We start from the raw sequence: 119,306 nt of genomic DNA, 5'->3' as shown, positions 1-119,306 counted from the left end.
GTTCCTGGTAGGACAATGGCTTTGCTTTTCTTAGAGGGAGCCACTATGTGCAGTTTGGCTCTGGATGCATCTGCCTCAGTGGCTGGGTCAAAACACTTGTCATCTTAGGGACAGATGCAGATAGACAGGATTTTAATAGGAAAAAAAAGTAAGGCCACCCTTAACCCCAAATTTGTGTTTCATCACTGTGCATTCTTGGAAAAAAATAAATACATCTGGCTACACCTCTGCTCAGTACTAATTCATAATCCCTGCTCCTCCCCTTTCACTTGTTTTGCCTGACATGGCTTTTGTGTGGAAAGGACTAAATACGGCTCAGTCGACATTTGCTAGTCAACTTTTTCAGTAGTGAATTCCTCCCTGTGGGCACTTCAGCTATTTTCCACAAACAAGTGCCATTAGCTGTTCCAAAACTGTGGATGATCTAGTTTCAATCTAGTTTCTAGATCTAGTTTGTTGTTTGAAGGGGGGAGTTGTTTGGTTTGGTGTGGAGTTTTGAGGGCTTTTTGGGTGTTTTGGGTGTTCTTTTGTTTTTTGGTGGGGTTTTTTGTTTGTTTGGTTTTTTGTGTTTTTTTTTTTTTTTAATCCAAGTATATATGCTTCTGTGTTCTAAGAATGATATTTGAGAAAATGGATTTGGATTTTTTTCAGCAACTATTTCAGCTAAATTTTGCTTTATTTGGGCCCTGCTGTGTCATGCTTGTTCCTTCCTATTGGGTTGATTTGTTGTCCTGGTACTGTAAGCTGCTGCATCTTTGCCAATATAGGCTTCAAGGAAAAAAAACCCATCTATTCAGAACAGGCTGCTAATTTTGCTTCTTACCTTTGCTGCATTGCAACATTAAAATAGCTCTTTAATAACATCCTCCATGTAAATTGCTTACCTTCCTGTAAGCTGGTGCTGCAGCCCATTGAAGCAACTAAAGCTGCACAAAACAAGATTTCTGTGCACATCTGCTTATTGCCCAAATAGCTGGAGAAGAGCTTCTTACCTTCTTTGTGCCTCATGCAGAATTCTGTTGTGCTGCTGCTGGAAAAAAAGAAGTTCAGGGAGGAGAGGCAGCATGGGGCTTTGTTTTTCAATTGATTTATTTTTTTTAAAATTTTGTTTTTCCTTTTGAAAGCAACCTTAACATTGAAGATTAGGGAAACAGTTTCTATTCTGGGTTATGAATAAAGCGTATAGAGAGTCTTAGCAGATACTTGGGATGGTACTAAGGGCCATCTTCAGCTGCAGAACTCATGTTCCTTCACATACCTTTTTTTAAAAATTACTATTTTAAAAAAATCTCTGTTCCCAAAGCTTAGCAGTAGTAATTAAACTGTAGCTGCAGGAATAATGACAGATATGGGCCCCTTGCCTGTACCTTTTAATCTCTGCACCCATCTCCCATCTGGTTTTTGTTTGCCCTAAAGCCTAAGTGGTTTCAAGATCTTCCTCTTGCATGCATGTTCTCACCACGTGCCCATTTTAAATCTCGCCAGGCATTTTAACGAACTAATTAATTGCCAGTTGTTGGCCTCAGTGCAAGTAGATCCTGTAAGTCCTGACTATCATCAGGCACTTTTCTTAGCACAGCAGCACTTCTGGGGGCTCCTCCAAATTGAAACCTTTGTGTTGGCCTGGAACTTTCTGTTCTAAACCACTCTGTGTAGCCCTGATTTTGGCTTTCTCTGCCAAAGCAGGAAAAGCAAGGGTGGCATTAAGGACATGAAAGGTGGTATTTTGGGAAGGACCCAACCGCATAATCTCCCTGGAATATTTTAGGGTTTTCCTGTTGTAGTGGGTATTGGCACAAATCATGTGGGACAAGTCCAGTAAGAGCAGGTGGGATTTATGTTAGCACCTGTAGCAAATGGTAGATTTGTCCCCTCTAAAGTCTTGTAAGAGAGGTATTAGGGCTTCTCATAGCATTACTGGGTGATAACCTGGAACATGAGCCTTTGAAATGTGGTCGCTGCTGGAATCTACATAGTACCATGAGAGAACAAAATGCAGTAATGATAATTGCTCATTATCTAATTATACAAGAACTTACAGCCCAGAGGGTGAAAACTAATGAAATGGTTATCCACTCTTAAAATGGCAACAAAAAAAAGAGGAAAATTCATTCTTTTGGCTCTTGTTCCATTGCTGTCAGCAAAGTCACGCGTTCCTTGAGAAGTGAATGAGACTGTCCAGGATGGACAGAGTTCTCTCCATCCTGCTGCAGGGATTGAGGCAGGAAGCTTACTTTCAGGGGAGTAATCTGCTTAGGCAAAAGTAAGCACCTCAACTTTTAAGCTACAACTCAAAATGAAGGTGGATTCGTTGACCCAGGTTATCCAGGAAGGCAGCAGGTGCTGGCCTTCAGGGCAGTATGGGTCACCTTTTATGTTTGCTTGTGCAGAATTTTAAAGATAAAATACTGAGACCACTTGGTCCCTTGGTGTGGATATTGTGTTCTAGGGGCAGACCTTGGTTTTATCCCATACTGAAGCATGCTTCTTCCGCCTAGGAAAAGTAGCTGCCTGCCAAAAAAAGTGGTGGCATTTTCCTGTGATTCAAGACCCTGCAGCTTTTGCTCCAGCAGTAGTAGATCTCTGTAAAAACCCTTATCCTGCCAAATGCAGCAATGATTAGCACCTTAGGCCCTAATTTAACTTTTCCAAAAAGTACCAGACAGTCCCTACCTCATCTTGAGCCACATGCCTTCCTTTGGAGCCCTCCTTCCTCCCTCTCGGCATTCATATGCTACTGCTGCCCTGGCAAAACACCAAGCTCCTCACTGCTAAAACCAGGGTCTCCCAAATACAAGGGACATGCCTGCTCCAGGGCCAACAGTCCTGACCTGCTGTTCTTGAGATGCTGGAGTGAGAAGAAGGCAGACAGTAGGCACGGCTCAGCAGGACCACACACTTCAGCTTCTATTGCAGCACTGCTCCAGCAAGCAACAGGTGCTGAGCTTCTGTGGGATTTGGAAATGCAGCGTTCCCCTGCCTATCCTGCATGTGTAACCCAATACTGCAGGCATTCTCAAAGCAGTCTGTAGGCCGTAAAACACACCTGCGTGGTTACAGTGCTCACTGGTAGCTCACACCTGGGACGCAGTGGCAGACACTAGTTTAGACCTTTGCAGCGAGCTACAAACCCCCACCAGAAAAGCCCCCTCTAGGGTAACCACCAAACACGAGAAGCAGAATTTCTGCCCTTTCCGGCGCCTGGGACTAACGATTTTAATCAGAAAAGCATAATTTGGATTAGGAATGAAGGTTTAGTGAGTGCCGCGACACCCAGGCAGTTTCTGGGGTGCAGCTGATGCACTCTTGTCCACATCCTTGCAGTTACAGGGGTGTGTATGTTTTTGGGTTGCCATAGATTGCAGAGCTGTCAGCTGGATGTCTTACATATTCAAACTGTCTTTTTCCCTGCTTTCCCAAAAAGCATAGTGCAAGGTTCTGCTCTTAAATGTGGGGGGTACTAACTTGGGAGGTACATTGGTCCCTTGTAAATCAGAATGCTTGCTATTTCTGGAGGTTTTCTTAAGGAGTAGGGTGGGTCAGAAGGAAGTGACTCCTTATTTTTTTAATTACCCATCCCCCGACATTGTAACACAGTTGCTGCTTTCAACAATATGCATGGTCTGTTTTCTTCAGACTATTGGCTCATCTGGTAAAATAATTAGCTGTTAGGCAGACAGAGGGAAAGGATCACATCTGCACAAGACAGGAAGACTGGGACAGTAGAAAGGGGAAAAAAAATTCCCTGCTTGAATCACAGCTGCCCACCATGCATAGTAACAGAGCTTGCCAAGAATATTCAAATTGATTTAGGAAGAAAAGCTGAGGAAACTGTTTAACCCCAGCCTGCTTGGATCTGTGACAGTATCTCCATGGGCTGCTCTGCTCCCACTTTGGGCTGAAAGAAAGGTTTTCAAGCTGCCTGTTTCCCCAACAAGCCTTCCTGTGTCCCCCTTCTTCTTCTGCAATGGGAACATAAAACAGACTTGTTGCTGGGCATGAGGCTGTGAGCAGATTTCCACACCAAGAAAATAACCAAAGGTGGGAACATTTATTTCATATTGATAGGCTTAAGCTGTAATTGGATCATGTGACTAAAACCTAGAGTAAGGCAAGTTATTTGTGACTAATTTGGGGCAATGGGAGCCTTTTTGCTGCCTGTTGTATACTCTGAATTAGGTTTCTTCTCAACAGAAGTGGTCAGCATGTGCATCATCTGCAAACAACCTCTTCAAGTGTTGGAAGCCAAAATCACTTGCTCAAGAGTTTCCAAGCACAGGAATCCTTTGCAGCTCATTTGCAAGCAGTTGAGAGGGTTTTACATCAAAAAATGAGTAGCAATACTTCAGACATGTGAGTCACACAGCAAATCCCTTTTCCTACTTAAATCAATCTACGTCTGTAAGGATGTACTCATTTAATGATTAAAAATAGGGCATTTGGAGTATTTCTTCTCAGAACCTGTTATCTCTGGGATCATCTTTTTTCTGCAGGAATCCCAGGTTCACTCCCAGCACTATCTTTGTGTTAAATCCACAAAAAACCAATAAATGTAGAACTGCGCAGAATTGTATCCAAATAAAATAAAAGGGCTGTAATGCAGGTGTTTCAATTCTTGATTTCAGGTGCTGGTCCCACCTAAGCTGTGGGTGGGCTTTCCTTGCCAGCTGGAGCAGCCAACTCCAGCATTAAGCCCCTCCAAACCTCTGCTCGGCTGCAACCTCCCCTATAACAGGAGGCCTTTGGCACATAAGATTTTTTCCAGTTAAAACACAAGTTCCCTTGGTACCTAAATGTTTGCTGTGAGGTGAATGCAGATCTGTTGAGACCCTGACAGCACTGAGCAGCTATGTGCTGCGTCCATGCCTAAACCACAACCAGCAAAGTGTTCTCCATCAAGCTCGCCTGCGGAGGAGCCAGGCTGGAAGATGTGTGCACAAGATGTTTTTGTATCAGGTCTCTCACAAAAACAGCTGTGGGAGGAAATGGGCCCAGTAGTCAGACCACATTCACCATTAATATTCATTTATGCACAAATACTAACACAATCATAGATGACTTCTAAAGGAATGAGCCTAAATATTTCCAGGAAGAGACAGCTCTCTGTTCTGGACAAATGATTTAGAGGCCAGTGAAAGGAAACCCAAACCCTCTTCCTCTATTTCGTGAGAAGGGCCTCTCTTGCAGAGTTCCTGCCTGTGCATGCTGATGAGGAGGAGACATCTCCTTGTAACAGAGGATGAAGCACCTGGCTGGCTCCAAGGACCCATAGCTGTGTCTTCATAGATCTGATTTGCCAGGGGCTTGGCAGCTCCTTGCCCATAGCTGACCAGCTCCTAGGGATCCATTACACACCCTCCCAAATGCACCAGCATGGAAGTGGTACCTGAGAGCCCCTAGAACTGGCAGCTGTCCCAGGCTGCAGGAAAGCCACATCCTTGCATAGATTCCCATCTCCAGTTGCTCTGTAGCTCCTGGTGGAGAGAGATGATCCTCCCCTCCTGCAGCACCAAAGCGCTAAGCAGGGGTTAGATATAAATGTGTGTTGCAGGAAGGCTCAGATACAGAAGTGAATCAGCCTGTACCTGTACTTAGGTGGATGTGTTTGAGGGGACATCTTAAGCCATAAAAGGAGCAAAAAGGAGTAAAACAGGAGAGGGACAAGGGATGACCAGAAACAGAGGGAAGGAAGGTGATGAGATAATACCACAGGCTTACTAACCATAATAACACAGTCCAGACCACTCTGACAGAGACACTTGCTGTCCCTTGCTGGTGACCACACAATCAAGCATAGTCCAAGGATGCACTACAGAGGACGTAGTTTGTCATCCCTTGTGATGTGACAACAGACAATATGCAAATTCATGGCACTTCTCCCAAGGTTTAGAGTGCAGTAGATGCTCATCCTTGGTCAGACTCCTCCTGAAGTTGATGAAATAAACCCCGAATGGGATCAGAGGCATTGAACAGAGTTCTAGGGGTACAAGGAAAATTTTCACTTGTTCAACAGTGCATTTTTAGTTAAAGTTCTTGATGCTTCAATTACTCCCAGTTGGAACCAGCTATGTCCCAAGGAACGCAGTAAAGACAGAAGTTTGGGTTTTCCTTAAGGATGCTGCTCCATTTTGAAAGACAAAGTCTAGAAAACTGCACAAGAGGGAGGAGACACAGAAATGTTCCTCTTCAAGATTTGCTTAAGTTCCCTACACATACAGAGAAGTTATCAAAGAGTAGGAAGTGTAAACACAGTAACACCAGAAATAGAATTTCTTGCAAACCAAATTCCACTGTAAATCAATGTGAAGGAGCAAACACACAAGACCAAATCCAAACCCATGTCATTGCCTCATACAGACAGTTAAGCATCACCTTACACTGATGGTCCATCTGATTTTCAAGATTTGCAAGCACAGGATGAGGCCTGCCAACTTCAAGAGAGATGTTCATGTGCACAACAGGCATGATGAAGCTTTAAAACCACTGGTAGTCACACTTTTACTGCCAGAAGCAACATTTTAATCTAAGTATTGGCTCCTGACAAAGGCTGTATTCTGAAGCACTCCAACATCTTTGCTCCATCTGAGTAATTGCAAATGCCTGTCTCTAATCTATTTTCAAGAATTGTTGGGTTTGGGTTTTGTTTTTTTGTTTTGTTTTGTTTTTTTTTTTTAAGTACAAAAGAAAATGTTTCTCTGTGTACGTTCATGGCAACAGAGCTACACAGAGACATAAACTAGTGGAAGGTCCATATGTTTAGAAAATATCATACGTAATGAGAACCGCTGCAATTTGGAAAATGTAATGGGGCAGATACGCAGCAGCTGTGGGTTACTCAAGAAGCAGCTAATTTAGCAAGCTGAATTCAAGGATATTTCCCAGATCTCTCAAACAATGAATAGCAGTGTTGTTTAAGATTACCATTATGCCTTACATCCTCCTTTGACTGGAAGCAGGGGGAGGAAGCCCCTATCTGTGCTTCTGGGGCAGAAGTATATGATTAGTGCCTAGCTATCATACAAAGTCCCAGGGGAGCAAGGGGGTCTGGACTTGAAGAAAAGAAGGAAATTGTGTAGGATAAACAAAAAAGAGCCTCAGGAAAGCAGTTGAGATGGGCAAGACTTGGTGAAAAATAGAAAAGACAAATTAAAAAAGAAATATTGAAGGGATTGACTTGAGTTCTAACTAACATTGAACTTTAAACACACTGACTTCAGAAATAGCATTAGAAATTTAGCAGCTTTGTATTTTTACATATTTAGGTTTGCTCTAAGGCAAGGTATTACTTGTTTCAAACATACAAATGGAAGTTTTAAGGGTTGATTGCCCTTAGATTTCACTTTCTCAGGGATTTTACCTACCCTTCCCCCTATAAAAAAGGAAGATTCAGACAGCCTGGATGGAGTACAGCTCCATTTCTCTGTTCACTGGGGAGATGGGGCTGGTATGCTCTCTTCTCCTAAGGTGTCCAGTTCACCAGCAGCCCAGGTACCCTGCAGCCACCCCTGAGAGTCACAAAGAGAGCTATAGCACAGCCCACGAGACCCAGCTGCCCTCAATTCCCACCACAGCTGGAGCCAAGTGCCTCATATTGAAGAGGGGATGCACCAGTGGACCCACTACAGGTTCTGCTTATTCACATTTTAAAACAGGTTACACACATTGCTTAAAAAAAAAAAAAAAAAAAAAAAAAGGAAAAAGGAAAAATGGGGCTACTTGAAATTCTGGCTCCCTACAAGATCTTTATTTTTGTGAGGACGGTCTCTTCAGTGACAGAGTCAATGGCAGTTTGCAGCCACCCTTCTTCACCTGGGGGACAGAGAGGGAGGATAGGGACTTGCTAACCTGGAATAATTTGTGGGAGGATTTACACATATAAATAAAAGTAACCAGATCTTCCCCAAAGTAAGAGATTACTTAAGTGAATAGACTTTCTAAAGGGTTTTCAGATATAGTAACTTGGTACTGGTAAACTGCACAGGACATTGTTACATTAAGATATATTGCATTTTTCTGTTTCCTGGATCTGATATTAGAATTTTCTTTTGCTGTACTATTGACATAACCAAAACCTCTGCCTCTCTACAAAAGGAAAATACTTGATTTCCAAACAAATGGGATGAGCTTACACAACAGAAGTACAAGGAAAATCCACTTCTCCTGGCCAAGCTCATCTCTCTGCTCCACTGGTGGGAAAAGGAGTAAATGCCTAAAGCTCCAAAACTTGATATGAACTCCTGGGGGTAGAGCTGAGGCAGACTGCATTAACTAATGGAGTCATTCCCACAAGCCCAGCTTTAGAAATTCATTACAGCAACAGGCTCAAACCAAACCTTTTGCTTAGTTACACAGAGAAGGGATTGCTCCTGGTGAAATAAATGTTAAAACCACTGAGTGACTTATGTAGTGTAGCACTGGCCTCCAAAGTGTTTTATGGCAGAGGAGCACATCTGGAGTCAGCAAAAGGCTATCTTGGGCTAAGGACTTTGCCCTTTGCCATATAAGAGCTACATGTGCAAGTCTGGGTATAATTCTACTTCTAGAACCACAGCTAAAGTGAGATAACACAGCTAAAAGCTTGGGAACTACCTAAAATAAATACATTGTTAAGTAGATGTCTTTTTCTTCTTAAAAGTTTTTGAGCAGACCCTTTATACTTAGTGATACACAAATACCACTGGTCTCATACCAGAATGCGATTCCCAGAGTAGTTCATTCCTTTGCACAATGACAAAAGCCCAGCCCATCAGCAAGAGGAGCTGGAGTTTATTCAGGAGTCCATAGGAAACAGCTGTTGCTTTCAACCCAGCCTGTCCTTTATCTCCTTTATTGTTTATTCATGTCTCAGCTCATACTAGTCACTGTGGGCAGGTCAGGACTCTGCACTCCAAAAAGCTCCTCAGAAGCTGATGGAACTCAGCCCAGCGCCAGTAGGACAGAGGAGCTAGGTTTTATATCATTCAATTCCCAGGTGGCAACAGAGGTAAATTCCTGCCCTCATTAGTTAATAGTGCAGACAACTGCCAGGTTTGTTTTGCCCTGGATTTTTACAGAGAGGGCAAATGTTCAGTGAGTAGCATGAAAGAAACCAAATGCAACAAGCCAAAAATGGATGGTGCCTTTGGATATTTCTCTCCCTCTCTCCGAGTTTGTTGACAATTCCTTTGTACTGCAAAGGATGTTTACTCCCCCTCTCTTCTGTAATGATGTAGTGAGTAGGACTGTGCTTACAAACCTGCAAATGTTTATCTGTAAAGACTGTGCTGTGGTGTAATGGCATGCAGAAGTGGTCTAGAGCCCAAATAGACTAGAGTTATTTTCTACAGAGAAGCAGGGAGTGGTGACCTCAATACATTTGCTGAAAATTTGCTACCAGGCAGGGGGAAGGATGGCAGTAACGAGCCCAGTGTGAAGAACAGGAAAATAGAAGACAAGGCTCCCACGTCCTCCTTCTAACTGCCTTCATCTGTCTCTGTTTCCCAGTCAAAATGTGGGTGTAATTGTTCAGGCATAGCATGAAGCTTTAAAGACTCACAGTGGATACGGCATAGCGGGAGGACAGCATGATGTCAGCAAGAAGTGAGTTATTCTCCTCAGCAGTGAAAGAATTAGCGAGTTAGAAATCCAGGGATGTCGGGACTTTAGTCCAAACTGGAAAGAACACTTCAGCTCACCAGACTTGCAACAGAAGGACGATCCTACGTCTCCCCTTGCAGAAAAACTTTCCTGAGTCACAAACCATCCAGAGCTGTATGTATCATTCAAACCCTTAAAAGCTCTGCAAAACCCAAAACAGTGTCCCCATGGTGAGAGAAATGAGAGTTATCCACTTGGAAGAGGAGAAGAGAGGTGAATGCCTGCTCATGAGCAGAACTCTTTCCATTTAACAGCAGATGACAGTGTCACTTATTTTCACAGCTATTTAACATAAGGAAGCATCATGAATAGAGAACAGCAGATAAGGCATAAATTATACAGCTAACTCAAAAATATGGCCCCTACTCGAATTTAAAAGGCAGGCCAGATGTCTTCAGATATTGTCGGCTGTGAGTCGGTGTCTCAAAACCCTTTCAAGCTCAGCTAACTCAAGTCACAATGTGCACTTGATTTGCTTGGCTGAACAAGGAACTTCCCGAGCTGTGAGCAGGATCTACGCACAGCTGAAAATACGGTGGGAATGAGTCAGTTCCTTGGAGCTTGCGTGGGAGGCAAAGACAGAACTGTGGGTGGCTTCAAAGTGTTAAACAGCATTTTAAATTCAGGCCCAGTTTCTCAGAGGAATAAGGAAACAAAGATATTCACCCAGTCTGGGTTTAGTTCCATGTCTTGGGTCAGCCTTGAGAAAATTGCCTCTGATAGTAACAGCCATTTCCCAGGCATGCAGATCCACTTGCTCTCAAGCCAGTTCAGCTTCAGATGTAATTCTGTGGAGTTTAAGAGCAACCCACTTAGTCCCTCACCCATAGCAGCAGCAGCTGACCATTCTCTCTTAACATCTGCAAGCTGCCTCCAAGGCAAGGCAGAGCCTCACCAGCTCCAGGTCAGGCATTTCTCTGTCCACATCTGCTCCCTGCATTTCACCCCTTTTTCTTGAGCTGCCTGGGATAACTCTTCCAACACAGGCATCTCAGGTACCCACTCTCTGTGATGACAGAGAGCTACTTCAATCTTTCCAGTTCTGCATTGGCAGGGAGTTTCCCCACCCTGCAGTCTATCTTTCCACCTCTGGTGCCAGGAACTTTGGGATGTGGTCCTACCCACGGCTGGTTTGCGCATATAAGGGAAAGGGGATGCTGTGGGCTAAATTATCTGGTGCATTGGAAATTCAGGCCCCATCCAGTTACCCCCTACCAACTGTTTGCCATTCAGCCTGGTTCTCCTATAGCGCAACTGGAGTCTGGTCAACTCTAAAGAGGATTTATTGCTTTTACTGGATCAGGCTCACCCTTCCATTTAAGTGGATTAATGTGGGTTAGCTCCACACAGCATTAGCCAAGTCAACAGAAAGTTCCCTACTACTGGCAATGTTGTTGTTTTTTTCTCTGTCACGATGAATTTTTAATGGTCTTTTTGTGCAAGAGCAGCTTTGCAAAATCTTAGAGTTCTGCTTTCCAATTTAGATGATTTGGCATGTGAACAATGCAATGAATATTTAAACCTGTAGTTTGGCATAGCCTCCACAGTGCTGCTAGAAACCTAGTCCTGGTCTTTTGGGGACTAGCCAGCAACGATGTAAAACCCCAAGCCTGGAGGAACAGCGCAGGGAGCTTGTGAAGTTACATCAATCTTCTGCACTCAACCAAAATCACTCTAACCCTACCATTCTTTAGATTATTTTAATTAACCTCAGGGTTCAAATGGAGGAGCTGTATGTGGGTGAAGCTGGGGGTTATTTGATAGACTACTCAGACCACTCTGCTGGTCATATTTTATTCACGTGAGAGTGGCTACTGTGGGCTGTTATATACCACTGGAACCAGGGTCCCCAGCACAGCAGAAAATGTGCAACCATGCGGTAACAATCTCCGCCTGGAAGATCTTACAATCAAACCAGATTAGACAAAAGGGTCAAAAAGGAAGGCACCCCTATTTTGCCCTCCTTGTACACATGGGTGATCTAGGGGCTCGCACACACATTAAAGCAGCCACCAATTAAGAATTTACTGTAACCCTTTTGTACCCAACTTAGCCCATGGCAAAATCAAGGCAAATCAACTCAGCTTTATTGGCTGTAGAAGGGCGCCCGGTTCAGGAGCCACCACCAGAAATCCTCCATCATCCACTCGAACACAAAAGGATAGATGCTGGAATTCAGCCAAGACAATGTGGCTTTCATCTTCTACATGAAAGGGGGCTCCCTCTGACATTTTGAGGCCCACTTTCTTAAGAGCTGTTATGCAAACTTCTGCTCACATGAGCTTGAACAATGCACATACGACCGAAACTTTCAAGGCAAGCAAAGTTTCTGTGTGCTCTGCAATGATGTACATGGGAACAACCCCATTGGCTGAACAACTCCAGCAGGTATCAGTTTGCAACCACCAGCCATAAAGGATGGAAGTGGAAATAAATTTCTGATCTCAGTGTCCCCTGAGCTGTGCTTTCAGTAGAGATACTAGCATGGAAAGATGCACATTTCTTCAGAAGTCGCTGTTGCTCTCTGTCTCTTTGTGGTCTTCTGGAAATCCCAGATCTAAATATTGGCAGTTCTGTAGTATTTAACTTGTGAAACTGTCCTGTAGCCAGTGGCCTTCTTCACACACAATTATGTTTAGAAGGCTCCATAGACTGGTATGTCATTATCTCAGTGTGTTAATTGATTAAGTCTGGCCTACATACAGTCAGTTGGACTATTCCCTTTTGGGTTGTTATTATTAGCAAGACCCAGACATTTTAAGCCTTTTGGAGCACAGGGATCTCTCTCATCATACAAGCAGAAGCCCAAAGAAATCTCTTGGAATCACTGGCTTTGCAGCTACAATAATTTAGCTTCATAGATGAAAAAATACTGATATTGATGCACAAGAAAATGGTAAAAAAAGGTGGAAACAGACTTCAATCTGACAACGACAAAAAAAATCAGCCACCTACAGTCCTTCAAAGATGCAGCCAACATTTGCAGCTGAATTAACAAATTATGAAGCAGACCCTCTAGCAGCTAGAGTCAAACTGAAAATACCCAGGGCATTACTTGACACATATCTTTGTTCTGATTGGGAAAACATGTCACTTCCCTCCTAGGTATCACTGGTATATGTTAAAACAAGTATTCTACAAGTGATGAAATAAACAGGGCTTGGTTTCTAAAGGATGTGTCTGAGCACGACTGGCTATTTAAGTGAGAAGTATGGTGTGAAAGCAAAGCTGCTCTTGTGGGGTGGCTGTTTAGCGTCCAGCAGGGCATGACTGCCAGCTGAGTTTATCCACAGGTAAGGCACTCGTAACAAGGGTTTTCCCACACTGTTTACCCAGTGTCTAATCAGGGATGAGCTCAGCAGGAGTACTAAGAGCTCTCTGTTTTACCCAGATGCCTATTTTTATGAAGCCTGTTGGAAATTAATGTCTTTGAGGCCTCAGTTTGGTTTTCCGGACATGTGGCTCAAGAAGCATTACTGGAGCAATGGACAGGACAAGCAGAAGATTAATGGTGCAAATACAAATCTGTAAGAAACCAAGCCAAAGATGAATTTTTGTGTCTTTTTACTCCAACCTCTAATTAAATTCAATGAGGTGCAGAGCCTTAGGACCCACATCTTAGAGAGCCCTGTACCTACTATTTTCAGTGATCTGTGGCCTGGTTTCCAGAGGTGCTGCTCATCTGTATTTCATGTTGAAGCAATTAAAATTCACTAAACGACCAAATTAGAAGTCTCACATTAGGATCCAAACATCAATCAGTGAGTTTCTGCAGCAGAACCACCAAGTTGCTACTATTTGGCTGAACTGCTCAACTGGCCAGGCCTTGTATTAAGCAAAGCAAGTCTTTGTGTTGTTTGTGGCTAAGACCAAATAAATGACCCTTAAATGGGTTGTGATGGCAACTTAGGCTGCAGAATTTTTCTGTATTTCATTATAGGTTTTGGGAAAATGCATAAACCTTTGCATGAAGAAATAAAACTCATTGAGGCATTCTGGTATTGTTCTGTGCATTAGCTGGGCTCTTAGAAAAATAGCTGCCAATAGTTAGTGTCTTAACCCTGTATTTTGGGGTTGATTATACTTTACTAAACTCAGTGGGGAGTTTGCCATTGACCTCAGCGGGGTCAATGTTTTACACCTATCAAGCTCACGGGTTTCAGAAAAAATTAAGACATTCAACACCTCTCAGTGCAAAGCCCATTGAACCTAAATAGAGACTTTTCACCTTCCTGTCAGACACCCTGTTCATCCCAGTTTATATTCACAGCTACAGCACAGCTGTACTTTGGAAAGTATCTGAGTTCTACAAAACAAGTATTATAAATCCAGCTCAATGTCAGCAATCTGACAAAACAAACAAACAGACCCATAAATTGCTGTGTTTTCACTACCTGCCTCATACCCGAAAATCTGTTTTGGGTCTTTGACATACAGGAGGCTCCAGAGAAACTGTGCAACAATAAGAACATAGTATTATCCCAACAATCAGGAAATGATGGTTACAGGATCCACAAAAGAGGATTAAATATCTTGCCAGGAGAAGGATTTGGAGGAGGAGACACTGTCATTTGCAAAATAGCTGCCATAGGGCCGCAGCTCCTGAACACTGTCACATTTCAAGGGCAAGCTGTATAAAAAGGTGGCTGGAAAAAACCCTCAAACTGTCATTTCAGCACTAGGAAAACCACCAGAGAAAATGTAGAAGAGTTGTTATTTTAGAGAAATCAAATATATTTCAAATAAAAATTTGTTAGGATTAATGAATAAACTCACATCACTGTTAACATTCATCTGGATTTTTTTTTTAAGAGGCACATAAATTCTCCTGTTTGAGGGGATAAATCAATGACAATTTGTCTGATATTGGGAAGAAATTTCCTCTGCTAGCAGATGATTCCAATACAGAGTTTCTTGTATTCTTTCCCTTTGAAGTATCTGGTACAGGCTGTGGTTAGAGACAGGATATCAGCCTGATGAACCCCAAAGACATTTTCTTGTAGCTCAAAGTTCAGACGGTCACAAACGGCAGTTGTTCTGGTTAGAAAAAAGTATCACGCATTTGCTCTAAGTTCAAAAGCTCTCTGCTCAGCACCTGGATTTGCTGCTCTTCATGCCACATCTTTACAACCACTTCCTTCAGGAACTGGCCATAAAAAGTGCTCTGATGGTGACAGCTCTTAAAATGTTATGTATGTGAGTGGGTTTGAAAACACACAGTCCTTTCAGAGGTGCTTCTTTGTTTAAGGACCTTTTGGTCATGAATGTTACTACACAGTCATCCTTTCAGCCTTTTAAAAAAATATTTGATTGGAATTTCAACTTAATATCAGAAATAATTGCTGCCAGCTGGAAACCCTGCAAGCAGCCAAAAATGAGTGAAAGGTGGCTGAGGGAACCTCCCTGCCAGTTTGTCACTTTTTAAGTCAAAACTGTTTGCTCCTCCTAGCTGTATTTCTTTTGTGAAGGTCCAACTAAGTGAAATGTCCTGGTAATTTGGCATAGGGAAAAAAAACGAGTGACAAGCTAAGTTTAAAATCAGTGATCCTAGGGTCCCACAAAACCCTCAGCTGTCACTAGGACACTTGTTCCTTTGCAGCAGCAGAAAGTGGCTCCCATTTCAAACAGCCCTTTTAAGACAGAACTGGGAAACTGGTGCACAGTGTAGAAGAAATCCCCTTCTACGGATATAGACTGTCATTGTATCCAGTGTCTCTGTGGAGGATGGGGGAAGGAGAATGGTGGAATATTCTGAACTGCAAGGGTCCCATAGGGATCACCAAAGTCCAGCTCCTGGCCCAACTCCTGCACAGGACACTCCAACAATCACACCATGTGGCTGAGAGTGTTGTCCAAATGCTTCTTGAACTGTCAGTCTTTGTGCTGGGATCACTTTCCTGAGGAGCCTGTTCCAGTGCCAAACCACCCTCTGGATGAAGAAACTTTTCTTAATATACAACCTAAACCTTCCCTGACACAGCTTGAGGCTGTTCCCCTGGGTCCTGTCACTGGTCACCAGAGAGAAGAGATCAGCGCCTGCCCCTCTTCCCCTCCTGAGGAAGTTGTAACTGCAGTGAGGTCTCCCCTCAGCATTCTCCAGGCTGATCAAGAAGATCATGGGAAGTTCACCTCAGAGAGCTGTCAGTGGAGGAGGAGTTTTGGGTGCCAAACCTTAAGATACTGGCATCCAAACCCTTCAAATCCCAGGAGAGAAATCCTGGCTTCACTTTAGTGTCTGGGTCTTTGGCTACTGAGTTAAGTGGAATTAGGGTTTTACCTCAGGGAACTGGAGAACAGTCTCCAGTTGTCTCCTGCTTGTTGCTGGAAGGAGCCCATTTATTCAAAGTCTAGAGAAGTAAAAATGCAGCAAACAGCATTGTACTGGGGATGGCTGCTAGAGTTTTAAAATTAAATGTGTGTGTTATTTTTGCTACCTCTCTGGCACATTGCAGCCCTTCAAATCTCTCTGCAGAGATCTCTCTGCAAAGACAGAGCTAAGTGTGAGGACCCTGCTCACCCTGCAGCCTGCTTCAGGTTTGTGGCATTTCTGGCCACATGTGGAAGTACAACTATGTCTCAGCCTTGTGGCAGAAACTGTATTTAAACTGTGGAACTGGCACTGTCGCAAAGGCTGCCTTACTCTAGCCAAATGGCTTACCACAAACCCCTCGACTTCAGACAGATGAATGAATGCACAGGCTTTCCTGCTTGCCAAAATGCCCATGGTTTCCCCACAGCCCAGTCAATGTCCCCCGAGAAACAGCATCACTGACCATCCAGCACGTGACCTCGAGCCACAGCAAAGCAGAAAACTCCTCTGAGCAGAATATATCTCTCTGCTTCATCCTATTGCTCTTTTGCTTGCTATTTGGAAGCCTTCTCATTTCTGTGGCTGGCTCAACCACTTAATAAGGTTCTGGGGTTTTGCTCTAGATGAGGATGTTCACTGAGATCTATTCATTAAGTGAACAGAGAAATCCTGCAGCCATCCCCAGGATCTGGGGTCACTGCACAGAAAACCCCATTCATTGTTGCCAAGCCACAAGGGTCAGCCATACAGCTGCAGTTTTACCTGTTTATTTAGTTATTTAAAGGGTGGCTATCACTTAGGCCTTTAGATCATGTTGGTAATTTTGGATTTCTGTTCCAAAAGGATATGTATCTACATATATATATACACACTTCCAGTTTGACAGCCTGAGCCATGGTGCTGGTCTGAATGCTCCTCTTGGAGGCACAGACCATCCACCCTTCCTGGCAGGAATACATGAAAACTTCTGGGGGCATTCCAGCTTAAACATCAGGCCCCATACCCGTACATTACTGTGACAATGGGAGCTTCCTTTTAGGTATCCCTCAAAAGTAAAGAAATAAAAAAAGAAGATTGTATTTCTTATGTTTCATATCTAGGATGAACCGTATTTCCCGCATCTACATTCAGTCCTAACTTCTATTTCCTTTTTTGTTTTTGCTGTTCAGAGTTTTCTGATACAAATTTATTGGGATTTGAATTTTGCAATGCTCAGACTCATGAACAAAACCAGCAGAGTACTGCTTCTTTTGGCTGCTCACACCAAAATACTCTCTGCTGTAAGTTGCGGCCTGCACTTTTGCAAAATGTGGTTGAAAGTTATACTTTGTAACCTGGCTTTTATCATTGTTCTCAGGAAGTTGTAAAGAGTAAGCACTTTTAAAGTGAAATCACTTGTGTTCAGTTGTTCTGGAATTGGGCTTTTAAAGTTGGAAATTACTCTCTGGGGCACAAGGATGGCAATGCTTCAAACTTTAGAAGTGTCTGAGCTTTTAGTTTCTGAATGAGGTCGGAGCTAAATGTAATCTGCATACTGGAAATCTCTGATTTGAAGATAGGGTACATTTGGAAACATATCAGACTTGATACTTCAAGGGTCTCACTGTATTGACAAGTTTCCTATCCCTGTTCTTCTTTTTTACCACTGAAATGTCACATCAAGAGCTCTATCAGTTAATAAGATAATGCTGGCACAATGCTGAAATGGGGAAATTAAGAGTGTGAAAATCAGCAAAGTGCTTGCTCAAAGCAGTAAGCCTGATAGCAGTCCTGTCAGTTGCCTTAAAACAGATGTTGGCCAATTTAGTAGCTCATCATGACATAAGCTCAGAAAATGCAAAAAAAGGAATTCCAGTTCATGTGACATTTTCTATATAATTAATAATAATTAAGTAATCTAGATAAGAATTAAGCTTAAGACTGTGTTTAACTTGGCTATGTCTTATCCATCCCGAAGTATGCATTAATTCTTGCTCCCCGAGGCAATAGTTACTCATAACATCAGTGACTCCTTGGGTGATTACATGAATTACATTAAGTCTGAAAATCACTTTGTACTTTCCTTGCCACCTTGGAGCATGGAGCTGTGATGGTTCAGGCAGAGAGATGGGATGTGTTACAGTCCTCACAAACCTTTCTCCTTACAACCACCTAGAGCGCTGCCGTGAGATCCTGTCTCACATGATGTTAGGCAGCAGGCTTGGAATCTAACAGAAGCCAAACCAAAGTCTGTCAACTCTTCCTAAATGAATTTACAAGCAGAGAATGAGATGAATGGCATGGGATGGTTGTGCATTACTGCAGGAAAGCAACTAAAAATATTTGCGGGGATCTAAGTATAAGACCCCAAAAATACACACATACTTTCCACCATTTAAATATCTTGTCTCTGGGTGGAAGCCAAACATTTTTCTATTTATTTCCACATATGTCATCAAGATTCTAAGGAATTTAATTGCTAAATACATCCTGGAAAAGGACAAGGTGTTAGGAGGATGTTAACTCACCTAACATCGTGTGCTAAAGAAAGGAAAGCATCTCCTTGTTGCTCTCACAGAAAAAGGCTGCATTTCTTTTATTACAAGAAGACAAGTTTTGTCTGTGAAAAGTACTGAGAACACATGCAATGATACCTCTTGTTTCCTGGCATCCTGACAGCTACTTCAAATCTGCATTTTTAAGTGGAATTAGCAGAGAAAGAAGATTTACACACCCCTTGCTGGCAGCTTGGTTTGTGCTCCATGCAGCAAGGCTCCTGACAAAGCCCAAACTTCCTGATTAATCTCCAGGATGATAGGAGAAATAACCTTTGGATGAAGATGGTGGTGAACTTGTGCTCAGGATACTCCAAGCCAGACTGTCACAAACGTCCCATATGACTTCATGGAAATCCTTCCAACTCTTGGACTTGTTTTCACAACAGGGGTAAGTCTGTTTTGCACATTTAAATTACAAGTTCTCCAAGCAGAGTGAGAGAAACCTCCTACCCAGTGATTAAAGGAGGTCAGGGGAATTCCCCTCATGCCCCTGAAAGCAATGCCAAGCAGCTGCACTGCTGAGAAATGCTCGTTACATTGGTCCCTTAGGGAACAGAGCTGGAGGGACCCACACTGGTTACCCCTTGCAGTTGCCCTCCACTCACTCTGCCATTCCTGACCTGATGCTGCTTCTATAAGGAGAGGCTTCTTAGAAGCACTTGTAGGCTTCCTGAGGGAGCAGTCAAGAAAATCCTCTCCTTACCCTCTGACTCCTTAGTTTCACAGGCTACGAGAACAATTCCCACAGGTGGAACTGTGTTTGCCTGAAACCAAGGATGCCTCCCCATGGAAAAAGCCTGGATGTGAGCTGGGTCAGAACAGCTGCTGCTTAAGCAGGAAAAAGAGAGGCCTGGAGAGCCACTCTGACTCAGGCAATGTTAGCTGCACACTTGGTGTCAAGCCCCTGCTAGAAAATGCCAAGCTGCAATTGTCAGACCTAAAACTCAGCCTGGGTGAAGACATTATTCTAAAATGTATTTTGTGTTACATTTACTAGTTAACTAGATTTTTTTTTAAACCATAAAATATTCAACATGTGGTTTCATATGGCTGCAAGCTTACCAGTATCTGTGTCCTCTCCAATCTCAGTCTCTGTGATTGCATCCTACCAAGAGGATGGTACCTGTCCCAGATAGACAACAGGAGTAAATTATGCTGCAGAAAGTTGGTTGACGTTCATGGTGCCTCCTATCTTGATGACACTTGTGTTTTCCACAGATTCAGTGCCCAAATGTAACATTTTCTGGTTCAGTTCAGAAATCTCCAGGCATAAGCAACACCTTTGATTCGTGGATGAAAGCAAGAGAACATTGCAGGCTGCAAGAAACATGGTTTTAGCCAGGCATTTTGTGGGATGAGCTAAATCCAAATGGCCAGGGAATAGGGCTGGAGTTCTTCTCCATTAGTTAAGAGAGTGATGGACAGTGAGCAATGCTTTGCTGCTGATGGAGCCAAACACCAACACAACCTGAATAATCTTGTGTGCAGAGAGTCCTGAACACAGCACCTGACCCACACTAAACATTTCTCATGAGGGCTGCACGTCTCTTAAAAAAACATACACATACCATCAGTTGTATAATAAATGTACACAGAAATCTTTGTTTATATGAGCACATCACATTTCTAGGAATATGTAAACAAATATAAATGAATAATAAGTACGTTCTTTGCCTCCTATCCTACATATTGCTCAAGGCAGCTTTGCTGTTCAGCAGTACATAAAAGAGGAGCAACAGCTTCGTTATCACTTACCTATGGAAAAATAAACCTGGGCTCTGCAGATGTGGTTGGTGTTGGCCTGACCAAGCTGTAGGAAATAATTATAAAACTTCAAATGTACTCACTGGTTTCTCCGAGATTTTCCCCATTGATTGGTGGCAGCCTGGTATCCATTTAAATGGGGTTATTCTCTTTCCATGCTAAACCTCTCTGAGCAGGGATGGCAGTGCCAGGCACCTCAGACATCTCCCCTTCCCAGGGGCTGCAAACCTGCTCCGTGTGCCCTCAGCAGCTGGGATGGCCCTTGCCCAGCAGCCACATCTGTGGCCTTGCCCTGCTCCCCCTTTCTCCTTGGAGCCCTGCTGAGATGAAACAAAGTCAAATAACAACAGACCTGCACCATCTCCAACTCAGCCCAAAGCTGTTGTGGGGGTGAGGCCTCAGGGGAGAAAAGCAGGGAGAACAAGAGGGAGCCTTGGCCGCTGCCATGGCTGCCAGGGCCTGTTGGGGCCTGGTGCCGCCAGGCCACATCCTCCTGCCAAATGCGCAAACATCCGGAGAACACCTAAAAACCACCAGGAAAAACCCACCCATCCTCGTCCTCCCTTGCTGTGTCTGGATGAGAATGGCCTCTGCCCAAGGCTTAGCAGCCTTTGCCACTCAAAATTGTAAAATCAAGCAATTTTTTTCCTTAGAAATCCTGAGCTCTGGAGATGCCCCCATTCTGTTTCCTCCTCAGTCCCCAGCCACCTCAACAATAATAAACAGCATCACTTTGACAATAAACGGCATCATTTTGATATGATGTATTTGTATTTACACGGTACATTTTAAAGCAATAGCTACACTGATCATACATATTAGAAACAATAAAAAAAGAAGTTAAGAACTAAAATGTACATCATACACTTGTATATATATTTTTTTTTACACAGAGGTAAAAAGGCTTATAAAAATCAATACAACAGGGTTTTAACTTTTAGTATATAGATACATAATGATGAGGCTTCAGGCACTTTAATTTGTTAACGTGAGCAATAGCTTGGAAAAAAAAACAAACTAACAAAAACCCAAAACCCTTCCACAACAGGAAAAAAAAAAATTGGTTAATGTTTTTGTTACCACAGATACAAAAATAAAATCTGAATAATTTCTCTCAAATGATTGATGTCAGTATTGCAAAGCTGACTGGGAGAATGCTACACACTGTTCAGCAGCAGTGTGGAAATTAAGGAGAAATATTTACAAAAAACCACCCATTTCTATCCTTGTGCCCTTACACCACTGCCATCATGAACCAAATAATGTACGCAGCAAAATCTACAAGTATTACAAAAACCCAAGAGAAGAGGGAGAAGGGAGGAGGGAAAGAAAATAAAAAAAAGAGGGATTTTTTTTTTTAATAACTTTTATTTTCAGACATACAGAAAGGCTTGGAGTATGTCTACTTTACTTAAATAAATAGGGGCACTTCAAGACCGGACAAAAAACTGTAAGATCTTTTTGTAGTGTTGTGCTTTATAGAGAGAAGATCTTACAGATGTTTGTTTACATGAAACAACTTTTGAGAACAGAAATAAAAGGAAAAAGGTTGTTTCATTAATTATTTTTTTACGAGGCTGGCTTGATGTTGCTAGACACCATTGAGAGATTTGTCAACTGCTATTAGGCACAAAATATTTATATTTCATTCAGCAAACCCAGACATATCACCCAGAGTGTAACACTCCATCCCTTTTCCACTATCATTCAATTTTTTTTCTCCAACCGAAAAAATCCCCAGTAACTGCTATGAATTAAACCTACCCAACTCTATAGTGTATAATAAGCACATTGCATACTTAATTCACGGTTGACTAAAAAGCTGTGATTAACTCTCAGAGGAACTGTTGGGACATTCCACCAAGAAAGAATGGCAAGCGTTCCTTTTACATTTATTTGGCAAATTAATTCTTAAAAAAAAATCCTCTCTTTTAAGACTGATGTCAATGTGCAATAGAGGGAGGGAAAGGACATGCGCCCACTGGCAATTTACTGCAGAAAGAAATTATGGCAGGAACAGCAGTGCCAGCTTTGACAAGCCAATCCCTAGCTGCCTCAAAGTATTCGGATTGTACTATGCTAGTTAGAGCTCACTGCGCTAAATCTTTTTTTTTCTTTTTTAATAAAAATTATTTGGCTATTCCTTGTAATATATTAGAAAAATACTCTTTTTCCAAGCTAATTACAAGCCTTGTACACAAGACAACATGACATTTAAAAAAATAATAAAAAAATTAAAGTAATATTATCCTGCTGTATGCACCTTATGCATCCACTTGATAAACCTGGGTGGTGAACTGGGGAGGGGGAAAGCCAGGCAGATGCCTCAGTCTGGCTCCTGCAAGGACTCACATGCTTCATCCCACACACAGGCTCACAGCAACGTGCTGAGACGTGTGGAAGTATCTGGCAGATTGGGACCACAGGTCAGACTGGATGTAGTAGTTAACATCCTGGCTTCGGATTTTTCAATACCTGCTTGGATTGCTAAATGTTGTTACTACAGTGGACGCGAATGTTCTCATGCTCATGTATACAGAAAACAAACACACACGATTTTCCATATAATCCACCACTTAATGCAGCATTTCCCCAGAATTGCCATAATAGTGCTTTTGACATTGCATTGTTAGTAATTCTTTGCATATCAACAATTTTCCTCGTCTGGAACCTTAGTGTTTTATTCACAGATCTCTACGTTGCTGTCTAATGAAGAAGTTCCCTTTCTTTTTGGGCAGAGCTCTGAAAACACATTTTTCCAATGTTATTTAGGGAAAAGAGAAAAGCCTAAAATTTATGTTTCCCTTTCAAGTAGTGGTCTGAAATGATTACAGGTAAGGAGGACTATCAGATTCTCAATGGCTATGTGACAATGGTAACTGAGCCTTACTTTCTGTTCACAGAGCTTTAGGAACAGAGAAATAATCGAAGATGTTTGCTGAAGGAAATGACAATGGACCCTAGAAGAGAAACTGCAGCTTAGATGGCTATTTTTGCTTTGGAAAACAGAACAAAAAAACCCAAAGAAAACCAGTGACAGAAATACTGTGTTGTGGTACAAGTTTGTTACTAGCACACCTTCTATACACACACAATAGCTTGACGGTAAGTTAAAATATCTTCCAAGTGAGATCTTGTTCACTACACCGTCCCATTTCTAGAAATGCCAAAGCTTGCTAACACGCTGTTGGGTACCACACAAGCGGAGGCAAGACAGACACAACCTGGAGATGTTCTACAATCCACCACCATTTAAAGCAGTTCTTCTCTCAAACTCATTATAAATGAAAAAAAAAAATTAAACATGTACAAGACAGTCTGTTTTGATTACAGATTAATAATACAAAAGTCTATGCTGTAGGTTAGTTAGTTAGAACAGTTGATGAGCAAATCAATGCAGTGTGAGCCCCAGACGACCCAATGTAAAGTGATCCAAACTGGTGGTTTCTGGATGCTGTCGGGCACAGTGGCTGCATTAAGTGAGTGACCTCAGTGCTCCAAAACCAACGTGTTCCTTGAACTACAGGAAAAACCTAACACTTTGAATGCATCTGTAGTCATCCAGCAGCTTTGTGTTTTCCACCACAGCACCTGCACATGACCCCACAGTGGTAACAAGCCCGAAGCGGCAAGTAACAGCACATACATGGAGCAATGAAAGACAAGGCGATAAGGGCCATCCACCGGAGGCAAAACATTTCATCACTGGTGTCGCACGAGCAAGGATCTGTATAGTCTCCTTCTGGGTCGGACATACAGTGATAGAGCATAGTGTCTGCGCACCACATACAGCTCACTCGATGGATGCAAGTCTTGACGCGGTCTGGAGCATCCTGGCATTGACCTCGCTTGTTCTCCTCGTGGTTGAACATGTCCCTGCAGTACACGCACCGTGACCTCTCACCATCTTCCTTCCGCCTGGGCTTGAATTTTACAGGTTGAGTCTTTATCACAGCACCCTTGGTATCTTCACCCAGGTCAAAGTCCGAGTTGTCTACGTAAGGATAAGTGTATTCATGTTTCGAGGCCTCGCTTTTGGCAAAGCGTACGTAGGAGTCCATGTCATCAGGATCAAAGTTCTTTCCTCGTGCTGGGGCATGGCGATAATCCTCATATCCAGTCATCCAAATCTTCTCCCGAGGATTGATGCGCACTATCTCCTCATCATCATCTGGAAAGTTGACATGCCGGTAGGATCGTGGTACTGACTGTGGAAGTACAAAGGAGATGAAGAGAGAAAAAAGATAAATAAGCTCATTTTGCTACTGGTAATCACTGTCTTCTTGCTTCCTGAAGACCCAATATTTAACAACTTTGTCTTTCCTTCTTTATATGCCCTTCACCGTGATACATCATGGACTTATTCAGCCTTTGGCTCATGAGGGAGTACAACTGTCACAGTCCTACACTGGCCTGCATACATGTGGTACAACATAACATACTAAACCATAGTGTTACCTCCCCCTCCCCCTCTTTTTTTAATAACAGGAAGCCATTTAAAGCTAATTGAGAAGGAAATGGGGAGAGCAGAAGGAAGGAGGTGTCTCAGGCATGTGGAGAAAAACCAAACACCAACAGACTCCGGCAGACACAGAGGTAGCAACACTGGAAAGAAACCTTACTTGTTCTAGATGGTAGTGGTCAGAGCTGTAAGGGTCATGGAGGTGTCCACGAGTGCAAATTCTTCGATGTTCACAGGATGCAGGAGAAGCCAGAGTTCGCACAGGCTGTTCCCTTTTCTGAGAGGAGTTGGAGGAACTATCTGTAGCATTCTGTTTTAAATGGAAAGGGGGGAAAAAAGTCATCATACATTCAGCTGTTACAGCACAGGGCATTAAAGAGATGTTTTGCCACTCACTGACTTTGTGCACACCTGCAATATTGGCAACACCTGACTGCTGGAGGCTTCATGAATTTTCACATAAAATACATGGAAGAGGCAGATCTGTTGCCAGGCCATAAAAGCTGTCACCACACACATGGAAAAATAATATGCCATAGCCTGCCCGTGACATATTCACCAACACCACTTGTATTTACTTGGCATGTTATTTGTTATCCTGGGCATGTCGGGATGATGAGTGTTCACCAGGAGCTACCCTCTGAAGAGCAAAGTTAAACCCTGGCAAATGATGCAACCCTGTAGGTCCTGAGGGCTCAGACAGAGCATTTGTGTGCCCAGGCTGTACCCCACCAGTCACCCAGGCTACAAAAATACTGGCAATTTTGTTAACCTTTACACATTCTCCAAACACTCACTGAATTCCAGTTTGTCACCAGCTACTTGAATATCAGCTTTCCTTTAAAAACTTCAGGCTTTTTCTTTTCTTGTTTTGTCACTTTTTTGCCACTCACTATTACTGTGCAATGAATGTTACTTGTGTTTTCATACATTCTTGGCTCCCTTTGAGCACTTTCTTTAGGTTAATTAGTTACATCATTATGCAACAATGATCTGAAAGGATGAAATATCACACAGTAACATGCTGTTTCAATACCTACTGCTTCTTAACAATCCTATTTCTCTTCCTGCAGAAATGCACAAAGAAGAAATCATGCCAGCCACCATCTCTCCATAGCCCTTTCTTGGTTAAAACAGTTGCCATACAATATTCAGGATTTTGCCCATTAGTTCTATTTATAGGTTTTGGGCTTTTTCATATAGCCGTGAATATCTATGGACAGTTGTTAAATGCACCAGCAAACCAAGAGCAGGAAAAAGACAGCCTCCATGCACAACAAACAGAACAGCTGTAGCACTGCGTATGCCTGAAACATTGGTGCCTGAAATAAAAGAAATCTCCACCCCACCCCCCTCCCAACTAACAATATGAGCTGCAGCTACAAGTCCATGGTCCTGATTGCCACTGCAGTCAGCTGAGACACAACCTCAAGAGCAAAGAACAACTGTATCAGTAGTAGCAGAAGACTGGTTTTACCTGAAAAACCTCTCCTTGTCAAGAATGCACTCTCTAAATACTATTTTCCAATGAATCGCACCAGACGCATTTCTTGCTCCAAGAATACAAGAACCCTCTTTGTGAATATTTGTTTATTCTGAAAACAACACTCTGAAAGACTCTGTCCAAAGGTGAGAACACCTTGAAGCATTACAACACAAAACCAGATGTTGGTTCTCTTTAACTCTTTCAGCACTTTAAAAGCACCGAACCCCCAATTATTTTTTGAAAGCAAATACACAGTTGTTTGCAGTGTGATGTAAAGCCAGGCTGGGTTATCTGAGAGGTACAACAAGCAGAATGAGTTTTCAATTGCTGACTCCCATAAACAACATACTTTTAATATGTGTGTTTAAGTTATTTTTTTTTAACAAATACACAGAAACAGATCAACATTTAACATAGTTAATAACACCTCTAAAGTGGAACCAATATTCAGGCTCTTTCAAAAAAGAGGTTTCATCAGTCTTCATAACTTGTTAGACAAAAGCAATTAAAATCTGGGGTTTAAACCCTCCAATGCTAATTCTTGTGCACTTAACTTCAGGTCCTGCAATATCTAGCACATTTTGGGCGTAAAAAAAAGAAAAAAGAGCAGCTTCTACAAATGTTTCATAACATTATGCTTCAAACCCGTTTGAAAACCCTGAGAACAGTCAGGATTTAGTTACAACAGCCATATTGGTACTCACACAAGTACCTTTCCTGCAGAGCTGCATGTGGCGCAGACCAAGATGCTGAGCTGTGATTTAAGCTTCTCAGAAAGCCACACAACACACCCCATGGCCCAGGCATCCCCAGCCTGCTCTCAAGGCTAAACTTTGACTGACATGAAGCAAAAAAAAAGCAGGGCCTTAAAATGGTACCATGGCAGCCAGCAGGACCCTCCACCTTCAGTGGATCCACAGCTGAGCCCTGCCAGGACAAGCCTTTTGTGGATACACTCTGAAAACACCATGGGTGCTCATGGTCCAAACAATGTAGCCTGGGGAAACAACCCTGTGGGAGGTCATTGCACATACTGTCCTGCAACTGCCTCTATGTCCTGGATGAAAATAAAAATCCCACCCAAACTAGATATAACTTCTTGATAATCTCAGCAGGGCAGCTGGGAGCTATAATCAGCCCTCCAAGTACTGCACTATTTGCTGCCTCTCTGGGAAGGCAGCATTTCTGCAATAGGCAACTGGAAAAGAGCTTGTAGTGATTTTTATCTTGCCTGATTTCTATCTACCTTTGCTATCCTCCACACCTTCTTCTCCCTTTCGACCCGTCAGGGCAACCGAGTCTCTCCTCCACATGTGTTGACACGGCTACAAAACCTGTTTGCAGCATACCAGAGGCTGCGGCACTGCTCTCCGCTTTCACCTTATTAAAAATTGCTGCATTTCCACATTCAATGTCTTCAGATTAGATGGGCAGTTTGCCAACACAAATACTTACTCTAAGCACCCAGAAAGGGGAAATCAATCTATCCAAGACTGGGTCTCTGCTCACTTGTCCATAAAGAAGTTCGTGCTGACTCCTGCTTGGTGACACTAAAGGCAGTAGCTGGGTGACAAATGCAGTGTCTGCAGAGTTACCTTGCTGACCATCAGCTGGGATAAGCACTGGTACTTTCCAAAACCCGATACTCCACAAAGGTCCCTCACTATTTCAAACTGACATAGGGGAAGAGTGCTCTTAATACACAAGAATGCATGGTCTAAAGACTGAAGAAAACAAAACAGGTAGAAAATTCCTACCTCCCAAGCAGTGAACCCCACAGGCCGCTCACCTGTGCTGGTGGGCACACTCATCAATGATGTGAGGAGAGAGCTGAACAAGATGATGACACAGTTTCCAGATGAAACTTGTTATTCACTAGAGTAAAAATAAAAGTTAACCCTGAAAACTTGCTTAGGAATCTCATAATGCAGAGAGACTTTTAAAATGCTGGATGCTAAAAAACCCCCAAACATAATTAATCCTAAAGAGCAGTGTGACATAAACACCTTGATCTGACACACAGAATGATGCCCTCTGAGCCAGTTATTGCTGGTCAGGAAAGAGGTCTTTGGATTAAAATAGGCAGCTCTGTGACAGTGTCCACCTGGTGGCTCAGTAACAGGTTAAAGAAAGACAACTGCCAAGGTACCAGCTGTGCCGCTCCAAGCTGTCTGTGGTGCTGGCCTTCCTCCACCCTGTCCCAGTAAGGGTATTTCCATCATGGCAAGCTCACAGAGCCATGGCCAGGACCACAGAGGACATGGGATGTCCTTCTCAACAGCAGTTAACTAAATAGCCTGGGTCCCTCCACCCTGGGAAAGAGATCATGGAAGGGACCAATAAGATAAGAAGTCTGCTGAATTGTGAATCCCATAGGAATGTGAGCAGGAAGGCATTATTCTTCTAGTGTCCTTCAGAAAGTAAGATCACAAGGCATTCACTGGAAGATGCTCAAATAAGGTTCAGGCAGAAGGAGGTACTTCTGATGGTGGCCACAGCTAAAATGAGGTTCAAGAAGCCAGACTGAAACCCTCAGAAGAAACTAAGTGACCAAGGATTAGAGACATGATGATGCTTCAGGCCTCTGAAAGTCTACTGTCCTCTCAATGCTCTTACACTGGGACTGAACTTGGTGACTGGTGAAAATCAGGCATATTCTCAAAGGCACACTCATCCTCAGCCAAGTGCCACTAAGAGCAAATGATGGTAGGACTTTGTCAGTGAGGGAAGCAGGGAGCAACTTCTGTCCCGCACAAGAAGACTGGGACTTGGCTGGGATTATCTACCATCAGCATAGCAGGCAAAATTTGGGGGAGGGTGGTGAAGGGTGGAAACATGAGATGCTTGCTCTAAGTCTTCCAAATACAAACACTCACCTACAGAAATACATATGGAAAGGATGTGGCCTCCAGACACAGGCTATTTCACTGATGGAAAATCAGGTCCCAAACTACTGAGCCACTGGTCTCTCAGAGAAACACCATCCTTTTCTCAAACCTGTTAAAACCAATCCAGCTCCAGCATTTTTTTTTGAGGGGAAACTATTGAAAACATGCCCAGTAGTCACAAAAGAGAAAAGAACCCAAGACTAAAAGTTGTTGGAACAGGGAGTCTGATAACAAACTCTGTTTCAACATGCCCTCAAATGCTCAATTATGAGAGATTTGTGCTGCTCATACCAGAACCTTCTGAGTGCTATAGCGGTCACAAACTCTTGTGGTTTCACTGCCTGGATAACAAAATCATTAATCACGACCATAAGAGTAATTTTATAAAACCTGTGCAACACATTTCCTGTTGCAAGTGAGCTGGATGTATCTGAGCAAGCACACGTACTGCATGTGTGGTATGGCTGCTTGAAGAAACAACACCAGGCTTCTACAGGCAAATGATGGTACTGTGGTAATTTAAATAAAAGCAAAGCATGTCCTTGTTTCCCCCTCAGACTTTCAGAAGTGACTCATTAAATTAAAAAAGCCCAGCCATTAGTAAAGAAGATTATGTTAATCATTTACTGCAGTTTATTTCTCATTGAAATGGATTTGTTACACAAGAAGGCTAATCAGATACCTAAGCAATAAGCACAGATGAGCATCTATGAAAAAAAACACAAGAAAAAGAAGACTTCTCCTGCTTCTGAACTGGACCGATCACCTTGCCTCTAATGGCTTCACAGAATAGGTTCACTCCGTGTGACGCAACATGCAAGGCTGACTACAAGAAAGAAGAAAGATTCCTCTCAGAATTATGAAGCAATGCAATCTGTGGCAGCTTGTCAGAAATTGGTCACCAGAGGGAAATTATAGAGTTCTGTCACTTAAAACTTCCAGAAGTGCTCTCTGCCAGCTAAAGGATTTGCAAGTTTGCTGTGAAAAATAACTGTGTTGGTCAAGCAAGACAAGATTCTTTTTACCTCTCTAGAATGGTGAATGGTTGCATGAAGCAGGGGGGAACAGATGTGTCATGATGTTGAACAATTAGCTTTGCAAATAATGGTCCTGAAGGAATTAAAATCCCATGCCAGCCTGGCATTTGCAAAGCACAAGCCAACCTGCTCTCTACTGCCCCACTCCACTTATCCCATCTCCCACTGCCATGCAAGCCCACACACCACAACATCCAGATCCAAGGGGGCCTCTTGACATGCAGCACAGAAAAGCAAAACTTGGTGCTCGCGGTCTCACCTTTACCGAAGGCATCCTTCTGCAACAGCCAAAGCTCCCTGCAGCAGCTCCTGGGTTCACCTGTGGAAGCCTGACCATGTTGAAGAAGAGTCCAGCACCACCTCGTCTTTTGAGAAGGCATCCCCACCATTCCCAGGACAAGAAACCCAGCTCTGCTTGGGTTGAGGATGAGCCTAGAAAAGTGACAGCCAGAGAGCTGCATCCTCCCATGCCACAGCTCAACCACCTCCGGCTGAGACCTCTGCAACGGGCTCCCCACTGGCAGCAGGAGCCCTTGGTGTGCTCTGCCCAGGTGCAATCCCTCAGGAGCCCTGGCACAATTTCACTTGACTCTTTTCTTTCACTGGGATATGGGGAGGCACAGCTGTGCTATCAGTACGGAAAGGAAGAATGATAAAACCAGCAAAACAGCTCAGCAAGTGAGTGATACCGAGCTCTGTGCCGGCCTGGGCCTTATCTACGGAGCCGCTGTTTAGGAACGTCACAAAGAGGAAGTCTGAGAGTTATTTCGGATGCATGGCAGAGAAACTTCCACCTTTCCAAAGAAATTAAGATAAAATATAGTCTCCCAGAACTCCCTCAGCTTAATCTTGCCAGACCAGAACAAGTCCTTCTGTTCTCCAGCTTTTCTGAATTTTATTTTTAAAGCCTAAAGAGATACAGCACTTCTGACTTTCACAGATAGTGGAACAGCACAAATCCTAAAATTTCCTCTTGAAACACCTTCTCTCTATTCAAGACATTTAGAAAAGAGAACAGCTGACATTCTCCATCAACCTCTAACTGTGCCCTGTATACTCAAGACAGCCCATTTCAAAGAGACCTTAGATTATCCAAGTATTAAGAAGAAGATTCAGTGCAAAAAATCTTTTGAGACTCCTGTCTCCTAAGCACAAGCTTTTAATTTGTCATGGCAAGACAAAATCATGGAAGAAAATGCTTTTGTCAAATTTCTGTTTGTTTCCCATCACTGAAGACAAGACAGAAATTGTATTGCAGAAAATTGCTTCCACACATTTTTGAAACATTTTGCCACTCTCATCCACTGGGGATAGCTGGAGCTGAATGTAGTTCTACTCTGCTGAATGTCTGAAGGAAAAGCTTCATGTTAGATCATATTCCAGTTCAGTTCAAAGACAAATTGGCTGTACACAATCATTACAATAAGCATGGATTCAGACTTGTCTAATACCAGAACAGGAGTAGAATTTCTCAAATGTTTGTTTTCTAGTCATCCCTGAAACAAGTACCAATATAAAGTGCAGACAGCTAGCTATTTTTTACTGCTACCTTATCTTAAGTTTTTGTGGTTATAGATTTTAGTGCCATAAAGACGCTGGTGGCTGTGCTGGCTGAAGTCAGCAAAACTTAAGGAACATTTATTAGAAATCAGAACACAGATCATCTCCGTTAAAACTCCTGCTAAACCCGACTCTGGCATCATTGGGCAGCTCTGCATGGGCCACAGATGTGGCTTAACAGCTCACTTCAAGAAGTGAAAAGAATATATGAGACTCAGACACGATGAAATGACATGACAAACCCTCAGATGTGGTAAGGGGGGGAAACCTCAGGGAGATTTTCCTGTTTCACTACTTGCCTCATAGAGGGCATCAGACACGTCTGCAAAAGCAGGCATTTGAAGAGATACAATGAGAAACTCTGTCTGCAGAAGTCAGCAGGACTGAAGTAAGTCAGTATCCCATTTTGCTGGGACTCAGACCTGGACCAGAGGCTCTGAGCAGGTCTGTTCAGCATTTCCTTCCCAGGGTACCCCTCCCCCTTACTGCAACACTGGGCTAGAGCACTGCTTCAACGGAAAGTCTTTGCATCAGGTACTTACAGGGGAAAACCAGAATGTTTTAAGGGGGAAGAAACCCACAAGCCCAGCTTCTAGGGCCGCTCCCCCAGGCAGCATAGCAATCCCACAGTACAGTGGTGAGAGCAGGGTGGCTCTGTATACCCACAAAGTGCTTGCGTCCTCATCCATGTGGAAAGCCTCTCCTTACCAGGACTCCCACTCTTTCTTCATTCCTGCAACTCCTCCGTGCTGTGGTCTGATTGGATTTCTCCATGCTGAGGCAAGCTACACTGCTTCAACAGGATTTTTTTACTTAAACCTGGGAACTGTTTTAACTAACCAATTGCTTAAAACCGTCTAGGGATGGAGCCTGGCCTTCCCCTTTTGCAGAGGCTCTGTTAATCTGTTTATACCTTGAAAATGACATCCTGGTGGGGACTACTGCATTGTTGGATGCTCTTCCTGTGCTTCTACAGCTCTGCAAAGATTAACAGAGCCTTTCTCTAACAATATTATCCACATTACCACAGCTGTCCTCTGCTAAGGCCAAGAGAATGGCCACCATGGTCTGAACTGCTGCAGGGAGGGGATGGCCACTGCTTCTCTCCCCCACCACTGCCATCACCTGCTCTGTGGGCATGTGTGAGTGCAAGACCACAGGAATGCAGCCCAAAATCACTTTTGCATCAGCTCCCTGACCTCAGCTGACCATCCATGTCATAGCATGGAGGTACAGAGAGCAGAGGTGGGGGAGGCTGAAAGGGGAGCTCCTAATTTTCAGGTGCAACTAGCACATCCAACACTGCGAAAACGTGTTCCTTTAGCAGGACGGGTAAAGAAATAAAGGAGCAAAGTTCATAAGCGGGTGTTAAACACTGGACAGCTGAGCGCAGCTGGGAACAGATGGCTCCACAAAACTCACCATCAATTTCAGCTCTTCTACACAGAAACTTTCAAGGAGGGGGCAGGGAATAGTACTAAGCGGGGAAGAAAAACACTAAAAAATTAAATTAGCCAAGCGAAAAGAATTGATGCACCTAAACCATCATTAATTAATGTCTTTGATGCACCCAATCCATCATTAATATCTTTGCTATGTACACTGCAACATCTAAATCCAGCAGTGCTCCTCCTATATATACCAATAGGTTACAAACAGAGAGAGAAAAAACCAAGTTAAATGCAAACTTCCCACAGAAGACTGATACAATATTTTAGGAAGTCAGTTAGGAGTCATTTATTCACACAGTTATGAACATCGATGATATTTTATCTGGAATTTATCACCAAAATAGAATCCAACAGCTGATGTAAACTTTTAAAATATCCTCTTCATATGCACTGCAAATATGTCAGGCTCTGCTTAAAAATGTAATGGTACTTACTTCTGTCTCTCCTTCTCCTCTTGCAGAAAGTGCCAGAGACATATGAACTGCTTCCTATAATCACTTCTGATTTAATTTTCATAAAGTATTTACAAGATACAGGGCAAGCAGACCCTTAACAAAACACAGGTGAGGGAAGGAAACAGGCCTATTTAGATGCAGTTCTTTATAATGCATTCCTGTACTGGGCAGAGGTCCACTCTGAGCTCCCCAGACTCTTGTATTCTGTTGTTCATCCTCAGTTACTACCAAACACATCCTGGGGGCAGAGGGGACACCACCTTACAATATTTTTTCAGTCAGAAAGTTGTGGGGTTTCTTTATGGCTTTTCTTTTGTTCTTTCTTGCTTTCTTTTTTCTTTCTAGGGGTGGGAGGGGGAATCTGTCAACTTAAAAGAAAAATCTTGAAGTCTCATATAAAAGCATGTTTCATTGCTAAGCTTTACCAAACGACTCCTTTTCTTTCCCAAATTCTCCAAAAGAAGAAAGCCCAAGTAAACAAACAAAGAAAAACCCCCCAACTCAAATCATTTGAGAGGATCCAAAATTCAAGGACACAGTCCAGGCAGCCTCAACTCTCTGTTTGTTTTGGGTTTTTCTTTTCTACCTGTTACACAAGACGATGGATTCAAATCAGATTTGTCAGTGTTTACATAGCAGGTGGGAAATACAGGCTCCTACACGAAGAGGAGATCAACTCATTGGCCCCACAGTTCCACTCAGCTCCCTTCCTATCACTGCCCAGATGGATGCTCCAGCTCAGCACCAGGAGCCAAATGCTTTTCCCCCTGCCAATGGCGCAGAGAGCTTTGCCTCCTTGCTGCAGACCTGCATCACTGCACTCCCACCGGGTTATGTGCCAGGCAGCCATTCCCTAATCCCTCCTGCTGCAGTACAGGAAGTTGTCAGTCATCGCTCTGCCCTGGCCAAGGCTGCCTCCTTCCAACAGTGTTTACACCCCGTGCAGCATCTACTCTGTCTGTCACCCTCAAAGGCAGTGCCTGGGGCCAGCCAGGACACCCCCAAATCCAGCTGTCCCTGGTGCCTCCTCCTGGCCTGGGACAAGGCATTTTGTTCCAACACAGCAGCCAGCAAGACTGCAGCTTACAAATATAGCTGTCTGCTGAAAGACACTTCCTCAGGTTGGATATGCAAGTAATGGAAAAGCACATTTTCTGCCTCTGTCAAATTTTCAAGCACCCTGAAGCCGAAAGAAAGGCCCATACACTTCAAAGGCCGACTGCAGAGCCCAGATTAGAGAGGGAATCTAATGAAAAGCTGCAGTCATATCAACCACGTATTTTCAAGGTAAAAGCATACATCTGGCCGTAACACATCCCCATCAACGCTGCCTCAGCTATTCTGGCATCTCTTTCCAGTCTCAACTGAAGGATGAATTTCACAGTAGAAATATGAAGGAGGAAAATGCCACAAATCCTAAACCACACAGAAGTGCAAGAATCACCTTACTTGTATCACCACCACAGCAGAGGTCTTTGCAGAAGGCAATGGATCCAGGGCCAGGGCTATGCAATGAATTTCAGGTGGCACCATGAATGTTGGTGGGGTGGCAGAGGTTTTTTGCCTCCCGCTCAGTCCATCAGCTACAGTTTCCCTTGAGCCAGCACTTCTGCTTTTCCAGCCCTACAGAGAGCTGGCTCCAGGAGCTAAACCACCGGAAAAGTATTCGCTTTCTTTTATAGGGCTAATTTTTGGTTCACTTCCCTGGGTTGGCTCAGCACAGAGTGCTAGGAAAAGGGGGATGGAGTAGCCAGTCTCTGCTCTGCTGAGGCTAAAGATGCATCAGTCAAGTTGCATCCCTCAGTTGTGGCTTCATATAGGTGCTAAAATAACTCCTGCAACCCCAAATCCTGCTCCCCCACATCAACTTCACTCTTGGCATGACTGTGCTGCAAAAGCAAGGTGGGGGAACTGAGCTGGCTGAAAAACAACTTGCTTTTCACAGGCATCTTGACTCAAATCAGGTCTCCCTTACATAATACCAAAGAAATGCCCTGGGAACCACGGCTGAACAAAAGCAAAAGTAGGGGAAAAAAAATCTCCTTTCCTGCTCTGTTTTACTGTATGTTATGAAAAGGCAATTTACTCTTGGTTGTATTTTGTTTCTGACACATTTGTGCCTTAAATACACAAATGCACTACAGCATTCAGTTTCAGATGAATTAAAAGGGAACACGCTCATAAACAGCTTCACACTTTAACTCATCACATAGTTTAAGTACATTACTACACAGCCAAATTATTTTTTCAGAAGACAAACATGCAGCTAGTTGATTGCAAGTGTGAAATGGTGCTATAACACACTCTGATCACAAATTCACCAGCTCAAAACTACAGCTAGAGAGGCACCAGGCAAGTCACCTTTATACAAGGAATCCTACAGGCAGGTCTCCTGGTGACCCTTTTTATCTTAAAGGCTCATCCTGCAAGAAAACACCTTCAGTAATCTGAAGACTACTTAAATTAATGCAAGTTGGGTTCTACATAAAAAAAATGGTAAGAGTATAAAATGTAAAGAGCTGGTACACTGAAATACACCATATCATCATCCAAGCATAGGGAAAGAGCAAAATGGGTGTTGAGAAGGAGAAAAGGAAAGAATTAGGAGAGAAGGAAATCTCTTTTGAACTGCTGAGGCAAACTGAACAAAACTGAATACTTAACTGGCGCACAAATTACAACACAAGTTCTGGCCATACACAGCTATAAGGAAACTTCCACCGCAGCAAAAGATCAAATTTCCGTTTCCTGCAGGATATATCCCAATCCCACTGCACAACCAACTGTGTTTGTATGTGGGAATGGTACAGAGCCAAAAAATACACTACAAAAAATGGTCTTGAGAGGAAGAATTGTGACAAGAGAAATTGCTTACCCTCAGCAAAGTAGCTCAACACATCCCAGTCATTGCTATAATTAGCTACATAAAAACTACAGAGCAGTGAGCCTTAGAATATCTGATAGCAATGCAGATACTTTTTGTTTAATAACTTGTTCTTCTTATTTGAACTCACTTGAGAGTGAAACAGCACCAAAGCAACGGAAATTCAGTCAATTTGGGAATTGTGTTAAAATGCCGATTTCTGATCTGCAGTAAGAAAAGCATGTTTTACCTATCAGAGAGTGACTGAAAAGCAAAAAAACCCTCATGACAAATACAATAAAGCAATACATAAATCATGCAAGACCTTTACTGCCCCTCCCTTCTTTTAAAGGAAGCAAACAAACCTTCAAACTTTCTCCTATCTGCTCCTCTGAGCTCTTCATTTACATCTTATGAATCTGTTATATACACAAGAAAAAACAGATTTTATGTTCTGTGTACCTCCACACCACAGTAATTTTTATATATCCTTCTGTCCAAATGACTGGTTATGAGTAAGAGTAAGCAAGGACAATCTATAGGCTGAAGTGCATAGTAATTGCCTCTACATTTCTGAAGGACTTAAGGAACAGGGCAGCTGCCTTTTCAGATGATACCACTGTTTCAGTGACAATAGTATTAAATTATCAGTGAGTACAGCCTGCTTGTATTAGCAGAAATAGCAAGAAAATAAATGGGTTAATTTCCAGCACTTGAAAGAAATGAGATCCCAAAAGAAAGGGAGAAATACAACGCTAGAAAATAAACCTGACAGTCAGAGAAAAAACTTTCCACTTGACCTTCCCTACTGAAAAATCTCATTCAGCACTGGTATCCATTCCCATTGAGTGATGTGAATTTGTGTGGGCAAAGTTAACCTGAAGGCAGGAAAAAACCCCAAACAGATAAAAAGCAGCTAGCCTTAAAACTAGTGGATAGTCAGGACCTTTTCAGGTTTTTGAGGGAAGGATTTGAGCCTGCTGGTTTTTCTGTGTGTGAATTTCTCTCTTCTTGGCAAGTACTTTTTTTCCCTTTAAAATCTGAATTAGAATAGCTGTGGTTTACAATGCAAGCCCAAAATCCAGACATCAGAGGATGTGGCTAGCAGCAATGAACCCTTTGGCTGTTCACACAGAGCACAGCTGGCTGCTGGGCAGAAAGAAGAACAGAAGGCAGGCCATCATGTCCTGCCACTGCAACAATCTCCTTGTCAGTCTGCTCAGCCTCACAGAGCAAACAAGGTGGATTTGCTCGAGGTGACAACCCCATCATTCCCACAGAGAGCTCTGTGCCTCGAAAAAGCATTTTCCCCTTCGGCTATTTGAGGATGGCATTAAGAAAAAAGGAAACTGCAAGCTCTTGTGGCTCCTCAATCTCTGAGCTCAGCTTTTGACTGAAACACATCTCACAACTCAGTGTTGTTCTACTCTCAGCAACATCATTTTCCACAGAGGGCTGGGATGAGAGATGCTCCAGCATCCCACAGAATTTATGAATATATTCTAAAGTATTTGGACTGGGTTTACTGTCCACTTTAAAAGAAAAAAAGCCACAGTTGTTCCTTAGGAGAACCATCTGAATGTGAAATGACCAAGCCAGCAAGAAAAATTAGATTTAGGGTTTACCTAGCTAATATAAATCTTCTAAATTTTAATAGTAAGGCTGTAACATGCTTGAGGCCTAGATGGGAAATGAAAGTAGACAAAAGGTTTCAAGGAAAGGCAGCAGAGATAAACCTGTTTTTTTAATTAGGAAAGCAGTAGAGATGCAAGGGGGACTGTAATGCAAACATCTGCCCCAATATGCACTGTTCTGGTGGAGAAGAGGTAATTGTGTCTGTCTCCGAAATGACTTGTCAGCAGTGTCCAAGCCACGTAACAAACTTCCTAACTCAAACATCCCCAAGGACAGGAATCCATGTTCTGACAATAAAAAGGCACAAGAGGCAAACGATTGCTCCAAACACACGACTTCATAGTGAAAACATGAGCCTGAAGACTTCTGCTGGAAGTCCAGGAAGAAAAGCAGTGGCAGTAAGATCTGTCTGTATCACCTTAGTAAAGCAGGAGAGTATTTCCCCCTTCTTGCAGCTGGGGAACCAAGATAAGTAAGCTTTTAGCCAGGAGTCAACAAGAGAAGCAATGGATTGAGTGTGTGCACCCTAAAATGCAATTCTGTTGCTCAATCATGCACCTCTAGATCAAGTCTGCTGGATCTACCAAACTCTCCAGGTCTCATATGGAACAAAAAAAAAAAAAGGGTTTTTTAAAAAAAATTGTTGATTATATAAAATACGTGTGATTTTAACATGCATATCACACTTAGTAAGGCTGAGTTTTGCTGTGTTCTCCCTTATATTTCCCTTAAAGCTAAAGGAGACTGCAGTAATTTTTAGAGTCATAAACCAGAACAACCATGGGAGCTGCTGCTCCTCCTACCAGAGGGTGTCTTTTCTTTAGCACTAAAGCAGGCACAAGGCTGCAGATTTATCTGGAAAACACGAGTGGTGTTTCAGCTGAACTGGTCATAAGGTTTCAGAACAAACACCTCTGCTTTTTCAGATGGGATGCTAAAAGAAGCCATTTCAGTCACTCTGCAGATTCTGGAAGACATTGACATTTTTTCCTTGGAATCGATTCACAATTTTAACTTCATGGTCATGTGGGATTATTATCTGTAACTGAAAGTAAAAGTGCAGATTAGGGAAAAAAAATTTACACAAGAACTCAATTATATGGCAAATACCATGGCTGAGGAACTACAGAATACATTCAGTCTGTATTAAACCCTATCTCTGAAATGAATGTTAATTAAAGAAGGCTGAAGATGCAGGCTGGATGGATGAAGACAAACAGAACAATCTCAGCCTGTTGCAAGGACAGTGCTTCCCCAATGGAGCCAGAACGGATGGCCAGTCTTACTCATATTCCATCTCCTGAGAGCACGATTTATAATGTACAAGACAGACGAAATTTATTTGCTAACATATGGAAAACATTTATGGGCTCTTTGGAGGATCTGAAACTCAAGAAACACAACTACGTATTGTTAAAGCTCTTAAATGGAAATTTCATTTTAGAAATAAGCATTTTTCAACTTGAGGCTGTGACATTTAGCTCTATATACTGTTGTTTCCTGTCCTGTCAGGTATGAATTTCAGAACAGGTTGTTTGCTGTAGGTCTAAGCCTCAGGAGAAGTATTAGCTGGCAAAGTCCTCTTTTTAAGGATATAACCCATGCTTCAGAAAGATGGATGGGGGAGTGTTTGCCATAGGGGCAGGATATTGCTGCCCAAGTTATCATCTCGGCTCTGCAGGTTACAGTCATGGGAGGAGACAAGACTACTGACACCAAGTGAATGCTCCCACAGCCACAGCTGCAGATTATTCAAAACCCAAAAAAAAAGTCCACCTTATGATACAGGAAAATGATCCTCCACTAAGCCACGCAAGGTCACAGCCTGCAGGAGAGCTCCACCTCTGGGGCAGATGGTCTCTTCGTCATGGAAGTAACCTGCTGGATGCCTGGAAGGGCTGCAGGCTGGCTGAGGAATAAACAGAACGGATGATGCACCAGTCGCACACACGAAACCACACACATCCCACGAAGCCATACTTTAGCTAACAGGAGCAGGGGCTTTATAGAAGCCCCGTGTCAATCAACAGCCAAGAGCCGTGTTGGGGTCAGGGCATGTATGGATTGAGGGGGGTTGTTCTACAGCTGGGAGCATTACGTTGGTGCAAACATCTGTGCACAATGAAGTCAGGGTGGCTGGCCACAAAGCAGCCTCAGAAATGTGAAGTGTTAGACCCGCTGTGCTTGAACAGATTCAAACACCTTCAAGAAGAGCAGGACCTCGGGCCAAATATTTGAGGCAGCAGTACAGCAGCAATGGCTGAGATATTCAGAGACTGATTAAATGACTCAATCATGCAGATACTTTTGAAAATTCTGCTGCACGCAGTTAAGTTTATTCATGCATGTGTGGGAGATGGGGAGGATTGTGAAGATTTTAATAACTACCTCAGGAAAGAAAAAAGAACAAATGTACTTTCTCTTTAAAACAGAAAAAAACTAAACCCAAAAATCCACTGCTGTGGCTGAAGAAGAGTTTACAGAAAGCTGCAGAGAAGCCTTGTGTGAAAGGATGACCAAATGGACTATGATACACAAGTCAAAAATATGTGCAAAGAGAGAATGGGACAGAAGGGTAAAAATAAAACATTTCACAGCCCTACCAATTTCTTCCAGTTTTAAACTGCTGTATGCTTCAGTATGTTATTTCTGGCTTATGCAGTCTTCATACTTCACCATAACCTACCAGATAAATAGGAAGTTGAGAGCTTTGAAGAACTTAAGGACTGCAGGAAAAGGAACGACTTCATCCCAGAAAAACGAAGACATATTGGGGAAGGAGATGTCCCCAAAGCCTTACTTTTGGAGTATGACAACACATATGCCCTTGTGTTGCCATCCTGACAAATAGCACCATGCGAGGTCCCACCACCAGTGAGGTCCCTCTTGCACTCTGGAGATCACAAAACCCTGCAGAAAGCACTGCCAGGCAGGACACAACTCATTTCCCAGGTGCCAACAAGATGCCAACACTGCTGAGGCTTCCCTCCTTGCTAATGCTATTGAGCAGCTTGTTCCTCCTTCTCCATCAGGCCTCCTACCCATAAATGTCTGCATGGCAGGGAAACACCTGTCACTTCCCCAGGGTCAAGTAGGTGGGAAAAATCTCCTGCAGTTCTGGCTCTTCATTCTGAGAGCAGGAGTTTTGAGTGATTTTGATGCAGCTGGAGCAGGATTCATCCAACTTTTTCTATGTAAAACACTTCCTTCTTAAAGGCAACAAACAGTGGACAGTCAGTCTTCCTCACTGTAAAAATCATTCTTTGAGTTTAAAAATCAATACTCAGCCACAAGATTGAGATTGTGGAGAAATTCAGGAGCACTCCCAGGTGCCTGAATATCAGCCAGTAGGATTTTAGTAAAAATATATTCTCCTGTTTCCACAGGCCAATTGTCACTGCTTAAACATTGAGCATTCCAATGTGTAACTCATTCCAGTGAGAGCTGGCACACACCCATCCAAGGCACATTTGGACGGTCATTCGCTTTCTGAGGAGCACAGAAGAGCCACACACACATCAAGAGTGACTGTCCACCCCCAGCAGAGCACAGCTAGTCCAGTGGATTTGGGAACAAAGCAGTATGTATTGGTAAAAGGCTCTGGCTCCACTGGTGCCTCCCCTGTCTGTCCTATCCCAGTGCCTATAAATCACTTCTGGAAGGTAGTTGGGAAGCAGCTGCTAATGATAGTTCTGCTGCAGAGTGCAGGAAGTCACCTTTTAACCCTGCCTGCTGTTTGTCTCCCTGAGCGTGACAAAAGGACAGATGTGGACAACATGCTGGCCCTTGGGAAGATCCGGTCAAAACTCAGCAGGGAACCTGATGTGGTCCCATGCTGGCGAAGTGTCACCCTCAAAAAACACCTTTTGGCTTTGGATGCTTCTTGGGACTCATTTTCAAGCAGCTTGATGCTTGTACACATTTTTTCCTCCTTCACTCTAAATATCCAGGAAGTATCCCAAAGACAATTTTGAGTTTGCTGCTGCTGCATGAGGAGATCCCACCTTCCCCTTTCCTGCCATCCAGGCCCCATAGGACAAGGAGGGCATTTGTAAAATAACCAATATGTGTCCATAGGGGTTGAATTAAGGGGAGCAAATAACTTTATTAACAAAGAAGTATACAATGTGAGCAACTTGTTTCCAGCCCATGGAATAGCGCTAATCAGAGTCACATTTTCACCTGACAAGTTTTTTTTTTTACTTTTTAACTTTCCTTTTGAAGTTAGTAGCTTTAGTTTCAGCAAAACTCCATGACACATTTCAGACAGCAGCACAAATCAACCTCCAACAGCTCACTCCTGTTTAAGTCACTGCTGCTTAGACAGATGCCACACTACTATGCCTTCCTCCATCTGAAGAACACCAGTCTGAACTTTCTACATTCCATGCACAGGTGAAACACCTTTAAAGTTTGCTGGTTTACAACTGTGATCCAAAACCTTATTTCCTTCAATATCTATCTGAGTAGCAGTCCCCTTGCTAGCTACCTGAGTTTGCAGGAAGCTTCTCAGGGACAGCAAGGAGTATTAGCAGGTGCGTGCACCACCTCCGTCTAAGTCAAAAGAAATTCAAGGGCGATTATTTCTTCACTGCTAGCCCCTACATCACCTGCTCTGACATGCTTTTCACGTGGCAACAGGAGTCCAACAGGAGGCCTCACATTCTGTAGAGGATATACTTCCATCAAATAAAACACACCCAGTGTCCAAACATGATGGTGGCTGAACGCCAACCCTGAGGCATAAAAAGAAAAACCCTTTCTAACCTGACCATGTAAACCTGAGCATAAAAGAGAAGGAGCTTGGGTGACATGTACTCACAGTGAAGACATCATCATCGCCGACCTCGGCCTCGTTGTGAAGGGTGGACGAGGAAGTTGTAGATCCTAGAAAAAACCAAACCAACAGCTTTTTAAACACATGACATTTCCATGAAACTTTTTCTTTTTGAGGCTGTTAAACATTTGCATTCTCACAGGTTTGTGTGTTGTAGATGCGTGAAAGAGTGGTTCAAATTAAGGAAGAATAACCCATCTGCTGGTAGCTGGGTTGGAGAGGTAGAATCTGAAAAAGTGTTTATTGAAACTCAAGTGTGTGGCTGCCAATGCTAATTAACAATGATAAAAATAGCAGTTACCATTTCCAACTACAGAAGACTAATTTCTGAAGAATGGTAAAGCTATGTGCTAATCAGTGCTCCAAGCTGATTCTCAGCTGTCAAGAAATCACATATGAGTTTTTCTTCACTTACTCTCTAAATGGGGGGGGGGAGGAAGAAATAACCTTTAATTGAAAATAAAATGAACCTCACTTTGACAATGAAGAGTTAGATTGGATTTTTTTCCTTTTAATTTTGGAAGTTTTTATATACTCTAAAGGTCTTCTCTATTATCACCTGCTTCTCAAAGAATCGCCTTGCCCCACACAAAGTATCTGAAAGAAGCTGATATGTGTAAAATCATTGACAAGAGAAAAATACAGGGGTGCATTTTTCATTAGGTACATTAGGCAATCTTCTGGAAAAGTAGGGAAGCATATGAAAAACTTTCCTCACCCAGCAGGTGTTCCTGCAGAGTTGCTCAAGGGCCTGTGAGCACCTAGATCACAGAACGGCCTCAAGGTAGGAGGTGCTCCCCACTGCTGCACTTGACACCAAATTTATGCTGTACCTAAAAAGGAGTGACTTCTCTGCCTACACCCAATCAAGATCCCAGACCCCGTTCCTGCCTGGCTGGCTTCATCTACCCTAAGGCTGCCAAGGAGGGGTGGGTACAGCCAGAACATCTGTTGGGGGGAGAACCCTCAAGTCAAATGTCTATTTTTTTGATGGAAGCCCACTGCTAGACTGAATTATGCCCACATCACATCCCTGATCAACACAGTACAACGGCATGTACCACCTTCATTCTGGAAATTTGTTAAAATAATGTGTTTTATATAATGCTATTGGCACCAGCCTTGGCTGCTCTCAGTTGCATCATCATGAATATGTGCAGAGCTAAGTGTGAAAGCCCACTTATAACACTGAGTAATGTGGAAGCATTTGTGCCATTTGCTACATTAGCTTTAAAATTAAAAAAAGCTGAAGCTCTCTGGAGCTGCATAGGGTTCTTGTACCTGTGCCCCAAACTTCTGATGCTACAGGGAATGAACTATTGGGTTAGATATTCACAATAAAGCAGTGATTTCATGATGTGAAGTTCTGAATGCACACTTAGTTGTGCTTAATATTACCTGCTGAATTTGATCAAGTATGTGAACAAAAAATTAATGACAAATTAAATCTACTGCCCAACACTGTGTGTGCATGAACAAATTATTGTTTTTCATTCAGAAAGCCTTATTTGGAAGTTAATGAGAAACACATTCTTGAGGATCAGCCTGTACTGTTAATGGGATAAAAACAGATTTGCTGATTTTGAAGTATCTGAGATACAGAAGAACTTGATTTTAAATACCTCCACTGTAAAATGGATCAAGAAGAGCAGAACAGGAGTTGCCAAGTACTGGCATCTTCAAAATACTACTCAATACATTTGAGTTATTATCTCCTTGAAACTTTGTACAATCCCATGCCAATTACATAAAACATCCCTTTTATGACTCAAAATGCTGCACAGTTTTAACAAGAAGAAGAAAGAAGCAAGTCTACCTGTAACTTCTTGATGTTAATGGCACAGAAAAAAAGCAAATTTCTGAGAACATCCTTCCTCTCACTGATGAAGTATTTGCCAGCAACGAGCCCTGGGGGATTAATTCTCTTCCAATATCTACCATGTTCATGTTAAAGCAAGGACAGGCTATCCAGAACATGAAGCTGCCTTATGGAGCTAATATCCTCAAAAAGAATACACATCTGTACATACATTTGAATTAGTATCCTCAGAAAATGTACCATCTGTATATAAAAATATCCTGGTCACACTGGAAGAGAAGGCTATGGACTACTAGGTTCCTACATAAAGTAGTATGGTTAAAAAAAATCAAGAAGAAAGGCATGAAGAATCAAATTTCATTAAAATGAAGTATAATTGAATTATAGCTGTATTGTGATTGCCTGATTGCAATGAAATGTGAAAAGGAAAAATTTATGACAACTTCAAAGCACAGACAATTCAAATGCATTTTTTACAGAATTAAAAAAACAACACCCAGAAACACAACAAAGCCTTCAAGAACAACCATTCAACTAAGAGGATGCAGACAAAACTAATTACTGCAAAATAAAACCAAAACCAAACTAAGTTTTATTCAACTCCAGGCAGGAATTTAACAAAGACTCAAAAAGATGAGATTTTACTGCAAATAAAGAGCCCAGGCTGTTTGAGTTGCCATCACTTGTATGAACCCCAAGCCTACAAAAAAAAGTAGCAACAACAAACTTGATGATAAATAACAGAGAGAAGTCTGGATAGACAGAATTGAAAAATACTTGACTGAAACACCGTATCTTCTCTAAGGGATGAGAAAACTCAGTTCCTAAAAGCTGGGACTTGGTCACTGTAGGATAAGGGCCCCAAGTGCACTTGCACACACGCACAAGAAACCTCCAAGCCCAAGAGCTGATTTTAAACACTTCCCTCTTCCCAGCTCCCTGACTCAAACCCCCTGCCCACTCTTCCAAGGGTGCAAGTGTCCACCCCCACGCTACCTTCAATGAGGTCCTCGATGGCTTTCCTCACTCCTCTGTCAAAGGCTCGAGCGTCAGCGGGGCTTTGAAAAGTGAGCCCAAACTTTCTGTTGTCAACTTTCCAGTGGTGGAAGGTGGGGTTTGCCTTCGTGTACACCAGGTCCTTCTTCACAAAGCACTCCAGCACCACCTGGAAGGGCGTGAGCCCCAAAAGAGGAGCAAAGTCACTTTTCCCACCCCAAGGATACAGCCAGCATCATCTCAGGCTGGACCCAAAAAGCAAGCCAAGCTTGCTTTCCCCCTCACACAGGGGAACATCCTTCCCTACCAAATCATGACTAATAAACACCAGATATGGTAATTGTTCTCAAAACTACTGCACATTCATCTTTTGCTTGTGCTTTGAGTTCACTCCCTACCCCAGGAGCATGTTTTGGACCCAGTGTGGCACAGGTTAAGCTAGCAGGGGGCCCAGGAGGAACGAGAACCTCTTCCCCCAGTAATTTTACTCAACAGAAATTTTTTTCCACCAGCAACAGATTCAGGTAGTGCTGCAACTCTCTCCTTACAGTTTTTAAATTGTTCACCTCCAGCTATCTCTACAGTGATGCTCAGGGGCAACAGGAACAGTTTGTCATGTCTTACTCCACCCCTCAAAACCATAAGCATGGCTCCCAAATAATGTCAAAAAAACCATCCTAAGCAAAACAACATTGCAAAAGACAAACCATAATTGAAACACCTCTAAAACACCAGTCTTTTTGAAAGCAAGATAATTTCTGACTCAAATAATGCATTTTTTGAGCCTGTGGAGGAAGTGCTGCTTTTAAGCTAGCCCCTATCTTCACAGGAATGCATTTCAGAAGAATCAAATACAAACAAGATAACAAACTATATAAAAACAAATAAGTAATATAAACAAATAAAAACAAGATAACAAGCGATAATATTTCAAGTGTGCCCTGGAAATCAGGAAAAGGCTTTATTAATTTGATTTGTGCAGGGATACAAGAGAGGTCCTTTTTAGATAAACAGCTACCAGGAGAAACCGAGTGTGTCAATTCATAAGAGACAACTTGTCTTCATATTCTCACTCAGCTTGTTCAAACCTTGAACAGCACGCAGCATAAATAATTCATGGCCCTTTTAAAAGGCTTGCACTGCATTACTCAGTGCAATGTGACTGGCTTCATGGGCTCTTTACACTTCAATTCACTTCTCACTTACCCCCGCACTAGGTCTAAGAAAAAAAAGAAAAAACCGCAGGCCCTCTTTCATTCAAGGGGATCTTTGTATGTGTATGTCAAAAATTCACCTGCTCCTTCCAGGTGGCATCACACCAGCCTAGGTAGCAAAAGATGGCAATTCTAGATGAGGATTGGGTTTGTTTTGTCTAATCTAGTATTATTTCCACATGCTTGTTTTTTAATATATTTAAAAAAGAAAAAAACCCAAAACTTGCACAAGAATACAATAGCAATACGTTTGGGATAATTCTCATTATAAGAACAGACAAAAGTTGAATTAGGGTCTATTACCAGTTTGTCTTTCTGCCTTTCACCATGGATTAGAAATCCACTTCTTCCATTGCCCTCCGGGTACGTGACCTTGCAGACGCCAACTCTACTGAGACCGCCTCCTTCTTGCGGCAACCATCCCCCACTGGAGTCATCTCGGGTCATAACCACAGCTTTGACTCGCACAATATAGCTGTCACTGCAATGGCAACAAAACAAAAACAGAACCTTTTGTGAGCATCAAAGTCACATCGCAGCAGTTTTTCTTGAGGGTGGTATTTAGATGGTGCTGTGCTGACCCCAACAGAGAGTTTCTGCCCGGGATGGAAGACCACCTCTGTCATGGATGGCCTGGAACACTCCAGCCACCATAGGAAAGAGACCCACCAAACCTCAAGGAATGAACCTGCCAGGTTTCCAGATGTCAACACACAGATCAAACCACCTGTGGTCCCTGACACTCTCTGCCTCCCGCAGCTAGGGACAGGGACCAAGAGAGTGGGGTGAGCCAGGACCAAAGCCAATTCCTACACTGGGGCATCAGGTCTCCAAAGTGCTGGAAGAACAACACATGGAGCTCAAATAACCCACAAACAAAGCGTTTCAAGGTTTCTGTGATCCAATTAGTGAAGTGGGCTTTGGAAGATGACACTCAAATTCCTCCACGTCTGCAACAGTTTTATGGGGAAAACCCCACAAATGTAGCTCCAGCTGGAACTTCAGATGAAAGCAGATGGGAATGAACTCAGCTCAGGTCATCAGGACCATACAATGCCCCTGAAACCGTCTCACCAGCATTCACAGGGCTTTGAAAGGCAGAGCCTTTCAAGAACATCACAAGAAACTATTCTGGAAGCACCTAAGATCTGGGAATAATCCAGACGTCCACCACAAAGTTTAGAAGAGCCCCCACAGTGGGAGACTCCAGGCCTCCCCTGTACCCTTTTCACAAAGCAGTTGCTCCATCATCCACTGGAGACATCACCAATGTTCTGTTTTTAGAAGCAGAAAAGCCCCTAGAGAACGTAAGCAAAAGCCACACACTGCACAGAACATGCAACAGACTGCAAGCACAGAACTGCTGGGAAATAACCAAAAGGAGCTTTTCTGTCCTCGTGCTGCTGCTGCGTCGGTGCTGCCCATCATGTGCTGGGCATTGATTAATACAGGGATGCTGAGGACAGCGCTGACAGCTGTGACACCTTCACAGGAAGGTCACCACGGTGGGCTTGGATGGCAGCCACGTACAACGATGGCACTGCTGGCTGCAGAGCTGCTGAGGCACCCAAAGGTGCCCACAAAGCTGCTGCAGGGCACTCAAACCTGGGAACATCAACAAGGATGAGAAAAAGGGATGTCCATGGACTGTCCATCTCCAGGCCACCAGGTGACCTCACCAGGAGGCAGAAGATCAACACCCAAAGGGCTCCAAGAGGCAGCCTTTCAAAATGACAGGTATTATCCTTTATGGAGAGAAATTCCTCCCCGTATCCAGATATTTTCCCAGCATCCTGTACAGCATGACAAGCAGTAGTAGCTTTCTTCATCCTGCACCAGGTAAAACTGTCTCATTTTCAGACTATTTTTGCAGCAGTTCGGGGGCTAACACTTAAACTCCAAGCCTCCCTTTCTTTAACACAACCAGATCTAAGCATCTAAGCACCTCAGGGATCCTACCTGAAAGCAGTTTGAGGACAAACCAAGGGAAGCAGTGAGCATCTTCTGAGACGAGCTTATTTCTTCTGATCTCAGAAAATACCTGCTGCAATTTTATTTTCAAAAAGAAAAAGGCTTTATTTTATGGATATGCCAACTTTCTCACTGGACCTTCGCAATGACAGCAGTGCACAGATGCCAGAAGTTCATCCCTGCTGCCCTGAGTACTTTGCATTGGCTGATGAAAAGCTTTCCAATCTGACACACAACCACAGCTGACACACACAAGCTATTCACAGACCTGAAAAACTATGTTTTTAAGAATATTTTTGCTTGAATCCTTATAGCATCTTCCTGGTACAGTAAACAGGGCAAGTGTGTCTATAAATTGAACCAGTTACCTTTTTATTTTTTCATGAAAACATGTTTCTAGATTTTACAGTGGCAACTTTAGTCTCCTGACTTCCTGATACTCAGAAATAAGCAAAATACTTCAGCTAATTTCCTACTGTGCAAAAATTGAGCTGCTTCCATCCAAGACAGTTTTTGTTTTCTTCTTTGTACCTTTCCCATATGGTCTATAAGGATTAACAATTAGCAGATTAAGTACAAAGAAAGCCAACTATACATTTCTACATCTTCCTACTATTCCCCAAGGATCCTTTCTGGACTTATTTTTAGCTCTCTTCTGAAGTCAGAGCCACTCAGTACGACCTTCCCTCCTATCCTCCCACAAAAGTCATCCACAGAAACTGCTGCTTCTCCTTCCACACTTGAAAATTGCCACTAGCATTATAGCTTCCTGCAGGATTTACCATTCACTTTTATGGAGCCTCTGGCTGTCCCAAAAGTAATGCTGCCTTCAGTTACTTTGCTGCAGAAATTGTCCACTAAAAGGAAAATTAAGCAAGAAGCAGCTACTCAGTACTTTGTGATTCCTGACAGTTACACATTTCCATCACCTCTCAGTGAATTTTCTAGGCTCGTAATTACATCTGAGTATTACTGGATACCTATACATTAAATTTAGGTGCCATTACTATCCCTGCCCATTATAATGACAATCTGGTGGGGTACAGAGTCACATGGTTTTCCTCTTCATATCCACATCTATCCATGACCTATGGCACTCACAAACTCTGCCACCACATGCAGAGATACCACCATTTAAACTGTGTTATTCCCATCCTGATGACCAACCTCCTTAAATACAATAAGCCAGAAAACCTAGTTTCCATCCCCTTACCCCTGCAAGGTGACCTCTTTTCCCCTATTAGACAAGAGTCTTGTCCAGCAGAAGAGTTCACCTTTGGCAGGGCAGGCAGACCTCTGGCTCCATTAACATAATCCCTTGGCACACTTTCCTGCACAATCAAAAGTCACCCGTGATGCTGGGCTCCCTGCAGAGCCCCGTCCCCACTTCTGCTCTGCTCCAGCCATAGCCATGTTTCCCACAGCACAACCTGTGCCAAGGGACTTGGAAAAAAAGAAAGAAAAGATACAAGGAAAGTAGGTGGTTAAGGGTTCTGAGGGCTTGACATCTTGGTTTAATTACTGGATTAGGACTCAGAAGCTGCACGTTGAATTTTCAAGGCTAAACACAGCTTCCTCCAGTCTTCTGTGTCTAAATCCTGCCTGCTGTTTCCATCCACAAGCCTAGAATAGGCAATGCTTCTTTCCCTTATGCCAGTGTTGATAAATACTTGGGAGGTACTCAAATATTTCAGTTCCATAAAAGGATCTTGCTTCCTTAGTGTAAAAGTTGTTTATTTTCTTTGCTATTTCATTTTACGCCACTGCATCAAGGCTCTGGCTGGTTCCAAGTATTCCAAATCCAGAGGAGCAAAGGAGCAATCTGCAAATCCTATGTGCGTGCCACTGATGAAACCTTGGTGCACTGGAGTAGCAGAACAACCACATTCAAGCCATCCATCTGCATTTTAATAATAGTAACTGCAATTTGACTCTTTCATAAGAAATGGTTAATGAGGTACATGAAAATATTTGGTTCATTACAATTAACGAGGTACTGATAGCTAAAAATGAAACAATTACAGAAAACCCCACAGTAGCCTTAGTCCCCTTTGTTTTATTGGACCCTTGAAACTTTTAAGACTGCTTTACTTGTTGGCTTTATGGCCTATGTGCTATGCTTTTCATGCAAACTATTCTTAATTATGCTCTTAAATGCTATCTTAACCCTACAGATCTGTCCTCAACAGCCTTAAAAGCTTGGGAAGAAAGTATCTGAAGGGATTACCCAGCTGCATGGCAGCCAGCCAGCCAGCAAGTTCCAGGGCTGCTCCAGGTTGTCTGCCTGCCCCACCCAGAGCAAAAAAAAAGAAACAGAATGAACTTCGGGAGTCAAGGTAGCACTGAAAAGCACGTGTTATTTTTACTGGAAGGAAAAGAGAACTCTTTAAAAATTATAGCTCGTGGGTATGCACATTTATCTATAAAAGTAGAATAGAGTGTGTGCATGTATAATTGCTCTTCTGGAAGACACAGAATTTTCCTAAACAAGAAGTGACTGAATATGACCTCTGTCATCACTGAACCCTGGTTTCAGTATCTACAGTCCAACTCACAAAGCACTTGTGTGTCTAAGAGACAGGTGACACTTGAGGCTGATAGAAGCACTGTCCTCCACCGTGTACACATGAGGCTGCCATCATCCTGCGCTCTCAGACATAAACCGCATCACCTCCAGCAACACTAATGGGGCACAAAGCCATGAGCCCCTTGTGTGGCCAGTGAGGGCTTATGGCTGCAATCCTGCATCCAGGAGTCAACACCAAACAATTCACTCCTTAGTTAAGGTTTAATTTCACCACTGCCTATGAAAAAAGGAGGGTCACAGTAGACAACTCCCTTCCACCACCTGCTCCTCTTTTCTACTTTGCTTCCAAAGCAGCAACTGCAGATACCATCAGAGATGTCTAAAAATCCCAAGGAGGAAGGAAAACATAGTCCAACCCACCACATTTACTACTTTTTTTTTTTTTTGAGTCACATTTAGTATCTAAAACACTTCCCAGACACTTTCCATAATTCAGTAACATTCTTCCCTCTAGCCAAGTTACTTGAGCAAAATATAAGATTATAAACTTCCACAATATTGCTGCCATAAGGCACTTTGGTATTTTGTCCCTTTCCAACTCTGCAGCTTACAAGGCCAGGTGAGATCCAGGTCTCAGAAAAAAAGGTATTTGCCCATAATGGGTTTCAACATTATAAACTACTGTCTTTTAATCCATGCATTGACATTCCCAGATCCCAGGTTTCAGGGAAGAGCCCTAAAGGACAGCAGGCGAGGTCAGGCAGTTCAGCTGAACCAGGCACATAAACACAATTTAAACCATTTGGATCCAAACAAATGTAACTTTACAATTACCAGGGCATAACCTGTCTCTGGCTAACCTGGATATATTTCACAGCGCCAGGTGTTTTCCCTGCCTCAGCAGCTCCAACAGCTGGAGTTAAAGCCATCACATTCTGCCCAGGTGATTGCTGCAAGTTGTATTGTGAGGCTCCTCTCTGCAGCTCATCCCACAGCCAGAAAGGAGAGACATTAAAAGCTGCTATTTGTGGAGTCCCACTTCCTTGATCTGTTGGTTGGCTCGTGAAGCTTCTTGCAAATGTGACATATCTGCAGATTATAACCAGCATTTTCTTCTTCAAATCCTAACTTAGCAATTTGTTTGAAAGCAAACTTCTGAGAGTATGCAGCTACAGCAAATTAAGTTGATATTTCCATACCATTTAGATTTCCAGTAGGCTTGAAACTTTTTCATTAAGTATCAAAACCACTACGTATCACCAAAAAAAAAAAGACATCTGTGTCTTTCTGGCCAAATCAAATGTTCAAACGGAATCCAAAGAAAACCATGGAAAATCTCCCAGAAGTTTTTCTTGCTCTCACCTCTACATCACACTAGCAACAAAGAATCTCTATACCTGTAACTCAACTCCTGTATAACCAATTTGCAACCTGTATTTTTCTGTTTTTCAAATCAAACACCACCAGAATAAAAGGGCACCTAGGAAATTTTAGTTTCCACACACTCAGCGTAAATACAAACAATTCAGTCTCCACATTCCTTGCTCCAGAGGTAGAAGCCTAGAGCCCCAAAGGCAAAATGAAGAGGGGTCTGGTCTCCACAGCCAGTGCTCAGCACGCCTGGCCTGAGTTTGCTTCCAGCACTGCAGCGCATCCAAAAATCCTCCACAGGAAAATCTAACAGAAGTTTTGTTTGGTCTGTTGTTGGTTCCCTCCCCCCCGCCCCCCGAAGAAAAAGGACTTATCAAAAAACCAAGACACCTGCAACAACCCAGCCACCAGCCTCCACATCTCCCTTAAATGCCGAGGCAGTGAGGAACAAAGGAATCCTTTCACCAAAACGTTTGTTCAACATTTAAGGCTGATTTTATTGAGTTTACAAGAAACAGCTCTATCCTAACTAGCTCAAATGGGATTTCAAAATCCCGTAATTAGTTCAGATCCTTCCAGGAAGTATAGGAAAATTTATTCCTGAAATACATACATACATTTTAGATATATATATATTCAAAAATATACACATTATGTGGTCCTGCATGGACTAAATGAAAATTTTTTTTGGGCCAGCATAACATCCTTTCCTGTGCCAGACTTGCCCAGTGATCCCCACAAAGTGCTGTACACGTGGGCAAAACCTCAAATGAACTGGAAGCAGCTTTTTAGGGAAAAAAGCTGGATTACAAGCATGCTGATAGGCAAGCAAAGACCCTGACGCAGCTCTAGGTCTCTCCCCAGAAATTAGCTCATTACACAAACAATTCTGAATTAAAATGATATTTTAACAGCATTGGGGCAGATCAACTTATGACTTGTGTTTGTATTGAAGAATTTACGTAACATTGCTAAAACTGTGTTAGAGCTATCAAAAGTCACAGTAAATGTTGTTAAAAAAATACTGAAAACAATACTAAATTTTTTTTTCCCCCTAAACAGCAGCCATGACATCACTGGGACATGCATACTGAAGACAGAAATTTTAATGACCAACAATTAAATGAAATCTCTTAAAAAGTTTTCCTTCAGATTTGTTGAATGGGTCAATTTTGCAATAAATGGTTATAGGTGCACATAGTGGCATGTCTTGAAAAGTTAAAAAGGGCAGCATCACTACATTTGAATAATTTGCCCTGCACCTCACCTGCAGTACAGGCAAGAGTTGCAGCCTCAAGTCCTCCTATTTTTGTGCAAGAGTACAAAATATTAACAAATTACAAGGAAGCTAATTAACACTGTCATTTACAGTAATGAGTAATAAATTGTTGTTGCGTGACAGATGGTATTTGTTTTATACCACGTTTAAGATAAGCAAAAATCACATAAAAGTTTAGCCAGCCAAATAGGTAGATTTTAAAGATCTGCATCCTGAATTGATTCCCTCACCTAAAAAAAAAACCACAACCAAGTTCTACCCTAATTTTTTTTCTAACATGAACTGATCACAAGCACTCCGTTACTGCTATCCTATGTGAGCTAATGAATGGCAATACTTAGCAAAAAAAACCCCAAAAAACTGACAACCACAGAAATTGCATGCCATAAAAATTATTATGTCTGCAGATATATACAGAGTATTCCTGTAAACTCAAAGTTTACAAAGAAAAGAAAAAAAATCACTCACCCAAAGGAAGCTGAATTTTCCCCCACTCTCCTCCATTTTGATCAGCGGAGACTACAACTATATTTATTCCTCTGTAAACATCCTCAATGACACGTATGTTATAATTACGAAGAGCAGATAATATTTTGCAAATATTAAAAAAATAAAATAATTCTGTGACTCAGTTCCAGCTGGGTCTGTATCAGAGGAGAGGTGAGGGAGTAAGCAGGATAAATGCAGTCTAAATCTAAAGGGTTTTCATCTTTTGCCAGATAAATGAACATAAAAAAGAAAAGAAGACATTCTTGGCTGTATCAAAACCAGCACGCACATTGGTTTTGCCTTTAACCTCTTTTTATAAATCCCCTACTCCATCAAATGTCCATGAAGAGGGACATCAAGAGAAGCAGCTTCCCAGGCAGCATCTATTTTTCCTACTGGAGTTTAAAGAAAGGGTGACTATTAAATCATTAGTTCTGAAAAAAAAATGATATGCAACCATAAATGAAAGGATGTGTTTCACAGAAGAATTCATACATATTCACTGATAAATTATATGCTGATTTAGACAACATTCAGAAGGGCTGTGGGGGCAGATGGGGGTAGGCAGAGGAAAAAGAATCCCAGGAGTAAAAAATATGGAATTATACACTGCCAGAGCCCACTTACCTGCTGGGGGATGCCATTTCCTCTGCATTTTAAACCTTTATTGCTCCGTTTCAGCACCATTGCCACCACCAGCCTCCCTGTCTGCTCTGGTTACCCCGTGTCCCAGCTGGCTGCTGCCGGGCGGGCAGGCGGCTTCCCCCCAGTCGTGATTCAGTCTCCTAGAGGGATGTGCTGCATTGTGCGGGGTGAGTCATCCCCGAGGTATTCTGCACATTACAGCCCCAGCCGGGCCATTACTCATTCGCAATATCCTCCCGGCTCGGAAGAGAACATCGACCAAAGATCCTTGTTTCCCCACCCCGGTTATAGGCTGGAAAAAAAATAAAATAATTACGATACAACTACCATAAAGTCATGATGGGGATGTTTAGCAACAGCTGACAGGGCAAACGTGCTGCTGAGAGGCTGCCCAGCACAGCACCCATGCACACAGGGCTGCAAACAGGTCCAAAGTTGAATGCAGGTGTCATTTCCTCTGGCAGCCTGTCAGCACTTTATTCCCAAAAGCTGCCAACACAGCGCTGGGACCAAGGGTCCAAACAACTCAGAAGGCTTGGAGGAAGCACTCAGCCTTCCAATATGTCTGCCTCCATCACAACTTTTAATGGGGTTTTAAATACTTCCAGTGGGCAATGAGTTGTTAAGTATCAGCTACAGATCCTCATATACCCCATCTCTGCTGGCAGCCCACATAACTTTAGTGCCAAGTGCAGCATCCCAGCACACAAGCTTTGTTTTGGACACTGCATCTCTACCTTTGCTGCTCAGGAACCTTCACAACTGCTGGGACCTCTCGCTCAGCCAGGGTGTTGTGTATGCCCCCACAAGTTCTATGATGATCCCTAACACCCTCTCATTAAAGCAGAAATGTTGCTCAAGAAATGCCTCAGCACTGATAAGAATAATAAAAATTGTGACACTATGGCTCTGAAAGTAGCTTCTAAAAATACCTGCCCCTGAACTAATCTGTGTTGATGATTAGGCAGAAGGGGAGAAGAAAGCTAAGTAAGTGTTTCCAGCTGCTTCTGTCTGCCTTAAATCCAAATGGTTTTAGCCCTGATTTGGGACAAAAATCCCTTTTTCCCCAAGGTGGAGAATGGTGACCGAGGTGATGCTGCCTGCAATCATCCTTCAGAGGAAAGCTGCATCCCCACTTTACAGAAACTGACAACCTAAAATCACAGGTACTCCTGAAAACTTTATGTGTGGACCACGGAAACGTTGAGCTAAGGACCAACGTGGTTTGAGCCCATCTTCAGTGAGCAGACACCAGGCCACACGGAGGATGCTGGGGGTGGAGGGGGTTGGACTAGATGGCCTTTAAAGGTCCCTTCCCATCCAAACCATTTTGATTCTATGACATTCTGACATTTGTTCCCTGCTTCTCTCCAGCACTGAGCAAACACGTGTGCAGGTGCAGCTGCAGGCACCTATTTGCAGCTTGGCTGGATTTTGTCATGACAATGGAATCAAGCTACAGTCCAAAATCATGATGAAGACAACAAGCAGCATGCCAAGTTTGTTACAGTGGTATTAACAGACAGCTGCATTTACTGAATTTCAATATACAACACAAAAATATCTTTTAGTTTAATGGCCAGAGAATAGTCTGTGTTAGTAGAAGTGCATTTGCAACCAATAGGTTAACTCATTAGTCAGAGTATCATGCTATGCAAGTAATTAAAAATAATAGGTTGGGGTTTTTTTAGATTTTAATTGCACATCCCCAGTCCACATTGCATCCTATCCAGATGTGCCAGGATCTCCCAACTCACATTCCTCTTCAAGCTCTACAGCAACACTGCTTTTACCTTCAAATGCTTAATGCGGCACCCATCAGCTCAATCCTCATCTGTCTCCAGCAAGAACTCAGCACACAAGTCCAAAGCAACATCAGCCAGAAAAATTCAAGAAAGCTGCCTGGCACTTTTTGCTGCAAGTCCAGTTTCTAAAGCTCTTCTCCCAAGGGATGGGGGAAGATGAAATTAGCCTCCCTGTGTAAGACAAAACTATCCTTGAATAAGCTGTGTTGTAATCATGTTTTTGAAACAACATCTTGAGCAGTTACATCTCCCCAAGCTTTCCTGTTTTCTTGCCTTCCTACTGGCCCGCATGCCATCTTGCCCCTGGTCCTCCTAAAAACTCAAGGGTCAACACATGGAGCAACTTGGGACCATCAGAAGGTTCTTACAGATGAGCAACATCAACGAACAGTGCCAGAATGACGAATTACATGGAAAAGCCATCACACTGTACAGGTACCACAATCTCACAGCTCCTGTGGGGCAGGTCTCAGCTGATGGGGCTGGGATGAACCACCACCTGGGTAATCTCTGCAAAGCTGCTGCTCTGCCCACGGTCAGGAGCGGGTGGGGACAAACACTGTGTGAAAATGCAAGAGAAAAAAAAGCTCTCTTTTACAAATGTTACAGCATGCTCAATCCATAGGGATGGAAATAATGCCCACACCTCTTGTCTACATCCAGAAGCTGCTGCATTAGTCAAGAAGAGCCACCAACTCATTCAGCTGGCTTGAAGCCCTGCTCCCAAGGATTTTCTCCAAAAGAAAGTAGATATCAAGGCACTGGATCAGCATCAACTGAATCACTCACTGGTGGGGTTCTCACCTTTGCACATGTTTGTTAACTTTAAGGTTAAGCTAACAAACCTCAGCTCTAAGACTAGCAATGCTGCTGCCCTTTAAAAAAAAATATATAATTAAAATAATTATTATTTTTCCCTTAAATACTGCCCAGTCCAGCAGATTGCAAACCCAACCCTAGTAGCTCGGTGCTGCAGTGAAACATCCTCCAAAGCCTTCTTGCAATTCCTAGTGTGGACCAGTGAGCAGCTGTGCCAACACATGAACATCTTCCCCATTTCCCAGCAAAATTCATGCTACTACAGGGTTCTGCTGTTAGAAATCTAAAGTAAACACTGCACCTGGAGAGCCAGCAAGGTGGTGGATCTGTCTTTTGCTGCCTGCCAGCCACCTGCAAGCATAGTTCAAAGAACGGAGACAGTGGTTGGGGCAAGAGGAGTCCATTTTCACTGTAGCTGCTGGAGTACTTGTGGTGAAGAGAATGAAATTCAGTCACCTTGTTAACAGCAGACATGTCAATGGGCTGAACTTCTTCAGCAAAACATTAACAGAGCACCGGGGACCAGGCCCTGGCAGTTGTGAACTGGGCACAAAGATGTCTCAGCACACAATTCCAGTGAAGGGTGAGGTGTCTGAGTATCTGCAGGGCCAGATCCATTTTGAGAATACTGAAACTTGTCATGCCTCACCCTCTGGGAACACCAGGCAACCTACCTTAAGTGTAGTATTCAAGATTAACCACAGCAATATTGCCTGTACACTGCTTGCTGTGCCTTATAAGAGGTAAAGAAGGTGACTTTTCACTATTTTAGTTTAAATTAAAAAAATTAACAAAACCCAAAATAGAAGAACCAAAAAAAACCCCTAACAATCAAACACCCTCCTAACAACAAGTTCTAATAAAAGACTTCATACATGGTCAGTGTAGTTTTATGCCCAGCACTTTAAAGACACCCACTGCACTTACGCTGTCCCTGTTGTCCACAAAGCTTTCTTGAATACTGGGTTAATTAAACTGTGTTGTAGGGAAAAGCAGGAAGTATGGCAAAAATAGGAAAAAGAGCACAAAAGTAGATCCTTAGGAAGGACTTCAGACACTTTATGATACGCTTTAGGCTGCTGAACATTACAGGAGTACTGAAATGCTCCTCCCTACATATCATTACCATGTTTTCCCTATTTTGAATGTCATTCTCATAGTTGAATGGACCTTTGTACATATGTATGACAACAAAAAAATGACCCCAGCACAGACAGATATTTCCAGCCAGGATCTGGGTGGAGGCCATATGGACTTCATTTTCCTGCAGACAGATCAAAGAAAAGCGCCAAGAGCATCTTACAGGACTCCTCATAAACATCCATGACCAGAAAAGAGGTTACACAAATGACACGTACCGAGCTCCTCCACGCCGGAAAAGCCTCATGTGCTTTTCTTCTAATTGAACCCTTCCTCTACAGCTCCTAATTGATACCTGGACAAACAGCTGTAATGTACTCCAGGAAATCTAACCCTGTACTTTGCCTTACTTGTGTGACATGGCTTCAGTCATCACAGGGCACACTGCAAACTTTCATTTTCTTGATAGGAAACTGGCTTAAAAAACAAGCTACTGAAAAACCAAGGCTTTGCTCCTCCCTTTTTGTTTTGCACTTTAATACTTAGCTCAAAGTAGAGGTACTTAAGTGTGAGTCTTAACCACTGCATCTGTGCTTTCCTTTTCTTTAGGATAATTTTTTTTTACCATGCGAGTACTCTCAAACTAATTATGCACATCCTAAACCAGATATATAATTTTGTGTCTTCTCTAATTTCTTCCCTCTGGATTTCAAACCATCTTTACTGCTCTCTGAGGGCTGGCACTATCTTCTGGAAAGCCCCACACCACAACTTAATATTCAGTGGTAAAACCACCTGCAGACCAAGAGGCAGACACCAGGATACGATAATCTCTATCCACCTACATTCCCCAAAACACTGAAAACTCCTGTAAAACTGTGCTGACCAGCTCCAGCTTCAGACTCTCCAATCTGATGTTGACTGTGCTTCCTGTCAGCCAGCTCCCTGTTTTGCCAAGGACTGACTTGAACTAACTAGCTTAAGTTTTCAAGATCACTCTGTTTCTCTGTCAGTGTCAGTAAAACATTATCTTGCCCTTAAAATGTACCTTGTCCAGCTCTTCTTTTCATTGCTCTTGGGAACAAGCTGCTGTTTTATAGACTTACAGGAAGATGGTTAACGCTTATGATTCTACTTTCATTTTTAGTAGTGTGGGAATTATTTTATTGCTCATTTATGACAGTTATCCTCACATTCTGCCTCATTCACAGCATAGAAAAAACACAAGGCAGGCTTCCCCTCCAGTAAAGAGTACTGCAAGCGTCACCAGGCCTGCCTTGGATCAGGACATCCAGCATTAACTATTTTCATAAGGGCATGCAGTGGTAGGACAAAGGGGAATGGCTTTAAGATGAAAGAAGGCGGATTTAGGTTAAATATTAAAAATAAATTCTTTATTCAGAGGGTGGTGAGGCACTGGCACAGGCTGCCCAGAGAATGTGGATGCCCCATTCCTGAAGTGTTCAAGGTCAGGTTGGATGGGGCTTTGAGCAACCTGGTCTAGTGGGAGATGTCCCTGCCCATGGCAGAGGCTTTGGAGCAATATGAGTTTTAAGGTCCCTTTCAACCCTAACCATTCTATGGTTCTATGATTCTATTTCTTAGCTTACTGATTTTATTATTTAAGTCCAATAGCAGGCAGAGATTTCTCACCATTACCTTTGGTTTCCTCTGGCCAACTGTGTACATCTCCTAACCCTTACTTTGTTCTCCCTGCAGCCAGATTTCCTGTTTACATCTCTGCTGTCGCTTCCCTTGCACAGCCGAAGGGCTTTGGAAAAAGGACAAACAAACAAGTGTTTCCTCAAGATGCTGGCAGTTGCGTGCCTCTGACTCTCTCTCTACCACTGTCCTTCACCTGGTCACAACACAGCCACATGCATTTAATGGCTTGTATTTCCTGTGCTCTGCTCTAACAGGCAGAATCTTTTAAATGCTGAAAGATATGGTGGTGCCAAGTGCTCGCTGAATTGTCCCTGGCAAGAGGGATTTTGCTTGCACACAGCAGAGAAATCAATCAGAGGAATCATCTTGGGGTCATCCTATTTTCTCATTCTGGCAGGTAAGGATGAGTTGTTCAACACATTGCATGTTCATGCTCTCACACCAATTCTTTCTGAAAAGGTTCAGTATAGGGACAGCTGGAGTCCCCTGATACATATGGAAGAGATCAAAGACTCCCATGTGGTTTTTTCTTTTAGCAGCAGAGATGGTGAAGCAGCTTCTCATACTGTACCCATCAGGGTTTTTGGTACACTCACTACTAGCTGGGAGCTGCCATCTCAGATCTTTTGGATTCATTGGGGAATACCACAACATCAGACCAAAAAAACCTGCTAACAGCTTATGCAAGTCTATTAATTTAAATGACCACAGCACTGTTTAAAAGCATCAAAAAATGAAACTTGAAGAGAAGCAACATTATCTCCTTGCAGAAGATCTGTGGAAAGAAAGCATCTATCTTTTATGTTTGGGAAAGTCCCATCTATGCCATATACTGTCCATTTCCAATAAATGACTGAAGTATCTACAAGGGAGGAAGAAGATATACCCTGATTTTTCTTTCTTAACTTCACACTGTTTTTTTCTCTGTCTCAAACTGTGTAACAACCACTCTACGCATGTTCAGCAGATGATAATAAAACCGCAAGTGTTTATCTCAATCCAAAATGGCTTAATTTTTTCCCCCTCCCCTTAAACTCAGATTTAACCAGGGCTTTAATTCCAAGGACAAAAGCTGCATGCTTACCCTTTTATGTTCCACCTACAAACTTGGGTTTTTTTCCTTAAGGCAGTTTCCTCCAGCTACAAGTCTGACTTTAGGATTTATCTGTCTCTGACACTATGTCCACTAATATACTGGAGCAAAAGAAATTACAGCAAGGAAAAGCCTTGGCCTGAAGATAGGTCTCCTCTGTATTTATGCAAAGGGAGGGCAGCTCTATGCCCAGCACTCTACTGTGATGTTTTGGCTCCCAGAAAAGTCAGCAGCAGAAGAGTGATGTAACAAGACTGCCCTGCATGGCCTTCTTTTCCACTAGAAATTAATATTCTGAGAAAACAGCAATGCCTTTCTGGCCTCCTAAGATAGAAGACTCACTGCCCAAAAGCAAGATGACTACAAACTTTGATAAACAGTTTGCACCATGATGGGAAATCACAGGTTGACATCTGAAAAACACCCCAAACTCAAATCAAAGAGAACTCCCCCATGCCTCTCTGAGTCTGATAAAGAGATATTTGAAGCATTAATCTGCAAGGTGGGGCAAAGACTCCTTTGTCCAGGGATGCCGTTTTATTAATGTTAGCACCATGACGAGGCTGCTGCCCAACCTGTGCTTCCTCCAGCATGGGTTGCAGGGACAACAAGGGTTGCAGGTTGCGCAGGAACAGCCCTGGCAGCCACCAGGCCAATGCTGAGAAGATGCTGTGGATATGAATACAACCCAGTGTGTTCTGCCACTGAAACCCCAGGCGGTGCCAGAACGAGCTCTGACCTACAGGCTCAGCTCCAGCAGATTCAGTGACGGAGTCAGATGACGACAGCTCCTTCTGAAATAGAAAGCTGAGGGGGAAAGTCAGTTACTCATCCAAATCCAGTGCTCTCCCTTGGAAATGCATGGATGAAGCATACCATCAATTTTGAGAGGGGAGAAATCACATTTCTCCTGTCTTCACCCTGTCCAGATGTGCTTGGGCTGCAAGGAGTCCAGCAAGGACTTGGGAGTTAAGTCCCCATCCAACACACACACACATGCATGAGGAATATATTTACACATTTAATGCATATATTTACAAACAGTGTTGGAATTAGCTAGAAGTAACAAAAGAGTAGCAGCTGAAGAGATTGTTTCCATCCCATTATAACAAGGCAATGCAACATCTGGATATAGAAAACAGTTGACTAATGGCCAACACTCACCTTCCTAAAGGATTAAGTGGAAATCTGTGGCTGTCTCAAGAGAAAGCCTAGGATGGAACAGCATTCCTCTTCTGGAATTCCAGATAACACTCAGATAGGAGTCCTCCAGATGAATTCACAACCAAGTAAATGAAGTTTAACTGAAACAACGCTTTGCCAAAACTAACACAAGGACAGTGACCTCTGGAATTTGGTGCTACTTGCAGATGTCCTAAAGGTTGCCATCAATGAAGTCATAAAAAAGGTACTTTAACTCTTGGCAGTGATTCATCCACAGGTATTTTTTCTAGCAAAAAGCCTTATTACTGAGGGGAGAGTTTCCTATTATTTGCAGGAAAATTCAGAGGAGAACAAACAGATACTAATTTGTTAAAAAGACAGATAAACATGTACAGGAAACACTTCTATCAAGGTCCTGATCCTCTGAAGATTAACAATCTACAGTACTGGAGACAAAACCATGACACTGAGGAAACAAGTGAACTATAAAAACAGGAAGAAGTGGAAGTTTGTTTTTTTTATGTTATTTTGAGGGAATATTTGTCTTTCTGAAGCTTAAGATACCAGCAAAAGCCTCCATCTGCAGGTCATACTATTCTCTATACAAAAGCAGCTGCAGTGAGTTTCCTCACTCAGGTCCCCAGAGCTGTCAGATGGAGAGGCCATCCTGTACATTACAGATCTGCTGTTTCCCTAACCAACACCGTTGTTCAGTTTTCACCTTATCTAAAGCCATTATGAATTGATGCATAGACAACACTCTGTAGCTGACAGCAATAAATCAAGTTATTTTGATGCTGCATTTCCCCCACAGCCACAAGGCTAGGTGTTTCCTCCAGATATGTATTTTGGTATATTTACTGTAACAATATTAAGGTAGTACTTGTTGGAAACAAAGGGCTTTGCCACAAACAGAAAAGTTGTTCTGGAGTCTCCTGCCTTAAGTTTGCATTCAAACTAAAATAAAACCATCACTGCTGTGAATGACAAGGATGCAAGCTAGGGATGTGCTGGGACCAACCACCACTTCTGCAGCAACCTGGTGGCACAACTATTTTCAGAGCTTAATAAGTCACCAAAGCTGAACAGACCCCATCACTTTGTCTGGAGGCACCAAACTTTGCTTCTGTCTCAGAAACATCTTGTGTTCACTCATGGTGGCATCACAAGGAGCCCTCAGACTTCTGCTCTATTATACATAACTTATCCTCCTTAAGTGACTCAGGCTGAGGCACAGCACTACCATGGGGTCTTCTGCTGTTAAAGGAGGTGGGCAGAGTAGGAGACAGGGACCTCCACATCAATTTGTCTTCACTCAGGATCTTTTTGAAGCAACTTCTCCACCTTCATCTTGCAAAAGCCTGTAAGAAATCTACATAATTCCCACTGCAACCAATGCTATGCACATGTACTCAATGCCAACCTAAGAGCAGAATTCAAATCTCTCTGCAGAATTCCCAGAACACAGAAAGCTATCAATGCAGAAAATAAGTTCAACTTAACCTGAAAAAAAGGTTTAAATATTTATACTCCTAATATATTCTCATCAGTTCACTCTTCAGTACCATTTATAGCTGAGTTATTTTTGTCCACTGAAAGTCATCCCTTTGAACTAGAGCATTCACTGTTTAGGAAATACAGTTAAATTTCCATGTTAGTTAGTGGATGTTAGTTAACTAGCAGGGCGAAAATTATCTACGTTAGGAAAATGCAAGCGCAACACCATCAGCCCTGCTTTCCACTCAGCTTTGACCTCTACCACAACTGCAACAATGATGCAGATGTTATTTGTATAGTTATTGCACACAAATTTGTAAGTATCTCTAGAGTGGATCGAACATTAAGCAGTTGCTCTGTCTGACACACACTACACCAAGCCACATACCTTTTGGTTTTGTATTAAGAACAACAGTGACTGCCTGTAACAGTATGGTCATCAGTGGGTACCCACCTTTTGCCAATTCACATTTCCTATCCACATGATTACTTACATTCAAATGCTGCTGAACTGCTGCAAATTCAATAGAGCAGCTTTTACCTTTGCTACCTTCTGGGTTTGTCTGCCCCACGTATGCTCATGTATCAGGGTTTTATGGGACCAAATGTTCTACATCACCTTGTAGCTCCTCCTGTTAAGTACTGGTATCGGTAATTAAACAACTCACATCAGTTACAAGCAGAAATTGGAATAATAACAATAATAACAACAACAGACGGAGCCCATAAGCACCAGCTTCTAGGAAATCACTATCAGAAACACTGCTAAAATTCAGGCTCTCTGTCTAATTAAGTCCTTGAGGTGGAGGTAAGGAGCTGCACCCATATACAGTGCTTACCAAGGCTTCCTGTGCTTTCCACCCCAATATATCACCTAAAAAAAGTAATTTCAACTCTGAAATGACACCCAGATATCCTGACTTCACCCCTTCTTTGCTCCAGATGAAGGAATGAGCTACCAAAAAACCCTGTGCAATACTTCCACAAAAGTACCAAACTTTGATTCTTGCCATTGAGATAGATCACCAGTAGAGAGTCAACTAGCAAAATACAACAGTGTTTTGCCCTATTGTCTGCCAATACCCAAGAGATACTTTCAGAAGTCAGAGACTGGCTCTTCAAATCCTTTTCTTCAAAGCACATAAAAATAGTATGAAGTAACAGCAAAGCACAATAAAATGGTGGGTGCCTCATCCAGCTTCTGAGCTCTAGCAGCTCTGGTGACAGGACACGGTGTCCAGGACAGTTGTAAACCAGATGATGCTGAAAGTGCTGGACTTTTGTTCTGGGACATCTCATGGCTTCTTCACTTTGCACAGTCATGGCTGCATGGGGCATTTTTGCCTTACCCATTAATCAATCAGTGTTCAAGGCCCATCAGTACCTGACATGCCAATGACATGAGAAATAAAATCACAACAACAACAAAAAAAAAATAAAATTCAAGCAGCTTCAAAAATCTTCATGGCACTTACAGACTCTGGACTCTCCTGCCAACCAAGGTAGTGATAGGGAAGGCTGAGCTCTGGTGCCAGGGACCCCAGATACCCATCATGCCTATAATGACCAGCTGTTGTCAGTATGGAGGATGGTACAGGCACTATTTCAAAAATCCCACTCCTGGATAGAGCCTGGGACTTCCTCTGCCAAGCATGTGGCATTGCAAGCTCCAGGAGGCTCCTTCCTTGCTTTCCCAAAATGCTGCTGTGGAATGGGCACAGAGGGCTTTGATGAGCCCAGAGGTGCTCATACTGTCTCCAAATAGCTGGTTTTATTAACTTCAACCTGCACCCATGGGCTGCTGAAGGTGCTACATCCCATTTAGATTTGCAGGGATAAAATTAAGCTTTTCCTTTGATAGGGAGTGATTTTTGTGCAGTGCCACAATGTTTGTTCGGGCAAGCTTTCTATTCACCTGGGGCAAGCATACTCTTCAAGCCTAATCAGATCATATCCCTAGCTAAAAAACCTAAATAGTTAATTGAAACTTCATGCCAACTTATGGTCTGCTCTGCATGTCTCTCATGCCTCGTGTAATAGAAGTCCAAGAGTGGGAGAGCAGCGTGGGGTGGGGAGAAGGTTTAATTTTAGCCAAAAGGAAGAACAGAGTCAGCAGACTGCCTAAAGAAACAAACAAAAAAATAAAAATCCACTCTGCCACAACCCCACTCCATGATGTGAACTGACTCGTACGTGCATGTGACCCATAAAGCAGAGGAGTACTGAATGTCAAAAAGTGTTGACAAAACTGGAGGTACAACCATGGACAACACAAGCCAAGAGTGCTGGGCTATGCAACATGTGGGGACAGCCTGCACAAGCCTCGGAGAGGCCAACAAGGCACTCTCGACAAAACTAAGGCTTATCTTGCAGAGGTGAAGTTATCACATACAGCAGAAAGTATCTTTTTTAAGCACAGAAGAGGTTAGTATATTTAACATTTCAATTAGCTCATGAATGACAAAACCACAGTGCTGCAAAAGAAGTTCCTGTATTTAAAATGTTCCAAAATAAAATTAATACACAGGGACTGGATTTCAGCCTTTTAGATAATTCTTTCCCCCATATTTAAGGTCTAGTTTTCAGAATAAGTTACATATAAGATAGCAAGAACATACACAAGCTGTAAACAAGCACAAACCTTTCAACTTTTCTTTATTCAATAAACTGAAGAAACTCATTCATGTTCTCTGTAATGCAGCACCTTCCTACAAGCCACACTTCGCCCTCCCTCCAGTCATATGTTTCTTCCTGGGATTCAAAGATTTCCCTTTGGTGTCAAGGGAGTTTCTAAATTCCCTTTATGAATTATACAGCAAAAGATACCTGAAACAGGTGCTCAGCCAAGGACAATCCCATTGAAGCCATCCAAGGAAAGCCCTCCTTGGTTTTCAGCCATCTCACTAACCTAGGGAGCTCTAAGGACAGCTCTAGCAATTTACATATAGGACTGCCCTGGACCTTATATAATACATCTTTGAGAAAAAGATTATAAGCTTCCTAAGTTTTCTCCTGTCCAGAATTTGAAGTAAAACATCAAATCAGCAAAATACCCCAAAGGGGTTACTTCTTTTATCGATCAACACTTATCATTTTCAAGTGTCTTGAAATGCATGACACAACAGAAAATTTATTTATGGATTAAAATAAACCAAATTCAGCAAGCTGTTCTGCATTTTTTGTCCTCGCTACACAAGATCTTGAGGAGAGGTTCAGGCACCAGACAGTTCTGTCCTAACCCAACACCAGTTCTGTAAAACACAGCACAGTTTCCCTTCCCTGTTTGCTTTGCACTGCGGACTTCCACGCCTCACATCCCTGCAACCACCGCCATCCGTCAGGCTTCAGCTGCCTCTCCTTGGCTATTTACTTAGGGCTGGGTACGGCCAGGAATTCCTCTGTGTAACAAAATGTACAAACGTGCTTTTATGTGGGGCATTTCGACGCTGGAGAGTGCTCTCAAGGAGTTTCCCCTCTCTGTCCTGAGGAGCTGGCTTTACCCAGAAGTTCAGGGAGCAGCAGAAGTTTCTTGCTGACAAAAAAGTCACATGAGGAAGCAGAGGAAAGGAGCTCAACATTTATTCCACCCACCTAAGGAAATTAGAGCTTAAAAGAGTGCAGAATCCAGAACATAAGATATGATAAGGCTTAACAGGTAAGGAAATAGTTGCATGCTCTGTATCTAGTAAGGAATGCACCCCTCAAGGATAAGCCAAGGAAGACTCACTGTCTAACACTGGAAGACACCATCTGCAGACACAAAGAAGATTCACTTCTGGTCTAAGAAAAATAGTCACCACCTCCTTGTGCCCTCTCTAGCAAAGGATGACACAACCGCCCCAAATTCACATCATGGCAGTTAATAAAACCATGAGCTGAAATTAATCAGTACAATAAAATTTGTATTTTTTCTGCTGACCCACGAACAATTAAGATTAATTTCTCTGCCATTCCATTCTTGCCTCCTGTCCCCGCTGCTATCGTTACACACGCGGATGTTTACTTCAATATCCACTGCAAAATACATCTAGAGCTAACCACACTCAGAAGTAACATCAGTAGCTACCTACCAAGTATTTTTTAATGCATTCTAAGATTTGGAGAGTCACTTTCATATAAAGATGAGAGAGCATGTGAAGGATGTGAAGGATCTGCCTTTGACGTTCAGTTCTCAACTGAACGAGAGTTAATGTTGACCATTTCAAGAGATAACCTCTTCCAAATGCAGGCATGTTCTCTGCAACCAGCAGCAGCAGCTTTCAGCTAGCTCACTGGAGCCCATTATTGAGTTCTTTACAGCATAATCCACAACAAATAGCTTATGTTATATATTGTGTCTAACTGTTCCATAGACAAGTGGTTGGAGTCAACAGATACAGATGCCTCTTGCAAAGCAGTTGGGTTTTCCAACCCTGGCTTACAGGGAAGGGGTTTCTTCACACTGGACAAAGGCAGCACCTGGCTCTTTTAAACACCCACATCGTGAGCAGGTATAGCCAGGGCTCATTACTTGTGACCCAAAGTGAATGATGATCTGAAGAATGTCCAACCAGGAGTGCTCATTTTCAGTCCCACCTCTACCATTCATACACCAAGCACCGAAATTAGAGCAATTTTTTCCTTCTTAAAATATGTAGAAGCAAGCACTACTTGCAACTGACTATGTACAGGAGGGTACCAGACTCATGTAGAACCACAAAACCTGGTAAATGGTCTTGTGAGAAATTTTTTCTCCCATTACTGTAGCAGAGAACAAGCAAAACAGGGAAACAGTCTAATAATATTTAATTGCTTTTTTCCTTTATATGAAATTTGTACAAAAGGTATGCCTTTTAAAATCTCAACACTTAAGTGCTGGAAAAAAAGATGTATTTTCTCCTCTGTATCACCTTACCCCAAATCAACATAGAAACCTCAGTTACATTCACGGTCCAAATAGAATGGATTAGCAGAATCACACTGTGATTTTATTGCCTAAATCACTGCAGAACATGGAGTGCACTTGGCCAACAGAGGCAAACCCAAAAGCAGCAAAGCACTGTCCTGCTCACTGCTATTCCCCGTTGGTTTTGTTCAAGTCAGCACTGAGAAAGCAAATTAAGCTTCCAACTATCAGCTCCTACAATGGCATGAGATATGCAGCACTAACTCCAGAAGTTTACATATCTTCTCTTTAAAACATGAATGGGAAAGTGTACACAAACACCCTTCTTTCCCCATCTCTTCCTTCCCATAAGAAGGGCTGTTTATTTTTTTATTTGACCTTATGAAAGGTTGGGGAAGTTATTCCACCAATACTCTGATAAAGGTTGCCCATGCTTCCTAAGAGATACAGCCAAGGGAAGGAGGAAAAAAAATCCCACCACCCAAACACCCCCACCAGCAATAAAGCAGCTAGATATATCATTTAATGACTTTTGGATAGAACATCAAATTTTATTGACTAATTAATCCAGTCTACAGCTCACCCAGAGCTTTCCTGAACTAGAGAATACAGAGTACACAGATGTACAAGCACTAAGCACTGCAGAACTTCAGTGCTCCATAACTAACCATGATAAAACTGGCTCAGATAGGGGCTTTTTGTGCTTCAATTTATGGATCTTCAAGACCACCATTTCTAGAATAGTCCATGTAGCTACTAACTCTAGGGAAAAATTGTTTATGCTTATGGTGATTTGGAATGAAGAGGGGCTTTTCTGCATGCACTGGAAATTTATTTCAGGACTCTAGCTTAAAGGCACACATGCATAACCAAGCCAACTGAATGGTTGGTGGCAGACTTTGTTAAGCTGTAATTTTTTTCATTCAAGGCTGTGATTTTAAAGGGCTCCTCAGCTGCTCACTGGGAGAGGATCAGCACAGCTGAGGTCACTGGCACACCAACCACCATCTCCACATCCAAAAACTGGGAGACCCTGGCTAGATCCTGGCCTCTGGGCACACAGTTATTCCTAGGACACAGTAAATAGCCTGCAAGACAGGCAAGATTTTTAATGTGCAAGCACAGGAGAGAAGTTGGGTAAAAACATCACAGTAAGGGAGGCACACATACTTTAACATCATCCAGCCCAGCATCATGCAAGCTGGCCACAGCAACCCCAGGATCAATAAACTCTTTTGGAGTTCAATCCAAGGCATCAAAATAAGCATACTTCTGTCTCTCCTTTATCTGCTGTTGCTAAGCATTTCTACACATACCACATTTCTATAATCATAACTTTGAGGTGGGGGAAGATCATCCTCCACCATGTACACATCAAGTCAAACAGATAAAATCCCTCACCTTCCTCCTGACTCTGCCCATCCGCAAAATTCTGCATTTGTAAGGATATTAACCAAAACTGGTCACTTATCCAGAGCTGCTGATCTGGGAAGGTTTAGGACTTCTGGGTAAGGGTGAGGGAGACACAGACTTTAGTAATAGATAAAAACACAAACAAATCTGATAAACAGCTAAAAAAAGAAGGAAGGTTGATATTTATAATATAATTTGTTTTAGGAACTACTGTAAAAAGGCACATCACTGACATGATAAGACCTTCCAAATCAGTGGAGTTTATGTATACATAGGCACAAGGGGAAAAGGTTTATTTGGACTTTAAGGTTCTTCCTGTAGGATGCAGTGTTTATAAAGGGTATTTCTAGAACTTCCTGACTGCATTTGTGAGATCGTGCTCTCTGTGTGCCTCCAGTTCCCTCTCCACACCAGCCTGCCCCTCTCCTATCAATATCCCTTTAATTTTTTCATTTTATTTATTGTTTTTAACCAATCTGGTTAACTCCGCATTTCACTTCCTTCAAATAACAAGCAGAGGCTCATCTCCAGCACTGTTTAGTAATTTTCCAGCCATTCAATACACTCATGAAGTACTACTATAACAAAATGCCAAATACTTGCACAGAAAAGAAAGAAGGAAATTTTTTCGTTAAGCAGCTCTAATGGCTTAATTGTACTGCAGCCTTTTATTCTTGCTTTTAAACACAGAAAACAAGCTCTGCACTCTCTTTTTCTTCTAGTTCAACTAAACACCAAGTGCCTTTTTAAAAACACAAGGTCATTCAAGCAATGCAAGTATGAGAATTACTATTTTATAGAACTCTGTACTATTTCCTAACTCTTTTTATCTTTACAGCCACCAAACTGCATACATACAGTAACAACATATAAAGCAATGATGGGCTGCAACCAGCTTAACACCTCCCGTGCCAAGTTTCAGTCAAGGATGAATTACATTTGCAGCACTATAAATCTCCAGTGATAAAGTTTTTGCTGCAATTTCAACAGTATGTAAAATTAAAAAGCCCATCACTGAAGTATCAGTGGCTTTTCCATAATTTATAAACACACACACTTAAAATACATGAAGCATAACAAGGTCCTGAAATACAGAGATTTACACTGAGGTCTAACAGAGGTGTCTGTATCCTGGCCCTCCATTGCCACCAAGACAAGCAGGGCTTTTAATACAACTTCAAAAATGAAAATAAAAACTTTAGAAAGAAATCAGCACTAAGGAATCAGACATCTTGGTTTTTAGGAAATGTGATCATGTAAGGTGGCTGCATTGTTGAGACTGGGGAGAAAACTGGAGAAGGTAGGTCTAGGTCTGGCCCCCCAGGTCTGGCCCCCAACTTCAGCAACATGCTCTCCCCCATGCAGCTCTTTCACAGCCAATCTGCTAGCAGAGGAGGGTGAATTTCTCAGCTCATCAACATCATCAAGACCCACTGCATGGGGGTCTTGATGACCTAAGACAAAATCAGGCATTCATCACCGCACTGAACCACTGGACTTCTGACCTCAAACCCTCACCCACACAGTACACACAAACGATGGAGAGGTGCAAAGATCAAAGCATCACAGTAACCACACAAATAAATGAAACAAAAGTAAGTAATTGAACGAAAACTAAGCTACACATCTATAAACCTCCAAGCATGCTTTGAATTAACCCAGGTAATACTTTCAGATCTCTACATAATTTTTAAGAATGAGACAGTTTGTAAATAATTGCAACCCCAGAGCCAGATCCCCACAGCAGTACTGACTGTACTAGCCAGTTCTGCTGATGCCTTTCAACAGCTCTTTTATGGCATCCTTGGATCACTGGAGAACAAAAGAAATAGCTCTCCAGTATTAGAACCTGGATATGTTTCCCCTTCACAGCCCACAAGGTTTTACAAAGATGGATGTGGTGACGAGCCGCCCAGAACGCCCACCGCCACCAAGGCATGATCCCAGCTATTCACCCGCCCCTGCCTCATTCTGTCCCAACTTGAGGCAAAGCACACTCTTCCCTCTGTGCTGCAACTTGAAGCATTAGTTAGCAACCTTCTCTCAGCTCCAGGGCATACCTTTCCACTTGTAAAACCAGGTGAACAGCCAGCATGCCTTCCAAGCACTTGGAAGCCCAGGTGGGAGTGTTTGGACATGTCAGCGAAGAAATGCAGTGAGTGGAGGTAAGCCGAGCTCTCTGCTTTTAGTGAGGGGGGTTAACATGATGGGTATCTTTTTGGGCAGCATCCCCCTCAAAACAGGGACCTGCTCAAGGTGCTAGTCATTACAGAAAAAGAAGTGCTGCCAATATTTAAAGGGAGAAAGTCAGGTAGAATGAACCTTCTTCCACCTCACATATGTCCCCCAGAAAAATGCTTTCCACCACTACTATGGGAATAAATAAATAAATAAATAGCGTAAATGGTCTAGAGACTCAAACAAAAAAAGTAAATTACACTGGTGTGCTTTAGCTCAGATACTAATTGCTTCCAGTGGCATCAAATAATTCTAAACATGGACTTAATTCTTGTAAAACCACATCATTTAAGAAATGTCTTTCTGCAGGTGAGGGGAGGACCAGCAAGGAGCTAGTAGGTGAACTGTGGTGCTGCAACAGGCTCCAGTGTTTAGGGAAGAAGCTTTGTGATTTCCCACAGTGTTTTGAAACTCTGACTGCTGTACAAATGCCTCCAGTGTATTTCAAGTATTGCAATGGAAACTAATCTTGCTCTCAACTACTCGAACATGCAAGAAATGTTCTACATTTTAATGTACAGGAGGGAAGCAGCCACTTCTAGCTAGCAAGAAAAGAAGTAATGGGACTATCCAAACAGGATGTATGTATAATGCAGTTAAAAAAACCAACAAACTGTTTCCAGACCTCCTCGGGACTTCAGTGCATGTGCAGAACATGCTCCTGTCCTTGCATGGCAGCGCAGGTCCCTACAAGCCGGAAGATGTGTTTCCCATACACAGGATCAAAAGACGCTCTCAGGTTTTACAGCACATCTCCCAGTGCCAGTCTGGCAAAGAGCAGCAGCAGAGGTGGAACAGTGACCAACTCAACCCTTCGATTAAAAAGGAGGGGGAAGTGGTTACTCTCAACAAGAAACAAATATTTTTGTTCCGAGGGAGAGATGTACACAGGTAAGGAGTCCTAATGTTACTTCTGAAAGCCCGTTTATCCTTTGAATATTCACTGAAGATAGTAATTATGCCTTGCATTTTTCCTCATTTCTGTAGTACCTGGGACAAAAAGCTCTAGCTAGCAAGGAAAAAGCTTCATCACCACCCCAGTCTTCAGGTCATGGAATGCTTTTGTCCTTGCCAGACACTGCTGTCAAAGTCTGCACTTTGGGCAACTCTGCAATCCCACTTTTGGAACCACCACAGACGAGGAAATCAACTTCTATCATTAGAAAGTCCCGTAAACCCTCCTCCCCAAGCCTGCCAGTAAGAAGCTTCCTTCCTAGCTGGAATAGCCATCAGCAGTACTCAGCTGATAGACTCAAGATGTCTCCTCTGATTACATGTAGGAGCTGGGAACAAAGGGGAGAGGGGGACACAACAAGTCCCCAAAACATAGTCCTTGAAGCACAAGTTGCAAGCAAAGGAAGTCAAATAATAAAGTTATTCAAAGACTGTAAGAACAAGCAGGCTAGAAACAAAACCAGTACTTTGGTTTAAAACTCACTTTAGACCTACTGCAACTGATAGAACCTGCTGGCAGAAAAGTCTCCAACAGCCTTGAAAGCAGGTTTTGTAATAGTGCTTTTGATAGGACACCTTACTTTAAGGTGAAGCATCTGCTTCTACTGCATGGGGTAGACAGTGTTTGACTCCACTGGGTGCATGTTATAAGGATCACCTTCTCCTGATGAGAGCAGAAAATACTGCCATGAGGGTTTACCTGCAGCATGAGTCATAGAAGACCTGCTTCCAGACAAGTGTGACATGCGAAGGAATATAAATAAAATTGGGAGGAAGCAAAACAATACCCTCAAGAGTGTGGAGAAAAGGAAATGGAGACAGAAAATGAGATGGCGTGAAGACATCCTCCTGGACTTTGAGATGATGTCCACCTGCCCCCAGAGCACTTCTCTGACATCAAGCTGGAGCAGAAAAATGAGGTTTGGGAACATTTGCAGGTACGAAGACTGATGGTGATAAACCTCCCAGAACTGCTGTGCTGGTGGGCAGAAGTACAGCAGTAGTGCATTGCTTTGCTAATCTTGCTCCATCAGCAGGGCTTGCCCCTCACCCCAGCTCCCTCCTGCAGTCCTATGGCCTCCTCTCATCCAACAGTGGGGGCCAGCAGATGGTTTTCCCTGCCTTGCAAGGAACCAAATCCCGAGAAACCACATGGGCAAACCCAGCCTTTGCTCCCAAGAGCTGATGCAAAACCCAATGTGAGGGTCAGACACAGAGAGAAGGTAGCCAGCACAGCCCAGCTGCATTTCTCTGCAGATTGAGAGGGTCAGGTTTACAGCACTGAGCAAGCACCAGAAAAATAAATGATTAAAGGAAATTTGACAAGGAAAGGGGGTGGACGTGGGTAGAGAAACAGGAAGGAAGGAAAACTCAGAAGATCTTGGAAGAAAACCAATAGGTAAGAAAAGAAACAAAAAAAAAAAAAAAAAAAAAAAGAAAAAAAAAGAAAAAAAAGAAAAAAGAAAAGAAAAAAGAAAACATCAGAAATCATCAGCTGAGTTTACCCATGGCCAAAGTGGAAAGAAATGGCCAGTGCAAGCAAGATGCTGGGAGATGCTGCCCTGCTCTGCTAGTTGCCAGGCTTACAGCAGACCTCTCTTTCCAGTGCTGGGTTCATGTGACAACAGCTTCTTGCTTGCTTTTGGTAGTCTGCAGAAATGGGGACCTGCTGCAGTTCCTATCTCCTGTCAATCAACTCCACAGTCTATCTGTGCCTTTTTTAGTCAATTGACCTCTTCTATTTTACTTCTTTTTAAAATTCTACACTGCTTTAGAAGCCTAAGTCCTACAAAAATCAAATGCTCCACTAAGCAAACAGGGCATATATCAAAAACAGTCTCCAGAGCTGTACTTTTAGTTTCACTGATCTCTGTGCCCTCTCCACCCCTGCACAGCTCTTGCAAGAAAGATCACCTTGTGCTGTTACAAAAGGGGGGAAAAAAGGAAAAACAAAAAAATCCACATTTTTCAATGAATTTATTGTAGGAGCAGTTCCTATATCCATTCTGCTAGAGGGAAGGAAACTGAATTTATCGATTCCTCAAGTATGCCAGACCGTGTAAGAAAGAAAAAGAAGGTATTGAAACCAACAGTTAAGTTGTATCTCATTCCTGAGCTCCGATTTTCCAGCTTGGTCCTGAAGAAGGACAACTACCATCATCTCCCTGCAATTTGGTGGCCGACAGGAAACAATTTTGTGGTTTAAATCCAGCTAACAGCAAACCAAGCCCATGTCAAGAGCGAGCCTTGCCACACAACGCACTTTTGTTTGCAGCCTCAGGATTTAATTAAACAGGTAGATAAAACCTACCTTTTAACCCACGCTCCAGGGTGTGCCTCAGTGAGATAAAAAAAACAGGCTGCAAAAACAGGTCAAAGATGATTCCAGTGCTGGTGCAGCATCTGTGCCGCACTCAAACACCATCCCACTGCACTCCTCAAGGAGGGGAGCAGCACCAAAAAACCTCACTTTCTGGCCCAAAGGCAGGTTGGTTTAGTTTCTCTTTTTCAGTGCTGCATTTGGGTTATCCATGGGCTGCATGGGGCCATAGCAGGATCTAATGTGCTGAGAAATTAAAAATCCAGCTCCCTTCCTCTTGTGGCAACCCTCTTCCCTTCCAGTTGTCTGACTGAACACCCTCTCCATACGTCTTCCACCTACAACTTCTCTTCAAGGCATTTTCAAAACATAAGTAGAAAGAGTAGAAAGGGCAAATCCCTTCATTTTCCCCCCCTCTTCTTCATCTGACAGATCTATTATTCCCTTATAAACAACAACTTCTCCCAGAGACTGAACAAAGCAGCTACTTACATGTCATATTTTAAACAGGCATGTTTTCAGGCCAAGAAATAAACAGTTATATTTTGGCAATCCTTCATTTCCTGTCCTATTTGTGAGCGATAATGTAATAACACAGTGTGTCCCATGCCTTCCTCCCTGGCTGAAACTTGCAGCAAAGTAATTTAGCTGAATGAGCTGCCTTTAATACCTACAGAAAACTCATTAGAATGGGGCATAAATGTAGTGAAAATGAAGGGAGGGAAAATAATTTTTTTTCAGCACAAAGGGCAAACTGCAATACTGAAGGATTCAGTATTCAGAACAAACACTGCTGGTGTCTGCTCAGATGTGGAGGGAAATGAGATTTTTGGATGGTCAAAAGAACCAGCAAGAGCAAGTTAAGTCTAATTTTCTTTCCTTAGACTGGAAAAAACATATCGGTGTGATCTCACTCCACATTTTGCCGTCCTGGACACCACCACAGCAACCCTATACATATGCCACTTAACCCAGCTCGTTCAAAACCTCCGGGGGACCAGTCCTACTTGCAAACACTTGGCAGGAGCGCTCCCAGCTCACTGGAATAAATCAGGCGTGCGCTGGAGCGGCGGGGCCACTCCCGGGACACAGCCCGGCCAGGGTATCGCGGCTCCATCCCAAGCAGCGCAAGGCTGCGGACCAACACTTCCTCGTTCTCTGACCTTTTCCATTTAATTACTTCCTGTGACTTTCTTGGAACCAAGCATCGGAACGAGCAGGCGGCAGCCTCCGGGCATAACCGAATCACTTTAAGGGTTCAGCTCCATTCTCCTCCTCACAGGCGGAAATCCACGGGCAGCCCATCCTGGATGGCTTCGGAGAGGGTCGCCCACAGCCGCTCATCTTCTGGGTGCGGCGCTGCCCGAAATCCCCCCAGCGCTCAGGTCCAGCACCGCAGCCTCTGATTTATGACCTGGCATCCCCATTCTGTCCCCACCCTGCAACGTGCGAGGCAGCACGGGCTGAGCGAGGGGCAAGGAGGAAAGCAGAAATAAAGGCTGAGATGCAGAGAGAGGCACTTGCTTGGCAATGACAAACTGACCTCTAAGTATTGATCTGAAATGGTGCAGTTCTGAAGGGACCGATGAGTTTTCAGCATCCTAAGTCCTGTTTGTTTCTCTTCTCGCTTTTATAAATTGCCTTAAAACTCTAAGCGTAATTGAGCTGTTCTCAAGAAACTACTAAAAAAAAAAAAGGCAAAAAGAAGGGGGGGAAACCCTTGTTATTTACTTGAAGAGGGTTATTGTAAAAGGCATCCTGACAGTGGTCCCTTTTTTTGTAATCTGGCTGTTAACATTTGCTCACAGTGCACTCAGTGAAACAAGAATAGCTATGCAAATTAAAGCCAGACATCTAGGGCAAATAGCGCGCTATACTACCATTGTTCTGACAGCTTGAGAAAACTTATCAGGAGAGCCTGTCCTTATTTCTTTTAACACTATATATATTGGAGGGAAAAAAAAAATCAAATCACTTCACCCACCACTGAAATGAAAAAACAACCCATGAGTCACTGACTTCAGCAACACTATCAATCAATGCAAGGCTGGAAGCAAGGAGCTTACCGAGGAAACCATGGCTTACCAAAAACACCTCGCCATGCCCTACAAAGCCAAGGCCTGCACTAAACCCTGACAGCCCAACCACAGCCTCCAGGAGAGCCACCTGGGACGTGCACTCAGGTAAGGACCATGAGGCATCACTGACCCTGAAAGTCAATACATCCAGAGTCCAACAAAAAAGCTTTCAGTGGCCTGGGAATGGGTTGGGTACCAGCTCCCTGTGGTCACTAGCACTCTCAACCTCCAAGGGATCAAAGGACACAGTGCTGCTGGCTTGACAGCTGACCCCAGGAGAGGTGGCATGACCCAAGAGCTCCCACACACATGAAAACCACTAGCTGAAGCCTCTGTCAGCATGGCAGTGCAGCAGCACACGGAAGAATTCACTCCCAAAACAAACTGCAGCCTACAGTCAGGGGAAAACAATCCCCCACTTAACCATCAGAGCCAAGTGCTTGGTGTTTTACACCAACACTCACCTCTGCACCGAGCGAGCCCTGCAGGGAAACACATTTGGAACAGTATCTGGCCTCAAGATGAAGGTTGGAGAGCACCAGACTTACGTCCATTATTGGAAATGAGTTGGCCACGTTTTTCCAGCCTGTTAGGTCATGGCAATCTGCATGCAACTAGTTATTTTTTGGTATTTTTTGTTTTTTTTTTAATTATTTGTTTTGGTTTTTCTTTAAAAAAATTCAAAATAACCACGATTTTAGAAGATACATATAAACACGTATTTATAGTCTCTTCATTAAGAGCTGCCAAAATAACAATTCCTCTCAACACACATGTTGGGGTCAGAAGCCATTTCTTTCGCCACTCACATTTCTCCAGTAAATCACCCTAAAATACGTTTACCATGATGAAGGTGCAAGCATGGCACATGCCACTGATTATGATTTTTTTGGACCTCAAAACCGAGCCAAAAAGTTGCACAATTTGGACGCTGCTTTATAAGCCCTGCAAGGAGTCGTTTTAAAGCACAGTACATCCTATGGCGCTTGGCACCAACCCAGTCCTGCACGCCAGTGAGTCATTCCTCTTGACTGTCAAAACCCCGAAGGAGATAGCCAGGAACAGCCCTTGGGCCAGCGCGGCGTGAAAGAGCCCTTCCTGCCATTCCGCTGCAGTAGTTTTAGGTTTTATTTTGGGGAAGAATGCATTAAAAAAGGGAAAAGGGCACCGTCGGGCATTTTGAAAGGGTCGGTGCGGCCTCTCGGGGGTTTATTAGCAGGGAGGCGGCGGGGGGCAGCGGAGCGGGGGTGGGCGGCGGGGGGTGAGGGTGAATGGGGAGGCCGCCGGTGACCAGGTTTATGAATGCGGCGTCATGTGACGGCGGCGGCGGCCGCCCTCCTATTCACAAAACGGCGGCGGCCGGGGCGGGGATCCGCGACGTCGTGTGTTCCCCCCCCCCCCAAGGTCTGCTTCCCGACCCCCCCAGGCCCGGGGCTGCAAGGCGGGGGCGCGCACCGGTCCCCCCTCCCATCTCCGCCGCTTCCGCCTCCGACCGCCTCCACCGGGCGACCCGAGCCCCTCGGCCGGGGCGGGGAGCGGCGGCGGAGCGGGGCTGCGCCCCCTCCCTGCGGTGCCCCGGGGCCCCGCACCCCGGCGGGGCCGCGCCGCCCTCCCGGGGGTTTTTATGAATGAAAGGGCCGTATGCAAATGAGCGCGGCCCGGGGGGAGCGCGAAATGGCGGATGCGCGGGCGGGCGGCGCGCACACGAACGCGCGTGTCCGCGTCCTTCTGTCCGCCCGCGGCCGCTCCGTCTGTCCCTCAATGCACAGCGTACGGAGATGAGCGACCCGCACCGGTTCCCGCCGGGGCAACAAAGACTGGCCCCTGTTCCGTGCCCCCACCGGCCCGCCGCCCCCGGCCCCGCTCACTCGTCAGGGTAGGCTTCCTCGGTCATCTTCTCCCCGTCTAGGCTCATCCCTCGCCGCGGGCGGCCGGGCTGCGCCTCCGCATCTTCCCGAGCTTCACATGGCGAGGGAGGCCGCGCCGCGGCGGGCCGGGGCTGGCGGCCGCGCCGGGCCCGACGGCGCGGGAGCGCGGGCGGCGGCGGGGGGGGAGAAGGGGGGACTACGGCCGCGCTCGTCGCCGGGCGGCGGCGGCCGGGGGCGGAGGAGGAGGAGAGGCGGCGGTCAGCGCGCCGCGGGGGCGCGGCGAGGCGCGGCGGCGGCGGCGGCGGCGCGGGGTCCGGGCCCGGGGGAGCGGCGCAGCGCCCGGGGGCAGGCGGCGGCGCCGGGCCAGCCCCATGGCCGCGATCACGCCATGGCGGGGCGCCGCGGGGGGCGGCGGAGCGGGCAGGGAAGGAGGGAGCGGGGAGCCCCGGCAGGAAGCGGCGGCGCTGCCGCGGCCGCCGGGAGCGGGCAGGGCAGCGCCGGACCCGGGCGGGAGGAGGGACGGGAGGAGGGAGGGAGCCGCAGCGGCAGCGGCGGGGAAGGAGGAGACGCGGCCGGCAGTGGCGCCGCCCCGGCCCGGCCCCCCGAGCCCCCGCGGCGCAGCGCAGCGCCCGGGGTGCGGTCCCGCCGCGTTCGCCTCCGCCCGCTGGCGCCGCCCCCCGCGCCGCAGCCCCCGCGCCCCGCCCGCCGCCCGGCGCTGTTCTCGGCCGGGCCGGAGCGACGGGGCCCGCCCGGCTGCGGCTTGTGCCGTACGGCTCGGCCCAGATCGCCGGGTTCAGCCTCACCCGGCCCCGCTTAGCCCTGTGCAGCCGGACCCAGCAAGACCTGGCTCAGCCCCGCCAGGCCGCACTTAAAAATCACAGAATCGATTAGGTTGGAAAAGTCCTCTGAGATCATCGAGTCCAGCCTATGACCGAGCACCGGGTCAGTCAGACGGTGGCACTGAGTGCCATGTCCAGTCTTCCCTTAAACACCTCTGGGGCAGTGACTCCACCACCTCCCTGGGCAGACCATTCCAATGTCTAATGACCCATTCTGTGAAGACATTCCTCATAATGTCCAACCTGAAACTCTCCTGGTGAACCATAAGAGTGTGTCTTCTTGTCCTGTCACTGGTTGACTTGGAGAAGACCTTGCCAGATGCTCCTTTCAGGTAGTTGTAGAGAGTGATAAGGTCACCCCTGAGCCCCCTTTTCTCAGGCTAAACAACCCCATCTCCCTCAGCCACTCCTCATGAGACTTGTACTTCAGACCCTTCATCAACTTTGTTGCCCTGCTCTGGACATCTTGGCTCACCTCAACCTGACTTCTCCCAGCCTGGCTGGGTTCAGCCTAGCCTGGCTCAGCTTGGTTCAGCCAGGGCAGCCTGGCTTAGTGCAGCTCCTCGTAGTGGCTGATGAGACCCATAGGAAGCATTTCAGTACTGTGATGCCATGTGCCCTGTGAGTGGTCTGGCATCTGGTCAGTAGAAGCCCAGGGAGCTAATGTTGCTCCCACAGCAGCATGTCCCAAGGTTCAGATGCTGTTTTCTCACCATCCTTGCGCTCTTCCTGCTCCACCTTGCCTTTACAAGAGCTCAAATCTCCCCTTAAAGCCACCTTCAGAATTGCTGAGGGGTGCATGCTGGCATGCTGGGAACATCGTACAGCTTTTTTCATAGGTCAGTTCAAATGTTTTTTGCTGCAATGAACTGTGCCATAAGTGTAAACACTACCAACTTGTGTTGTGTTTGTAGCTACACCATGACATCTGCCCTCAGGACTTGCTTGGTCCACAGAGGAGGGGTAACAGGAACTGACTATAGAAAAGATAGTTTGGCCCATGAAGTTAAGTAACTAGCTGTGAGTTTTGGTTTTGCTTCCCCCATCAATTCCTCTGTGATCAGGCAATCCTGGGAGAAGAAATGAGTCTGTACCACCTAAGCACATCGCCTTGCCCTCCAGCTTTTGCAGGCCCCTCCATTGCAGCATCCCTTTCCCACTGCAGGTAGGGAGATGTGTCATCTCTGCTCTCTTTGCATTGGGATATTCAGTCTCGTTATGGCTGCAGTTCCTAAGGGAGTCACATACTGATTTAACTTTCAAGTCTAGTCTCTGGGATTTAGTCTTGAAGGGGCCTTCAGATTTTGGTGTGGAAATTGTGTTTCTGCTCCATTGGGTTTCAGTTTGTAAGTGCTGTAAATTTTCTTTTCAGGAACAGAAGTGGAAACTCGGAGAGAAACCTGAGGACTGCTAGTAATGAGATGGAGGCAAGAGCTGATGAAAGCTTTGAGGTCTTCTCCTCAGGGAGAAGCAGTGTGTCCTTTGGAGGTGGTACGAGAATCTGCAGCTTTGTGGCACAATATTACAGTAACATTCCTGTCACTGCTAGAGGTTTGGCCATAACACCAGATAATGTGTGAGAGTGCAAGCCTGCTGCCCTCCTTTTGGCAGACTTTGGGTGCTCTTCCGGGTGGCAGTGCTGCCTATTCCCCCCACCCCCTTCCCACCCATTCCTTTGCAAAGCCCGCTTTGTCACCCCTTTGGCTGTGCTAATGCATCCCCCACTGAGGAGTGACACTGCTGGATCTGCTTAATGGTCCCAGCTAATAATACCCCCCAATACCTCTTTCTTTTGGAAAGTTATTCAAGGATCCAGCTTACAGAATTGCATGATAAACATCTTGGCAAAGCTGAGCTGGCAGCAAAAGGAGGTGTCAGGGCAGGAGTAAGTGGTTGGGGGCAAGGAAATGGCAGGAAAGTCTTCAGCTGCCATACAATAAAAGACCAGATGTAATGATTTGACAAAGTTCCACCCATCCTATGTCTTTTTTTCCCCCAAAGGATGCTGAGATTGCACAGACCTCTAACATCTTCAAAATCTTTCATGCCAAAGAGTTCTGTGATTAGCAGTAACATTGATGTGCCTGAAGTGGGGAGCATGGCATTTAGCAGTTGGTTACTACAGAAGCAGAATATGGGGAGAGTTATAGCCCTGTGAAAAACCCAGGGCACAATCATGTAATTAAAAGGCCATTATAATGGTTATACCTCTGAGATGGACTGGGTATTAATCACTGTCTGATTAATACTTGAGAGCTTGTCTGTGTGATCTGGATGTATTTTTATGTGCTTATGTTGTGTGTGCACATATTTACCCCGATGGTGAGAAACAAATGTGTCTGAGGCTTGGAAGCTGAAGTTTTACTTGATCTAGCTTCTTGAGTCATTTCCTGTGGATTTGCAAGATCTCTTATTTGATCTCTGCTTTCACTGTCCTGCCAATTTGCAAGCTGCTATGCGATTTATTCTCTTAATGATTTCTCTCACTCACTGCACAATCCTCTTACTATTACTTTCACTGAAGCATTGAATTTTATTTTTCTAATATTCAGGTTACTGTGCCGGTTCTTGTAAGCGTGTTGGAGCTGACTGACTTTTCTGAATGAAAAGGCTCTCTCTCAGAGGTGTGATGTCTGTTTGTGCATTGTGTTGTTTGTACACAGAGCTTCTGCTCAAACACAGAGTAGCGCTTCCCTGTGATGCGATCGTTAAGGTACCTAGAATTAATTAGCCTTTGGTGGCAGAGCTTCAAGGCAGCAGCTCCTGCATACTAACGATTTGCCTGCTATGACTGTCCTGTATTTTATATTCAAAAGAAACATTTATTTTTCACAGTAATACTTTAGCTGTTGCAGAGAAACTTGTTTCTGCTTGGATTGGAATAAACTTCCCTGAGTGCTGTTACACCTTTAGCTAGCACTTATTTAGGGTGAGAACCACTGGAATTTGAAGTGTCAAAATTTAGGATGGCATTTACTGCAGGCTTGCAACGTAACCTCCAGTCTTCACTTACTCTCACTTGTAAAGCCTTTCAGCCTTTGAGCTGAAATCTTCTGCACTGTTGATTTAGGAACCCAATTATGAATGTTGGTACCCTGTTGACTGTGCTGAATTCAATGATTTTTCCACTGACTCACTTGGTGACTTTGAATGAGTGAGGAGTGGAAGTCAGCAGTCCTGAATCATGCCATCCTCCAGACAATTACCCCCCTCCCCAATAATTCTTTCGAGCAGCAATCATATTTTAAAAGCAATGATTACATCTGTATTTTTCCCCATCATAATTGCTCAGAATTTAAGAGCTACAAAAACAATCTGCAACATTTCAAGTCAGTGTAAAGTCTCTCAGGGCTGACACTTTTTGGGAGGTCACAGAGTTTGGAAATACAGAGGTTTTTTTTCAGCAGGAGTAGGATTTTAGCATGTAGTTTGGAGAGTTGTTGGGATCCTTTTTGGGCACCTGCCAGAGGAAGAGGATGTGGAGAGCTCCTTGCAGTCTTCCCAGGATGTCCTTTTGGAGGCTGGTAAGATAGAGCAGGCAAGCAGAACGGACCCTTGCTGCCAGATGAGCAGACTATTCCACTTCTCCATTTTTCGGTTTTTGTAAACCTGCATTTTACTAGGACAGAAAGTTGAGGTGATCTCTGCGCCATTGCCTGTATGGCTTTTCTGGATACTATGGGATCAACTTGGGTAACAGCAGCAAGTGTGCTGAGGGCTGCGAAGACATTGACCAGTGCATGCAGTCAGGCATGAGTCATGCCTGTGGGACAAATCTGGTGTCATTCGTAGCTGTGTTCCTCAAACATCGTGCTCTCCTTCATCCTCTCCCAAAATAAAAGCAAAGTTTATTGAAATGGGGTGATGGTGAGGAAAGGCAGTATTTTCAAAACCCTTGCCTTCCTACTGGGCATTCCGTTGCCCTCTTAATATTCAGTAGTAAGTGATTTATAGCCACCCTGACATGGTGGTTTGGTGTTTCCTTTGTGTGCATAACTTCCTTTTGATATAAAGGGATGATAACAAACCTAAATTGTAGTCTCACAAGCACATGACACTTTGTGGTGCAGATAGCAGGAAAATGCTCTAATCTTGAGTTCAACACTTCAGCCTACCCACCCCCAAATTTCACCCTGCTGAGAGGGTGGCATTAGCAGGTTTAGTGAGACAGCAGTGTTGGTGGGGGTGATTCTTTCACATATAGTGGTGCAGAATGATGGTTTTGGGAGTGCTACTAGAGTCAAGTCCCTAGCATGGACTCAACAAGAGATGGGTGCACAGCTACTTCTTGAACTTTTTTGCATACCTTTTTGTGCTTAATGCTTGGAAGGAAAAACTGCTGCAAAACCTTCACTTTCTGCTGCCAGTTCTGCAGTGGTGCTTTGCTCCTGCGTGTTCCCGACTCAGCATGCCCTGGCCCATCAAATTGAAAAATAAGCATGCAGGAACTTTGCAAGTGTCACCGCAACCTCAGGATTAGTCCTAAACCCAGGCTACTTTTGGCATGAGGGAAGGGCTGCTCTTCTCTCGAGATGCCGTTCCACCCTTGAGAGGTTTCTGCATTTTTGATACAGTTATTTCCAGGGCCTCATGAGAACTGAACAAATAGATGCCAAATAATCTGGTTTTACTTCAGGAAGCACAAAAGTGCATGGATCTCGGAAAAACACCGGAGTTGTGCACACCTTTGCCTGCCCTCCTTGGGGGTCATTTGAATCAGGTTTGAACCTTTAAGTGTATTTCAGAAAGCTGCCTTCTGATAGCCAAACTTCACTTGGGTGCTCCTCCCTTTCTCTCACAGCTATTGTGAGACCATCCCCTCTGAATACTCATGTTCCCTTTATTGCAAAGCTCTTTGATCAGCCTCGGCAGGTGACATGATGAACAGTTGACTGACTACTTTGGCAAAACCAGTTTTTGTGGCTTGACCTCCTTTTCACACACGGTGTCTTGCTGTGAGTGCAGGGTCCTGTTCAGTGTCTGAGTGGTTATAATTGCTGGTTTACGCAGTCTAGACCTGGTTGTGGGAGAAACCCCTGCACAGGTATCAATCAGGAAAGGCTTCTGGAGTTAAATTAAGCATTTGAAATATGGAAATGCTGACATGGCTGGGTCAGATGTTTGATGGTACACAGGGGAAATGAGTTGTATATACCCTGCCTGTATCCTCATTTACTCAGCCCTTGGCTTCAGGGCTGCTCAGTGACACTGACCCACTGCATCCTTTACAGATGCTAGGCCATATTTAATTTCAAAGGGTGCCAGTCCACCCTCTTCTCCAGGCAGATATTTTCCCTTGTGTCAACATCCTCATAACAACTCCAGCTAGGCAAATATAGCACATGCTTTATGAGTGTCCTGGAAGGACTCAGAGGTAGAGAGTTAGAGCTAAAGAAGTCTCATGGTTAACCCCATGCACCACTGAATAGCTTTGGGATAAGTCGCAACACATGATGAGGAACCTGGGAGGAGAGTTTAATAGTCCTGCAGAGAGCATCTCCTTAGACAGCCACCCTCCAAGATGTTCCCAAGGATTCCCATGGAAAATAATCCTGTGCTCCTTTTATGCTCTGGTAATCACACACATATTATGCTTCCCTGCCAGTTCTAAGGAGAAAAGTGATTAGTCACTCCACACAAAAACCTTTGGGGACTGTACATATACTCCACTATGGATGCCAGCTCCATCTAGAAGGGAATGAAGACTCACAGCTCTGCTCTGTGTGGTTGTTAACAGAAGCTGCTGTTTGCAGGTACTGGATGCAAGCAAGCTGCTGTTTGCAGGTGCCCTCTGCCACCTCCATCCCCAGCAGTGTTTGCTGTCAGGCTTAACAAAGCCCAGAAGTGCAAGCCCAGTTTATGAGAGCTTCACATCTACAAGACCAAAAGCACAAGCCTGATCCTGCTCACAGAGCTCCCTTGTTTTAAGACAGTAGACTCTCCAGTCTCTTAGAAGAAAAAAGAAGGGCTGGTTATTGCTGGATGTCTGTTTTGACCTTAAAAGCTGAAAGTGAAAACAATCCAAGATATGGGGCATGCTGAAATGGCAGTTGAAGGGCCTTTTTTGTTCCTTCTGCAGTTAATGCCATTGTGCTAAAATTGCATGCGGGTGGGAGTGGGGGTTAATTTAAGGTTTAGTGTGACCAAGAAGAATTATTTAGAAAATAGCAAATGGACAGCATTCTGAAAAATGAGCTTCACTTCCCTAACCAGGAGTACTTGACTTAAGTTGATGATACTATGAAGGAAACCTCCATATCCATGTCAGGTAAACATTTGCCTTTGACTCTGTTTTTCTCTTCAAGTCTAGAAACCCCAGCATTTACACTTAAATGGATGTGCTGTAAGCTATGTTTAGGAAGATAATTTCATCCCCTCCTGCATGTACTTTTACACATGATAATTATTTGACTGTAGCTTTACAAAGTATGGCTGGAGGGATGGTTTGAAAGGGAGGAGTTACATGGCACTGATGATAACTTCCTGATTCAGCCCTACTGAAGGCAGTGGCAGCAGGATCAGACAATCCAGAAGATATATTTTATTTTAAATAGCCATTATGGACCTTCAGTGACTTATGGTAAATTCCTGCCTTCTGATTTCATGCACTGGAGAACATACATGTATGCTGGAATCATGCATGTCTTCAGAGTCACGTGTTCAATGTGAACACGAATCTCTGCATTTTGTCGCCATTAAAAAAAAACCAAAAAACTAACAGAGAGCTAGAGAGCTTATGAAGATGGCATTTTAGTGAATGATGGTATTTTTTTAATACCATTGGTTTTGTCTTCATCAAACATATCACAGACTCTGGGCTTTTCCTTTATTTTTTACATTCTGCTTCTTCTCACCCACTTGATCTGCTCCTTCCATACAACTGGAGTTGTAGTCCAAAACACATGGAGGGGTGAAAGAACTGCTCTATAACCACATGGTCGGGATGCAATACCTTGCACATAACTGCTTCTCTTTGTGTCAAAGACATTACCACACTACCAGTATTTAATTTGTTACCACACAAAATGCTCTGGATAGCTGTGACATTGAAGCACTTCCTATAAATTGGTTCCTGCTCAGCTCTAAAGAGATTTGGGTCTTCTCTTTGATGTTTTTCAGTCTAAAAAAGTACAAAGGTGAAAGCTTTTCCACAAGGCTTGATCAAAATATTGTGAGATGGCAGTCTAAATTTTGGCCTCTCTCTGGCTTGCAGGCAAAGCAGGACAAGTCTTTGTTTTCTTCAAAGAAACAGGGATGGCTGTTTTTAAAATCCTGAGAGGGCAGAAAGCAGAGATGATTTCCACCCTCCTGTGTCAAGGTCAATTCTATCCCCTCTGCAGCTGGACCTACTCTAGTAACAGGATGGGCAAGGCACCTTTTGAGAAAGGTCACCAGAGCCTGTTGTCCTGTGCTTTTTAAGGAATGCAAGCAGTGGTAAGGGCTTTGTGCCACTACCATTTAGCTGTCACCAATATCACAGGCAGAGCTTTCTTAGATCATACTGTCTCCTATTGCAGGAAGCTGTGGAAACTCTGCAGTAACTTTGCTGCACACAACTACCCCAAAAGGGGCTTTGACCTTTTAGCAATGGCACTTCATTATACAGTATTTTCTTATATTGATTTTTCAAGTATTGGGGTGGAGATAATCACTGAGAAACATGAGATTTGAAAAAAAAATTGTAAAATATAATAATTTATATATCGTGACTTTTGATTTAGTTAGCGTATCTATGTAATCATGTCTGATCTTATATGCTAATTTTTATTTGTATCCTTCACAGTCATTTGTACATGTGGAGGAGAGTGTTGGTCTTCCATTACAGCAGAAGGAACTACAGCCCAAAAAGATGCCTGGGTTTCAGGAAGAGGATTCAAACTCAGGAACATTTGGGAGTCATTTAAGACAGGAAGACAACATCCACTCGAGTTTAATTCCCTGTGCTTGTTTGTATGTGTCTAGTTGCTTGGCTGTGAGTGGTGCATAAGTCACCTGAGACTCTCCATTCCTCTGTAATTTACTGTTGGAAAGGACAGAAATAAATTCTAAAAAATTTCTGAGACATACCAGAATCACTCCAAACTTAAAAGAATTTTGGAGTAAAGTTAAATGCTTCAAGCCTAAATAGCATGCTGCTAATTATGTCCTTATAGTTTATATCATCATGGATTAAAATGAAATGCTGCTGTGAAGGTGCCCCATCAAACAGAACATGGTTGTAGTTGTTTGCCTTGTGTGGCCTGAGTAAAAGTGCATTTCCGCCCTAGGAAAATCCTTTATGCCCTGATTTCCAAGTTCAAAAATAACTCTCTACAGATGAAACACGTTTTTCACCCTTTAAACTAGTGTTTTCACCTACAAATACTTGCTGGCTAAACAACAGCCCTTTCCTTTGCACTTGTGCCAACATGCAACTTGGATAAAGAACTAAACTTAGATTCATAGTCATAATGCTTCCACTGACTTTTTTGGTTTTGTTTTTTTTAATAATGACTGTAAGACATGTGCCATCTCTCTCCCAAATTTTAATCTTTCTAATGAAGGTGTGTTTGAAGAAGGCACACCCTTCAGAAGATGTTTTGTGGTATTGTCTTTAAGCCTTTAGTGTTGAGGACCAGCTGCCTTTTCAATTTTAAATGCACTTTTCAGGGTCTTACATCACAGAGACCTAAATTAAAACACACTTTTCATAAAGAGGTGCAGCACATGCATTCATCCTGGAAATTGCACTGCGACATGAAAGATATCCAAACCCTACATGTAATTTTGAAGATGAGCAAGCCTTGGCCTTTCAGATGTCCCACGTCAGGGTAGTGCACCCATGTCCCGCAAAATTGTAAGCTTCTGAATCATGGAAGCTGAATCTTAAAGGCTCTAATTCCCACTGAATTAGAGGTGTTTGACTATGTGTGTGGCTGTGAAAATTAAGTCCAGTGCTGGATCGGGGGTGGCTGACTGCCTGGTGCATGTGAGCCTACACAGGAACACCTGTGGTCCAACACCCAGGGTGACCCAGGGAGATGCAGAACTCAGTGATGGGCGCTCTCACTTTGTGCCTCCCAGCTCATCCTCCACATGTTATTCAGGCTCAGGGATCAGGATCTGGTGGCTCCCCATGGCATGAAAATTTTCTTTAGTGGTTTGCAGGCTGAGGAGAGCTGGTCATGCCTTGTATAAAGAATTATCTGATTAGTTCTAGATGTCTTTCTCCTAATTAAGGTTACTGGAGAAAATTTTTCTTCTCTAGTATGGTGGTACACACCAGGAGTAAGACCACTGCACCTTTATTTCGGATGTATATACCATGGTGAGAGCAGCAGCTGGTCTTTAACTTCTCTCCCTGCAGCTATGGAAACCTTGCCACAGGCTGTGCACCCCTGCAGAAACAGAGACCTCCTTTTGGGGTTCATGGGTTTAATGTCAAATTCTCTCTCCATATACATGGCTCCCAGGAACCAAACAGTAGCTTCAGAGAGCAATCAGCTTCATTAGCCTGCAGGTATACAGAGGGAACCCCCAAACTTCAGCCTGAATGAGACTTCCCTTCCTGCCTCTATTCAATGTCAGTTTCACTTGCAACTGTTCAGGGGAAAGATTTTTTTGCAATCTCTTTCAACTATCAGATACTGGCAATCCCTCTCCTGGAGTGCTGTGGTTGGAGAGTATCGTGGGCTAACTTGGAAGGGCAAGGCTCTCCCATATCTAAACAGTGCAGTAAAGTATTGCATTGAGTATAGTTACTCAGCCTTCTGTAGGGTTACTGGGCTCAACACAATGTCCTAGCCAAGCTCACAAGGAAGAGGAAATATGGGAATATACACCACCAGAAGACGCTGTCTCCCTTGACATTTTTGTCTGTAAAACAATGTCTTACAGAGTGTTTTTAACTGAAAGGTGTTGTTGGCCTCTTTCCTTTTCATTTTTTGACTTCTGTTTCCTGTAGGAGGATCTCTGGAATTCCTTAATGTTGTCATCGAGTCCTAGGGAATTTTTTTTCCCTCTTTTAGCTGTGCTACATCTCCCAGGTTGCCAGCAATGCAAAATTGCTGAGGGAAGACATTTCTGTTTAAACTGGAAGCCATGAATACAAGAGCTTATCCTCCCAGAGGAAATGTTGTTTTTACTTCCATGTACCCAATCTTACATCTTTGCTTTGTACTCAGGTATTTTCACTTGATACTTCCCAGTTTCCTGGAAATTCTGATTTACTCTCTTGCTGAATCTGTGGAACAAGATACCAAATCCATCTTACTTGGAAAAAAATATTAAAGAAAGAACAATAAAATCTTAATTGAAACATTTTGCTGAAAAAATGTCACAGCATAGTGATTTTTGAAACAAAAGCCAAATAAATACTTTTTGCTTTTCTAAACTAGGAAAAGAAATGCATATGTATACCCATTCAGTTGGAGTGGAACTGGAAAATCTTTGTTTCATATGCAGTGCCAGCTTCAGGAAAAGGAGAGCCTGGCTTTGTCCTCTTATGTGTATCTATGTGTCTTTGTTATCAATATTTAGCAGTCAGTCTTGGGTAGTTTTACTGTGATGTTGAGGAGAAGGCTGCAATTCCAGGCACTAAGGTGGCTCCTTTGGAAAGGCTGAAATGTGGCTGCCTGCTCTTAGGTACCCATGAACTTCTCTAAAACCACAGGGACTCTGCACCCCACTTCTTTCTAACTCAGGACAACCAGGTGTCCAAGGCCCAGGTCCATTCTGAGGTCCTAACAAGCATCTTTGGGATATTGTTTTGTCCCAATTTTTTTTTTTTCCTGGATATGGTTTTTCTCTCCAGCAAGCCCTTCTTCATCTGCAGTGATCTTCTTCCACATCGAGAAGACAGGAGTCTCCCATGCAGGAGACTTGTGCCTCACCCACCTCACCCACCTCACCACACTCCCCAACTCCCTCACCACCCTCCCTTCATTATTTCTTTCTCTCTTTAGAGTCATCACCCAACTATGAGCTTTGTAACATCAGTGCATTTATACCCCTGCTCTCTCAGATCTCAAGGGATAAGTTCCCTGTCAGTCCCACCCAGAGGGATGATTCCTGTGTGTGCAATGACTTTAGGGTACATCATGCAGAACCTCAGTCCAGGATTCCCTGGCCAAAACTGAGACACCACGTTCCCTTCCACGATGTGAAAATGAAAGTAAGCTTGGCCATAGCAAAACCACAGAGCAGTGGTGAAGCCTCCAGTGTTGGTGGAGATGGTGTAAAGTACCCAAATCTTTACTTCAGATTTTCAAGGGGTGCAAAATACATGGACGTGTCTGTCAGCAAGACTTCCAGAGGGACAAAATGTCACTGGGATCCCCACTATGAAAAGCTGCTGTAAGGTCGGTGACACAGGATTTCTGCAAGCTGGTGCTTATCTTGTAGACAAATCTTCTGGGGGGTGAAAAGTCAGACACACACGCACACAGGTACAGTGAGCACAGCTGTCTGCTGTGGGGCTGTAAGGAACTGACGGAAACCCACGACGAAGATGCAAAAAAACCCCAAAAATGTAAAAGGGGAAAGGCGGGAGGGAAGAAGCTGTTTTTCTCAAAGCTTGGCTGCCCTTGCAAGCAGAGTAACATCACAAAAGAGACACATGGTTAGGCAGGTTTAGACCGTAAAATCCTTTTGGAGTTCTATAGATGGTGAAGTAGAGGGGAAGAAACTTCGCTGCACACCTGTGCAGTGGTTAATGTGATGTTTTTAGGAGAGTTCACCCATGAGTAGGCACAGCAGCTTGCTGTGCTGATAAAGCTCATTTCTGCTCTGGAGTTAGACAAACTGAGCCATGGGAGCAAATCAACTCACCAAAGCCACACAGTAAATGTGACAGAGGTAGAAGGATTAAAACTGAACAGATTCACATTTACTTCACTCATGTGAAGACAGAACCTGCATTGAGCATTTTAGAAGCTCTTGAAATTCTTAAGTCAGGTGGCCTGGATAATACTGACTCCCTTATGTAGAAGTTAAGGATGGAGTAAAATGGAGTACTTGAGGGCTCAGTTTGGCCCAAAGGAGCAAAGGTTTGTTGCTCACTCCACAAAGCAGAGAACAAAACCTCTGAAAGACATGGGGAAATAATAGCTGCTTCAGTTCAGGGGCTGAGCTGGGAAAAGGAGAGTAAAAGAACTAGATTGCATCAAAGCAAAAGAAATGGTAATTTTTCCTCTTTCCTTTTTTTTTTTTTCCACTTGTTTTTCTTGGGGGAAATGGGAAAAAAACCCAATATGTTATTTTGGGTCAGCCCAAATTGCATTTTGAATGTAACATTTTGTTTGGAGGTTAGTTGCCCCTCTTGTTTCTCACACTTTCTTTTATTTCATGTCTCTTTTGAGTGGAAAATGCCACTTTAAAATAACAAATCAGAGAGTTGTGTTTAAGAGGCAGTGAAATAGAATTCTCTGGGATTTTCAAAACAATTTCTTTCAAAAAATGTAGATATGTATGTATTTCCTCCATAAATTTTTGGGTGCAGTTGAAAATGTTTGCCGTGTTTCATTCATATTGGAAACTCCAAAATTGCATGGTTTGGGTTTGTCCTTTTTTCCTTAGGTATTTTAGGGATTTTTTTTTTTTGTCTTATTCAATTCCTGCTGAAGGAATTGCTTCTGCAGAAACAACAAAAGGGAGCTGTGTAACCTGAGGAATGGGAGATTTCAGGGAACAGGACAGGGTTACAACAGCACCTGGGGCAGAGGCCAGTGTATGGCTGAAGGCAAAAGCATGAGCAGCGCTCTCTTGTTTCCCAGCAAAGCTACTGAAGAAACAGCAGTGAGGAAGGAGTTGAGGCAACAGGGGATGGATGTGTACAGCTTTACAGTATTCAGTTTTAAGTGGCTGTGCCACTGGAGACTGATTTTCCATCAGCCAGATCACTGTCACAAGCCTTGCATCCATATTTTCTCAGTTTGCTGGCAGGCCCTAGAGAGGTAGATCTGTCAGATCATGGAAGGGATGTTGGGGGCTAATTTTATTCTTGTGCAGCCCCTCCCCTGTGGGGAATCTGCAGGGCTCTCTCCTTTGGTTGGGTTTGCCCTGTTAGGGCTATGGAGGGAGAGAGGTGCCCTTGGAGCTGCTACCCCTCTACTCCACATCTGGGCTTCCTTGCTCTCCAGGCAGGCTCGAGGTGTATGGAAGAGCAAAATGCCTTGTGCTCGCTCCAGATAAGAGAGGTGATGCTGATAGGGGTGAGGGAAACAACCCAAACAACTGACTGAAGCAGAATGTGGTTTGCAGCACAAGTGTTGGCCTGACTTGTCAGCACTGTGAAGCAGGGGCAGGTGAGAGCTGCTCCAGGGGTACCACACTGCACTACGTTGTCCAGTGGACAGTCAGGTCCCAGAGCTTCTCTTTCCAGCCATAACATCCACTGTGGAGGCAGTAGCCCTTTAAAACCAGATGCAGGGTAACTGGCAGCTTAGGTGACAGGCATTTCCTTCCCAACCAAGAAATAATGCTGTGTGCTTTGACTAGCAGGGGAATTCAGACATTCTGAATTCAAGGCATTTTAAGATAGAAACCCCTTCTTCTGATTTTTCCAAAGCTGGCCACCTGTGGCTTTCTATGTTTGCTGCATCATGAGATGCTTTGCAATGAAGTGGTGGGGTCTCAGCAGGCCTTATTCTGTCATTGGAACAATGGAGCACAGACTTTCTTTATATCCTGGAGGGCATCAAATAATAAGAACAAGAAAAGTTGTCCAGCTGTGCTTCAGCTGGACTACTTTTCTCTTTTCATTTTTTCAGTCAGTCTTACTAGACAGTGTTGCTGTCTGACTCACTTGTCTTCTGAGAAGGATACTTAAAATGTAAATAGAAAACTTGTTTTAAGAAATGGCATGTGACTAGCATGAAGAAGTAAGAATTACCCCTGCTGGAATAACCTTCCTTTCATTGGGATTATATTAGGGAGGAATTTGGTCTGCTCCTTGGCAGCTCCGTGCACAAGCTGGCCGTTGTTATTAAAATCTAGAAACTCATTCCTAACCTTAGTCACCTCAGGTGATTTGCACTTGAAAAGATCACACAGACTGGTAAATTTGGGAAGGATACATAAAGGACTAGCAACAGAACCTGCCTTCTGGCTGGTGAGGGCTGAGGATACTCAGATTTCTTGGCAGTGCTGGGATATTCCCTAATTCAGTTTAACCCCCTACAAAGTCCATGTAGAGGTGAAGAATTGCAGGCAAAATCCACTGGCTGGTCCCCCAGCTCAGAAGACTGCCTGGAGGTGGCTGTCATGGCTCAAGGTGTCCTGGAGAAGGAAGCCAAAGCATCCGGCTCCCCTGGCCAGCGAGAGATGTGCCTGTGACAGTGCAGGCGGATGTTTGCTGCTTACAGCCTCTCTCCAGTTCTTCGTCACAGTAAGGTGAAAATGGACAAGTGGCTTAAAGAGCAGATTTTGAAGAGAGCACATCAAGGGACCTGTGGGGCATGGTGGTGGGAGTGACGTGAGCAGCACAGCTGCAGTTGGAGGAGGTTGTGCAGCTCCACCCCTATCCTCCTGCTGGGAAAGGGCTACTTGGGAGGCAAAGCCCAACTCAGCAGGGACCTGGGAAAAAGGGGGCTACGAAACAATTTGCCTGCATCTATTGAAGTAAAGCAAGCAGGCGGCATGGAGAACGACTCATATGCTAAGCCCATCATACTTGCTGTCATATTTTTTTGTTGTTTCTTTTCGTTGTCGAAACCACTACAGAGAGCAGCACATTTTCAGGAGCCTGGCTCCAGCAAGCAAACTTCCCTGTGGCTTCCTGCCGGCTTGGGGAGGATTCGTGGCTGGGATGCTTTACCTCTTCTGTGCCAACTCAACTGGAGCATGTCTCAAGATGGTTTTTTGATACCCTGTACAAAGGATTGTTCCTTATGGTGTTTTTGTCATGAAATAATATGTCTCTGCAAAGTTTAATCTGATTAAAATATAAAGAATTAGGTTGGGGGACTGGATATGTGCTAAGTAGTATTTATGTATCGGTTTGTTTTGTTAATAGAGAGGCCTGCCAGTCCCACAAAAACTTAAGCATGCACTTAGTGTTCCCAGTGGCTAATCCCATGAAAGTCTACTCCCAGTGTGTATTCAAGCACACACGTACATCCGCATAAGGCATGGACTGCACAGCCCTAACCCTGATGTGCTGACTTAGAGTTGTCAGTTGTGAATGTTCCCATGTCTGGAGCATATCCTCAGACTCAGGGATGCCTGAACCCTCACTGTCTGGATCTGCAAGGTGTTATGTAGGACTTGGAAAATGGAGGGCTGGAAGGGATAGGCAAGAAATTACATTTAATGATGTGAAATAATAGTAGAAGCCAGGCACAGGATCATTAAATAATAGATTTGGTTGTTCATTATTTACTTCAGCCTTCCTTCTGTGAAATGCTGACTCCTGTGCTGTCCATCTAAAAATGCCACAGTTGCCTTCACTTCTTCCAAATGAACATTTTTGTTCAATGTTTTGAAAGCAGGTCTGACAAATCCACTAGTATCAGTGTTAGGCAGAAGAAGAGAAAGCTCAGAGATAATGCAGCATGTGCACGTAGTAAGGCATGCACCTTATCACTCAGTAAAATTGGTGAATTACTATCAGTGCCACAACAGTGTTCTCAATTGCTGCAAGAACTTGCCATCTTTGATACAAGACCACCAGAATTTTGGTCTGAAATCTGATAAAAAGCCAACTGTTCCAAAGCAGCAAAGAGATTAAAAGCAAAACAAACAAAGGAAATGGAGGGGGGAAAACGTCAACAAATTAAAAATTGCAAACTAGAATTTGAACTGTGTAACACATTTTATACTAAAAACTCTCACCATATATTCCAGTATTGTTTTGATAGCAGATCTATTGCTCATGTGAGACTGGAGTGACACCAGTCTGTAGGTACTGCTGTGCAATTGTGGGATCTCTAGAGCACTGGTGATTGTGAGCTGTTCCTTCTTATAAGGACCCTATGGGCTTGGATACTTGGGAAGATGTGCTGGGTTTGATTTTTAGAATAACCTGAAGCAAAAGTCAGCTCGAGGCTGGCAGATTGTGCTTGGTTTCAGATCAAACCTCTGTGAAAGTAGTGAATTGAGTAGGGTTTCCACTCAAAACCATAAATTGGTCTTGATATGCTTGAAACTTTGCCCAGATTTTTTTTTTTCTTTTTTCCAAACTTGGCCTGTGTTCTAGCTTTGTAACAAAACCTAAAATAAACATCTCTGGGTTTTGAGTTTAGTTGTGAAAGTTTAACACAGAAACCATTTTCCTCCAGTGGGAAGGGGGATGCTGGCCTGTCTGCTAAGGCTAAGCTCTGATTTTTATTCTTTTGAGAGTGACAGTGACAGTTTGTATTTTCTACCTTGAAAGCAGCTGGAGAAGAGGCTTTGGCTCAACCTCTGATCTGACGAACAGAACAGAGAAGGGTGACCATCATGTCCCTGCTTGGATCTCCAGCCTGGTTTTCCCATTCTTGGTAGCAACAGGGAGTACATTAATGCAGAGAAGCTCTGCTCTCTGGCTTTGATGCTACTTAACTCAGACCAGAGCAGCTCTGAATCAAGGTCAGCATTTGATAGCATGGAGGCCAAAGATAGCAGGAGGACAGATTTTTGCCTGGCACATGGTAAGATCAACAACTGGGAATCATGCCACCACAAGAGAAGGAGCTGTCAGAAATTGCAGCTTCCAGCTCACGCCGAATTCCCATCTCACTGGGAGTGAGGCTTGTTGTGTAAGAAAGCAAGATACCATCCATTAATTGCTGGCAGCATTTTGTCTTTTTGAGAGATAGAAACTTCTGATTCCTCTTGTGTTTCTCCCAGCAAGCTGTGCCTCACTTTTTGTCAAGGAAGACCAAGCTGACATTACTCCTCTTGCTCTGGTCAGCATGAGGGAATCCAGTACTCCAGCATTTTCCCATTACTCTAGGGCATCATGTGGTGTGAAACGGGGCTTTTTAAAGTTGTTTTTTAGTCCAGATTACTAATGTCTACAAGGTCAAAGACTACAGGGGTTACCATTCACCATGCTAAGAAGTTGCTGCTGTCTCTGATGAGCACAGATACTCTGTGTGGTCCTCATAGCTTTTGATCCAGTGGTGAGAATGCCAACACTAGGGTCCTCTCAGTGTGCCTGGCTATAATCACAGGAAGCTCATTCATTACGTATGTCCTGAAGATATGGAAGTCTTGCTAATCAGCTGCGATGGGAGGGGTAAATTAATAATTTCCTTTTACACTTGTTGATAGAGCAATTCATTCTGTCATGGGAAAATTTGGAAGTGGGGGAAAGTTTCAGTAAACTGTGAGTAAAACCTGAGATTTCAATGAGATGTTGTGGTCCAGCTTTGCTGCTGCTTTTGTCTTTAATCTTACTTTCCCTGCCTCTTCACAGCAGGGCCTTTTCCAGGATTAAGCCACACTTCTCAGACCTATCCTTTTAAGTTAACTGGGACAGGGAATGGACCGAGTACCTAGGGAAGTGCGCCTACTGTCCCCACTCAAGGGAGCAGACGAGATCTTGGAGAAAAATGCCTGAGGCAGTACAGCCACTGTTATCTCCAGCCATTAGCAGCAAGAGCAGATTAGGGACCTCCCATGCTTTCCCCAGAAAGTAGGAAAGGAATGTCCAGAGCAGTTGGGACAAATTCTTTCTGCCTCTGCGTGTCCCATTGGGCACTGCTGAGCTTTCTTTACTTGTTGCTACAGAAGAATCTAAAATAACACTCCTTTGGCTGCTGCCCTGGATCTTTTCATGAAATGGGGGAAGTAATGTGCATCTTCAGTACTCTGTGTCCTTCTCCTGGCAGCGCCTGACTTCTGCAGTGATATTTTAGCCTCTCCAGAGGCAGCTGCTGAAATATTGTTGAGCATAGCATTGGAAAATAAGGAGAACCAAAGCTGAGGTTTTTTTTGTTTGTTTGGTTTGTTATGGTTTGAGTTTTTTGCTACATCAGGCTTTAAGCTGCTAGTTCTAACAATAACATTTCAAATCATAGTTCAAAACCACTATGTGTTTTAGGGATATTGATGTCATGATGGTTTTAGATGCTTGTCTGGGTCCTACCAGTATTGGTGGGGTATGTACACAAAGGGCCTTCATATTACTCCACAGCACCTAAGGTCTGCAACCGGGGATCATTAACAAAATGTTACGTGTCGCATATATTTAAACATGCTACACCATCTAGATTCAGCAATTGTCATATAAAGTGAACACTACCTTTGCATGGCTGTCGTATTAGAAGAACTTGCTGCTTATTTTGCCTTATTGCTCATCTGTCTGCTGCAATCTCCTTATGCTAAGTGCAGACCTCTGTAAAGCTCCTTTCACTGGCTCTTTGGTAGGGTGGGACAGGATGTTATTTAAATTGGAGGGGAAAAAGAGCAATTAATGTTTGTGTGATCACAGAATCACCTTTCAGTTGCACCAGTGGGAGACAAAACTTGTTAGTTAATTGGAAGGGCTGAAACCCCAAGGCAACCAGATGCCATTGGATTTAGAGGTTGCAAGAGAAGATGGAACTGTGTGCTACAGGAGCTTTTAGTATGCCAGGCTTGCATGAGTGTGGCTGCACTTTCCATTTACAAAATGGAAATTTTTTGGTATTATTAAGTTAGAATTATTAAGCTGGTAATAGTTTTGGTATTATTAAGTTAGTACAGATGGGAAACGGTCTCTTTTAGACCTTTTCTCCTCAAAGAAGTAGTGCTGCTTTATCTATGTTGAGGCAGTGAAAATGTTATATGCTACCAACACAGCTGTGCACCATGTTAGTTTATGGAGCTGACAAAAGGTTTTAAGTTAATCCACTGATTTTGGAGTGCTCTGATACAGAGCTGACCTCTAGCTTCATGTTGATGACAGGCAGCAGACACTGGCACCCTCAAAGGAACCTAGTACCTAGGTGTCTTTAAGCTGATCTAAGTGCTCCTTCTCACTCAGGTTGTACTGGTATGTTGCTTTGGGTATTTACAGTTGAAGCTATCACTGGGCAAAACATCACCCTGGGCTTGCAAAGACCTTGCCAAATCAGGTAGTACCAGCTGGACTGAGCTTACAGTGAAATGATGAAATGCTGGCTACATGCAGATACCTGTGGGCTGGATGTCAGTAGCTCTGCTGCTAGAACCTATTGCTGGAAGGCAGTAGCCACAGCTGCTCCTTCAAAATTCAGTGGCCCAAACCTGTATTGATTATGATGAATTTGTTGATTTCTGCTCTTGCTCCAGTTCCTCAATGCAGCTTCTGCTCTTCAGCTCCTGCTCTCTTCCTGAGAAGTTCATATCATAAAGACAGACCCTGCTCTGCCTTTCAGCTATGCAATTTTGGCCCCAAAATGAAGTAGTTCTCTGCTGCTGTAATTGTACCTATGCAACATTATTACTAACAAAATGTTGTAGTTCAGCCTTCCCTACCTCCTCATGGCACTGCTACGCAAATCACTGTGTTAGTATAACAAATGGCAAAGTTATGGAAGAGAGGTTGAGCTGATCTAATGGCAGACTGCTGCTAGAAGAGGGGAGCATATCCCCTCTTGCTCTGTGTACCCCCGTTCTGCCCTAAACTGTGACTATTCTGCTCCTCCCTTTGTGCCAGTCTTCAGCCTCTTTGGGATCCTTCAGTTGAAAGCACTGAACCAAGATATTGATAAAAATTAAACCTAAAGTGAAAAAGAAAAAACTAAATCCACAGACTCACAAAAAGGAGATTTTTGGACTGGTCAGAAGAGAGTGGAGTATAGTACAAGGGACGGGACAGAATGCAGAGTGAAAATGGGATGTTCAGTGAGAATGGAAATGGGATAAGGAAAAAAAAACAAGAGGAAGGAGGAAGAGGAGAGTATTGAACTGTTATTTAAGCCCATGCACTGCATGTAATCTCACTTTCTTCCTGTAGCCCAAGTCTCAAGGCAGGAGACCTGTCCTCTGCCTTGTATCTTTGGCAGAAATCTTTACCATTTTTTTTTGCAAATGGGTTTGGTAGCAGCAGCAACAGCCACAGCACCTGCCAACGTGCAGAATGTGGGATGCATGTAGCAATTCAGGATCCCCTGTTCTGGATACTGGGATGAAGCTGTTGGCCTCAGCTTACTAAGTACTGCTGCTGGACACACACATGTACAATGATCTGGGAAGAAGCAAGCAGTAAGCTCTGAGGCAGGGAGGAAGTGAGTTGAAATGAACTTAAGAAGCACTGTTTTCAGGCTGCAAGACGTGTAATGACTAATCTGAACAAAAGCTCTCTATCCCAGCAAGGTGTTAATTATATGTCTTGTGTTTCTGGATATGTGTGAACAGGGTCTCTTTGCCCACTGGGAACAATGGATATAATTATTATTTAGTGGGAAAGAGAGGAAGCCCAGCTGCCCTTAATGCACAGGATCAAATGAAGGCAAATAAAGTGTATGTACACGTGGCCTGTGGCTTAGTGTAACCTACAGAGTTTGCCAGTGTAATTCTAGGGTGTGGAAAGAAACAAACTCCCCCACTGCTGGCAAGGTGCTGGTGTAGACAGAGCTGTGCTGACAGATGAGTGTTTCTGACAGTTTAGCATGTCTGGGTATGTTGGTGGCGTTGCCATAGGCTGAAATTCCCTCTGGTGGCACAGGTCATGTCTCTGTTAGGGGATTCAGCCCACACCCCTCCACAGCAGTAGTACAGGCAAGGACAGTTTCACTTATTTTGTTGTTGTTAGTGCAAGATACCTCCTAGCCCAGGACAACGTTTTTCATGTGTTGGTTTACTGATGTTCTAGATGTATTATGGGGTACAACACATGTTTTGAACAGTAGAGCTCTGTGTTTTTCAGGCTCTGGCTAGGGAATGAAGTCTCTGAGGCTGAAGCAGGAAAGTATTTATGGCAGAAAGTGATGCAGAACTGCACAGGAGGGGGGTACCATGAGGCTCTTGTAGAGAGAGAGAGGACAGCTTACTTGAGCATATGTATAAGACACTCTCTGTCCTATCACTCCAGAGCCAAATTAGAAGATAAGTCTCAAAAGTCACCTTAAGACTGTCCAGGTAGGGCCTGATACTGCTCTGTTTCAAGCAGTATCTGTTCAATTCTTCAGTATAGGACATCCCCTCTGCAGAAGAATTCTGTTCACAAAGCTGCCCAGCTCTGCTCCCTGCCACAAACCCTGGACGCTGCTCATCATCTCTTCAGCAGGCTCTTGCTGTAGTGAATTCCTCTGGCTTGCTCATTTGCTCCTTCACTTTGGGAAACCGAGGATTTTCCCCCTCCTGGCTGAGCACACAAAGTGTGGACCATTTTGTCAACATCCATGCTGGCTCTGATTTCAAGAGTTGACTGTCATCAAGCATCAGTGTCACCAGGGAGCTTTCTGCTAGGTATGGTCCAGAAAACTGCTTGGACTGATCTTGCTAATGACTTATGTGCAGCTGTAGAAGAACATAGAAACCTTCTCTGCCAGAATGCTAGAGGAATTTCTAGGTTTAACCCTCCATGGAGTATCCAGAACTTTGAATGTGATTAAAAAAAGTGACTTCTGGTAAATGTGATTAATTTTATTAGGAGGGAAAAGGTAAGGAAGTTAGCATTAAATTTATTGAAAAGTACAGTAAGTGCTGGTTGGAAAAAAGCATAGAGACCTCATTATGGATGACTTAAACAACCATAGATAACAAAAATGTGAGTGTGCAAACACAAAGCACAGATCTTTCTGCTACCTCCTCAAAGTGTAAGGACTGGGAAAAAAAAGTGCTTTAACCAAAGTTTCTGTCCCTCTGCTAAAAGCATGCTTTTCCTGCAGAGATGCCATGCATAAAGAATAAATCATGCTAAAGGCATAATTTTGTTTTCCAAGTCAATGTTTCATTTGCCTCCTCTTAGAATATACTTTGCTTATAATCTTGGCATGGCTGTACATATTTTCTATTCTCTTCAGGGGTGCTTTGCTTTGTTGTCATAGCAATACCTTCTAACTCCTGCACTCACCAGTTTCTTTTCAGGTTCCTGCAGGCTGCAACCAGTCCCTCATTGTGATGATCACATCTCCTAACAGCTTTAATGCCTCTTTTTTTATCTCCTAACTATAGGCACATTCAGAAGCATGATTCCAAAGAATTCTGGCCCAAACAGGTTTTCAGCTTTAAGTTGGGGGAAAAAAAAGAAAAAAAAAAAGGGAAAAAAGGGCAATAACAGTGTTTGTATCTGTTTGGGGCTTTCATTGTTCTGCTAATGATCTAATATTTCAACATTTTTATTCATTCATCTTCTTAGCTTTTCTTGGATGTGAGCTACAATTGCCTTGGTAATCTGGCTATTGGAGATGAGATGCACCAGGCTGGAGAGGTCTTGGTTGATTGGAAACTGGCTAATGTTGTCCCAATTTTCAAAAAGTGCAACTAAGATGACCCTGAAAATTGTAAACCTGTCAGACTCACTTCAGTAACTGGTAAATTACGGAGAAGATTATGGAGGGAGGTTTTGAAAAGCACCTGAAGGACAAGACAGTCACTGGTGACAGCCAGCACAACTTCAAGTGATGCTTATCAAACCTGATTTCCACCCAGCTGATCAAGAGAAGCCAGGTGATGTTATGCTTTTGGATTTCAGTAAAGTTTTTGATATTGTCTCTCCTGGGATCCTTCTGCACAAAATGTTCATCCCCCAGCTGGATAAACACATCCTGGGATGGGTGAGCTCGCGGCTGGGGCACAAAGGGTTACACTGAATGGGGTGACATCAGACTGGGGATCTGTCACTACTGGGGTTCTGCAGGGCTCCATCCTTGGCCCTGTGCTCTTCAACATCTCCATAAATGACCTGGACACAGGACTGGGAGGGACACTGAGCCGGTCCACAGACAATACAGAAGGGCAAGGAGCTGTTGACTCCCTCCAAGTCAGGGAAATGCTGCAGAGAGACCTCAACAAATGAGAGGACTGGGCAGTCACCAACCATATGAAGTTTAACAAGGGCAAATGCCAGATTCTGCACCTGGGATGGTGCAGTCCTGGATGTACAGACTGGGGAATGAGAGGCTGGAGAGCAGTGCCATGGAAAGGGACCTGGGGATCCTGGTCCATGGCAAGTTGAACATGGGCCAGCAGTGCCCTGCCAGCCAGGAGGGCCACCCGTGTCCTGGGGGGTATCAGGCACAGCATCCCCAGCCGGGCAAGGGAGGGGATTGTCCTGTTCTGCTCTGCACTGGAGCAGCCTCATCTCGAGTGCTGGGGGCAGTTTTGGGCACCGCGATATAAGAAAGAGGGTCCAAAGGAAGGCTACTGAAAGAGGGTCTGAAGGAAGGCTACTAAAAGAGGGGAAACCATATGAGGAGTGGCTGAGATTGCTTGGTCTGTTCAGCCTGGATGAGACTGAAAGGAGATCTCATTGCAATCTACAAATTCCTTGTTGGGGGGCAGAAGAGGGACAGTGCCAATGACAGGACTCCAGGGAACAGCATGAAACTGAGTTGGGCAAAGTTTAGGTTGCATCTTAGAAAAAGGTTCTTCACCCAAAGGGTTGAGCATTGGAACAGGCTCCCTGGGGAAGTGGTCACAGCACTGACCCTGTTTGAGTTCAAGAAGCATTTGGATGATTCTCTCAGGCATGTGGTATGATTCTTGGGACTTTCCTGTGCAGGGCAAGGAGTTTAAATTTGATGATCCTTGTGGGTCCCTTCCAACTCAGGATATTCTGTGATTCTGTGATTTTGTGATCAGTGTGGCTTTAGGACTGTTTTTCCCTAGCTTGTGATCACAGTGGCAATGTGAAGCTGGGACCAGGCCAGCTCAAACAAAATTGTCCCCTTTTCTTGTTCAGTCTTGCTCAACATCTTCCTTATGCAGAGCTCCACTTTTAAAGACTCATCCCTTCCCCTTATGTCCAGCTGGACCCTGAGCAGCTAGTGAGGCAAAGCTCTGCAGCCACTGCTGAGACAAGCAAGAAAGAGTTAAAGCTGCAGGAGTGGGGGAGGCTGGATTAATTCCTCAAACTCCCTCCCTTCATCCAAAACATTCATTTACTATGAAGCAGATATTAGGGTATTGCTGGACATGGGCAAAGTGGGATGGGGTAAGAAGACAAGTCTGCACTCAATCTTTGTGCTCAGCTTTGCTGTGGGGCTCTCTGTCCTAGAACAAGTCAGTACCTCCGTCCTGCACATCAGCACACCCCAGGCAAAAGAGAAAACACTTTCTACATGTTCAGGTGGGAGGGAAAAATCTTTCCAAGCCCATCTAGGCTTAGGTGCCACATGTGAAAGATGATAACAGATACTATGTATAGAGAGCACAGACTTTCCTTGCCATTTCTGCCCTTCATGAGAGACTGAAGCAGGGAGGTCTGTGGGTTTGAAGGTCCTGCTCAGCAGCTGCCCTGAACTAAGGCAGGCTACTGAATTAAGGCAGGTGTGCTACTGTGAGCAGCACACCTCAATTTATATTGAAGTCTGACATCCTTATGTTACACCTCCAGTGTGTTGTGCAGCTGCTGGTTTTGTACGTATATGGGAAACACTTTCAGCAGGATGGAGTGATTCCACCCTCTTCCACTGCACAGCTCTCCCTCACTTTCTTGATGTGTATTTGCAAGGATACACAGGGGTTCCAAAGTAGCTGTCCAAAGGAGCCATAGCATATATGCTCACCCCAAATACTTTCTTGAGACAGATTATTACAGGCTTGCATTTCCACCCTCACCACACAAAATACAAATCACAGAACAGAGAAGGCTCCTGCTCCAAAGAGCTTTGTTCATTGCACAGTGGCTGTGTAAGGTTGCTGGCTAATACTTTGTTGCTGTTGGAATTAGTTTCAATATGAATCAATACCATTATTTTTAGTGCAGCAGGCACATACGTTATACAATTGAAAGCAATTTTAAAGGAACTTTTGCTTTAATGAAATTCCTCTCCCGTTTCGGTTCCAGAGACTTCCAATGATCAGGAAGGATCATTCGTTTTTTGCTGTCTTTGTAAACAGTACATTCAGTTTGGATTGTTGTTGTTTTTTTTAAATCAAAGATGTTAGGGTTTTTATTTTTTAATTTTTTCCCAAAGTAGGAATATTTGTCTTTGAACCCTCCAACAGCTTTGGAATGCAGCCTCCACACAGACTTTAACAGCAAAACCCACTTCTTCTGACTCAGGGACCATTTGATGAAATGTCTAGAGAAGCAAAAAGCAGCAACAAAAAAAGCTTTACACAGATGCTTCCCTGTGACTAACAGAACGTCCACCCAAAGCAGAGAGAGTATAAGTACGTTTGTCATACGTGGGTGTATTTTTCCCATACATTCATTTTTAAAGTTATGCAGTAGAGCACTATAAAATTATAGTTTTACAAATAAGCATTATTTGACCGTCACTGGGCTGAGCTGATGACTCACTCTGTGACCTCCATGCAAGTCATTTGATTTTCTTGTTCCTCCGTAAAAGTATGTGGGAAACAGGCTGAAAAAAGGAAAAAAAAAAAAAACCAAACAAAAAAACCCCAAAACAAACCCAGAAGGCATTCCTGACAATATGTTCCCTACCTAAGCTTTGTGTGTTGACTGGAAACACAACTTGAAATAAGAACTTAACAGCTGCTGGCTTGGTGTCTGTGTCCAGTCCTGAAGGAATTGTGGGTGGCCAATGTCTCTGAAAAGCATGCTCTAAATATGGCTTGTGGTGTCTGACCTATCCTAAAACATTAGCAGTAGAAGACTTGCAGGCAGCTGCCAATATCATTATTGTGTCCCACCAATCTCATTATAGTGTCCCACTGTCATTGTGGTGTGAGCTGGCTCTTTTACCAACTGTCTCCAGAAGTACTGGGAAACATTGGGCTTACAATACAGAGCTTACAGGCTTTAGTGTGTCTGTCCACATCTCAGTCTTCATGGTTAACCTTCCAGTATTAGATTTCAATTTGACATGAAAGCAACATGTTTGCACATAAACACCTTCTATAAACACTTAAAAAAAATAAAATAGTCTAGAAAGCAGCATAATTGTTTAGTGTTTCCAAGGCCCCAACTATTAATTAATCCAATCTGTGCAGTATTACCAGCATGTTGAACACCTCCTTGCTGTTTAAAAGTTTTGGGGTGAATCTCAAAGAATTATGAGATTGATCTGGTTTTAAAGACCTCACGCTTGCTGGCTAAATCTGGGTGGCTTGTCTGGATTTTCCTTTAAAGCACATCTATATCAGGTTTTTGAAGTCTTCTTTGGAGAGGATGGCAAGAAGGAGAAAATAACTTTCTTTAATGACACTGGGGACCGCATGCAATCTCCTGGTTCCAGGACCTGGGGCTCAAAGGGTGAGGCTTGGAAAGGTCTGTTGATTTTGCCTCTGTCTTTGTTTTACATATGTTTCTAGTTTATTTTCCTGTTGCTATTCATTGCTTTTTCGGTTTGGTTTCATTTTGCTTTCCCTCAGTTTCCACCTAAGGGGCCTTGATCTATTTTAAAGAGGACACAGCAGTTATCTTGAAAAGAAATCTCATTAACTTTATTTTGACTCCTTTTTTCTGGTTGCCAGTTATGTGAACCCCTCCTCCCAACCTGCTGTCTAGTGTAATTGCTACCTTGGAACAGCAATGTTAAGCTCTCCACACATACAAAGGGACTTACAAGGTGTCAACTCTGAAGCATCTATACCATACCTTGAAGGCACAAACTTACTTCAGAGCTGACTCATGACTGACAAACCAAATCTACTGGATTTAAGTGCCACAGCCAAAGAAATAATTGCCCTTGTTAATTTGGATTGCCTGTCCATCAGGTGCTGGCAAAGTTGGAGAATTGGTCTTGCTCCTCTGTCTTTAGGCCAAATTCAATCTCTGCCATTTGGATGATATATCTGCCGAGGGTAGAACAAGGATACCAAGTGAGCAAAGCCAGCATTTCCCTTTGCAGCTGTCTTGCTAGCAGAATTATTTTGCTGGCCCTTGATGCTGTAGCTGTCTTGGTCCTTGCTCATTGTGGTCAGCTGCTTGGGACAAGACAGGGATGTAGGATGTGGGATATGTGAAATCTACAAAAGGATCTGTGTGATGGATAAACCAGCCAAGCAATGGAGCCATGAAGCAATAGTGAAATCAGCCCCAGGAGGGTGACTCCTCTCTCTTCTGAGGATGTAAGTTGCTGAAGCTGAGTCACAGTCCCAGCCATTTGAAGAAAGGGTGTGGGGCTGGAATGAAATATAGCAACAATTAACAAAAGCAAAATCTACTAACAAGAGCTTATTCCATTTCATTTTCCTTATGGATGTTACTGATTCATCACTCTAGCAGTCCTGGCTCCCACCCAGGATGCAAAAGGCATAATATAGGTTGTCTGGAGGCAGTGGCTGTGAATGATAAGGAAGGCCTCTTGTATGTATCCTACCCAAATTGCTTATGTAGAACAGCAAAATGTATCATGGAGAAAGAATCATGCCTGTTTGGATTGCTGTGCTATTTGAAGGTGGCTATTATCAAGTGGGTAGTATCAGTCACTGTGAGTAGCTGTTCTGAGAGCAGATGATGCAGTGAAAGCTGTTTCCTATGCATCTTTATCCCATGCCTCTGTACACACAACTCTTCAAATACAGCTTCCTGCAGTGACTTGCACAGCCCCACAGCACCTTCTGTTCCCTCATCATATGAGTCCCACCTGCTTTCCTGTGCCACAGTGCCAGCTGGCCAGGCAGTAGATGCTGGCAGTGGGAAAGCTCCAGTAACCAGTGTAGAGGCTGGCTGCTGTGTGCTTGCTACTGGGTTACCCCATCGGCCAAATGGGCGACTCTGGAGTTACAGAGCCTTTCCTGAAACAAGGGCAATAATTTGGGCGTCCCTTCTCAGCTCAGTTCTGATTTACATTAGGCTTGGTGAGGCTGCAAAGATATTATTTTCCTCCCTCTCTGCCAAATTTAGCTGGAATTGGCTAACAGGTTTAAAAGCATTTGAATTGAGGAGGAGGGTGGGAAAGGAGAAGAAAACAGACAGAAGGATCACATAAGCCTCATTTCAGCAGGCTAAGAAAAAACGGAGTTTAGCTTCTAGTTACTGCATGTCTTTGATTTGTCTTCAATACTTGAATGCAAAGAGAGATGATTTTTATCCAAACCAGTAAATAAACAGATGTCATCACTACTTGAGGGATGTTTTTTTCTGGTTACCTGTGAGTGAAAGGAAGAAGGAAAAAAATCTTGATGCTTATTTATTTGGAAGTGGAAAGTGGAGGAGTAGAAAAGATTATGAGCAAACAGAGGGGGCAATGGTGTTCACATACAGTGAAAATAATTTTCACCATGGTAACAAAAAATAAGCTCCCATAAGGATGCACTTGGACCAACAGAACCAATGTAAGCAAAGACAGCATTGAAGTATGTCTTGTTTATAACATAATTCATGGCAGCTTCAATGAAATTCTTAATGAAGTATGATATTTTCCCCTTAAATATCACCTTTTGAAGATGGAAGCTGTTAAACTCTTTCAATCTTCACTTCCAGTGTTTGCCAACAAAATCTGATCCCGGAAGTTAATTAGAAAGAATTCTCCTGTGTGCCAGGTTTAATTATCTCGTTGTCGTGCATTGAATCACTATGTAACTGTACTCTTTAACTTCCTGCACAGAGTTTAGGATTATTAAACCTTATTTTACAGAGGTATCAAACAAATACTGGAACATACTAAGCGAGTATCATTGTGTCTGTCTTGTAAAGGATGGGGGAATCATGGATTTAAATAGATCCTTAGGGAAAATTTCCCCCCTCAGCAGTTATGATTTGCTGATGAATACAATAATGTGTAAGCAGAATCTCTGCTTATATCTTGTGTGGAAGAAGCTACTCATGAAAAAATGAGTGAATCTAAACCCTAGAGTCTGTGTCTTCCTATTCTAAGCTAGCTGTCTAAAAGGAAATGGTCAAAGTCTTGTCAACCATTAACAAAGAATTTGTTTACCAGATGTTCATAATAATCCCGTGAGTATAAAAATAATAGAGAAATCTGACTCTTTACTAAGGACCAGGGCTTGCCACTCCTGTTTCATTGACATCAGCAAGACTCCTCATGTCACAGAGGGCAAATATTTTTGTGAGAGCAGATTCCTGCTCTGAACCCTCCTATGTCATTTACATACATGCCATCATTTCAGGATTGCTCAGAGCCTGCCGTGGGTGACCTTCTTCCCATCTCCTGCACACTAATGGTCACGTGTGTGTAAGCTCTCAGTCTCAGAACCTGAATACCAGCGTGTGTGGTCTGGGCTGGATCTAGATGTTATGTGTGGCTGGGACAGGAGATGTCCTCCAGGATCACCAAAACATCTTTAGAGAAAGGTTAGTGATACATTTGAAAAGGGTAATTCAGTTTGGGAAGCCACAGGAGAGTGGCTAGAAGGACACTCATTCTTTTCTCCACCCAGTTGGATCTATGGAAAGATAATACTGCTGTTACTTTAATGGAGTTGTCAATTAAAGGGCTTCAAGGAACATCCACTGACTGAGCTCAGCCCACTAATTCAGACTGCTTGGGCTAGGCTGTCTGATTGTGCCTGAAGGGGTGTAGGCAGCACTTAGATAAGGTGATCCCACCTAGAGAGTTGGGAAGCTGACAAACCTCTAGCAAATGGGAGCTGACAAGTAAGTGGGAGTGGACACATCTCCCAGCAGAGTGGTTGTTGCTTTTCCAGCCAGGTCTTTTAGTCCTGACTTGCAATGGTCATCCAAGGGTCAATTGAAAAGGAGCAGGGGCTGCTGAGCCTTGCAAGAGACCTGTTTTAGGATGAAATGTTTGCATTCTCAGTTGGTTAGAGCATGGTGCTAACAATGTCAAGGTCATGGGTTTGATGTCCTTATGGACCATTCACTTAAGAGCTAGACTTTGTGATCCTTCTGGGTCCTTTCCAACTCAAAATATCTTGTGATTTCTGTGATATAGTCACTTTTGGAGGGTTGCTTGGCCCATATGGGGGATTCAGTATAAGATGCTGAATTACCTAGAGTCACCATAAGATGCTGCTGCACTCTGCTAGCAGCAGGAAACATCAGGAATCTTCTTAGGCTGCTGGATTTGGGAGTTTTTCACTGCACAGAAGACACAGTGCAAAGTAAGTTGGGCTAAAGGATACTGGTGTCACAGGAATAGAGAAGAAAGATCTGGCTGTGGAGGTGATGAGGTGTTCCCCACAGCTCAGTCCTGGGGCCAGTCCTGTTTAGCGAGCATCTTTATAAACAACCTGAAAGGAGGCTCTAGCAAGGTGGGGGTTGGCCTCTTCTCCCGCCTAACAAGTAACAGGATGAGAGGAGATGACCTCAAGTTGTGCCAGTGGAGGCTTAGGCTAGATATTAGAATAAATTTCTTCACCAAAAAGGCTGTCTAAGACTTGTTCAGGCTGCCCAAGGACGTAGCAGAGTCCCCATCCCTGGGAGTACTGTAGATGTGACACTTGGGGACATGATTAAGTGGTGGACTTGACACTATTAATGGTTCGACTTGATGATCTTAGAGGTCTTTTCCAACCTAAACGACTCTATGATTGCATGAGGTCATGGATCTGCGGGGCTCAGAAGCGGCCGCCGCCTCCGCCTCAGCCACAGCCGACCGCGGTCCTCGAGCTGCTCCGCGACATGGCGGTCGCTGCCTTGCGGCGCCTTCCTCGTCAGCCGCCGGCAGGCGGGATCCAGCAGCTCCCGGGCGACCTCGGAGAGCCGCCCCCCGCCGCTCTCGGCTCTCCCCGCTCTCGACTCTCTGCTCCCGGACCTCTCGGCTCTCGCCTCGGGCGCGGTGACGGCGCCGGCCCCGGCCCCGCGGGGGTCTCCGGCGGCCCCGGCCCGGCCCTGCCTGAGGGGAGGGCGACATCTTGTGGCGTGTGGCGCGGCCGTCGGGGTGGCCCCGGGTCGGGCTGAGGGCCGAGCGCTGAGAGCCCGATCGCCATCGTGGCTCGCCCCGCCCCGCCTCTGACTGGGGGCTTCCTGCGGTGACTCCCCACAGGTATCTCTGAGCCGCTGGTGGAAATCACAGAAGAGCGAAGTTGGAAGTGATCTTCAAGATCATGAAGTCCAACCATCAACGCAGCACCACCATAATCACCTCTAAACTGTATGCCTGAGTGCCACGTCTGAGTGCATCTTGAAGATTTCCAGAGACGGTGACCCCAGCACCTCCCCAAGGAACTTATTCCAATGCCAAATCACTCTTCCAGTGAATTTTTTTCTCCCTAATACCTAATCTGACCCTCCCCCGGCATTTAAGACCATTTCCTCTCATTTTGAGACATGGCAGAAGAGATGAATCCCCATATCACTAGTCTCCCTTCAGGGAGTTTCAGAGGGGGTTAAGGTCACCCCTGAACCTCCTTTTTACCAGGCTATGCTGTTCCTCCAGGAAATGCTGTTCCTTCAACTGATCCTCTTAGAACTTACTGTTATTTTTTCAGATCCTTCACCAGGTCCTTTGCCCTTTTCTGATTTCTTCCCAGCACCTCAGTGTCCTTCCTGAATTGAGGGGCCCAGAGCTGGACACAGGGCTTGACATGTGGCTTCACCAGTGCCAAGTACAGCAGGGCAATCACTGCCCTGGTCCTGCTGGTCACACTAATCCTGATACAACTTAGGATGCTATTGGCTTTCTTGGCCAACTGAGCACATTTCTGCTCATATTCAGCCACCTGTCAAACAGTACCCCCAAGTCCCTTTCTCCTGAGCAGCTCTCAAGCTGCTCTTTCACCATCCTGTCTCACTGGGGTGGGGTTGTTGCAACTCGAATGCAGGGCCTAGCACGTGGCCTTGTTGAAGCTCATCCAGCTGTTCTCATCCTGTATATCCAGCCTCTGCAGAGCCTTCCTGCCCTCCAGCAGATCAACACTCCCAACCAACATGTGTCCCCTGCAAACTTACTGAGGATGCATTCAACCCAAATCATCGACAAAGATGTTAAACAGGACCATCCGCAATACTGGGTGCTGAGGAACAGCAATACTGGGTGCTGAGGAACAGCAATACTGAATCCTGGAAGCCATTTCACCCAAGTCTAGTATGAAATCGCCCTAGCTTTTCAGGAGGGGGCCCCTGTTGCATCTTACTGCCTTTAGCTGGATAAGGGAGAGTGATTTGTGGTGGCTGAGCAATGTTAGGTGTTGGGGCATCCAGCCAGGTTTCCACATGGATTCTCACAAAGCCACAATGGCAGGGCCCATGAGCAAACAGATTAGTTATTGACTGCTGTTCCAGTCATGTATGTGATAGACTTAAGGCTAAGGGAAACTGGCCATGGTCTGAGGATTAAGACATTTTGTTTATATTCCTCTTTCTACTACTTGGTTGTAAAATGACCTTGGATAAATCCTACCACCATATAAGGTCTTGGCTTTCCCATCTATAACTTTAATAGCACTCCCTTGAAAAGCACTTCAAGACCTTTCAAAGAGAATATTAGGATTTCTCTTTACTAAATTGTTCAACAGCCTAAAAAGCCTTATTTGAAAACAACTGTTTATTACTGGCTTTTAAAGAATTTAAATTAATTAATTAAATATTTTGCAAAGGTGGTTGCTTTTCTTTCAGTTTCAATGCTGAGATAGTAACATCTATTTTCTTTCAAAGGAGGAGTTGGTTTGCTATTTTATATTTTTTCCATTTACTAATCTGGATGAATAGGAAGATGGCTTATTTAGATATAGGATTGCAGGCAGAGTTTTACTGGCTATGAATTAATCCTGAACAGAAATATTTTAAACATTTCTGAGTTTTTGTTTTTATGTATGTAGAAATAGTTGCTTTATGAAATCGCTTGTATCAGAGTCCAGCCCCATTCCAAACAGCACTGCTTCCTGTGAAATATTATACTTGCTTTTCCCATCTGTATATTTTTGTATAATGAAGTGAACACCTAAGGCAAGAGATCTGTCCTGCAAGGTGCTCTAGGCATCAGTACTTCCCACCAAAACCAGTGAAAGCAAGGCTGATGGTCATGGGCAGCCTGCTCTAGGTGACCCTACTTGAACAGAGGGGACAAGTTGACCTCCATAGGTCCCTTGCCACCTCAACCATTGTGTGATTCTGTGACACTTCTGACAGTCAGGCCATGGATTTGCTTGCCTTTTCTACTCTGGGGCTGAGAGTGTTAGTCTGGGAGAACATGGCTATCTTTGTGCTCTCCCCAGGCGTGTGACCCTCAGGGGAATTTGAGAATATCTGCTACTGACAGGATGCAAGTCACAAGCTTTGCTCCTGTCTCCTCCTCAAAGAGCCACAGAGGCATATGAGGCCTTGACAAAAAGTGCTGAGGTCATGTAAAGCATTCATCTTGTCCAGGCCCCATGGACCACGAGGGAGTCACTGCCATAGAATGGATTGATTTGCCTTACGAAGATCAAGGAGATGGCATGTGATAAAGTTCCCCAAAGAAGGAATAGTGTAGGAGTGGTGAAAGGAATTTTCTCATTCCATCATCTGTGGAATACAACCTGCTGGCACATCCTTTGCAGCAGCAGTGGGACACATGCCTTTGAGTCCACGCATTGCACTCTCCTTTCACATATCTCTCCCTCACACTTCCATGACTCAGCCATTCACCCATGTTATGTGAGAGAGAGTGCTGATCAGATGGATCTGTAAACCTGCTATCATTCCAGCTGGAAATATGGGTCCAGCTGGGTCTCTGATCTTTAAGGAGACTTGTTCCTTCTGGGTAACTTATGAGTTTTAATCCATAGATTTGCAAGGGGGCTATTTTTTGTATCGTGATTATCGTCCTGTGACAATCCAGAAACATATTCCATCCAGGAACATGCCCATGCCCTCTGAGGTCACACAGAAGAAAGAAAGAAGCTGAGGTGATGCTCACTGTAACAAAAAAATTCGAATCTGATGATTCACAGAAAGGATCACAGCTGCCCCTTTGGAATCCATCTCCACATACTGTGGAATAAGTCAAAGAAACTCATTGCTGCTAGACTACATTGGAACCAAAACTTTGCAAGAGACAGAGAGAAGAAATCCTCTTTTCTTGCTTATTTAGGATAACCAGTTTCATAATAAATTACACACAACATTTTTTTTTAATAAGACATAAAACCTGATGGAATGAAGGTCAAGTCCAAACACAGGGAGGGGGAACAGAGTAATGTTTATTTCTAGCATCCTGTATCCTTCTCCAAGATGACTACTATTGTCTGCTTCCCTAGTTGGAATTAGGTAAGATTTGGTAATAAAGTTCTTAGGTGGGACTGGTGTTTGGTTGTTCCAGTGTCTGCGAAAAGGAGATGTATGGTCAGTCAATCTGCCAGTTCAATCCTAAACCTCTCAATAGTTACTGCTAATCATTAACACTGTCAGTAATCAAAGGACTAATGGGCTTAGGGATGGACTCCTTTGCCTTTTGAACAGCTTTCTCTAGCAGCACGGTGCAGCTTCTGGTCAGGTAAGGGTTTGAGTGGAGAAAGTGGACATTGGAGCATTCAGCTTTGCCCTGTGGAACGTTGCGTTGCGTAGTCAGGTGATAATGTGTGAGTGACCCCCAAAACAAGCAGCAAGCAGCTGCCTGGTTTGCACTGGAATGAAAACGGCTCTAAAAGCAGTGCTGCCATCATTAGCATGTTTGATAGGAAGATAATGCCTTTTCCCTTTGATAGGGAGCAAGACTTTCCACTTTCCTCGTGAGAGGATTTACTGTTATCCTCCAAGAGGTTATGAGTGGTGCAGTCTGCTGGTGTTTTACTCCCTTCTGCATCCTATGTTAATAGGAATTTCCAGGGACTCCACTTTCCAGCTTCAGAAAGTTGCTCTGTTCTCTCCTTTATAGAGAATGAAATTATTTTCCTTAATTGCTCCCAGTCCATCTGTCTCATTCTTCTTGGGGGTTCTGGATGTATTCCCTTGACAGCTTCTTGCCAGACTGCTGTTTCTGAGAATGCTCCTCCTTCCTTGGGCTGTAGTCTTTTATTCCAACCACTGTTAATCAGTGCATGAATATCTGCAGAACATGAAGTAGCTGCTCAACACATTAACTCTTTGGTGACTGGGTGAGTGTGGGGCTGGAACTCAACATTTTGCTTCTTAAAGAATATGAAACCATGGGACTTCCTGTTTTCTTCTGGGTGGTCTCTCTGGAAAGGAAGCACTTTGCTAAAGACTAAAAGAACACCTCATTTTAAGGAATTGCCTGAGGAATATAAATTCCCATAGGAAAGAATAGAACAAAATTTCAGTCTCTAGTCTCAGCTGGTTTGTTATTTTGGGGAAAATTAATTGACTACATGAATAATCATAAAAATAGGAATCCTGCACATGGCTATTCTTCATTCTACCTTACAGGGTTTTGCCCCTTTGTGCTTAACAGGAAATCTTGAGCCAATCTAACAGGAGTGGCAGAGCTTAGCTTCATAACTGAGCGCATTTTAAGAAATGTGATTCCCTTAATTCCCAGGGAGGAATGTATGGGGCTGCATTCTGTCCTCCATTTTCTGTAGAAACTATCCCATCCAAAAACCTAGGGCATTGTCATAGTGCAAGAAGACATTCAGCTATTTCACACTGGTATTGGTACATCAAGATTCTTTTATGGCAATTGATGATTAGGGCCACTGTGCTTGGTAATCAGCCTCTGACTTGGTTTATTAATTTAATTATTATGATAGCTTTTGGAAGCTGTCCTTAGATCCCTTATGTATTACATGTTTTTCTCCCCAGTGCAATTGTATATCCTCATGCTTTGTCTTTTCCTCTTGCCTTTTGGTTTTCTAAGTGATACGAAAGTTCCACTGCCAAGAAGAACAAGAGAGATGAGGCTTATTTGTCCTGTTCTTTGATCTCTAATGAATTTGAGTCAGTAAATAATATCTGCTAGCAATTCTTGAGTGTATCACATCTCTCAGGAAAACACACAGAAACTTCTATAACAATTTAAGGAGGAAAGTGTGCTGAAATTAGCCTTTCATTGTCTGTATTTGACCAGGAAATAGGACCTAAAATTTATTTATATTTTAGCAAAACCAAATTGGTGGCTGTTCACATCAAAAAAAGAGAATACAGAGAATAATAGGAAGAAGACACTTGAGCTATTTTTGTACCTGTCTGTGTGTTTATAGACAGAACAATCCAGATGGTACTGATCCATATTGATTTGTGACTGTTAAGGTGGAAAAAGAAGGTCTTTCATCAGGGGGAAAAACAAGGATAAATTCCACAAACCCTGATACTGTGGGGAGAAGAAATTTTCAGGATGCAGAGACTTTGGGGTGGTAATGTTTAGTGATTAGGCAAGGTGAAAAACTCTCAAAAGATACTGCAAGAAGTCCCATATAAGGGCATCTCAACATCTGTGTTCAGTTGTTTACAACTGATTTTGTAGCAATGTGTATATAGGGAAAAGAATAAAAAGATTGGGTATTGGCCCCTGGGGAAGGTGTTTTGTGTGTATATACACACATACATATATATATATATAAACTCACGAATGCAAAATGCATACACACATATCCATACACTTACTGACATATGAATGGACACGTTTAAGAAAGAAAGTTGGCATTCTCAAACTGCCAAGAAAGAGGTTTGCTACCATAATTGATGGAAGTGGAGTGTCTTGGGCTAGGATTGGTAAAAAGTGCCTAAAGAGCATGTGAGAGTTGGATTTCAAAAGTGCCTGTGTGTAATACTAAGATTTTATTTGCCTACATATTTTGGTAATTTAAAAGAATGCTGGGTACCTCCATCCTTTGGGCTGTAGAAAATAATTGTATTTTCCCCTGTCCCAGAAAATCTGCCATTGAATCCAGGTGTAAGAGCAGTAGAGGAGGCTTTGCACTCTTAATACCCAGGCTGGGATGTTTTGTATTTCTTTGTCCTTAACAGGGAAAGTTGAGTGAATCTCATGGGAATGGCAGAGACCAGCTGGCCATGACTGATTTTTGTGGCTGGTCTTGCCAACTCTTGGTGTGAATTCAGGAAAGGGAACTGCCCTGTTGGCTCTGGAGCTCAAGGGTGGCACAAAAATGATCCGACAACTTCTATGAGCTCTTAGTTCCTTATCATGCTACTCAAGGAACTTGCTGTTTCTGTCTAAGTGAGACTTGCAGCTTTAGTAGGAATAATCCCGTGTATCTTGGCAACAGCTCTGACTTCCCCGGAGCTCTCAGTTATACAAGACCCTGTGGCTTCACACACTGCATTGCCTGTGCCTGTGGAACACTGTCAAGGCTTGAGCGGTCTCTGGGCTGCGGTCACTAGATGGCAACATGATCACACACAGAGGCACGTTTCCTATTCCCTTCCTTAGAAGACACACTCTCTTGTGAAAGGACCGAGGACCGGAAGATTGCATTCAACTTCCTTGACGCCTCAAAGCTTTCTAAGATGGCAGTCAGTGAGTACAGCCTTAGAGGAGAGGTGCTGTGTCAGACACAGCATCTGCAAGTTACTTCATATTGCTAAATTCTCAGTGTCTTCAAAGGGTCTCATCATCTGCCTTTAGAGAGTTGTAGTGAAAAAAAAAATCAATTTTATTTTTCTTGGTGATTTTTAACACAATATTGTTAAAACCTAATTTTCAACTTTCTGTTTAAGTCTGTTAAGTCTGCATGTCTGTTTGCACAGGAGTGCATTTATAAAATAATTTTTACCTTGTGCTTAGATATTTAGAAGATCAGCCCCTATGGGTATCAAGGATTCAAGTTTTCTTGTAGGCTGTTGATAGTGCATTGCTGAATTCTAGCTTAGCTCAGTGGAAAGGGGGACAGCAACCCTGGCACATCTCAATTTCACTTGCAAGTCTGCTTTTCTTCCAGAGCTGGAGCATCCTGTTTGCTGGAAGAGCTGCAGTCTCAAGTCCTGCTAAGGGAACATTATGAGTTAGCAATGGCCATTGCTGGTTGGGTGCAAGGAACAAGTATGAAATACACAGACTGACACAAAACTGCCATCACAATTATGCAAAGGTTTCTACAACAGCAAAAAATTTTCATCTGCATTAATCTTGTTCCTGCCCTTTTCCAAGCTGTGGGGTCAGCATATTTAACAACTGCAATGTTCAGAGGTAATGAAATTAATACATTGAGGCTACTGGGATAACTCATGTCTTTTTACATGATCAGCATTATTTCTTTGGCTAAAGGCATTGGTGCCTCTGTTTTAAGAGGTGTCAGGATATTTATCAATTTTTTGGAGGACCACATACCTTGTAAGTACACTTAGACATGTCTCCACTTTCCAAAATAATCATCAAGGGAATGAACATTCATTAGCTCTGTGTTTACAGTAAGTGGATCACAAAATATTGGCAGGGCCTCAATGTTTGCGTGCCAGCTGACTTGGAAACTTTTGGTGGCTGAACCTTTCAGAGTGATTGAAATTAATGGGAAATGATTTCAGGGGCAGGACTCCTGTCTGGGTCTGTTATCAGATGTAGAAGCAGTATCTTGCGAAGGTGAATTA

General features: G+C 43.7%; 1 protein-coding gene and 1 long non-coding RNA gene across 4 annotated transcripts; one reads left to right on the top strand and one right to left on the bottom strand.

Moving 5' to 3' along the window:
• Positions 1-20,996: 20,996 nt before the first annotated feature.
• Positions 20,997-80,876, bottom strand: SPRED2 (sprouty related EVH1 domain containing 2). Of its 2 annotated transcripts, none has more exons than XM_038131286.1 (6): positions 80,112-80,876; positions 47,254-47,431; positions 45,737-45,905; positions 42,907-42,971; positions 24,870-25,019; positions 20,997-24,455 (listed from the first exon to the last, which is right to left on the bottom strand). In XM_038131286.1, the coding sequence occupies exons 1-6, from the start codon at positions 80,156-80,158 to the stop codon at positions 23,805-23,807; spliced, it is 1,260 nt and encodes a 419-aa protein (XP_037987214.1). In that variant the 5' UTR covers positions 80,159-80,876; the 3' UTR covers positions 20,997-23,804. The 2 variants fall into 2 exon arrangements, with proteins under 2 accessions (XP_037987214.1, XP_037987215.1); XM_038131287.1 differs by lacking the exon at positions 80,112-80,876 and adding an exon at positions 55,215-60,418.
• LOC119698775 lies at positions 73,037-91,290 on the top strand. 2 transcript variants are annotated; one of them, XR_005256240.1, is made up of 4 exons: positions 73,037-80,119; positions 82,323-82,441; positions 83,503-83,574; positions 88,734-91,290. It is a non-coding gene; the product is annotated as an uncharacterized LOC119698775 (long non-coding RNA). The 2 variants fall into 2 exon arrangements; XR_005256241.1 differs by lacking the exon at positions 83,503-83,574.
• Positions 91,291-119,306: the final 28,016 nt, after the last annotated feature.

The sequence above is a fragment of the Motacilla alba genome, chromosome 3 (genome assembly GCF_015832195.1).
Source record: "Motacilla alba alba isolate MOTALB_02 chromosome 3, Motacilla_alba_V1.0_pri, whole genome shotgun sequence".
NCBI classification, from domain to species: Eukaryota; Metazoa; Chordata; class Aves; order Passeriformes; family Motacillidae; genus Motacilla; species Motacilla alba.
The sequence above is the reverse complement of the archived record's forward strand: the minus strand, read 5'-3'. Positions and strand labels throughout refer to the sequence as shown.

Coding starts and splice junctions, on each gene's coding strand:
- SPRED2 (XM_038131286.1), bottom strand. CDS start 80,158: ATGAGCCTAGACGGGGAGAAGATGACCGAGGAAGCCTACCCTGACGA. Junction 47,432..80,111: donor GAGGAAGCCTACCCTGACGA/GTGAGCGGGGCC, acceptor TTGCCATTGCAG/TGACAGCTATATTGTGCGAG. Junction 25,020..42,906: donor GCGATGATGATGTCTTCACT/GTGAGTACATGT, acceptor CATTTAAAACAG/AATGCTACAGATAGTTCCTC.